Raw genomic sequence first — 133,283 nt, forward strand, 5'->3', positions numbered from 1 at the left:
CTTTTATTTATGAGACACCCCTCTCTATAAGTGACCAGCCAATCAGATTTGAGAGCATGTGTGGCAAGCGCATGGCTGCCCAATGCAGTGAGCGCGCGAGCCAAACCCACTTTATCTCTTTTATCTCCTTCAAAAGAACTATTCCTGCTCCGCCTGTCCTATCTCCATTAGATCCATTAGCTTTTGTTGTGAGCGCTGAGGATGCCTCAGATCTGTTCCCATCGGCCCCAGTGGGATGTTCAATCTTTGGCTGCGTACTTTTGGAACCCTGATCTCTGGACTAGATGGATCTTCGATTTGATACAGCAAGGCATTTTTTTTTTTAGCGTTTCTGTTTCAAAAGAAAAACTGCTGCCCAAAAATCTATATAACTGAGAAATCAGATTTGAAACGCGTCCTAAAAAAAAAAAAAAAAAAACATTACAAAAATATGGATCTACTAAAACCTAGTGGATGTTTTAGCCCTCACTCAACGCTTTCTTTAAAAAAAAAAAGATATAAAAATAACTGGGACACGGAAAGAACAGGAAGCTTGCCATAAAACAGGCACTTATGGGAAATAATATGAATTTGTCAAGCTATTAAGGCCACAACCTGGGAGAGTCTCGTTGAAGTCAATGTAGATTCCTCCCGAGTAGACATAATGTTTTGCAATGAACAGTGTTTTATGCTGCGAACCCATGTATATTTGCCTGGCTGTAAGCGTATGTGCCAAGCAAGTTCTGTTTCAAAATGCCCAAGTTCCTCCTCTTTGTATTTGGGAGGAGGTGTTAATCCATTCATTGCTTTGCTTTTACTCGACTGATGTATTGATTAGCCGATTGGAATCCAGAGGTGTAAAAAAAGGCAAAAAAAAGGGCACTTCCTTTATCTGCGTTAAATACGACGCTTATGGGAAAGTAATTTTTATGGGAACATAAAAACATATGCATATCAGATATATATATATATATATATATATATATAGGCTGTTTAGACAATACTAGCATAAGTACACTACCTTCCATCAAGGAACAGGACTGATTGAGATATATTCAACATTAGATTCTTTAATTAATTCATCAATCAATCATCCATCACGAAGAATGTATCAATCCTAGCTTAATGGCAGTCAGACAGAGAAGGATTAAAGAAGAGCAGTTCCAAATATAACGAAATACATTCCCTCAGGGAAAGGTGCAGGGATTTAATGCAGGATGTGCACATATGTGTTACACACTGATGCCCCATCACCTTGATGACTACATCAATGCTTACACGTGTGAATCAGCCATCCTGTGAATGAGCCATTTGCAGACGCAACACACCACAGCAATGATTTTCTTCCAGACATCAACCCGCCCCCATACACCAATAGTCTTCCTTGAAGTGAGGCCACCAATGTGACAAGCATGCACGTGTGAAACAGCCCTCAAGTGTAACGATCCTGCATTCCTGTAATCCACTATCTATACACTCTGTGGACTGGACTCTTCCGCTGGTTTTCACAAAGTATGGCAATTAATCCCGACAACAACAGTGGTTCCCAATCAGTGGTCCATAGACCCCAGGGGGTCCGCATAACCCACAAAACGAGTCCGTGCATCATTCACACAACAAAAACTACCATAAAGATAATTCAAATTTCATGGCTTGGCTTTTGAACAACGGTTCTTAGCTAATTGGGAACCACTGGACCGTAACATTCATGAAAGCTACACTGGTGCTGCATATTTATCTGGGAGTAAGTCCCATTGATATTCACTTTTGCGCAGCTCCCTATGGAATGCACTGTAAGGCTAACTTTCTGATAAGAGTCTAGTTCCCTATTAGAATCTGATAGCTTCCCAAAAAAGGATAACTGAAGCAGGACAGACACTCTCTTCACAGATTGATGCCTAGCAGAGGAATACACATTCGCCCCTCCTCTGACACGCCGGCTCCAGTTTGTTCTGCATATATATGAAGAATGTGGTGCTTAAAGGAGACGTTGCAAATCGCACGAAGCTTAAAATGGACTAGCTCAGTGAAAAACAAATGTCCTTCAGACTACTTTGGGGGAAAGAGGGAGATGATGTTTCTGAAAAACCCCAACACGCAAACACATGCGCACGAACAGATTCTGATCCGATGCACGCGAAGCTGGTTTCCGCCTCCCCCACTGCCCCCCTCAAGGCAATGCTCCCATCCCTCTTCCCTGAAGCATCCTGGCTTCCCAGTGGCCACCCAGTACCACCCAGTCGACACGCAGGATGGAAAGGGCGCCGGTGGCCCTTTCCCTTTTGGGCCAAGATAGCCACAGTTCACCGATCACAGCACACCCCTGCCATTAACGAGAGCTGGCTGGCTCCTGAGCACAATAGGATAGAGAAGGAGGCGAAGGATGAGAGAGAGAAGGGGGGCGCGCGGTTGACTTCAGCCCAGCGGGGCTCCCTTCCCAGCAAATGGCGAGGAGACAGCTGAGGGCTGGTGGGAGGGGGCCAGGGCAACAGTCTGCTTACCCAAGGGCACATATGGTGTGAATATTCTCTGCTTTCTATCAACCCCCAGCTACTTAGATAAGGGGGGAAAAATAAACACCCAGGTTTTAGAGGAAGGGGGTTGGAGGCGGGGAAAGCGAGGATTTCTCGCCCTGTTCCCAAGCGCAGGAGGACCACACAGGGATGGCACCTCTGCTCCTCTCGGTCCAACTATCTTGTAGGATCTTAGAACAACATCGCGGGATCAAAGGCCTCTCTTGGCCTCTCTTTAGCGCTCGCTCCCTGCAAAGTCGAAGAAAAGGTGCTGCTGCTGCTGCTGCTGTGTGTGTGTGTGTGTGTGTGTGTGTGTGTGTGTGTGTGTGTAATACACCCCCTCTCCTACTATTGATAGATGAGCTGCCTTCATATTAAGCTGGCCAATGTCAGTCCGTCATCCATCCATAGATCTGTCCATCTATGAACTGTAGCATCAGAAGAAGGGACGTGTGATGATGCCCTCTGTCCCGATCTCACTTGCAAACCCTCCGTTTCTCCGGGCTTACAATCCTAACAAAGGCATTATTCAAATCAGGCACCGAATACGCTTTCCTCTTCCCTTCTCCCCCACTCGCTCTTCCCGCCTCTTCCCCCTTATCTTTCTTCCTTTCTTTTCTGTTTTCCAGAGCAGTAGCTCCGTCTTCACATCTGGCCCGGACTATACGTCCTGCAACAAAAGTACCCATTATCAGTTCTCCAGGCTTTTTATCTGCACAGAGAAACCCCAACCCCCGCTTTCCCGCCCTCTCCTCTCCTTCCCTGCGCGCTGACGACGCACGGGCAGATCCAGCGGACTCGGTTAGACTGTAGCAACTTGAATAGAAGCAGACGCAAGCCCACCGACGACAATGAGACCTGATCGGCTTAAATCCAAAGGATTTTACACATCTGGTCGTGTGACCTCCCGACCCCCCACCCCATGCAGGAGGGATATTGCCATAGCTGCCAACTTTTCCCTTTTCTTCCGAGGATTCCTATTCGGAATAAGGGAATTTCCCTTAAAAAAAGGGAAACGTTGACAGCTATGGATATTGCCAGTGGAGCACCTTTGCCACTGATCATTGTTATTTACTGTGTGCTGTGTCGCTTCACACTCCTTTTCTATTATTAAACTGCTGATTATTATTTCCCTCCCTTCTCTCCATAGAGCTTGTAGCAGTCCACAAACCAGGTACACCAAAGCGCTCTTGTTGGAGTCCAAACTCAACCCCCACCCCCGGGGGCCTCTGAAGCAATTGGCTGGTGAGTTCTTGCAACCGGTCAGTTTCGGGAGATTTCTCTCCCCCCTCCATCTCCCCAATCCATAACATAAACCTGTATTTCCTGTATTAGCTTTTCAGCCATAATCAACTCCGAGAAGGTAAGTTACACACATAGGATTTTTCTTCCCTGGCGCTGAGCTGCAGATTGCAGAGTGCCGTTCCTCTCCAGGCAATACGGTATCCTGTTAGCATTCCGAACAAGGGGCTGTTCATAGGTTTGCCTCCAATGATTTCCTGAAGGAACATGTGGAAGCAATAGGCCAGGGCTGCGCATTCACCCCAGTTGACGATGCAGTGGTGGAAAGAGAGTCGTGCAAAGGGGGCTGCAGGCAATATGAGCCTAGAGAAACGCAAGCTGGAAGCACAACCAGAGAGGATCCGTGACATGAGCAGGGAAAGTCTGCCCTGAGAGCAACGCAGCCAGTTCCTCTGCCTCCATCAGGTCCCTTAGAATTGCCAGATCCCTTCAGCCAGCTGCTCCTGATTTCAGCCCCAGAAACAAACACACGGTGGATGGACATTTGTCATGGACGGAGAGCCCGGAGGGGAAATAGCCCTTCCCAACCAACCTATAGCCCGAGCGATCATTTCTCTGGACTATAGTTCTTCTTCCAAGCAGCATCTGGGATGGTGACGACCCACCGCGGCTCTCCACAGAGAGGATAAGGGGTGGCAGCAACCCGCTCACTATAGAGATAGAGGCAGTGCGTTTTCAAGGATGGCCAGAGAGCAACAGGCAATATCTGGCAACCGAGTGATGAACTGAGCTGAAAAACCCCTGCAGGAATTTTCCATTGGGAGGAAGGGAGAAAGAGAGCAAAAGCAGTTTGCGGGGGAAAGGAAAAGAGTTTACGCCAGAGGACCCTCGTTTTTTTGGTTGTTGCTGCTGCTGCTGCTGCTTTTTTTCTTTCCAAATTTATTATTCTAACGCGCGCCTTGAAATGGAGATGATCAGCGCCTCCCCGTACCCTCCACCTCCCCGCGCTTTTTCCTGGAGCTGCACTGCCCCCTTGGCCACCAAAGCGGAACAGCTCCGAAGCTGCAAGAAGTGGCGCGTTCTGATGCTTCATTTCCTACGAGCTAGACGGAAAATAAATATAGCAGCCTGTTCTAACTCCCACGATGATAGCGCCCAGATCTCCTTGTCCCACCAACATCTCTCTCTCTCTCTCTCTCTCTCTCTCTCTCTCTCTCTCTCTCTCTCTCTCTCACACACACACACACACACACACACACACAACACGCCTAAGTAAGCTTACAGCATCTCTTCCTTATCCAGTCACCAAACTCCAATCTGACCGGGCTATTCTGGCACCCCAGTTCAGAACAGTCTTTCGAGTGACACTTGATGCGCTTCGGATCGTCGTAAAATCACAGAATCATCTATAGCCCAACCACCTGGAATCTTTTGCCCAGGTGAGGCTCGAACCAACGTCCCTTAGCTCTACCAACTGAGCTATTCACAGATCACTGCAGCCCTCCTGCAGTTCCACGCGGAATATCTTCCCGGATAGAAACTTAACTCCCTGGTTATCTACCTTGGGAAGAAGACCTTTACATGGTTCTTGTGACTGTGCGCTCAGCAAAAAAATCACGAAGCAGTAGAATGCCACCATTGTGGAAAAGGGATGGATGGGCATATTCCCTCCCCCCTTTCCTCTCCAAACCTCCCATTCTCTATTTCCCGTTTCATTCACAAATACTCCGTTAGCAACATGGGCTTCGCCAGCGCTCCCGGAGCTGCGGTCTGATCAGTTCGCAACAACCCATCTCAGCTTTCCCTCCACACAGACTGGCTGCAGGGCTGGGGCCAGTGTGCGAAACGACAGTATCATAAATAAACCAGCAAGTCAGGACGACCGCGATTGCGCCTCCATCAACTTACATGGCGAGCGTGAACCCAAGTCTAGGCAGCTGACCGACCCACCGTCCCTGGGACTGTGTGAGGAGGGGAAACTTCTGTTCGTTCATGAAACTGGGACCATTTGGGAAGAAGGGGAAATAAAGTCACCCCCCGTGTCGTGCAAATGTCCCCGTCCCACCCCCAGCCTCTACCATATGGTCAAGCTCTCCCCGTCGCCAATACACACACACAGAGAGAGAGAGAGAGAGAGAGAGGCACGCACGCACTTCTCCGCCCCCGTCCCAAATGAAGCCCGAAAGCCAGGGCTGACCCCCCCCCTTTCCCGCCCCCTCCAGCGTAAGAGGCGGGCAGAGGAGCTCAGGCGCCCAACAAACCAGGGAGGCTCTTATTATGAAGGAGTGCGGGGGGGGGCTTCATTTCCTGACAGCTATTTACTTGAAGCAAATGATTAGTTTGGGCAGGATGGTCTCTAGCATTGAATCAATTACAGGACTCTGTTTCTGAGGCCATCAGAGAAAGGGAAATAGCAGCAGGGAGACTGGGACCTTACTTGGGGGAAAAAACAAAAACAAAGTTTTCGTCCTACTATTTTTTATGGATTATTAACACAAGAAGGTAAGGGAAGGGATTTCTTCCTTCTCTCTCTCTCTTTCTCTCTTTTTCCTTCGGGACGTTTTCGAGGTCGGATTCTAGCAAACGGAGAGCTCGGTGTGTCTGGGTGGGATAAGAAAGCGCCTTGGGGACACAGGCGCGGTAGGAGGGAGACTTCGCCACGCGATTTTATGTGCGCAGAAGTAAAGTAACCGAGCCCCCTCCCCGTCGATCAAGTAGGGAACTGAATCCCAAAAGCGGATTCACAACGGTGAGCAACAGGAAAGTTTTGGGATTTGATGGCAGCTTGTCGCAAAGAGAGGGAACGGAGCTTTCGCCTCCTGCCAAGGTGAGACGCTCTCTTTCTTCGTGGCGCGGAGCGAGAAAGAGGCAGAGCTCTGGAGCAGAGGGGAAGATGGAGAGGTGGGGAATCTCCGAGGACCGGGTCTGGGGATGAGCTGGATGGGACGTTGGGGGAAGATACAGGAGTGGACAGAGAAACGCCTCGGTTCGGAGGAGCAAACACCTCAATTCGGAGTCAAGCTCCAATTCGGATTCCTGCCCGTAAGGCAAGTGTCCCCAGCCAGTCGCCAAGGGATCTCTTCTCCGCGATCGGGTGTTGCTCTCCGAGGAGCTGTGAACTCGGGTCTGAAGGGAGGCTACGGCGCTGGCGGAAAGAAAAAAACCTCTGCCTGCTTCTTGGCAGCGTTAATGACAACCAGATTCGGCGGAGCGCGCAGGGGCCACCGCGCCGCATTCCTGCAGCTGGGCTGGGAGGAGGGACTGGGGAAGGGGGGCAGCAGCAGAAGGGGGGCTCCTGGAAGGGAGGGGAAAGAGGGGCGCGAGTGTGTGTGTGCGCGCGCGCCTGCCCCAAACTGGAGTGAAGCCCCTTTTGAGTGTATGCGCGTTTAAACAGCGGGGATAATCTGCAGATGAATCACGGAGCAGGAAGAGGACTGGGGAGCTAGCCATGCAGCCTCGGCTTCACCCTCCTGCCTGTGCTCAGCAGATGAAGGGAGGTCGGGGGACAGCTTAGAGCCTGTTGCGGAAGGTAAGAGGCAAGAAACCGTGGCAGTCCTAAAATCCAGGTCTCTCTCACTCTCTCTCCTCTCTTTCCAATAACTACTAGAACTCTTCGTTCCTTGCGCTTTCCTTTCCCTATAAACCGAAGCCCCTCCGAATCTGGTGATCCCAGTCTACCAGACCCAGGGGGAGATTCCGCCCCCCGTCCCTGTTTATCTGCCCTCTTAATTCGAAGAGCGCCCAGTGGCACTCTAAACGTGGCCAGAATATCCTTTCCAAAGCAGATACTTTCGCCCTTTGGGGTGACTGGCTGCCACTACACCCCCTCCCTGCCCTCTCCTCCGCGTCCCTAAAGACGCGCATTTACTTCGACCCATCCTAGCCTTGCGCGCAAGCTGGACCCGAGAACCAGGCGAGGAAGAGGAAACTTTTGGTTCGGGGACTGCAGACGCTGCTTATGGAAAACCCGACGGGGCTGTTTGTCTGGCGCTGCCAACGCTGCAAGGCGAGCCGAGTCGCCTTGGAAAAAAGTTCTTGGGCGGGCGCACCAGGAAATGGCTCTCTCCTCGCTCGCTTGCTCAACGTTTTCTTTGGACCGGGATCGTCCATCCAGCAGCTCGTGGGCGATCCAAAGAACACGGCCGGCCGGGACAACCCGCTGGAGAGGACAGAAACGGATCTGGGACCGGGCGGGGGTGGCGGAGGGCGAGCACACAACCCGCAAAGCGGGAGTTTACTCTGGATTAGCCTCCACAAACACACTCATGCGGAGAGGTTTTTTCTTCTTTGCTTGCTTTTAGAGAAAAAAAAGTCCCTGAAGTCCTTTGCAACTCCGCTTCAGATCGCTTTGGCTCCGAAAGGGTCACAGAACTGGGATTTATCTCTCTTTGGAGCCTAAGAATTTGTCTTCTTTATTTGTCTCCATTTGTCTTCTCCGTTTCTATGGACATTTCATCCCCCTTCCCCTATAAAGGTGAAGCGACTTGGAGGACCTTGATTTTGTTAACGAAGCGGACGACCCTGACTCTCTCTTTTTGCCTCGTTTCTTGACCCAACGGGGCGGACCTGGAGTTCCACTTGGAGCACCTTTTCCGCGGCACTTTGTTCCGAGGTGAGACACCATTTGTGAAATCTGGAGTTTCCCGGAGAAGGCAACCAAAGCTCAGCACCCGCGCGCCCTTCTGCCAGCTCCCCCTATTTCCCCATCACAGCCCCGTCTAACTGGAATCGCCTCCATAGGCCACCGTTGATTCGAGAGGCTTTTATTCTGAGATTTATTTATTTTTGCTTCCCGATGCTTTGACCGAGGGGACTTTTGGCAGACGCGGGTCTATTCTTGCCTACCTATCCTAAAGGGCTGCATCACAAGGATTTAACTAATTTTCATCTCAAGAAAGGGTGCCATCCCAAAACCCACATAAATCAACTCTGAAACACCGCTTGAATCTACTCCACACAAAGAATCCGGAGCAGGAGCCGGGAGTCCCTTTCATCTTCGACAGTCACTACAGCCCGGATCTCCCTGAAACCTGGAGGGATCCTTTTCACTAGGTGATCTGATAGCAAATCCTCCAGGAAGACCATAACCCCTCACGGGAGGGGGGGGCACAGAATAATAGGCTCCCCTTTCGCTTCACCCCGCCCCCCAATTTTTGTTTCTTGAATTTGGTCCAGAGAATCCTATTGTTTTCTCGCAGGGAAGGAGTAAAAGCGTAAGGGTGATCTTCTCTTAGTCTAAGCTTTTCTTTCTGTGCTCTCTTTCCTCATTCACTCTTCTTTTTTAAACGAGAGCCCCGATGGGGAGTCCTTGGTCTCTGCGAGGAAACAGATCCTCGAGCCATTTAAGCCGCAGCGCTGCTTTCTTCTAAGGCTTCCTTCAATGGACTTTCGAGGCCAGCGACTCCGGCTTAACAAGGTGTGTGGACAGAGACCCACCAAGTCCTGGCGGGCATTAAACGGGCAGGCTGTGAAAAGCGTGTGAACGTAAGCAGTCTCCAAGCTAAACAATGAGACGAGGTCTTTTTACAATGCGCATTTATCTTGGATTGGAAGCTAGCTCGCGCCGCTTATTCTGGAAAGGATCCCTTAAGTCGAGTCAGGCTGGCTGATGCCTGACTTTTTCCCTTTGCTCCATGGGTTTATCGAATATGGGTGAAGTCCGAGGGCCCATTCACACGTGCATGGTCATCTTCTGATCGCACGCGTTGGTGACTCGCAGTTGAACGTGTGAACAGACCGGGGCTGCAAAGCATGGCTTTTGAAGCGGCATGTCTTTATGGTCTGTGATGTCTCATTCACACATGCAGTTCTGTCTTTTGTAAGCGAGGAAACGGACGCAAACCAGCGTCCAGATGTTGTTCTTCAGCGATCATCTCAAAATCTAGGCCTCATGCTAAGACATGTCAGACAGAGTGTAGAGCAAGGAGATGGGGGAGCAGGCAAATGGATTTTTTTGAAGTGCATTGACGTGGTTAGAATGTCCCTTCATAAGTTACGTTTTGCCCTAGTAATCTTATTGCTAACACGTGAAAGGCGCTCCTGGTAGCAAATCGAAGTTCTTGCGCGCTGCCAGATATTCGGGATTCGAACCCGCGCCTGAATTTCCTTCCTTGCCCAGAAGGCCACAATGGCTCTCGAGTCTATGTCTCAATATTGCCGCTTTTAAAAACACGGAGAAAAGCAAGAGGCATCTGTTATGTGCTGGCTTTAGGAAGGGGGTGGTGGTGACTTTTAAAATACATGGGACTCCTCAGGAGAAGAGGGGAGAGAGGGCGGGGCGGAGGAACCTAGGAAGACTCCAGCTTGCAAACTTCGCTTTGTTTTGCTTTCCCAGGCAAGGCCTTGGTGATTCCTATACGGATGGAAAACAGCGGTCTCCAAATCGCTGGCTGGGGCTGGGGCTGGCGAGAAGTCAATGAATGCGGTTTGCTGCTCGGCTACAGAATCACATTCTCCCTCCCTCTAAAACTGTCGAGTCGGCAGGTCGCCCCCCGCGGTAAAGTTGAGCAAGGGTGGGAGGGAAGACAACTAGCGAGGAGTCACGTCCCCCTGATCTTGACGCGCGACGTGCACTGCAGGGGGTTGGACTAGATGACCCTGGCTCCCTTCCACCGTTACAATTCTATAATTCCGTGATCTGCCAAGAAGAGCACGGGGTGGTGAATTCATTAATTACAGGGAAATGGCAAAGTCCATGATCAGCACCACACCAGGAGTTGGGGGGGGGTGAGGGAAGGCGGGGGATATGAAAGAGAGAAGAAGAAAATTTAGAATTTAAGACCAGGCACTAAAAACGCTGGACACGTGTGTGTGTGTGTGTGTTTGTGTGTGTGTGTGGAGAGAGAGAGAAGTAGTGGAGCAACCGCTCAGATTTCTTGAATGCTGCTGTGTTGACTGTGTGATGTGGCGGGGTGGGTCGGCTTGGACCGTGCCAGATCTTCTGATTTCCCAAGGGAAGAGGCAGCAGTAAATTATAGCCGCGAGGTCAGATTGGTCCTCTGCGCCGTTTTGCAACAACGCACAGCAGCAGCGAGGCGTTGAGGTTGGCGGTGCTCTGCTGCCCCCCAGCGATTGTTTTGGCGAATTGCGCGCGCCTTGTGCTAGAGAGTGAGGGGGGTGTGGACAGGAGACCCCATTCATCGCTAGTAGTGAATCTGCTTTTGAGCACTCTCCCTTCCTCACATTATAAGGAACTTCCTGCGGGGACGCATGACGGACTGAATGGAAAGCCCTCTTGCTTACAAGATATGTGGGGACCCTCAGCTGCTGCTATTCTAACTCCCGGGCTTTTCTGGCCACTCTGCAAGTAGTACCCTACAATGAGTGAAGCCTTAAGATCCATTCATTCACCTAATAGTTGAGCATGATTTAAATTTGGAGGGTCCTGCGTTGGTTGCTGCCCTTGGTTTCAGAGAAACTTTTTTTTTTAAAAAAAATAATTTTTATTAACTGGCCAATCACATCAAATTAAATCACATCATATAAATTCCGAATTACAAAGCCAAATTTTTAAATTTTGTTGGGGGAACCCATACTTCAAGATCCAAAGGGGAATTCAGATCATCTTCTTATTACTGCGTTAATGTCCAAATCAGTCCCAATCAGTCCAAACAAAGTTCATAATTCTATCCAGTCTTATCTTGGTGTTGCCACATCATATCTTGTTCGTATAATTTCTCTTTTTCCTTTACGATCTCTTCTGTTAGTCTCCTTAAGCCGATAGCAAGTGTAATAATCCTGTGTGGATTTCCCGTTCCTCCACTAAGTCCAGATGGTTTCCATATATCTCCTTCGTAGATAACATCACTTTATCCATCGTAAATTTTGGCATTTGTCGCTCTTAAGTCCCACCGAGGAGTTGATTCACGATATGTAAACAACTCTATTTCTCTCTTTCTCCTCCCAGACCCAAGAGCTCCCACAATGCCTCACAAAATGGCGAACGGCATTTTTTCCTGACTGCGTCACTCCAAAACTCTTAGCTTTCCAGCTTCATCTTGAAACATTGCTTTGGATCGAAAGTTTATCTCCACACAGCCTTAAATCCACAGCTTAAGTCCTTAATTTCTGACTCATTAGGGGAGGGGGATTCTTGTTAAATCACATAAAAAGGTAGAGGCAGGTTTTTCCCCCCCTCCCCCCTCAGTCATTACCGTATCTTGACGTTCTTCTCGTACTTTATTGTTGTCTTGTTATCAGAGATCTCTTCTGTCAGCAGTATTTACTCCCCATTTTCCTTGATGTATGTGCAATTAATCATGTCCAAATTATTTCTTTTAAAGATCATTGCAACCAGCGGCGCGAATCGGGGACGGCGTCGAGGAATGCCGAAAATCCCACAGGAGGGCTTTGTGCCTAGTGCCCCCACCCCCACAAATTCGGGGGTGGTATAGGGCACAGCAGGCAAGGGCCGTCCCCCCCATAATCCTGGGGGGGGGGTTAAGGAGGCTAATTACCCCCATCATAGCCTCCAAATTACCTCGTGTGGGTCGGAGAGATGTTATTGTCAGCCATCTTCCGATGCGCCACCTAGTGGCCCCCCGGTTTCAGAGAAACTTGATCTTGTAGCCAGGAGTTTGGAACAGATGGCTCTTCCAGTGCCCTAATTCAACACTTATACATTATTATAATTTGTTATCCCTCTCTCTAATTTTGAACTCATTGTCCCTGAAATGAAGCTGAAATGGAGTATCTGAGAAACAAATGGGAGTTGTTTGTATACTTGGGGGAGCTTGGAATGTTTGCAGAAGTACAAAAACCCCAACCTTAACAAACAAACAAACAAACAAACAAACAAACAAACACAAGACCACAAAGTGGACAAAGAATACCTCTGAACATGTGCAGAGTATATTTCTTTCGACATTGGAGTGGTCACAGGTCCACAAACAGTCCCAGGTTTTCAGAGCAGGGAATGTGGCGTCTCAACCCAGACATCTTTTGCTTTAAATATTAAGAACTAGGAGAATACCCTGCCTCTAAAAAGAAATCCGATTTACTACTTCTTATAGATTCCACTTACTCTGGTTGAATCAAATTTTGACCCTAGAGAAGTCAATGTGGGCACTGTTGTTTTTGCGTAAAGTGAGAATAACAAGAGCAATAAATCCTACTTCAAGCGGTTTCTAGCACAGTGCTGAATTCATATGATGTACCGTATTTCTTTCAACAGAGTTGATAGTTATCTCCCGCTTGGACTACTGCAATGTGCTCTACGTGGGGCTACCTTTGAAGGTGACTCGGAAACTACAACTAATCCAGAATGCGGCAGCTAGATTGGTGACTGGGGGCGGCCACCGAGACCACATAACACCGGTCTTGAAAGACCTACATTGGCTCCCAGTCCGTTTCCGAGCACAATTCAAAGTGCTGGTGTTGACCTTTAAAGCCCTAAACGGCCTCGGCCCAGTATACCTGAAGGAGCGTCTCCACCCCCATCGTTCTGCCCGGACGCTGAGGTCCAGCACCGAGGGCCTTCTGGCGGTTCCCTCATTGCCAGAAGCAAAGCTACAGGGAACCAGGCAGAGGGCCTTCTTGGTAGTGGCGCCCGCCCTGTGGAACACCCTCCCATCAGATGTCAAAGCGATAAATAACTACCTGACATTCAGAAGACATCTTAAGGCAGCCCTGTTCAGGGAAGTTTTTAGTCTGTGATATTTTAGTGTATTTTTGGTTTCTATGGAAGCTGCCCAGAGTGGCTGGGGAAACCCAGCCAGATGGGCGGGGTACAAATAATATATTATTATTATTATTATTATTATTATTATTATTATTATTATTATTATATCTGCAGTCAATTTTGATAGTGTGTGGATATGTGATTCTGGTTTTGTGAGTGGACCATTCTAAAGACATGGTGGGTCAGACTGTATAAGAAGTTCTGAAAGATCTCAAATGTGGTTCTCCAATGAGCTGGGCAGAATGGTTGGGGGGAAGAGAGTCTAAGTGAGTCATAAACATATTCTCATGACCATTTCTTCCATGTTGAGTATAAGCAGATGATTTTGAATTGTTCTGCATGTTCTAATCATCCTGCATGTTCTAATCATAGTGTCTGCTCCAAGTCATTTCCAGGGGAACAGCCCAAATCTTTCTGGTTAAACTTTTTTTGGGGGTGAGGATATTTTCCAGGTTGTGTTGTGTGGCCAGATTCCAAAGTCAAGTTGTGTGGATTTAGCTAGTCAAAACAATTGCTGTGACAACCTGCCTGACATTCATTGAACAAACTAGCCTGAATGAGGAAAACCTTTTAAAAAGTGGCTGTGCGAATTTATCATCAGACCCTGAACCCTGTGATTTTCAGTTTGCAGAATCTGATGGAAATCAATATATTGCTGCTTAAAAAATACAATTCCACCACAGGTGACTGACACACACACGAAAATGATCTGAAGATAATGCAGGAAAATTTTGAACCCAGTTTAGATAGCCTGGAGTTCACTTTTCAAGTATTCTGAACAGAACTTCATTTATAGATAATAAAAATCACTCAATTGAGAAGTAATGTTGAAGTCCCACCTCTCCTGCTAGATCTGTTGTGGCTCCTTGAGTACAGACCTCATGGCTTGACCTTGTGACTTTCCGTTGACCCTAATAAAGGCATCATGTTACTGCTACTAGCTCTGAGATCAGTAAGGCGTGATGAATATTAAGCTGGTGTCTAGAAATAATGATTTTTAAAGGCATTGAGACTCCAAGTGACTAGCTCAGTTGGTTAGAGCGTGCTGCTGATAATTCAAAGGCTCATGTGGGACACCTGCATATTCCTGTGTTGCAGGAGACTAGATGATCCTCAGGATCCCTTCCGACTCTGTAATCCTATGATCTCCTTTTCTTATGGGGTTGCTGTTACATGGCTACTAAGAAATGAGGTGGCTTGCCACAAAGCACCAAGCAAAAATCCATTTGTGTGTGTGTGTTTGTGTGACATTGTGGGTTTTACTCAACTTTAAGGATTCCATGTGTTGAACTGAGAGAGACTGGCTCTCCCCAGTTCAGAGTGGATTGTGACTCCAGAATTCTTTTGCTTCACCATATAGCTAGCAAAACAGCAACAGTTTGCTTGCTTAAGCCACCTGGAACTGTTCACCAAACTTATTCTGTTTCTGGCATGTTGTACCTGTGCTTCTGGCGCTCTTTGACTGGAAGGTGTGTATGAAATGTGCAGTGGATAAGGGGAACTGATGTTCTTGCCTCAACACTGGGTTAGTTTACAATACAGTGGTACCTTGGGCTACAGACGCTTCAGGTTACAGACTCTGCTAACCCAGAAATAGTACCTCAGGTTAAGAACTTTGCTTCAGGATGAGAACAGAAATTGTGCTCCGGCAGCGTGGCAGCAGCAGGAGGCCCCATGAGCTAAAGTGGTGCCTCAGGTTAAGAACAGTTTCAGAACGAATTAAGTTCTTAACCCGAGGTACCAGTGTACTGGAAAAGCTTTATACTGCACAATGAGCATATAATTCATTTTATATTTTTGTAACCCATTCCTAGGCATGTTTACTACTCTTGAATTCAGCGGGGTACATATTATTTTATTTTATTTTATTTACATTGATACCTCATCTTTTCTTCAAGGAGCTCAAGGTGGTGTTCGTGGTTCTCTCCCTACCCATTTTATCCTCTCAACAACCCTGTGAGGTAGGCTGGACTGAGAGACAGCGACTGGCCCAAGGCCACCCAGTGAAGTTCATGGCTAAGTGGCAACTTCGAACCCCTGTCTCGCAGGTCCCAGTCCATCTCTCTAACCTCTGTAGCAAAAGGGTGGATGGCAGCCTTAAGTATCCTTCAGCTGCTTTAAGGGTCAAAAGGATTCCTTAATGGTTGGCTTACATATGCTTCACATTCTCTTTCCTCACTGTGTAAGTAGCAAGAAATCCTGGATGCCCTGACATTAGCGACCTACAGCTTGGAGTTTATGTTCAGAGAATCTGAAACCTTTTTGAGTTAACACTCCTGTGTTACACCAGTGAGGCACACATACCATCCTAGAATCTCAGTCAAGCAAAAGGCAACAGATGTTATCATGCTAGGATCCAGCAATCCTTTACTGACATAACATATTAATGTCAAAAGGAAGTCTAGATGCCAAGATAGGAGAGTCGTAAGTGCACATATTTGGGCTTCTTTGGCAGAAAGGGTGGGATAGAATTAGAGTTAGTTTATAGTAGTAGTAGTAGTAGTAGTAATTTATTTATATGCTGCCCATCTGACTGGGTTGCCCCAGCACTCTGGGCAGCTTCCAGCAAATTAAAAACATTAAGCACAGTAAAACATCAAACATTAAAAACTTCCCTATACAGGGCTGCCTTCAGATGTCTTCTAAAAGTTATATCATCACTTATCTCTTTGACATCTGATGGGAGAGTGTTCCACAGGGCGGGTGCCACTACCAAGAAGGCCCTCTGCCTGGTTCCCTGTAACTTCACTTCTCGCAGTGAGGGAACCACCAGAACGCCCTCGGAGCTGGACCTCGGCATCCGGGCAGAACGATGGGGGTGGAGACGCTCCTTCAGGTATACTGGGCTGAGGCCATTTAGGGCTTTAAAGGTTAGCACCAGCACTTTGAATTGTGCTTGGAAACGTACATGGTAGTAGTATTTTTACATTGGTAGGGAAACAAAGGAGCAGTTCACACATGCATATTCATCACTCATGGACTTCTGCTCAAGCACGGGCTCCCCCCCCCCATCAAGTAAATACCGTATTTTTTGCTCTATAAGACTCACCTTTTCCATCCTAAAAAGTAAGGGGAAATGTGTGTGCGTCTTATGGAGTGAATGCAGGCTGCGCAGCTATCCCAGAAGCCAGAACAGCAAGAGGGATTGCTGCTTTCACTGTGCAGCGATCCCTCTTGCTGTTCTGGCTTCTGAGATTCAGAATATCTTTTTTTCTTGTTTTCCTCCTACAAAAACTAGGTGCGTCTTGTGGTCTGGTGCATTTTATAGAGCGAAAAATACGTTAAATAAAAATAACTGAGCAACTGCATTGAAGATAACTCGGTTCTGCCTCACCCCAGCATAAAGCCTGTCCTCCTAAAATAAATCATGGCTATGCCCATCACTTCACGTAACAATTTGCATGTGCCAATGACCCATCACAGATTAGGCACAGCAGACAGCATCTTTTTATCACAGGTTAGCTGAAACTTAAAACCCTTCCCTTTAGTAGGTGAACAAGACTTCTCACAACCACAGGTTGATATTTCACTCCAGCCAGTGACGCTTATCCAAAAATAAGAGACCACACTTAGAACGAGTAGATTACATGGTAGCTTGTCGCTCCAGAATGCCAACCCTTTTGGGGTGCTGATCCAGAAGGCTCCCCATATTCTCACTTAATCAATAGTTTGCTGCTTTTCTGTGTTACAATGATAACAGCAACACAGGACTCCGAATGCATATATGTTTAGTTAGAGATTTTTAAAAAAGGTGGCGGAACCCTCCACCACATGAAGTTTCAACTTGGGCCAATACAATGCTCACTGGCATTTTCAAACTACGCCAAGCATAGGTAAAGGGACCCCTGACCATTAGGTCCAGTCGTGACCAACTCTGGGGTTGTGGCGCTCATCTCGCTTTACTGGCCGACGGAGCTGGTGTACAGCTTCCGGGTCATGTGGCCAGCATGACTAAGCCGCTTCTGGTGAACCAGAGCAGCGCACGGAAATGCCGTTTACCTTCCTGCCGGAGCGGTACCTATTTATCTACTTGCACTTTGACGTGCTTTTGAACTGCTAGGTTGGCAGGAGCAGGGACCGAGCAACGGGAGCTCACCCCATTACGGGGATTTGAACCGCCGACCTTCTGATCGGCAAGCCCTAGGTTCAGTGGTTTAACCCACAGCGCCATCCTATGTCAAGCATACTTTACCACAAATGGGAGGCTGGCACTCAGTAGTAGACCTGTAACTTAAATGGCCCTGGGTCACATGTGCATCACTCAATGTATTTGATGCAAGGTTGCAGCAAGGTGGTGTTCCTTCCATGGGAGCAGCAAACTAGGGAGGCATTAGGAAAAGACCCTTCTCTTCTTTCTTCTCCTCTGCTCTTTCAGCATTTCCTTGGCTGGGAAACAGTCCAGGAAATGAAATACTTGCAGCGGGTAATGGGCCAAAAGGGGGAGGTGATATCCATCAAACCAAGGAGGAATCGACATTTTTGGAAAGCAATCTTGGATACGGGCCTTGGATGCAGAATTTGATCCTGTAACTCATTCAGGTTTTACGCCTGTGAATTCATCATCTTTAAAATGGATCTAGGAAGCCAATTTTTTTATTGCCTGCTCCTCTCTCCCCTGGAGTCACTGAAAGCTGCAGAATCTCCTGCTATTCCTTGCACTGGGAATTTCTGCTTTCGGTAGAACTTTGCTAGGAAAAAAGCCAGCAATCGTGAAAAGTTGCAGGTGGCCCCATGAACATGTTTCAAGGAAGCTTGCAAAATATAAAGCTTTCTTCAAAATGCGTTTCTTTTTTATTGGGCTTCCTTGATGCTTTCTTGGAAAAGTGCAACATTTCTTTGGGGAGAGTATAGGCTGATTAGCATCTGATGACCCTCAAGGAGGTTTTCAATCCTTGCAAATGTTGGACAACCTTGCGATTATGTAACTGGTTCCTTACCTGGTTCTAATAATGCTTGGGCGGTTTCTAGGACTATGGGGTCATGGCATTTAGCAAAAGCAGAGCAGAAATACATATTTTTTTCCCATTTGAAAATCAAGGTTTTCCAGCAGATGTTATTTAGGTAATCTGGATTCACTCCAAAATTGATCTGTCGCCTCTGAGGCTAAAGTTCGCATCAGTCAAAAGTAATAGAACGTTGCTGTATCAGCGTGAATCAACAGTGCCGCCAACTGGCCTGTTGGAGTAATGCAGCCAATTTACACCACAGGAGCGTCATAGCAGGGATCAACGGTGTTTTAGGAGGAGGAAAGATGGGTGTTCCATTCGCTCTTCTAAAGCTGGTCCCCTGACTTCTGTTTATCCATCACTCACACTTTAACATGCCATTGCTTGAGAGCGGCGGACAGAATTTTGTAAACTGGCTATTTTATGGCAAGACAGTGAAAGACTGTACTTTAGAAGCAAACACCTAAGAACTTGTGCAGCCCACTCATATGCATGGTTACTTACAGGTAAGCCCCATTCTGTTCAATGTGGCTTCCTCCCAAGCACGTTTGCGTAAGATTTTGCAGCGATAGGCAGCAATTTTATGCACATTTTCGCTGGGAAATACCAAGACGCAAGCAGTTTACTTGTATTTTGTATTTTTTAATAAACATGAATACAATTGAGCTGTTACTTTGCTTCCCTTCTGAGGAACTGCAGAATGGATGGCTTGGTGTTGTTTATTTTAATGCCCACTTACTAGTGTTTTAGAGGGACTTGGGTGGTGCTGTGGGTTAAACCACAGAGCCTAGGACTTGCTGATCAGAAGGTCAGCGGTTCAAATCCCCGCGACGGGGTGAGCTCCCGTTGCTCGGTCCCAGCTCCTGCCAACCTAGCAGTTCGAAAGCACGTCCAAGTGCAAGTAGATAAATAGGCACCGCTCCGGCGGGAAGGTTCGCCAGAAGCAGCTTAGTCATGCTGGCCACATGACCCAGAAGCTGTATGCTGACTCCCTCGGCCAATAAAGCGAGATGAGCGCTATAACCCCAGAGTCGGCCATGACTGGACCTAATGGTCAGGGGTCCCTTTACCTTTACTAGTGTTTTTGGTCTTAACTTTTCTAACAAAGAAGGGAGTAGCTCAAATTTCCATTTACTCTACAAACCAACATGCCAACATCTTTTCTCTCTCTGCCCCCCCCCCCCCCGTATTTTCCAATTTGATCATCACCAAAATCAGGAACTTGTGGAGCAGCTCTCTACCCAGCCCCAAGCTGAATCAGAGGAAACAACAACCTGGGGAACCCAGAATTTGCTCCAATTGAGTGCTAGAGAGTGCATTTACACTGAGAAACTCCAGGTCAAAAACAAAGCAAAAATTCTTGGACACAGAGCTTTAAATGTGAACCTATGTCAGGAAAGAACAGGGCAAAAGTGTGGATAAACCCTGAATCCTGATGTGGTTTATTTTAAACATGAAAACTTTATCGTAGAATGTTTCTAAGCACACTGATCTGGAATATTTTTCACTGAACTCACTGCATTTTCTTTCTCTGTAAATAGATGGGAGTTGGTTGCAAGAAATAGACAGCAGAGGCAGCTTGAAGCACGAGAGGTTAGCTAATCAGAGAAGATTATGGGATTTTTTTTTTAAAAAAAGATGTATGTACTGTGGATTCTTTATCTAGGAAAAATACAGGCTAGAACTGTGATTTAAAAAAAAAAGATGAGGGGAGAAGAAGGCTGGGAGGGAAGACGACTTTGATGTCCAAGAGCCTCTTATCAGTGGGAGGCACTTTACATAAACACATGGCCATTATTGCTAATTGAAAAACCAAGGCAGATGACTTGTTTCTGCAGGAATGCCATCTGCTGAATTTCTGGAGTTGTTGTGCATGTTCTGGTCATCTGTCAGTCCTGGTGGGGGAATGCAGGCTGCTGCTCATCCCTCTCCTTACAGAAGGGCAGCCAGATTGAGATTTCAGTGGTCAGTAAATCACTCCTTTGGTTTTTCCTTGGTATTGGTTTAATGCTCCTCCCTGGTATGCTGTTGCAGTCCCTATGCATGTCACAAGTACAGTCTGTACACTGGTACCTTGGGTTACATACGTTTCAGGTTACAGACTCCGCTAACCCAGAAATAGTACCTCGGGTTCAGAACTTTGCTTCAGGATGAGAACAGAAATCGTGCTCCGGCGGCACAGCAGCAGCGGGAGGCCCCATTAGCTAAAGTGGTGCTTCAGGTTAAGAACAGTTTCAGGTTAAGAACGGACCTCCGGAACGAATTAAGTTCTTAACCAGAGGTACCACTGTATTTAGGAACATAGGGAGCTACCTTATACAGAGCCAGACAACTGGCCCATCTAGCACAATATTGTCAACTCTGACTGACAGAGGTTTTCCAAGGTTTCAGACAGGAGCTTTTCCTACCCCTATCTGGAAATGTCAGGATTAAGCATGCAAGGCCAATTCTGTACCATGGAGCTCTGGTTCTGCCCCAAGGAAGGACCTTATTCATAGAAGCATAGAATCTTAAAGTTGGAAGGGTTCCTGAGGATCATCTAGTCCAACCCTCTGCAATGCCGGAATATGCACCTGTCCCATGTGGGGATCAAGCCTGCAACTTTGGTGTTGTCAGCACCATGCTCTAACCAGCTGAGCTATCCAGGCTCTAAGCCGATGGCACCTGGTATTCTCAAGTGGTCTCCCATCCAAGTACTAACCAGGCCTGACCCTGCTTAGCTTCCGAGATCAGATGGGATGAGGCGTGTTCAGGATAGTATAGCTGTAAGCTATTTATTTTCTATCATATATGGAAAAGGAGTTTTGGTTGAAGCTGCTTAAAGCTAATTCCCTTTTTCTACAGATGGCGACAAATAATAGTTTAGTAGGGATGGATAAGAATGCGACTGGCAGTCCTATGGATGATGTTTTGGGAGCACCTATGCTTGTATTGTACCTTTGTCCAGTAGAAGAGGTGGATGCTATAAAAGGCAGAATCCTAAATATCTTTATTAAGTCTTTTGAGTAAAGATGCTTAGGATCATGCTGTAAATTTGTGTTGATAGAACCCACTTCTTCAGCTGGGCAAAGGGAAGACACAAGATAACATCTGGTATGAAAGCAGCATGTGCTGTCACTTGTATTGAACTGTGCATGTTGTGTAAGGAAACAGGTACCGAGTTGTCATTTATAAGACAATATTTCTTGGCCTGTTGAGGTCTTGCTGCTATATTGTTTCAGGATCATCTGTTATGTGAGTTGATCTAGCACAGTGCGTCACAGACTGTGGCCAGGATCCAAAAAGCTTTGTACACTCAGGACCATGTGCAGTGGAGTGTTTTGCCTTATGGGTGTGTGTGTTTTGTGTGTGTGTGTGAAATTGCTGTTTAACCCTACCCTTAAACTGCTATTCAAAATAGCTGTGTGGGTTTCATGGTGACTGCATTTGCAAGTTTATATCAACACTGATGCAGAATAACCAGTGTGCTACAGAGTACTTTTTTAAAGGGGGGGGGGAGAGAAACTGCATTTTAGGGCATGGTCCAGCAGCAACACCACTTCCAACACACTACAGCAGGGGTCAGCAAACTTTTTCAGCAGGGGGCCGGTCCACTGTCCCTCAGACCTTCTGGAGGGCCGGACTATATTTTGGAAAAAAAATGAATGAATTCCTATGCCCCACAAATAACCCAGAGATGCATTTTAAATAAAAGGACACATTCTACTCATGTAAAATCACGCTGATTCCCAGACCATCTGCGGGCTGGATTTAGAAGGTGATTGGGCTGGATCTGGCCCCTGGGCCTTAGTTTGCCAACCCATGCACTACAGATACCACCACTGCAACCATGACAGCATTTATACCTGTGCGTTTGTTAAAAACTACCTCAATTTAAAACAAAAAACATGTAATAGCCAGCCCTGTGTGTGTTTGTGTGCATTTTGGAGCAGCGCATGGGGAGGAAAGGTTTAACCCCCTTATTGCCGCTGAAATTCTGACAAAAATCAAAATGGGATTATGTGAAGTGTTTTGAGCACTCTAAATACAAACAACCTCAGCATTGGCAATGCAAATATTTTAAGACTTGGGAACATTTTTCAGTGACGCTGATTAAGGCTGGTGTCAAATATGAAATCTCCCATGCTGTCAACTGTCAAACATGACATGCCATTTCATGTCATCTATTCAATGCTGTCGGTAAATATACTAAAATGAAATATCTTTGGATACCAAATAAAGTGCATCAAATAGTCAGGAAGTAACTGGTGCATGCCTGACATTAGAATTTGTAGAGGACTGTTTGGGGGAACAGATATACCAGGTCTAAAAAGGTAAAGGTAAAGGTACCCCTGCCCGTACGGGCCAGTCTTGACAGACTCTGGGGTTGTGCGCCCATCTCACTCAAGAGGCCAGGGGCCAGCGCTGTCCGGAGACACTTCCGGGTCACGTGGCCAGCGTGACATTGCTGCTCTGGCGAGCCAGAGCCGCACACGGAAACGCCGTTTACCTTCCCGCTGGTAAGCGGTCCCTATTTATCTACTTGCACCCGGAGGTGCTTTCGAACTGCTAGGTTGGCAGGCGCTGGGACCGAGCAGCGGGAGCGCACCCCGCCGCAGGGATTCGAACCGCCGACCTTTCGATCGGCAAGCCCTAGGCGCTGAGGCTTTAACCCACAGCGCCACCTGCGTCCCTACCTAGTCCATTATTGACTACTCTAATCTCCAAGGTCTTGGGCAGAGGTCTTTGATGTCACCTGCTGCCTGACCCTTTTAGCCAGAGATCCCAGGGACTGAACACGGGACCTCCTGAATGCAAAACTACAAGAAATTATAATTTCCTCATAAAATGCAAAAATGTTTCTGATCAAGTTTGTTTCAGCCACAGACAATTGCACACTGACATGTATTTTGTGTATGCAACTTAGCACAGATTGAGACCAGCTTGCTAAGGCAGACAGTACCTGCTGAATGTTCCTAATGACCTCACCCATGTTTTCTTTGTAGAGCCTTCACCAAATCACACCGTCAGCCAGACCCACCTAATCCCAGAGTCAGTTCCAAGACTTCCATTGGGTTCAAAGGCAATTTCACTTGAAAAGAGAGTTTGGTGTTTGCCTTTTAGATAGGAGCAGGTGAGCAGCTTGATTACCCAAGACTGTAAATTACACATGGCACATAGAGAAAAAGCTTGTTAGTTGTTGTGCTTGAGAGATTAGCCATTGATTTACAGCCATTCGCTCTGCCAAACTTAAAAGAGAATGCAATGATAGTAATAATGTATTGCTTGTCTTGCTCTTCAAGAAACAAAATACAATATGAACATGGACCCAGTCTTATATATATCCCTTTTAGTGTATAGCAAGAGAGTTTCGTCATACATTTAGAATCTAGGTTTTAAATGATCAAGGATATTTATTTTACAAGAAAAATACATGCCATATATTTATATAAAATGGAAATCCTGACATACTAAAAGCCCAGCAAACTATGATAACCATTTCCCCCCTCACTCTCAGTGGAGTGATGTGTATCCTGATCTTCTGCATATTTACCTTTGGAGTATGTTCATTGTACTAACTCCCCAGATATGTGTGCAGAGGATTGCAGCCTTGCTTGTTGCGAATGGTGAAGATCTTTGAAATCTGTGTATTCAGCACTGAACAGAGATGGGTCAAAGCGGAGCCTGTGTTTCTCTGGGGCTGTTTTCATAAGAAATTCCTGCAGCTTGAGGATAATGTTTTCAATGAGCCAAAGGAATTTGGAGAAGAGCATAACTAAATGGATGCTGTCTTTGGAATAGGCTAATCAAGATCAGGCTTTCCATTCCTGCTCTCTTCCTCCCAATACTGGTGCTTTTGAGAATTGCATATGGCATTTACTACTCTATCCTCAAGATCTTGCTTCAAACATTGAATGTAAGAGACCAAAAATGCAAGTTCCACTTGGCATATTTTTGAAGATATCGTGTCTGGTTTCAGTAGTTGAAGAAAGAGATAGGGGGGCAAAATTTGCAGCAAGGTTTGAAAGCGTGCTCTTAAATACATCTGAGATTTAAGACTGCAGCCTCATGCACACTGGCAAGTCCCACCGATGTCTGCAGAATTTCTGAGAAAATTTGAAAGGGATTGTGCCATGTGCATTTGTTGTGGGTATCTTTTTTCAGTTCGCAATAAACAGAAATGCATGTGCTAATCTGCCAAATGGTACCCCTGGTGAATTTAACATGGATTTGAATGCAGCAAACCAAAATTGGTGCTTCCAGGACTATTTGTCATTTTTGACAGTACAGAATGATTAATGCCATCACTGCACATTTCCAAGGTGCTAATGTGCATTGCAGATGTAGCGTTGTCATTTCCTATACCCTCACTAACTAATCATGCCTTGCCTTTGTTTCCTGTTCTTGTTTCAGTTGATGATCGTCATGGGTCCTTCCCGAAGAACAATCCTGATTGTGGGCTACTTCTTGACAGGTAACCACAGTTGAAATTATTTGTCAAGCTCAATATTCTTCAGCAGAGAGCTGATAGTTAAGCCTAGACCCAAAGACAAAAATAAACAGCTGAACTACTTGGAATCTCTCTTTTTTTCCCCCTGGCCTGGGCTGAAGAGGTATCATCAGAAAGCTTGGAGAAAGGAGATGCTAATAGCATGAGTTTGGTCTATATAGAAGACCAACAAAATTGCCTGATTTGTGCAAGGACTTCCACTTGCACAATGAAACAACTTCTTCTTCTTCTTCTCCTCCTCCTCCTCCTCCTCCTCCTCCTCTTCCTCCTTCCTCAGTGTACCCACAAATCTGTTCTGGGGGTTCCTCCAATTCTCTTTAACAGAGTGGTCAGGGAGAGGAAAGGAAGGGGAAGTTCTGCTGTACGAGCAGAAGTCCTTGCATGAAAGGGATGACTTCATTGGATATGTGTGTGGCTTCATAAAAAAGGATCGTACAGAAACAATCACCTTAAAATGAGTCAACCGTGCTTGAAATACGGTCTCTTCCTGGCCCCCAGCTGGGTTCCCCATCTCTGGTGTTCTGGTATTCTGAACTAAAGATGTAGCTTGCTGTACTAAAGTGAGTGCTCCATGTCCCGCAGAACTATGGTCCTCCCCCCAATAGAAATGGCCATTGTTCAGAAATTTCAATGTGAAAATGTCATACTTTTATTTTCACAGGGCCATGGCTAGCCTCTTGCCAGTCTTTGCTTCCAACTATTCTGCCAAACAATGATGAAATGGTTGTGCAGCTGAATTCCCCCTTCACCCTGAAATGTTCTGGAGACAGTGAAGTCAGCTGGCAACATCCAATACCTGATGGCAACCATACCATAGACCTCAAAAGTGAGGAGAACAATAGCGGCCTGTTTGTGACCGTCCTTGATGTGGCAAATGCTTCTGCTTCTCACACTGGATTGTACACTTGCTACTACAATCATTCTCAAGAGGAAGATGGTGAGGTGGAGGGGAAGGACATCTATGTCTTTGTGCCAGGTGAGTTGATACCTTTCACTGTATCTATGATAAAGCCTCCATGATAGTGAAACCTCTTTGACAGAGAAGGTTGTGGAGCAACTGAACATTACGATGCTGGTCCTTTCTGTTGCTCAAAACACACAATTTTAGAAGCTGTCTATAAATCCAATTCAGAGCCTTTCCTCTGTTTAGATTTTCAAACCTGACCTGGCCACAGGTCACAGTCAAAGAGCATGCCACTAACCAAATGGAGATGAATTTTGTGGAATTAGCCCAAATTTGACTCGTTGCAATGGAAAGTAACTTCACACTGTTCTAACATTAGGGAACGCTTTCCATATCAAATTTTCTGCTGGCCATTCCTGCATGCAAATTCCTGTGTGTACAGTGGTACCTCGGGTTACAGACGCTTCAGGTTACAGACTCTGCTAACCCAGAAATAGTACCTCGGGTTAAGAACTTTGCTGCAGGATGAGAACAGAAATCACGTGGCGGCAGTGTGGCGACAGCCGGAGGCTCCATTAGCTAAAGTGGTACCTCAGGTTAAGAACAGTTTCAGGTTAAGAACGGACCTCTGGAACAAATTCAGTTCTTAACCACTGTCCTGCAAAAGGAACTGAACAATGCTCAGTTTGCAGGTCCCAGAATCTGCTAGGCTTTATTTGTAACCCCAGGATTTTCTGGACCGCAGTGCAAAAAACATTCCCTTAGATAGCTTTAGAATCAGAGAATGCATCTTGAATCTTTTCAAAACTATTTGGGGTATGTGCTTGAAAATGTTTAATTTAGTTTCACTTTCTGAAGGCCACTGTTTAGTTTCACTTTCATTTCGTTTACACTCGTCTCATTGCATGTTGGTTATTCTCAGTTTCCATTTCATCTTCATTTTTACATTGGTTTCAACCAAGATGCATCCTCTATTCTGCTGCCTATGACATTGGTGCATCCGATCCAAATGGCAGAACATTCGCAGGCATTCTGCTATGCCTCTGCCTACAGCATCATACCTGCTGGATTTGGCCCAGATTGGCCAAAGGGGATCCCATTTTATAGGCAATAGAGAGATCCAACTGCTTTTCTCTTGTTTCCCCCCCATGCAAATATCATGACAGTTGTGGGTATTCTGTCCCCCAAGCCATCAGACAGAGGACAGTTTGGAAAGGGGTTCTGTTTGATCATTGGAGACTTCTTGTTCTAAGCTTCAGATTGGAGAGTTGGCATGTCTTTTCAGTTCCACAGTTTTCTCCCTCCTTTGTTCCTTGTACCATTTCAGGAATATTTTCATTTTCAATGCAATGCAATGCCTTCTAGGTAAAACTAACATGTGAAACTTTTTTTTTTTAAGGGTGCTCCTGTTAGTTTCTCACATTTAAGTTTTTGCATTGAAAAGTTATGTGGGGTAATTAGTCTCACATTACTTTCTGAAACTAAGGCACACCCCAACGATCTATATAAACAGGGGACTTAGTAATAGTTTGAGAACCACAAAGCATATGCATTGCATTCCAAAGTTTGTCTTCCATGAGTAGAACAACCAATGAATGAATTATGATTGATTGGCCTGACAGACAGAGATAGATCCCCAGGGCTTCATCCTGCCGAGTTTAGGGCAGCCTTCTTGCCCATACAAAATCAACCAGCAAATATATGCTGCAGTTTTGCCATTGTTTAATGGGGTAGTTACAGCGGGAATGATTGTGGCATTTCTCCTTGCCCAGAGAAGTGATTCCTGCTTGACTGAGATTTCCCCCATAGACTAAAAAACGAGCTGCCAGTGTTGCAGATCTTAAACTTCTTCTTTCTCTATTCTTCAAATTAAAATGTCTCTTTCCATCATGAACAGTATATTTTCTAAGGAACCCATATATTCCCTTCCCCCCCCCCCCCACACACATAAGAATTTTGAAAGCACAGGTGGAAGCCATTTTCTTTATTAGAAGCAGAAAGCATTTAAAATCTGTGCACTGGATCAATCCCAAGGCAACGGGGGGGGGGAGCTGTGAGAATCCCATTTGTGGGGGGAAAGCAAATGCATTGCTTTTGTGGAATGCAAGTTTATGTGCTGCTAGGTTTGAATGATTACTAGAAGGTCTCACAGCGCACATTACAAATTCCTTTGTCGGCTGCGTTTGGATTTTCTATATAGTCAACTGCCTGCCCCCCAAAAAACTTGATATAAGACATCCCAGGCTTGTAGTACCATTTTCTTTATTTTTACAAGATAGATTTCAATAAGAACTGGATTTCTAAGCATAATACCGTTTTATGGTAAAATGTGAAACACTGGGAGATGTGGTTTCTTTCTCTTTAGACCAAAGGGTGGTTTAAAAGTTAATGGCCTATAAACTGGGCTACACATACCCTGCACTAAGGGCCAGTTCTGTCACCCCCATTTCTGTGGCAAGAAAAAACTGGATTCTGATTTGTGTAATTTCTCAGACATTGCATTCTTCATTCTGAATTTTTTTACCATGTGTTGTTTCTGAGAATAGTATGCAGCTATCCAGAGAGGTGTTGAGCTGAAAGTTCTCCTGTAGGAACTTTCAGCTTGTATTTCAGGACTTTGGGGGGGGTGTGTGTGTGTGTGTGTGTGTGTGTGTGAGAGAGAGAGAGAGAGAGAGAGAGAGAGATAGGGCAGCCAAACCCCCTCTTTCCAATTTGAGAGAAGGGAAAATTCAGAGGTGAAACTCATCACTGCCACCCAGAGTTCCTCCTTGCTCCTACCATTTTCTTTCCCCCAAAGTCCCAAGAGTGACACTACAAAGGCCAAGTTTGCACATCACACTAAGCAATGGTTGGTGCAGCTTTCGTTTTACACTCCAGACATTTCAGACTACATTTCCCATCATCCAGTGCCTTGATTATGGTTGTAATGTGATTGGTCTTTGTTTTTTTAAAATGTTGTTAGCTACCTTCAACTCCTTTGGGAGAAAGGTTAGGATTGGAATTTAAATCCTCACCCTGGACAATGACAATGGCAGCTGGGGCTGAAGGAATTTGTGGTCCAAAAACATCTGGAAAGCACCAATTTGGAGAAGACTGGTTTAGCTTTATGAGAACAAGCCTCAGTGTGCCTGAGCAAAGCATCAGACTCTCACACTCCCCTCTCCATCTAAGATTACCTTCACTTCCAAAGAAAATTGGCTTAGTGTTACATACGGACTAGGGAACTAGCTTTGAAACAAACTCTGGGTAGTTTAACAAGCCAGCTTCATGACTCATGGTTTGAGTTCCTTGTGGCCACTATTTTGCTCAGCCTTAATACAGGGCAGTACAGCTCCACCCTCTGGCCACTGCAGATCTTATTCAGCAATTCTCTGGCTTTTGAAGTATTTTCCAACTACTTTCCACCATGCCTCAAAAATAAAAAGAAACCTATTAAAACCAATTGGCTGGCTGTTCTGGAAAACAGGATGCTGCCCTAGAAAGACTTTGATCTGATCTAGAAAAACAGTTCCTAATGGCTTCAAGTTCCTTCCTTACAGCTGCTTGCCTCTGTCCGTGACTGACAGAAACTGTATTATTCAAATAGGAAAATGTTTTGCAAAATAAACACTTTGCGAAAGAAAGAAAGAAAGAAAGAAAGAAAGAAAGAAAGAAAGAGGAAGGAAGGAAGGAAGGAAGGAAGGAAGGAAGGAAGGAAACTTTGCACATCAGCAATCAAAAGGGCTAGAAACCTGCTTGTGGAAAAGAAAAGAAATAAAGCTGCGATTCTTTGGGATCTAAATTCAGTAACCTCTACCACATCTGCAGTGTTTCTCTGGAATTGCAGCACGCACACACACACACACACACACACACACACACACACACACACACTTTACAATCTGGAACTGAAAACTTTGGCTGCTACTGAATTTGGACATGTTTAGCAAATGAACACATCCTTTCCCCAATCCTTTCCCGACCAGAAGGAAGGGTTGCACTGCCATGTTATAACGTGAATGCTTTTGCCCTCTTAACAACTGTTCTGTATGGTAGCAGAGGTCCCATTCCCGCTCAGCCATTGGTGATGTGCATCTCTGATACTGCATCAGTTTGCATGAACATGATAATGACGATTTACGAGACCACCTAAGATTGTTGCTGGTGTTCTTGTTTAAGCTGGCATATTTATAGCAGCTATCACTGGAATTTTAAAGCGACACTTCTCCATGTTATGCGTGCAGTTTCAACCACATTCTGAGGACGACTGACTGACCATAGCTCAGTAGCACAACATCTCCTTTGCATATAGGAGGGAGGGCTAGGAGGGATGCCTCTCTGAAATCCTGGAGAGCCACTGCCAGCCTGTGTAGACAGTATGGAGCTAGATGGCCTGATTCCAGCAGAGCAGGAGACTCTTAATCTCAGGGTTGTGGGTTCAAGCCCCATGTTGGGCAAAGGATTCCTGCATTGTAGTTGGTTGTACTAGCTAACCCTTGTGGGCTCTGCCAGCTCTACAATTCTATGGTTCTAGCTCCCTATGTCCCTGTGTCAGCAGCTTGCCAGTGTAGGGGAGGGTTTTAACGGAGACCTGTGGGAGCTGCTGAGCTTCACACACACAGGATACAGGATTGAGTCACCACATATTAAAGTCACTTACTCCTCCAGCCTGGTTGATGGTTCAACATATCTCCCTCTTCACAGATCCAGCTGTTCCCTTTGTTCCGACATTCCCAGAAGATGAGTTCATTGTCATCACCGAAGAAGAGTCCTCCACCATCCCTTGCCGGACAAGTGACCCCAACGCCCAAGTAACTTTGATGACCAGCGAAGGGAAAATCGTGTATGCCTTTTATGACAACAGGCAGGGCTTCATTGGAAACTTCTCCGCAGGCTCCTATCGGTGCAAGACCACCGTTAAGGGAGAGGAGTTCCTGTCCGGTGAATTTGTCATCTATATTTACAAAGGTATTTCTTTTCACCTTTTCTCTATGTAAGGGACAAATGAGTTTTTCACTCACGCCCTTGAAGCATGAGTGAAAAACTCATTTGTTCTTTCCATAGATCGCTGCAATGCATTATATGTGGGGCTGCCTCTAAAGATGTGGGATGTAATCCACTGAGAGCAGTCAAACACAACATTCCTTGTTTTCCTAGAGAAGACATGCAGGGGAATGTTTGGTCCAGCCAGTCAAAAACTTCCTGTCTCCTTTTGGCTGGAACATCCTTCCTTTGCATGTGACTAGAGGTGGGTGTGACCTTACCTGTCCCGGTAACGAAAGGACAAGGCATGCTGCCACACTCTCTCTTTTTCACTTCCTTCTTCGTTGAACCAGCTTCTTAGCTAGAAATGGGGTATTGGGACCAAGTCTCCCATATGGAGTAGATCCACATGTATCTATTTGTAACTAAGTCTGCCTTCAGGGATCCAACTGTGAACTGATGTGAGTAAACAACTTTTATCAACTTTAAATAAGATTGTCATGTGTTTATTCTTTTATAAAAGGGGACTTACCAGGAACATACAATTCAATACTGAATTGTATGGTAGTGAGAGGCTTACACAAGCCTGCAGCCAGCTATCTGCTGTGCGTTTAAAAGGGGAATGTAAAACTCTGCCAAGTTATAGAACCTGCTAACACTAGCTAGGAAGGATATTAATAAACAATATATCTTCTCCTGCCTCCTTGAACATCCCCACAAAAGATAGTTCAGAAACTTCAGCTTTTGCAGAATTCAGCGGCCAGGTTGCTCACTGGGACAAGACTGTTTGGGCACACAAGGCCAATCCTACTGGAGTTGCCAATTAGTTTCTGGGCCCAATGCAAAGTGCTGTTTTTGACCTATAAATCCTTAAACAGCTCAGGACCACAGTACCTCAAGGACCGCCTCTCCCCATACGAACTGACCTGGACCCCACCACACCCCCTGGTCTCTGAGCTGCTCCCCACCCCCTGCCCCAAGAGAGGTGTCTCCTCATGCTGCCCCACAGGGGCCTGGAAAGATGATGCCCCCAGACTTAGCGGTCTGACAGAGACCGACCAAAGGTGAATGTGAGGCCAGCAAATTACCTCACCTCGGGAGGCAGCAGTGACAGCAGCGGGCGCTGCTGGGCCTGCATTGTGGAAAGGCTCTCCTTCAGTGCTGGACACTCAGCTCCCAGGCAGGTACTTAGCTCCCAGCAAGCACAAGAAAGGCCAGCACAACACCTGCCTGCCTGCTCAGCCTCCTGGTTTTCTGTCCATTCCCAACAGCAAAGGCTGGTGCACTGGCTGGCTGGCTGGCTGGGCTCCCTCACCCACTTGCCTGTTTACTCTGAGGCCACTTCAGTTCCTGGCAACCAGAACCCCCTGGCCAACCCCAGAGGCACTATTCGCCTGGGGAGCTTGTAGCCAGGGCTGCTGCAGCAAGCAGCCACACAAATCTTTGGAAGGCAGAGATGTGAGACGGTATCACAGGAGGAAGGGAAGGAAAAAGGAACAGAGGGCAGTGTTGCTCACAGCACCCCTGAGTATCATTCAAGCCACCCCAGGGTGCCACGGCACACTGGTTGAAAGCCACTGCCTTACATTATGGAACACCTGACAATAATCATGTCAATTGTTGAATGCTGGTTTCTGAAAGCACTGTGGTTTATTTTAACAGACTTATCCCTTTGCCTTAGTGCAAAGGTCCCCCTCAACAGTTACTCAGAGCAAATTGTTCAAAAGAACCTCTGTGATGTGCAAAATATTTCTTAAATGTGCTAATTCTCTTTTTCCTCTTCCAGCTACACCACATCTTCATGTTGAGATTGAATCCCCCAAGACCATGTATAAGACAGGAGAAACCATTGTTGTAACGTGTGTGGTCTTGGATAACGAAGTCGTGAACTTACAGTGGAATTATCCAGGGAAAGTGGTAAATATCTCTCCCCCCCTCCCCAAATACTTGTTGTTGAATAAGTGACCGAAGAAGACTGTGGGTGGAGTTTTAGGGGGATTTTTTTGGTAAAATATAAAAATAACAAATAGAATAAAGACAGATGAGAGAGCATTTTCTTGTTGCATTAGCTGGGTATCATGAACCAAGATTTTATTGTTAGTAGACCTGCAGAACTTTACAAGATGTTAAGAGGAGATGAGTAACATATGAGTTTGACAGGAAGTGGGACAGTGGTTATAAAGTAATAACACTCCCCTCAAACCTGGAAAACATAATAGAACAAAAAATGGAGTGTTTCTGGAGCTGCCCACATGTTATACTTCTATAGATGTGAGAATATGACTCTCTACAAATGACTTCAAGTCATAATCAGATGGGCTGATTCTTCTCTGAAGCACAGCACACCAGAGTTAACTGGGAGCTAGTGCACCAGAGGAACTTAAAGTGCTGGATTGGGACTAATCCTGCTTCAGAAAGTTATTGCAGAGATAAAAAGGAAGAGTGGAAGAGTGGATAATTAATCACAATGGGCTGGTGCCAGACAACGGTATTCACACTAAGGTCCCATTGATATCGATGTGAACAGTTAGTCATGACTACCTGAACTCCCATTGATTTTGATGGGAAGCAAGTGGATCCAACTTAGTGTTTATCACAGCGACCTCAGCAGAAGGACAAGAGAAGAATAAATCTCATAAATTGTCATATTGGGCCAAAGTGAACTGAGAATAGATCCCATGCATAGATTTATGATAGTGTATTCCTAGTCCCATTCATTCTGATTCTGCTGCTAAGATTTTACTTTTCTCCATGTCCATAATGTGCCATGTGATTAAGTAGATAAATGAGCAATACCATAAATAGGATTTCTGTTTTTTAAAAAAAGTTTTAATCTCATTCTTGGCATCTATCAAACCCACCAACTGGCCTGTTTTAACCTGGACATCACGGATCACAGAAGCCAATCCTGGCATCTGTTTTGATTCCCGGTTGTCCCTTTTTCGGTCCGGCGCTCTCGCGATTTCAGAAAATAAAAAGTTGGGACAGTGTGCTTCTACTTAACATCAATAAAGAAAAAGTCTTTATTTCTGTGTAGGCCCCCATTTTGTTAGTTTCCATATTCATCAAGAATATTCCCACTGCTTTCGATTTTTTCACCACCTTTGAGGAAGGCTGTGCTGTGGTTTGATCTATTAGATCAAAGAATCCTTCCTTTGATAATTGCCTAAATCACAGAAACTGAGTTGTTTGGGATGGGGTTTTTTGGAGGGTTTTTTGTGGTAGGGGAGGTGTTATGAATTAATTTTGCTTTCTGAAAACCTGAATAAGTAATTGGAACAAAAATCAGTAGCATTGCCACTCAAATGGAAATAAATTACTGTGATCCCAGTTTGCTGACTTCCTTTTCAACCTCATTAGCATTCAGCACTGTGGACATGTTGTGGATTTTCAAATGTACTAATTCTAGGTTTGGGCCCAATTTTTTAATATTCACAGTATAAAAAATGATTTGTAAGTGAATTCCTTTGGCTGTTATAGAGAGAGTGTATGACTGCAGTCTTCAGCATTCTCAATAGGTTATGCTCAGGGTCACTTGATTGAATATTCACACAACCACTGTGCTCCAGACAGGGCCCATATGTGCATATAAGCTGTCATTAGTATATCCTTAGCTAGATATTGAATTTCACAGGCAAGCAAGGTATTGTGTGCATGGTTATTCCCAATCTGCAAAGAAGAGGTGTATATGCCTCCTGTGATACAGATATGGAGCCACCACCAAAAGTGCCCTGTCTACTAGTGAAAAAGTCTTTGACTCTTTGTCCATTTGACCTTGAGATGAAGATGGGATCCATTATAGGGCTTTCTCTGAGGGTCTTTGTGAAACCTGGAAACTGATAATGGATCTTAAGGGTGAAAAGTTGTTTTCTGTAGCCATGTTGTTTGACCAAGTTTTCTGATACTATGCAGAAGAACAAAGGTACAGTTTCAGTTGAGGACATCAAAATTCCAACCCAGAAGCTGGTTTACAACCTGACCATTCCAGATGCTTCAGTGAAGGACAGTGGAGATTATGAATGTGCTGCTCTTCATGTGACCAAAGATTTTAAGAAAACGAAAAGAGTCGTGATCACAGTTCATGGTACAGTCTGTTTCTAGTTTCCTTTGTTGTTCTCAATTGAGCATGCTGACTATCATTGAGAGATACTCATGGAAACCTTTGTCCTCCTACAGATAAAGGGTTCATTCATCTGGAACCCCATTTTAACCCCATGGAAGCTGTCAATCTTCATGAAGTTAAAAAATTTGTAGTTGATGTGCATGCATACCCAGAGCCAAAAATGTTTTGGCTGAAGGACAATGTGACTCTGATGGAAAATCTCACGGAGATTGTCACTAAGTCCAAGCAGATCCAGGAGACGAGGTAAAGAAAATGCTTGCCAAGGAATTTGTAGGTTTTAGTTGTCCAGTTCTCCATTTGCAAACCAGAGTATCTCCTTGGAAAAAGATTGATCTCTCCTCTAGAGAATCTGCAGCCTGTTCTGTTCTGAAAATTCCACTTGGCAGATTCTTGGTTCTCCAGTTCCTCTACTATTCCTATCTTTGCGCATTTTTCAAACCTTTATTTGGCTTCATACAGGTTTTAAGAATTATTACTTGCTTCTCCTTCTGATTTATTGTAAGATGTGCTGGATGATTCTATGCATGTTTACTCAGACATCTCTTCAGGTGACTTCAATAGGGTTTACTCCTAGGGTTGCCTGCTTACAGTTTGTTGTGTCCTTGTCTACTCAAAAGCCAAGTCTCCTTGGGTTGCGTCCAAGAGTATCTCTCAGCTGACAGTAGGGGTGAGTGTGTCTGCTCTGGAGACTCTCCCACCCCTCCAAGGGACTGCATGGGGAGGGGGAAATTGCTTACCTCCCTATTCCATTGTCAGAATTCTTACTGTCAGCTTTTGCAACTCTGTTGGATACAACCCACTAAGTGCACTGGGCTTACTCTCAGGTAGGTATAATAAAATAAGGCTACAATTCCATGCATAGAACCAGGCTGTTAGAGAAATAGGGAGTGATTCAGAGAAATTTGAAGATTACCATGTAAAGTGTAGCATACATTTCCCCCCCTCCCACAGTACATTTGCTTTATCTACTTAAGTTTTACTGAATTAAAGTATATTCTTTAACACAGTAGATTGCCTTACATTAAACATTGGTTTAAACATTTATCTCATTCTGAAAGAGATAATATTTCATACATTTTTTCAGTTCTCCCTCCAAAAAGCCTGCAGAAGAAAATGGAATCCCCCCCCTCCTGTTACATTTTGCTATACCCCTCGCAAGGCCTTCACTTCACTAATCAGATCACCTCACAAATGTAAAATGTTCTGGTTTTTGTTTTGTTTATTTGTTGCTTCAGAGTATTACACACACACACACACACACACACACACACACCATAGCTGTCAACGTTTCCCTTTTTAAAAGGGAAATTCCCTTATTCCGAATAGAATTCCTTGCAAGAAAAGGGAAAAGTTGACAGCTATGACACACACACACATCTTCTCAGGCAAGCAAAAAGGGGACAGAACTATCCTTGCATTGATAATGTGTGAAATTAACACAGGCCAAATTTAGTCTCATCCATTTGTCCTTACCATATACTGAGCCTGTCTTTCACACAGAGAGAGATTGATTTCCAACAAAGCTATCAGTTTGTTTTGCTTATATTTGTACTGTTCCTCTTGTGGGAAATGATCACAATGTTCTCTTTCAATAGGTACCAGAGCATATTAAAATTAATCCGTGCCAAGGAAGAAGACAGTGGATATTATACTTTTGTAGCACAGAATGAGGATGAAACTCAAAGATATATTTTCTCCCTGCTCATACAAGGTAAACCTGTAAAATGGGTAAGATCAGTATAAAACTAGAGGAGTTAGGTAGATGTGGAAGTGACACTACAGACACTGATCCATAGGCCAACAAACAAGTATGAACTACTGAGGGTTTAGTAGAAAGTTTAGAAAGCTAGAAAAACTAAACTTGGAAATGGGGGCGAGGGGAATCCAGGAATCAGCTGTGAAGCTTGCTGGGTAACTGTGGGCTAGTCATTTCTCAGCCTAATCTTCCTCATGATATTGTTGTGATGATAAAATGGCAGGAGGAACATGTGTGCTCTGCAGATGAGGAGGAATTTGAACTGTGCTCTCCCAGTTGTTTAACCACATTGACTTTCAGGGAGATTTAGGTAGCCTAAGGCCTGGTGTACACAGACAAAAACAGATGAGAGGATAAGATTGTCCCTAGCTTGAACCATTCAGACTGCAGGTGGTAGTGCAAGCTGAGACACACACACACATCTGGAAAGTAATCACCGCACACAGAAATTAAGCATGGTGGGGGAAAGGCAAAACTGTAGTTATTCCCCCTGGGGCGTGGGATTCAGTCATGTGATTCCCACCCATCTATCTGAATTGATGCAGCCCAAGAATAGTTTGGCCACCTCGTTTGCTGTTTGTGTAGGTCACATTTGGGAACCTGTGGCTATCTACTATGGTCAGGGGTGATGGGTGCTGTAGCAACTGGAGAGTCAGAGTTTCCTAAGCCCTGGTGTAGACCAAGCCTAAATGTGCAAGCTACAGCCTAGATGACTGTTATGGGTTAAGGGGCTGCTTGTGCGTAAATGGTTGAGTTCTCAACTCATGCAATCAGTTTCTAAAGACTCTCCCAGACCGCGGAGCCATGGGTGCATGGCTGCCTCAATCGCTGGCAGAATCCGTCAGTGGGCGCTTCCGGAATTTACGCCAACATAAGAGTTCCTTAACGGAAACTCTCCTTCTGGATTCTCTGCGTGACAGTTTCCTGCGCGGAGTAGGCGTCCCCAGCGGAGGTCCTGAGACCTCTCCGCTGTTCTCACTGGAAGTATCTTGGAGCCATCCCTCCGACTGAGTTTCTGCGGGAACTCTCTCTCCCCCCCCCTGCTGGTTCCTTCCTCAGCATCCGAGGGTCTCCTAGCCTCTTTGAGCCCTTCCACCACCTGACTCTCTGATGGCAGTTCCCTGACAATGACTAAATCCAGGTTATTTCTTTCATGTGACCCTGGCCATATTATTTGTACATTGAGTTCTTGCTCCTAGAAGGAAAGTTCTCTTGCCATTCGTGTATCCAGCATTTGCAAGAAACAGCATATGGTACGAATAATACTTCTGAAAATAGGAGTCAATAATAAGGCAAATTATCTAGGAACAAACTCGCTTGCTTGCCGCTGTCCATGGAAGATACTTTGGAGATTAGTTCAGCCCCAGATGCCGACAAACTTAAACATCTGCTGTGCCTGGCTGAGAGTCAGAAATGGTCCCTTCCACATGGATTTGATTTGGAGAGAGGAAGGGGTACATAAAAGGGATGAGGAATCGCAGCACAAAATGTGCATTTAGTGTAGAACTTATCATGGCGACCATTGCTCAGAGATATTTTGAAATAAGAGTTTTGGAAAGAGTTCATACAGATGTCTACTCCACCCACCCCATCTATCAATCACTTATCCTAATTTATGTACTGTACTTGTGTGTAACTTTTCTCCTGAGCTGTTTACATATGGTTCCCAAGCAGCCTCTTATCCAGACCTGCTTAGCTGCAGCAGCAGAATGGCTGTCATGTCATCTGCCTTTAAAGCATTCTCTCATAGCTGGGACAGTAGCTCTGTGTCAGAGAACATGGTTTGCTTGCAAAAGGTCTCAAGGACAATCTCTGACACCTACATATAAAAGGATCAGGTAGCAGGTGACGTCTAAGACCTCTGCCTGGAACCTTGGAGAGCCACTAAAAGTCAGAGTGGACAATACTGAGCTAGATGGATAATCAGTCTGACCCAACTCATAGGAAGGCCATGTCTCCTACTTTACAGAGGACAGTCCTCTATTGGAAGGGCTTCCAAGAACCGGAAGAAGGGAGAGTAGGGACCTTGGTGATGCCTGTCAGTAGCATGTGGACAGTAGACTGAGCAGACACACCAGTTCACCACTATGGTGAAGACACAGTGTATTTCTGTTTTAGTTAATTACTTCTAAATTTGAATGCATCAATACATATAAATCAGCATATCCACATTGTATCCAAAACACGTGGTAGACACCAGGTTGGCAAAAGATGAATGATCCAAGTAACAGTCAAAGCATGGCTTAAATTAGTCAATCAATCAACCAACTCAAGCTTCAATTGATTAATCTGTGAGAGTCAGCTTACTAAGTGCAGGCCATTTTGGTCTGTGGGATGATGAACTAAGGGCTGGGCTTTTAAAGGCTGTTTGGGTTGTGATATGCTGCTGTAACAGAATGAAAAATTATCTTGGAAATAATCTAAAAATGCTTCAGCCTATTGACAGCCTTAACTCAAAGAGGAGTTCTGAAATGAGCAAAAGAAGAGTTCATTCTTCTCTTGATCGTGCACCCCCAGCTTGCTGTGTAGCTGCCTTGTTGTGACTGGATTCCTTTATTCCACGTCCCAAAAGTACTGCCATATGTTCTTCTCTTGAAGCCAGGACCCTGCTAAGGCCCTACAGGATATGAGTCCCGATTAAAGCCAGTGAACTAGTAATTCCCACTGAAAACTAACCTTCCGTCTGATCCTATGCATGTTTATTCACTTGAGTTAATTGGGACTTTCCTCAAGAAAGTGTGCAAGGTTTTGTAGTAGAACGATCCCATACTATCCATCTTTACTCAGAAATAAGTCATACTGAATTCAGTGGAACTTACTCCAAGGAAAGTGTTCTTAGGATTGCAGCTAACAGCCTAATCTTACCTATGTTTAGTAAAAAGTAAGTCCCACAGAGTTGGATGATGCTTGCTTCCAGTAAGTAAGTACAGGTAATCAAGATACAGGAGAGGATCATGTGTTGGTGAAAACAAGCAAAGAACTCCAGAAAGTCTGAATCCCGATTTCCCAAAGGAATGACTGAGTTTGCCAGGCAGATGGGAGTTCAAAACTATGCTTCTGTTGCTTCTTTTCAATAAACAGAATTTCTTCAGCACTGTAAGGATCTGACATGCTCTTCCCAAATTACCCTTTTCAGTTCCAGCTTTAATTCGAGATCTGGTGGATAGTCATCATGACTCTGCGGGGCAAACAGTAACATGCTTGGCAGAAGGGACACCACTCCCTGATGTGGAATGGCTGGTTTGCAAGGACATTAAAAAGTAAGGAAAGTTGATTCTGACCATCTTAGAATATCATCCGTGTAATTATAAATGGATAACATGATTATAGACTGATAAGCTTATAAATTCTTTATAATACATAGGGACTTGCATTTTTGGAGATGGAGGGGATATTATTTCAGGTAATAATAAACCTCTGCAAGTTACTGTATATTGCTGTTGTAACATGGTCTTCTGAGTGGGTAGGTGTGATGTTAAATGACTTCAATGTGTCTTTTTATTATTATTTGGGGGAGAAACCACAACAATCATGTGACTACCCAACGATGACTGGATCTCAACATATGGGCAGGGAGGGGGTCCCAGCAAAATTACCCCCAGCTGCTGTTTCCTTTGGGAGGGAAGCTGCCAGCTTCTACTACAGTATGATTTATAACTAGCACCCAGGTTTAAAGATTACTAATAATCTGGTCATATCAGTTGTATGTAGTCAATATTTTCTAAGCTGCTTTGTAGTCACTGGTTATCATCACTGGGCATGACCTTTTCTTGAGCCTTCATCCTCATTTGTTTGCCAGGAGCATCCTGTTTGTTTAATGAGCATTCATTCTCATGCGTTTGTGGGGAGTTTAAATGATGTTGCATAGTTCATCTTCCAGTGCATTTTTGCATGTTGGGGTCGTGGGAAGTGGGTTTGTTGTGCAAGACCTTCCATCCAACTGAATTTGATGGTTTATGTTTGAAGTCTATCTGAACATGGCAACAGCCTGGAATTGCCCAGTGAAGTTTCCAAGGTGGTACCTGTAATCAGCATGAAAAGCTTGCGAATTCTTCAAGGACAGTTTTTTTTAAAAAAAATAGTTTTTATTAAATATTTTCTTGTGCTACAAAACACACAAATAAACAGGAAAGTACATCTGTCACCTCCGCTTTCAACTCATAGAGTCTTTTTCACAGTTCGTTTACACATAGTGAGAGACACTTTTGTCATAGACATCTTGCAGTGGAAGGAAGAGAGGGGAGAGAGGGAGAGAGACGGGGTGTCGTTCTTCCATTCTGTTTCAAAGTGTTAGCGTAGGAGTTTGTGTCGGCATCACATGGGCATGTTGTGTGTGTGTGTGTGTGTGTGTGGAGAGAGAGAGAGATTGCAGGAGGTAGGAGATCGAGAGCTTGGTTGGTTGTGTCCAGTTGACATTTCTAAGGCAATGTGTCTTCATACAAGGGGTTGCCAATGTTTTGGACTTCATTTCACCACATCCCTGATAATTGGTCATGCTGGCTAGGGCTGATGTGAGCTTGAGTCCAAGACAACACACTGGTCTCCCACTGATGTATGTATATAAAGTTGTTTGCTCACTGAGCAATTCTCAATAAAAGGGAAGTGTTTGGCAACCCTCATTTATATCTATACTTCTCTTCAGGTGCAGTAATGACACCTCGTGGACCTTCCTGACAAACAATATCTCTGATATCATCATGGAGACTCACCTTGATCAGAAAAACATGGTAGAAAGCCAGGTGACCTTTCAGAAGGTGGAAGAAACACTGGCTGTTCGCTGTATGGCGAGGAATGACCTTGGCACTGTGGCACGGGAGCTGAAGCTTGTGGCTCCCAGTGAGTAAACATGGTATATGGTTGGCACAGCTGCTGTTGGCTCCATCTCCTTAAAAGGGACCCAAGGAGTCATGAAACAATTTATGCTGTGTGGATGTGATCTCAGACCTTTTTACATGGTGGTGCCCTCAGGGCAGCCCTTTAGCTCAGAAGTCCAGGGCTCTACTCTGCAATGAGAAGGAAGCTACTCAAATGCAGTGAAGCTAGCTTCACACATTTTAAAGTAAGTGAATGGATACACATTGCCATCTAAAAGACCACATAATAGGACGATTAAGTCCAGAGTGTAAAATTACCTAGCTGCACCACTGTATTGAAAACTACAGACATGCATGATTTACTGCATCTTTTGCATTTACCATCCTGGTGCCTCCAATCTATATTCTGATGGCTTGGGCAAGATATGCAATATTGTTTGTCTGGTGTGAAGCTGTTTAGAAATATTTTCCATGTTGCCATACCCGAGATCACAGAAGCCACTCCAAATAATTCCCCTTAGTTATTTGCATTTTTGCACTGAAGGGCCTCCAAGCGACTGGCACGGTGAAAATAAAATAAAAGGGCATTAAAATCAGGTAAAAGCAGCAATGAACAAAAAACTAAAATACTCATATGACAATATATTTTAAAGTCCTACCCATTTAAAGAACATGCCTATTCAGTATATGTAAGTATAATGGTATGTATATTAATATCCTGAGTGGGACGAACCTGTAATTGCTTAAATAATTCTTAGAATATTGAAAACAGGAGTTGATGGAGAGTTGTGTGAAATATGGAGCCTTCTCTTCACACTTATGCCCCCCTCCAACTTAACTATAGCTGAACCCACAAAGAAAGGGTGTGTGAGAGGAATTTACAGAGGAAATAGTGGTATCATATGGATCTTTAATCTCAAGGAAGACAGGAAACAGCAACTGGTAATTAAAAGATGGATGCATACAAATCAAAAGGAGGGCATAATTCAGCTAGAGTTAAGGAGTTTTAATTTCCTTTTATTTCAGTGGGAAAGACTTAAGGCATGCACAAAACTGATTTATCAGAAGTCCATTGAGTTGAAAGGGATTTACTTTGAGATAACTGTGTATAAGGAAATCCCATTGAACACAGCTGGACTTACTTTTGAGTAAGCATGTGTAGGGTTGCACTTCACTGCTCATGCTTAATTCTATGGAATTTTCTGCCTGTTATGCCAAAATAACGTGGCCAGACTTGGATACTACACAGCTTGAATGAGGAAGAAGCACAATTTACTGTACTGTCCCAGGCCAGCCTGGGATCATGGCCACCGTGACTGCTTTTGAAAGTGAGCTCCTACCGGTGAGAGAAAAAAACCCTGAACTATACATTTCCTTTCTCCTACAGCTTTACGATCAGAATTGACGGTGGCTGCTGCAGTCCTAGTGTTGCTCGTAATTGTAATAATTTCGCTGATTGTCCTGGTAATCATATGGAAGCAGGTAATGTAGAAACACACTTCTTTAAAACTGTCTCCATTCACGTGTTCAGCAGGGATGAGTTTAACATGCTCCGTTCCATTCCTTGTGTGCTGCAGAAACCAAGATATGAAATAAGATGGAGAGTCATCGAGTCCATCAGCCCAGATGGACATGAATACATTTATGTGGACCCTATGCAGCTGCCATATGACTCAAGATGGGAATTTCCACGAGATGGATTAGTACTAGGTAAGGCCCTCTTGCTGCTACAGAGATAGCAGCATTCATTTAATGTAGAATATTAGTATCATTGTTAGCAATGTTTGCATAGCCATTGAGAAAGGAAATGCTTTGACTGTGCGGCTAATAGCAAGCTCCTTCTCTGCATGCAAATCCTTAATGTAGCCAAAATGGCACCATCCATGTGCAAGAGGGAGCTATTAGCAAGCTTGGGAGAGCCCCAAGTTTGGCAGAAGTGCGGGAAGAAAACCCAGATTTGTGGGGGAACCAAAAAAAATGGCCCAGTGCAAAACTAAAGATGTTCAGTGGCCACAGAATACAGCTGACAGCTGAAGTGAGAACGGAATGGCCTATTCTGCATAAGGGCACAGCTGGCTGGAACCCTGAACAGGAGCAGTCCACACTGCAGTGGACATTTTGGGTGCTGTGATCTTGCATGCTGTCGGGCTGTGTCTGGTTGCCAAAAGGTGCTTTGGGGGGGGGGGGCTAAAGTGTGACACAGGCAATGCAACTTGTCTGGAAGTGTGTCCCCGAAGACATGGGTCCCAGTTTCGGATCCGCAAAAGTTGGACAGTATGACATGGTCAGTTACTGAAAAGTCACAACCAATTGATTCTTTCAACCCTTTAACTTTGTTTCAACCTCTAATTTGCTTACAATGTGTTGTACAGTATATGCAGGCATTGTGGGCCAAAGCCAGGCTGTATGCATGCAGTGCAGGCCTAGGCATTCAGGTCTCCTGGAGTTCAGGAGCTTCATCTGCATAACAAAAGACAGAGAGGGTTCTAAAACCCATCATGACATTGTTAGTAGCTGGCAGGCAGCCAACCCCTGCTGAGATAGGGCCAGTGTTGTGATTAGCTAATTGCAGCATTAAGGCGATCTATCACAGGTGGTGTGTGTGTTTTGCCTTGGTCAGCTTAAGGTATATATACTGGGCTAAGTGCTCCTGTTTGTCATTCTTGCTCCTGATGTTCCAATAAATCCTTTCTGAGGATCATGGGTCATGCTCAAACTACTGAGGGTAGAGGAACACTCGTGGTTAATTATGAGTTATGCATATGAAGAAGGTTCTTTCTTCAGTCTGATTGCATTTTTCTGGGCCCGGAACAAAAAATGTGAGATTTTGACCAGCTTCGGCCCATCTGAAGCTGAAGCTGATACCGGCTCGTCTTATCTTGAGCCCAAGCAGAGCGTAGTCATACACAGCGGAAGGATAAGCAGTATGTGCCACATTCTTAACTTTATTTACACTTCTATGCTGAGAGAATACAAACATGCATCTTGCCTCTGCGAGAGCAGAGAACCAACTCCTCTCGGAAACAAAGAACACCAAGAGAACAGTGAAAAACAGGAAACCAGTGAACGTCACATCCACTCTCCCATTCCCGTGGGAACCCAGCAGCAACTCTGACTGTGGAATGCAAAACAATGCCTTGTGACTGCAGTTGCTGCTCAGTGAGGAAAATAGAAACCAACAGGTTTCATCCTAGCCAGGCATCACCAGAGGCCAGCCCTGGAACTGGCTTTCAGTGCTCGGAGTTCAGCCATGGGACATGCAAAACAGTGCCTGTCACCGTGTGCAGAGGGCTTTCCCCTCAAAAAGATAAACTGTGGTCTGCAGAGACAAGCTGTGGATGGAATCCTCTGATTCCAGACATTCATGTTGTAAACACCTGGTAAACAAGTCTTTTATCCAAATGAATGCGCATGAGTGCAAACAGGAGACCTACGTCCAGGAAGTTCTCCCACCTACCCTACACATACGGAGCAGAGGTGTGGGCAGAGCAGGAAGTTTTTCTCATGTTGAATATATATACAGCCATGACACTGAGTAGAGTGGGCACTGGATGATGAGCCACACCAGCAAATGTTTATGAGAGGCTGCATCCTGCCATGTGGTCCACAGACCTCAAGTCACAAAAGGCCTTTGGGGCTTTGGTAGAAGCTCAACATGTTGGCGTGGGTTTGACATGTCATAGGAAGCTTTCTTCATCCTGGCTATATCACAAGAAGCCAGATCAAAGTTTTGTTGAACTGCAAGAATTTCCTTGTGGGATTTTCAGAAATGGACCTGACCATGCTTGCACTTTAATGGGGGAAATATTAGGTGAAGCTTCTCTCCGAATCATCTCTGAATTTTCACACAGGTTCCAACAGTTGCATTAAAATCCCTGAATTGTGACACAGGCTTGAAGAGCCTTGAGTATACATGCACATTGGACAGTTTTGATAATTACCATAGTCTCATTTGGCCAGACAAGTGGGGGACTAGTGTTGAGACTGATTAAAGTTTTCATGGAACACAGAAAGCCAGAAGGGGAAATGGGTTGCAGGTGGTATAATAATTGAGAAGGACCACAACTTTTGCTAAGTGAGAGAGCCCCAATCTGTCAGCCTGAAAAAGTTGCCCACCTATTTTCAGAGGTTTCTCTGTAACCATGAGGTGGAGAAACTTGCTCTTTTAAATGAAACAGGAGGCGTCGAGGACCCTGTAGAAACTGCTAGGACAGATCTTTCTTGCAAATATAAAGTATTACAAAATCAGTTTAAACTTCCATGTTTTCAGCCAGACTGAATTGTCAGCTAACTCTGGATGTTGTAGCCGTTCAGGGTGCTACCATGTCTTTGTTATAGACTGTTAGACTAATCTCCTCATTGAGGGATCCTTGATCTGCTTCATTTCTTGGGGCATATTTTGAAAACCACTGCTCTGAAGACTCAAATGTAGGCCAGTTTAAGCAAAGCATTTAATGCAATATTGCTGGGATGAGATAAACCAAACTGCATTTCACTGACCAGAGCTGTTTGCTTATGAATGATTTACTCTAGAACAATGTTATTAATGTCAATGGAGTTGTCTTGGAATCATGATGCTGTAAGGCTGTAGAAGAAATGGGTTCAGTCTAAGAAATGGGTGTCAGAACTCTGATAAATGCTCAGATTTCTCATGTGAGTAGGTATCTCCCACTCATTCAGTTGGAGGAACTGGCTCATCATGTGTTAATGGGTTTTTAGAAAATCAGACGGACAAAGGAACACATACCTTCCACTTTCAAATGCATGCCAGCAGCAGGATCGCAAGAATGCTAGAAGCTGTGAAGTAAGATATGATAGGTTGCCTCTCAGTAATTAGCAACACTCCATTTTTTTACAGGACGAATCCTTGGCTCTGGAGCTTTTGGGAAAGTAGTTGAAGGAACTGCTTATGGATTAAGCCGGTCACAGCCTGTGATGAAGGTGGCTGTGAAAATGTTGAAGCGTAAGTGTTTCTTCAGGTTGTAAGTACTCCAATCCATCTCTCTGGCTCATGCCAAATTGTGAGAATAGCTGAATTAGAACTTAAAAGCAAAATTAATGGGCATGATATTTACCATGACAGTTTTCCTTCTGGATGCTTTTGATTCCATCAAGTTGTGTCTGCTTTTATGTCTTTATTGCCACTGTGCCCATTCCGCTGCTTCAATCTGTGGAGATGGCACTGTGAAATGTACCACATTCTGTAGCTGTGAGAAATTGATATTTTAGTGTGGTGGCACTTTGGTGCTCCCTTCCTAACGACATTTCATTGTACACTTTTTGGCACCTGCTTAAAACATTTTTGTTTAGGGAAGCCTACCCAAAAATGTTCATGTTGACGTGCTTTAATATTTTAAACACTTGTAATGGTTTTTTAAACTGCTTTATTGATAATTTTAATATTTCTTGTAAATGACTTGGACGTTTAACTACAATCAAGTGTTGTGTAAACCTGGTTTAGGCCTGGTTCTGGCACAGAAATTGTTTTGGTCAGCCTGAAAGCATCATATGAGACCTTCCTTTGAGTGGTCCACTCCATGAGATGTCTGGAGGACGTGGGAACAGGCCTTTTCTGCAATGGTTCCCCAGTTGCAGAATGCTCTCCTTAGGGAGGCTCACCTGGTGCCTTCATTACATATCTTTAGGCACCAGGTGATAACATTTCTCAGTAACCAGGCCTTGGGCTGATTAAACATTCCATGACCAAAGAACCAGTTGCCCTTCATCTGCTGTTGGATTCCAACTCCCATCAGGAACTATGGGATGTGCAGCAGAATCTGAAGGACTGCTGGTTCCCTTGCCCTTGACATATTCTGCAATACTTAGCATGATAATGTTATTCATTGCTTCAAAGCAATGCTTCAGTTCTGAGCTTATTTGCTTGGAATGGAAGTAGATTCAATTGATTTCAACAGAACTAACCCCAAAGTGAATGGGTAGAATTCAAAGCACCCCCTGAGACATTTGTAAGAAAGTCATGCATGCTACTGGAGTGGGTGTCACTGTCTTGAAACTCCCGTAACAAGCGATCAGAAGCTTCCCTTCACTGTGGGAGGCAAACTCAGTTAAGACTACAAAGCATACTTCTTTGTACACGACTTACTTATACACACATGCACAGTTCCTTTGGAACTTGTCCACGATGCTTAGAATCATCAGAAGCTGTGATCGTCAGAGACCATAATGCTAGAAGTTGCCGGTGATAAAGCCAATGGGTCTGCTTCAAAGGTATGCCTTTATAGGACCAGAATACAAGCTACTACTCATGGTGGCTGTATGCCACCTTGACGATCCCAGCAGTAAGTCTCCAGATATCAGATTCTGGAGCTCAAGGGCAGGAGAGTGCAGAAGTTTCACAAAGGCATGTGGTTGACCAGGGGTGAAGCTTTATTTCACCTGGGTCAAAGACCCAGTTGGGCATCACCCTCACACACTTTTGTGTACACACACATACACACAGGATGGGAACCTCAATGGTATCCCTCTGGAGGCTTCACCCAGGGCAAAAAAAACCCCCTCCCCCGTAGCTACAGTACTGTGAGAAACAGGATCATGGTCTAGATAGGCCTTTAGTTTGATCCAACAGGGCTCTTCTCATGTTCTTAAGCCTTTTACTTATTTACTATTAACTTAAAGAAATGTCAACTAACATGTTTCACTATCTGTGCCCACTTCTTGTGCAAGTGAATCCTATAAATAAATGGAAGGGTTTGTTGTGGGCTGCTGCTATGCACTCTGGCTAAGGAAGACACAGGAGCTTTGATAGAAACAAAATTAAATAAAATTAGCGTTCAGTGCAATTTTGAGTTTCTGTGCTGTTCCTCCCAACCCCATAACATTTTAACGAAACCCCAATGTTGCAATGTTTGACACGGGTAGTAGCAGAACAGAGAACAATCTGTAACTTAAAAAATGTGAAGCTGGCATAAAATGGTGCCAATTAAACCAAACCAGACTGAACCCAAGCAAGTTCAAATTGGTTTATCTTGAAATTAGGCTCATGTTAAGATAAGCTGATTCAGAAATTGACCCAGTTTAATGAATTAAAAACGAATCCTTATCATACAAGTGCACCATTGTTTGTTTGTTATACAATACATGCCTTCTAGTTGAGAAACCAATCATTTTAGGCTGCAACGCTATACCCATTTAGCTGAGAGTAAGTCTCATTGAACTGAGTACAAGATCCGTAGGTTCTACTGTCTATGTATAATTATTTTATTTCCCGGCAGCTTTTACCCCTGACAATACTTTTTCCTCACAAAAACCCGATCATAAGACCATAATTAACAGCATGTTACTGTAATTATGTATTATCTTATCACTTTATTGTCATTTGTATCTTATCTGTTCAATGCAAATTCTGATTAGCTGCTCTATTCATTTTTCCAACAGCCACTGCGAGATCCAGCGAAAAGCAGGCTCTTATGTCTGAATTAAAGATAATGACCCATCTTGGACCCCACTTGAACATAGTGAACTTGTTAGGAGCTTGTACGAAGTCAGGTAGGTTTGGTTAAGAGTCTTCTCACACCACTGAAATAAGGAACTGAGCAGCTCCTTGATGTTCTGTTTGCTTGATCTCACTGACCTAGTATTCAGACAGGGAGGCAGACTCCATAATTTGCCAGGTCAAAAGTTAGCTACTAGACTAGATGGCTGCTGAGAGTCATTCCACCATAATTGATCTATACTTATTTGCCCACATCGTATAAACATCTGCCTGCTGTAGCCATCATAGCATCTAGGTTATCAGGCCTACACAATCTGTGACCCACCAAGCCAAACACAGAATGTTTAGCCCTTGATGGAAGCCCACCTGGACCTTAAAAACAGCAGGGTTCTTGTGCATCTGGCGTGTCACAATTTACAGCTGATGGGCCATGAATTGCAAAGGCCTTATTCAGATTGTCAACACTTCAGGACAGGGTTTTATAGGTGTCAATGCAGGAAAGCTCAGACCATAGCTGGGAATTAATAAAAATGCATTTCCTGGCTCCAGGAAATGCCCTCAGGCAAGGACACTCAACAGCCTGCTTTAATCTCAAAAGGTGAGGTATGCATCCCAGGAATTCTCTCAGGCCATCTCTGAGACAGTGGGAGAGTGAGTTTCTTGCTGACTTTAGACCTGACCTCACCAACCTGTGGAGATGACCCTGGCAAGAGGCTAAGCATTTTGATTCATTTTTTTGCCCTTTTTATCCCACCTCCATCAGGTCCAATTTACATCATAACGGAATATTGCTTTTATGGAGACTTGGTGAACTACCTGCATAAAAACAGGGACAACTATCTGAATCGACATCCTGAAAAGCCCAAGAAGGACCTGGACATCTTTGGGATGAACTCAGCTGATGAAAGTACTAGGAGGTAGGGTTTATTTTTCAGGTCTGGAAATGGTTCTTTCTTTGGGTAAGTTGCATAGAATTGGGAAGTGGGGTGCAGTAGGTCATGTAGCTTTTGTGATGGCAAGAAAGTTGAATCTGATGTGAAATGGGGGGGGGCATTTTGCCAAATATTAATGGGGGGCAGTGAAATTGTCCAGCAGTTTTTCTCAGAATTCCCTCCCCCTGGAAAATGTTGGTTTGTTTAATGTTGAATGAAACACTATTGTGGGTTCATGTTGGAGGATGAAATGGGCTGAGGAGAACTGGAAGGTATAGACATCGAACCCACTTAGTATTCAACTAAATTTTACTCATAATAGACCTATTGAAATTAACTAATTTCAGTTAATTTCAGTAGGTCTGCTCTGAGTAAATACCAATTTCCTGACAAGAGTATTAAAGTAGATCCACCTTTGCACTCAGAATTCATGGGTGGCAAAATTTGCCTTTTCCACCAAAAGAAAGAAAGACTGAAATTCTCCAACAATTCAGGGGAAGCTCAAAAAAACAAAGAGTGCTATTCAACTAAGAAGAGAACTGTTGAAATTAAGGGACCTAACTTACTCGTGAATTTCAGTGGGTCCACTCTGATCAAAACTTCGTCGAATATTACTGGGAAAGTTTTTAAATTTGACAGAAATTTCTTTTCTGAGAAATTTCAGGTCATTCTTAATTTTGAGGGAAAGGATCGTATTATAACTACAGCCATACCTTGGAAGTTGAACGGAATCTGTTCCGGAAGTCCATTCGACTTCCAAAACCAAAGTGCGGTTTCTGATTGGCTGCAGGAAGCTCCTGCGGCCAATTGGAAGCCCCACAAGCCCCGTCGGACATTCGGCTTCTAAAAGAACGTTCGAAAACCGGAACACTCACTTCCGGATTTCGATTGTTCGGGGGCCAATTTGTTCGGGAGCCAAGGCATTTGAGATCCAAGGTACAACTGTATATCTACTCTGTTTTGTGAGTAGAGATGAATGTGGCACAAATCCCCACCGTAAACTTATTTCTCTATATTGCTGTTCCGCTTTCATTCCAGCTATGTAATCCTATCCTTTGAAAACAATGGTGAATATATGGATATGAAACAAGCAGAGACCATGCAGTATGTGCCGATGCTAGAAAGGAAAGACAGATCGAAATATTCTGACATCCAAAGGTCATTGTATGATAGGCCTGCTTCATATAAGAAAAAATATGTGTCAGGTAAGTTAAGGTGCATTTCTAATATAAACCTAACATTCTGCCTTAATCCCAAGTAGTCATGGAAGGCTTCCCACGTGATACACCACTTATTTTTATCTGCTTTTTCAGTGAGATGCTGAGCTGAGTTTGATTATTTAATGGTTTCCTGCTGCTAGTTTTTACATTGTTTCCCTCTTCACTGATTTTTTTATGGGAGTGTGGAGCTAGTCCATGCCATATTTTAGGCTGCTGATTTAGTTCTATTGTATTGAGGTGTTTCTGTTTTTATGCTTTTACTGTGTATGTGAGCTCCCATGGGGAAGATTTGCCCTGAAAGACAGGACAGAGGGGCAGGGGGAGGAAATAAATAAATAAAAATAAATACATCCTCTTGAAGTAGAATGCCCTTGTAATGTTTCTGTGACAACTGCATTTAGCCGGTACTGCTATTTTATTGATTCCTCTTGCATAAAATTGTAGCTCACGTTTATCTTGTTGCGAAAGGTGTCTTTATTCAGACTTTGCTTTGGTTCCTTGAAACTGAAAACTTTGACACAGAAAATAAATCATTAGATTATTATTTCCATTATTCTAAATAAGCAGAGTCCAAAAGCAAACTGAGTTGTTGTGGGTAGTGATGGAGGAGATATTTGATTTGGTTCACGTTGAAAGGTGGATTTTTGTACCCAGTATAAAATTACAAGTTCACAAGGTAAGATAAAACATGGGGGGAAATTGTTAAGATACACCCGTGTAAAAAATTAAAAAATTAAAAACCTTATAAACATTACATGATTGTTATTGTATTTTAACAATATTTTTTATAAACACTGCATTAGGTTAAGTTTAGGATAAGTACAATAACAAACACAGCCAACCTTCCAAATTCACACTGAATTTTGCAGTGCACTTCTCCCACCAAGTAATGCACACAATAATGCATGTACTGGGGTAAAATGTGCATATAAATGCATATATTCCTGAAAATAACATAAACAATGCATTATGTTAGGGAGAACAGCTGTGCAAAAAATATGTATATTGGGCAAGATTTCATTAAAAAATGTGAATATTGGGAGAAATTTGCACTTAAATGTTGATGGATTTTCATGAGGCCCTTTGCAAAAAGAATCACAAACTGATGTGGAATTGAAAAAATGAGAAATCAAAATTGATATATTTGCCTGGCCCTAGTTGTGGGCCCCTTGGGACTCACACCCAGCAATGCAACTCACCTTGCCAAATATACTTGAAAACCTGAAAGAAGATAGGTTTTACAAGGAGAAGAAAACTTGAACTATGGGTTTCTGCAAGCGGAATCAATGAATGGGCCTATATCTAAGTTGTGGGAGTGGATGACAGGGCAGCGCAGCAGGGCCTACTCGACCTCCAGTTGGTTAAGTTGCTATTGCTTCCTTAAGAGGTAGAGGGAGGCAGTAGGTTCCCTGCACCTGTGTGCAAAAACATTGGTGAAGATCCCTAAATAAAAATGCTGCAGGAATTCAGAGATCCTCTGAAAGTAGACTGCTCCTTTCACCTTGCCACCACCACGCAGCACCATAATGACCATTCTTGCAGATATGAAGGAAGTTGGTTGGCGGAATGGTACCAAATTATTATTATTATAGCTAGTAAACAGCCAGTGTCATACGTGGCACTTGTAGTAGCTTTGATACCTTTCTGGATTCAGCAGAATTTTGAGCCATTTGGCTGGGCTATTTGTTAGGGATTCATTTCCAGCAGCCTCACTGTCCTCATATAGAACACTCCCAAATGATTTGTAGAGTATTAAATTGAGGGTTAGGAAAGGCCCATATGGCTAACTCATCCCTTTTACCGTCCTTTGACTAAGAAATCTGATCTGCGGCATTCAAAACAGGTTGGGTCACTCCTGGCTTGTGGTCTCAGAACCTGAATCTTTTCCAGACCCAGGCTTAAGAGGCTAGTCAGTTCTTGTATTTCACTGAGCCAACAGGGTAATTGAATAGCTAGGTTTTAGACAGTTTGCTGCCATCATTTTCCAGGACAAAAATAAGGATAACTGCCCATAGAATCACTGGTCTTTGGATGGCATTGAATGGTCCCCATCAAATAGTTAACCAAGGAACTTGAGAATTCTGCAGGGCTAGAAGAGACAAAAATGGATTATATATAAAAAAAGTTGACAAGACTATGCCATCTCTAAATCATTGCTTTGGGTATAAACCACAACTGGAATAAAGTACAAAAACAAGCTGTATAATATGTAGGTGGCACTTTTTTAATCCTACAATTTCTTGGAAAAAGTCTATAATCAGCGGAGAAAGGACAGCTATATTTGGTATTTGTACCATTTTTTTTTACGGCAGTGTCTATCGCTGATTGATGCAAATGTACAAGTGAGCCACTTGTTTTGAAGAAATGTTTTGGAAGAAGATGTTGGAGTGCTGGTCCCAGGGAAAGCGGAGAAGAATGCCATTGGCTATGTGTAGGAAGACAGCTAGAAAATACACTATCTGTTTATTCTCTGATGTCAGGGGTGGACAGCATGATGCCCTCCAGATGTTGTTGGACTTCAGCACCTATCATCCTTGACCACTGGCTGTTGGAAACTGTAGTTCAGCAATATCTGGATGGCACCACAATGGCTGCCCTTGCTCTGCATAGTTTAAAAACAAACTTTTCCTCAGTTCAAGTGAGTTCCTTGCAAACAGGTATGTTCTGGAAAGATGATGGACTGAAACAGATTGTCTGTTCGATGTATGCTTTCAATGCACCTTCATGTTTCAGATGGTTTTTTCTTTTCATCTTCCCTACTCAGAACTAGATGTGAAGAACCTCCTCTCCGATGACAATTCAGAAGGCCTCACTTTGTTGGACCTGCTCAGCTTCACTTACCAAGTTGCACGGGGAATGGAATTCTTAGCTTCTAAAAATGTGAGTGTCTAAAAGGAAACGGTGAAGGGATTGCCTAGCTTTAAACGATGTTTGTTTTGTTTGGGGAACTTTTAAAATGTGTTTGATAAAAGAGCAGCCTACAAAGTTTTAGGGTTTAGAGTTTTAGGGTTGCAATACTGAATGAATCTATCCCAGGGTATTCCAATTAATCTTTTTTTCTTACACATGCTTTCTGAAGTTCCTTCCAACATGAAATATTACGTATTCATATTCTATGCCTACATTCTACTCATGTAATTTATGCATCCCACAGTGTGTTCACCGTGATTTGGCAGCACGGAATGTCCTTCTGGCTCAAGGAAAAATTGTGAAGATCTGTGACTTTGGTCTGGCTAGAGACATCATGCATGATTCAAACTATGTGTCTAAAGGCAGTGTATGTACCTTTACATTTATTACCTTAGACTATATCATTAGAAAACATAAACTAATGCAAGCAGTGCTTTGGGATCTTTTGTGTGTGTGTGTGTGTGTGTGTGTGTGTGTGTGTATAAAATGAAATTAACTGACATTCAGATAACAAACACCCATTCAGTGTCTCCAATCAACCTATTCATGCCAAACACAACCAGCATCAAAGCACTCTTTACACATTACGGAAAAGTTGGGTTTTAATGTTGTCACCCATCCCAAGCTTTTGAGATATGCTAAAAATCAAATTAAAATATACAGTGGTGCCCCGCAAGACGAATGCCTTGCAAGACGAAAAACCCGCTAGACGAAAGGGTTTTCCGTTTTGGAGGCGCTTCGCAAAACGAATTTCCCTCTGGGCTTGCTTCGCAAGACGAAATGTCTTGTGAGTTTTTCCGACTTTTTTTTCCTCCCCCCCCCTATTTCTAAGCCGCTAAGCCGCTTATCTGCTTATCCGCTAAGCCAATAAGCCGCTAAAAGCCGCTAAGCCGCTAATAGCGCTAATCCGCTAAGCCGTCAATGGGCTTGCTTCGCAAGACGAAAAAACCGCTAGACGAAGGGAATCGCGGAACGTATTCTTTTCGTCTTGCGAGGCACCACTGTATGTACTGGTGAACATCTCCTTTTATTATTGTTTTGTAACTACTCTTATTGATTTTTTGTATTCTTGCAGACCTTCCTTCCAGTGAAATGGATGGCACCTGAAAGCATTTTTGACAACCTGTATACAACATTAAGTGACGTCTGGTCTTATGGCATTCTGCTGTGGGAAATATTTTCTCTTGGTAGGCATCCTCATTACTTTGGAACATAAAAAGAATGGAACTTCAATGAATAACTGGAGATTTGCCAATTGTGCTGTGTAGGCATGTGGCTAGAGGCTGGTCGAACCCCTTTAAAATGTTTAAATCCAACGAGAAGACTGACTACAAAGATAAATATAAAAAAGCAGAAGGTCATATCCCTAATGAGGCAGAAAGGAACACCATGCTCCTGACTAGATGATACCTTGCATATCCTGATTCTTATCCAAACTACAAATGATATAATCCCCCCACTAGACAATGTTTCTTCTAAGAGATGTTTATAAAGGCAGGTCTTGGATTAAACCAAATTTCACCACAGGAAAAGAATAGATTTGGTGCCCCCCATTTGTTCAATATTGGTTTTTTAATTACATTTGAAGCCCCATTTTATAACTTGGATGCATGGTTTGCAGACATGATTTATCCCTGTTGTTTGAGGTGATCCTGAAAAGTAACCCCCACGTAGGTTGCAGGCTTACTGTACTTAATTCTTACATCTCACTCACTAACTGACTGGCTGGCTGCCTCACCCTTATGTACATCTGAAAGCTTGACTGAGAATATTCTAGAAGGTTTGAGGAACATGCAGTTCTCAGAAAATCTTGAAAGGGTCTATATGGTCCTAAACATTCAAAAAACGAATCCATGCATAGAATTTATTTTACTTCAACAAACATTATAATGACATCTATTTCCCCTTGATTTTCAGGTGGGACTCCATATCCTGGCATGATGGTTGATTCTATGTTCTATAATAAAATTAAAAGTGGCTACCGAATGGCAAAACCGGACCATGCTACCAGTGAGGTGTACGTATTCTTTTCGTCTCATTCTTCTACAACACCTCAGGGAAATTATGTACAGAGCACTTGGACTGATCTAGAAGCGCCCTCATAGCATTCAACCCAAACATACCTAAACCTCTCCATGTTAAACTTGGGAAGCAGGCAGGCACAGCCCTGCAACTTTGCAGCAGAACCTGGCTGTGTATGATGTTGATTAACTTTCCTCCTACAATGCGTTCTTCTCCCAGGTGATGGGTCTCAGCCAGATGGGGATCTAGCCTGAGCAGGGTGGTCAGATGCTAGGCTTCTATAAAAGGGAAGCAAGGCAAACTCAAGCACATCCAAATTCAGGTTCTGGTAAGGCAACAACTAGGAGGACAAGTTTTAGGCAATGTCAAACAGAGGTCAGGTTCCATTAAGGCAGGAGTGGGGCTCTGCAGAGGCTGCCCTCACCATTGGCCATACTGGCTGGGTCTGACGATGTCTAACTACATCTGGTGGGTCCCATAGATTTGGTTCTGGTGAAGCAATATCCAAACACTTTTGGTGAGGAAGACCAGGGACATAGGAGGAGGCTCAAACATGGCTTCAATGGCAAGCAAATACAGACCGAGATTTAAATATTTGAGTAACTAGCTCCATTGGGTTTGAAGGGCTTAGCCAGCTTCAGAAGCTGTCAATTCTGGTGAAACCGGGGAGGCAATGGGTTCTGCTAAGGCTTCTGGGCTGGAGTAATCAGAGCTCACAGATGGCAACACAGCCTCCTCAGGCTGGAGAGATGTTGAAGGCATGGACTCCAGCTCAGATATTCCTTGGCAATGGGGACATGAGGCAAGTCTATTTACCACTCCAAAACTTCTTCTGAATCTCCAGCATTGGACCCCAATATCATGCCACAACATCACTCAAAAAAACAACACACTTTAAAAGAAGTTTCCTTTCTAAAACAAGGTGACAAACATGCAGATAAATGCATGGTTGGTCATGTGGCAATTTTAAGAGTAAAAAGGGATAGACAGTCCACCCAAAGCATGGGGAACGGAGCAAGACTGATGGCTGAGCCAATCCTCAGTTCATCAGTTTGCACATTTGTCATGGCACCTGCAAAACTAGGCTTCCTCTATGGCTCTCTTTCCCCGCATTATGTCTGTCTTTATACTGTCATCAATTTGCTTCAACATCACAAATCATTAAGATATTCCCTCCCGCCTCAATACTGTTCACAGGTATGACATCATGGTGAAATGCTGGAACAGTGAACCCGAGAAAAGACCTTCTTTTTACCACCTGAGCGAAATAGTTGAGAACCTGTTGCCTGGAGAATACAAGAAGGTTTGTCCTTTTGGAAACTGGGTTGCTTCTAGGATTTCAGAAGAAGACATTGCTTGGTTGTGCCATTGACTCTTGGCTCTTAAGTGGGGTAAATAAAATGTTGTTTCATGATGACACTGCAGAAAGTGGCGAAAATGCGGAGACAGAAAACCCCACCATAATATCCTATTGGCCCTGTAGCTTCCTCGGTCCCGCGCCTGATGTCATGTGATGTCAGGACAGGTGGGTGTGGTTTGGGCCTAACCATGCCAGAGGGCAAATGGAGAGGCCTAGTGGTTTTAATTAGGCTCCTGAAGGCCAGAAGTCCCACCCCACTGCCTTAAATGATGCTTCTGACCCCATGTGACCCAAAACACTACTCATGTGCAAAAAATTCATTGAAAGGAAATCTTACCAGGTTTTATAGAGATTTAGAAAGATCCTATTTTGGGGGAGTATGGGATGGAGAGCCTTAAACAATTCCAACCAATTTTGTTAAATATATATTTCAGAGCTATGAGAGAATTCACTTGGACTTCTTGAAGAGTGACCATCCCGCTGTCACACGCATGAGAGCGGACTGTGACAACACCTACATTGGAGTCACTTACAAGAATGAAGACAAACTGAAGGACAGGGAGAGTGGATTTGATGAACAAAGACTCAGCGCCGACAGTGGCTACATAATCCCCCTGCCGGATATTGACCCTGTTTCAGAAGACGAACTTAGCAAAAGGAACAGGCACAGGTACACCTGATTAAAGTTCACTGTGACCTAAATCCCGACATAATTAGCCACTAGGGCTGGATGGATCAGTCTATTTCTGTGCTATTATTAATTTTATGTCTGTCACTGTTTTCGCATTGATCTGCAACTTAAAAGAATATCTACAACAATGTACATATTTAAATAACGGTTTCCCACAAAGCATGACAGAGCAGTGTAGTCAGCATCACATTTGTAACCCCAAATGCCAGTTGGGGCAGAAGATGGAGGGGAGCTATGCAATGCCAGTGACTGCAGTGGGGCTGGCTTGTGATCTGTCCCTCTCTGCTCCCTGAGTGCCCAATTTGGGTCTTCTGGTCCTATCAATGGTGGGAATCCTTCTGACTGTGTTTCCACTGGCTCACAAGTTTGGCACAAGTGGAACAGGGAGCTCTGTGCCAGAGGATTCTTGCTGGCACCATTCTGCTGAAAATCCCTACCCAACCTACGTAATCCCACCCACCCACTCACAGCAGACTAGGAGTCTGGATTGAAGCCTAGATGTATTTTTTCTTCAAAGTATGCATTTCTAAATGTACTTTTTTATAATAAAATGCCAACATTTTGGTTGACCATTTTGGTACCTTGGTTGAGCCAAGAACTCTGCAAAATTCAGTGTGAACTCTGAAGGATAACCACATTGACATTAACCTGGGAACTGCAGATCAGGTCACTATTGCAAAGAAGAAGCCCCTCAAATATCCCTGTTACCCACTCGAGGCAGCGTATCCTTGATTTAAAACGTGTTAAGTAATTTGTCCTTGATTAGTGATTTCAGTGCTGAATATAGGCAGCTTTTTACCGTTATAATTTATCATTATGTGCACAGAACTAGTGGCTGATCTGATCTTCTGTATTGTCCAGCAAGTGGTGGAGTCCAGATAGTATTTTACTATTCTCACGCTTCCTCAGATTTATGATTTGGGGAGCTATGTGCTCTATTCATCCCTTGTTTCCTGAGATTTGTCATCAGGTGTAGACCTGTGCTAGACCTTTAGTCCTACACATGGTAATGGTGAAGCTCAGCAAGGCTGACCTGCATGAATTTAATGCACTATCTGGGATATGCTCCCAGAACCCTTTGCAATGAGCAGTGGTTGTGTGACAAATGCACAGGGATTCCTCAGCAAGCAAGCTGATGTGGAGAAGTTTCCCCAAAGGTAGAGAGCTTGAAACACTGGTAGCATTAAAACATTTCATGTAAGAGTGAGTCTCTTTGGGGAACTTTTCTTTTGGACTCCAAAATTATGTGGCATGTGCCTTCTGATGAATTCCTAAGGAGGATTTCTGTCGCCCCAAGCCAATTGAAGAATGTGTTCTTCACAGTGTGTTTTTAAGTTCCTAAATGTTTTCCCCTGTGGTCTTCTTACACAGTTCCCAGACTTCTGAAGAAAGTGCCATCGAAACTGGTTCCAGCAGCTCCACATTCGTAAAGCGAGAGGACGAGACCATTGAGGATATTGACATCATCGATGACATTGGAATGGATTCCTCAGAACTGGTTGAGGACAGTTTCCTGTAATTCCCGAAGGAAGTAGTGGACATCTTTTGAGGGGTGCGAGACAAGAAAGAAAGAAAGAAAGAAAGAAAGAAAGAAAGAAAGAAAGAAAGAGAATCTCAACACATAACTCATGGATTTTTGACTCCCTAAGGAAAACCACTTTAACATAGATGGTCGAGACTTGCAATCCTAAGTGTCCCCACAAGGGACGCAAAGATCTCACCCGGATTTGTGAAACAAGAAGACATTTAGAAACCAGCTTTTAAGCACTTCCATAGCATCTCAGTACCATCTGCTGTTCTGATAGGTGAGTGGATAAAGGAAAAGGCCATGGACAGTCCAATTTGTGTTTCAAGGGCATTCACAACTCAGATGAATAACATTTCCACTATGGTGAAACATCACCCATGTAATTATGTAAATACCTTACCAAGATGTTTTGTGGCATATGTGGAATAGGCATTTTTTTAGAAGACCTGTGTATTTTCTTCCTTCAGTCTCATCATAAGCTGCTGTTGAACTATCACATGAGATGAAGTACATGCAAAAAAAGAAAGAAAACCACTTTTGAAACTCAAACTAATTGGTACTAGGAAACCTTTTTACCTTTTTTGCAGCTAATACAAATAAAATGGAATTACAGTAATTTCTAACCTTATACAATAGCTTAGTGAATCAAGTGAGACTCTTCATAACCATAGAAGAATAATTGTTTACCTACTGCTGTTTTCAGTATCACTAAGTATAGTTTATAACTACTCCTTGCCCTTTCTTAAAAACACAGTACTGAAAAACACTAATGAACTAAAGCATTTTAGCATTTATACATTTACAAGAAACAACTGTTCTATTTGATAGTTAATGGCTTTGGTAAATTAAAACTAGTTTAGGAAGTAGGGAAAGCTAATGTATTCTATGGCATCCACCCTTAGCAGAGTAGCTATCCTAATGCAATGAATTTATGTGCTGGTGAATCCTCCTTTGATTCAGTGGAACTCTTCAGAAATTGAAGTTTATTTTTAAACCTTCGTTTGCAACCAGGTTCCTCAAGTTATTGCACAAAATATGTGTGGCTAATCAATCAATAGAGAGGCTGCTTGGAGCGGTTGAGAAAAAGAGCACATCGGGAAGTTTGTTTGGGGTTTGCATGTGACAAATGGATTGGATGCACCAAATGCTCTTTCTGAAAACGCTACTTTCCGAGCCTGAGATTTCCAATTAAGTATGTAGCTACTTTGGAAAGAAAGGAAGAAAGAAAGAAAAAGTTCTACTTTTGGTATAACAGAAATGGAACCAGATCCTTTTGCCCTTGTCAAGTTTTTAGCTATAACGTTGGACGTTAACAAGGACAGCGGACGCTCAGGTTGCGAACGTGATATGTGCGGGAGGCACGTTCGCAACCCGCAGCGCTGTGCCTGTGCACACGCGGGTTGCGATTTGGTGCTTCGGCGCATGCGCAAAGCGCAATTTAGTGCTTCCGCACATGCGCGAGCGCCGAAACCCAGAAGTAACCTGTTCCGGTACTTCCGGGTTCGGCGTGGTGCGCAACCCGAAAACACACAACCTGAAGTGACTGTAATCCGAGGTGTAACTGTAAAGAGTTTTTTCCATCCACACCAATGGGCACTGAATTGGGAGTGAAGCAATTGTTTCTAAACAATGTTGCATTTTTGAAGGAAATACATTTAAAATATAGGATTGGCTGTGACCTCTGTGGTGTGTGTATTCAAGTGGCATATCTGTCTCTGTAATGTGTAAAATGGCCCCAAGCAGTTGCTGATCCTTCTCTTAGTCATTCTCACACAATAGTTTGAGATCAGTCCTTCCTTAATCTGAATATAATGTGTCTGACAGTGTTTCTGTGATGATTTACGATGCATTCCTGGATGAGCCTCATTCAGTTCTGTGGGACTTATTCCCAGCTAAGTGGGCACACTTGCAGCCCTAGGCTGTGATTTTCTCACAGTCTATGGAAATCATGAACTGGAATCAGTCAGTGACATACAGGGTGCATGAACGTATAGTGCACAAAAAGAAATTCCATGTTTTTCATAAATCCAGAGCTTGAGCTTCATTAAAGAGAAATGTCACAGGGTAAACGTGCAAAAGAGCTGTGCCATGAGCTCGAAAATTCCTGTCCCTTAATCCTAGACATGTATGTGGTAGGCAACAGTTGCTCACTGGTGGGGAAAAAGGAACTTGACATATTCTTGGCATATTCTGTGTAGTTATAATAAAACATACCGAGACTCAGACCTGGGTGGAATCTACACAAATATAAAAAAACGTTCCAAAAATGCTTTTTTAAAAGCGTTTTTTAAAAATACATTGAATTTTCCATAAGGCTCACCATCCCCATCTAGTGTCACATTGTATATTACACTTAAAACATGCTTAAAACATTTTATTTGCAGTTGTATAGCTGAGTCCCTGGTATTGAAACCAGATGGTAGAGCATTAATTGATGCAAATGTGGCCCAATGTGGATGCTTGCTGGATTTCCTATGATATCACTAAGAGCAGCACAGGGTAGCAATTGGCCAGTGGTGAACAACCATTTTGAGCAATACAACTTTCTCTGTGCCAAACTCGCAGGCTTACCTACCATTACAGCTATGGCTCCCTACTTTGCTGATGTGATAGTTAAAGGACAAACAGATGAAGGCAGCTTGTGCTGGAGACAGTGCTGTGTTGGAACTAAGCTCCACAGCAGTTGATAAGCACCTAGCAGGATTAAAAATGCAGTGTAAATCAATGCTTTCAACAGACTCAGAAGTACGCAGCCATCTCTTTTGATGCTAAATAACTAACTACAACTTAAACATGAAGCATCAAGTGATGCTTCAGTGCATTGAGTGAAAAAGAGCTCAGTTTGATCTCCCAAAATAAGTGCGGAACCATATCCCATTAAAATTAATAGGACTTAAATGTGGACATAGGGATATCTGTGGTAAATAATTATTTGAGGTGCTGAATGCCAAAACGCAATGGGCCCAGTATAAATCTGTGCAAATACTTGGACCAGATGACTAAGTCCAAGCCTTCGAGATATTCTTCTCTGCTAAATCCAATTTAGTACAAATGTGCCAGTGCAATGGATGGAAATTGCAAACACCTTACTTGCGTGTGTGTGTGTGTTTTGCATTACTGCACAGGGATCAGGTCTTCTCACGTTTCACAGGCTTTCCTGTTTCACTGGCTACTAAAGAATAAGCTACAATAATTCGTACCTTGGTTTTTCTTTTTCTTATTGTACTTTTTGTTATGTATCTCACAAAACAAACTCATGCTAATCCCATATCTTGCTTCAGGTGAACACAGATCCCATTGCAATGCACATCTGCCCATACTGCATGTCATAGATGGGGCTCCATTTTAATTTCCTGTCTACGTTGCAACGTGGATGAGCACATTTATCGCCACCTACCGTACTCTCTCATGTTAGTTATGCCCAACATGTTTTGGGCAAGGTAACTATAGCTGGATTGGGACCAAGTTCTAGTTGTGGACCAAAATATGCAGTATTTTTTTTTAGATTTATAATCCTATGAAAGGTTCCTGACACTGCAATGGACTGCACATCAGAAAACTTTACAAAGGCAACACATTAATGCAGGAGGTACCTGTTAGACTAAGGCTTGCAATCTTGTATTCACTTACCCTATCGAATTCAATGGAACTTACTTCTGAGTAGACCTATATAAGATTGCAATGTTAGTCTTTCAGTATTAGCCTGGGGAAAAACCCTGGATTTTGTTACTGTCTTGATGATTTGTTTTAGGAAAGGCTTCTTTAGACTCAGCCCTCCAGATGTTTTGAGACTACAATTCCCATCATCCCTGATCACTGGTCCTGCTAGCTAAGGATCATGGGAGTTGTAGGCCAAAAACATATGGAGGGCCAAGGTTGAGGAAGCCTGTTTTGGATCTTAGTGACTATTTCTCTGTGACTCAGATTTGAGAAGCTTTCAGAAAAGATATACCCAGCTTTTGTCTGTTCTGTATTTGTATCATGACAATCGAACCTTGCCTGTGAAACACAACTTTCTCATTTTGAATGGCCCTGTTCCTTACAATGTGGTCTGCAAATGTACAAACAGTCCTATGATATAATGAGGGACATAAGATAAGGTGATGTTATACATCAATATGTATATATGTATTTTTATATCAACTTTGAGAGTACTGCCAAAACATTTATGACAAGCTGTATCACTGCCTTTGTTTATAATTTTTGTTTTGTTTTTTTGTTTTTACTGTGATATACTCCACAGGCACGCTAACTGTTGCACTTTTAAATGTCCAAAATTTATATTTTAGAATGATAAAGAAAAGCGAGAAAGAGTTTCCATAAAGGTGGTATTGTGAAGTGTTTGAGAAGAACCAGTTGGAATGAGTGACCATAGGTACAAAATGTAATACAAGTGCCCCTGTTCTTATTTTTGTCTTTTTAAAAAAACCATGTAAATTAAGATCTTTATATTTCAATAAATGATATATAATTTAAAGATACCTAAGAGGGTTTTTTTTTACTCTTGGCTCAGAGCAGGGCCTTTCCTGTCAAGCAGGCCTCACCCATGCATGTCTCAGTTCAGTTCATCTCTTCTTCTTTTTTTAACATAATTTTTATTGGATTTTTCCATATTTCATTTTAATTCAATACACATATTCACAACATCTTATTTGCTCAAAGTGAGCTTTGACTTCCTTCTACCTCTCTTTCTGACATCCCTATAGCCTATAACATATCTTTCGCATTCCCATAATCACTTCTTTGTCTATAATCACCTTAAGAAATCACATTATTTATAAATCAGCATCATAATTTCACATTACAAAACCTTTCACGTTAATGCTACAAACGTTTTTAAATGAGCACAGTTTTCTTTCAAATAATAAATAAATTTGCTCCAGTCCTTTTGATATTTTTCTTCGGGCCGATTCCTAATTCTCCCCGTCAGTTTGTCTCTTCTTAAACAAATGGTAACTGGCAGCATCACTGTGTGATCCTATACATGTCTACTCGGGAGTAACTCGTATATTTGAGTTCAGTGAGATTTACTCCTAGTTAAGTGTGTCCAAGATTGCAGTTTCAGAGTACAATCCTAAACCCTTGTGCCTATTTCTGAGGGGGGAGTTGGGGATACTGCATAGATTTCTGTCTTGCTGATGTCTGCTGGTGGAAACAGGGGTCCAATGTGACAGAGGCCCTGAAATGAGGTAGGAGGTAAGAGCTGGGATATTTCTCACACCGGACACTGAACAGGGAAAGCCTCAGAATGAGGAGTTGCAGGATACCAGATACACTGGATACACTGGATCTAAGGTCCTTTGGATCTGCTGAGGGGCAGAATCCTCGGGATATGGCAAAAGAGCTACAGTGAGGGCGGAAAGCATTTGATCTGTCGACAGGTGTCTTTTCTACAGGTACTGTTAACGAGCTGGGATTACAGGTAAGACCTCAACCCTTACAGCAGGTGCTTCTAACCTCAGCTCGTTACATACAGTGAAGATACCAGGTAGCCTGACATCTGGCTGGTTGATAGGGGATCAAATACTTATTTCACTCATTATAATGCAAATCCATTTCTGACTTTTGTCTTCTGGGTTTCTGGGGGTTTTCCTGTTCTTATTCTGCCTCTCACAAGCTACAATAAACCTACCATTAAAATTATGGACTGGTCATTTTTTCGTCAGAGGGCAAATTGGCAAATTTAGCAGGGGATCAAATACTTTCCCCCCTCACTGTAAAAGCAATAGAATTTCACACACACACACACACACACACACACACCAAACAAACAAACAGCTTTAAAAACTGCAGAAGAGTAAGAACCCAAAATCCTAGCTTCAGCAGAACCAAATTGGTTTGGGTGAGAAAATAAAAATATCTTAGACAGGCAAAAAAAAAAAAAAAAAAAAGAGGAGAAGCTAAGCAAACCTTCATAGGGACAATGTTCCAAAGCCAAAACTAAAAAGGGACCCTTCTTCCCTAGCAGCCATCAACTTGACATCGAAGGACAGGGATGTCCCATTGTGCAGACAGGTATGTGTAGAAAGAGCCAATCCTTTTGTTGCAAAGCATGCTAGAGCTTTGAAGGTAAGTAGTAGCAGTTTGAATTGTGCTTGAAAATGAACCAGGAGCCAGTGATAGGGCAGCCATGTCTCCTCTTTTACAGAGGACAGTCTTCTGTTTGATGGTATCCTCTATTTGAAAGGGCTGGTCTAAGTTCCATTTTGAAGAAGAAAAGGGGGGGGGGGACCTTGCCACTGTGCTAGCAGAAGCCCCTTTGCGAATTAGTTTAACTCTGTCTTCAATCCAGATTGTAGTTTAGAAAATCCCTCCGTTTTTCTTGAACACAGTTTCCCCCACTTCCATCACTTTTCCATATCCAGAGGGATTTATTATGCACATTCCTTGAGTTGGGTTTCCAATTTGAGCAAGGGGGCAGAAAGAAATTTTATTTTCTTCCGCCTCCAAGGCTGCTCCCACCCACTTCCCCTGAAATGACCCATCTCGTCTCCACTTCATTTGAAGTGAGATTCATCTACCATTCGAGTCGTCGTCTTTACAAAGAAGGGAGGGGAACATCTTGCCTTCTGCCTCAGGTAGCAAAATAGTTTTGGCTGGCCCAGTCCATGTCCTTAAAAAATCTTGAACAGAAGCAAACATTGGTTAGTCTGATAATAATGCTATCTCTGCGGCTTGTAGTATGTGCCTCAGAATGCCTATTGATGGAATCACAGATGGAGAGAATAATGCTGAGCTTAGGTCCTGCTTGCAAGCTTCCCATGAGCCTCTGCTTGGCCATTTTGAGAAGAGGGTGCTGAACTAGACAACCCATTGGCCTGATCCGCAAGGCTCTCTTTATGATCTTAGCTTTTCTCAGAGTCGGCCACAAGGTGGAAGTATTGTTCAAGAATCAATTAAGCTTAAGGCACTAATTCAGTTTTCCACTGGCATCTTCTTCCCCACGGCAAAGAATTCTCTGGAAAACAACTGGTGGTCTCAGGACTGCAATTTATTTCCTATTACGAAGTATTTCCTGGCTTGCTCAGCGTTCTGAAACCATTTTTCATCCGGACTCACCATTTTGATGCAGTAAAAAAGTGTGTGTGTGTGTTTGTGTGTGGTTGTTTTTGTTGTTTTGCTAAGAGGAATTCAAGGTATCAGAAATGGGGAAAGAGCAGAAATGGGGGGAAAGAGAATTAATTCAAAAGTTGCACATTTTCATGTGAAAAGATATGTTTAGCTTCTGAATGTGTACTTAAGGTCAAACCCACCTGATTTGGACAGAATAAAATGCCTCTCAAAAACTCGAGGTTACCAGCATGAGTCTGACTAAGTTGCGGGGGGCAGTGGAGGACAGGAGTGCCTGGCGTTCTCTGGTCCATGGGGTCACGAAGAGTCGGACACGACTAAACGACTAAACAACAACAACAAATGGGCTGGGGGTTCCTCCTGGGGCCAGCTTTGAGCATGAATTTTCGGGTGACATCAGTGGTACAATTACAAGCCCGCACCCCAGTAAACTAGTGGAGATCTTCCCACCACATGGCATGAACACGCATGCTTTTCCTACACAACTATGGTTCTACCTCATTGTTTGTACTCCTGATCTGAGGCATTGGCCTCAGAAGAGTCATGTTGTGTTGGACAGTCAGCTCCAGCAGCTGTTTCAGTTTTCTCCTCACTGTTCCCTTGTTTTTCTCCTGCCACCTTTCTGTCATCTCCTCAGCAGTCTTGAATCTTCTCTCACAACACCTTCCAGCAACAGCCTTCAACTTTGTAATTGAAGAAAGACACTTCTCTTTCAAAGTAATGGCTCTTGGCCTTCTGCCTTCTTTTTAGGTCTCCACCGCATCTACCATCATCTTCTTTCAATGAGTCACGCCCGTTTTGAGTAATTCTCCCAACATGCAGAATCAGTTGGCTCTTCTCTCACCACTGAGCCTTCTTCAGAAAGAGCATGCTCATCTCACCTCTCATGCAATCACCCACCTTCGGACCTTTCAGATTCTCAGTTTAAATTGTAATACATTTGCCAACCCGGTTCATTTGTTGGAGGGAAATCATGGCGCAGTTATACTACAACTCATTTAAAAGCTGTTTTCTCTCGTCAGGGAACCCCGGGGATGGCAATTTTCTGAAGTGTTGGGAAAGGGATTACAAGAGAAAACTGTAACTGCTAGGATTCTTTCAGAGAACCATGGCAGTTAAACTGGCGTGAAACTGATAGGAGCTTGTAAGATAAGTATGTTGTCCTCAGATCCCATTCCCTCCCAAAGCAAAAGCGACAATAGAGTGTGGCGCCTTTAAATTCTAAGAAATTTATCATACTATGAGCTTCCACAGGCAACAACCTATTTCATCAGATGCATTTGATTAATGAGTGTAGTTTCCCCCCATGCTGCTCTCCTGCAGCTCCAATTTGCTTGTGTTAGATATATAGGTTCTGAAGCAAGACTGTTGATTGGTTTCATTTGGGTTTATCCTCAGAGCTGTCTGTAGTTTACCAAAATACTACTGCTACTACTACTACTACCACCAACAATAATTCTTCCCTGAAATTCTACGAGTTTTGCAACTCAAACAAATTGACACAATCTCTACTGTTTCTGCAATTAATGAAGAAGAACAATGAAGCAATGACACAAAAGCACCTCGCCCTTCCTACTAAATCCTGCACAAGCCGCTCACCTGACTTCTGAGATTTAGCTGGACAGTTGACCAAAGTTACCACAAGGGCTAGAAACTGGATTTAAAAATGAAAACCTGAGATTCTCATAATGCTGAATTCTAGATCCCACACTTATGGAATGCGCACATCCCTGATATGGCTGGGATTTCTACTCCCTTCCTCCAAAGCAAGTTACATTTCAAAACTGGGAAGGGACTGCGTGACGGAGCTTTAAAGACTGAGATGGGCATCTCTTAATACCATATCCCTTAAAAAGACCAACCCCACCCTATTGCATTTCAGTTCCATGGACATTAATCTCATATAGCATTCATTCATAAGTGTCCTTACTGGAAATGAACAGTTTGAAGAGCACAGACAATCTTCTTATGTGTAACCTGACACAACTGCCAATAATTAATGGCCCTAATAGCAACATATTGTCCCTTGAGTGACAGAAAGAAGTGTGGTCACTGTGCCTGTGTCTTTCAATCAGAAAGAAAATTAATAATTAGAGATGCTGCAAAGCTGCTCTAGTGTCACAGGCCATTTGCCGGCTCTCAATGCGTATTTTAATATCCGTGTTCCTAAGCATTTGAGAAAAAGAAAAACATTATAGTCCTAATCATTTTCCTGGCATGAAATGTCCGAGGCAGAAGTGATCATACCTTAACAGGCCAGTTCTAGGCATGTCTACTCAGAAGCAAGTCCTACTGAGTTCATTGGTGCTTACTCCAAGGTAAGTGAGTAACGAATGTCAGCCTAAGTAGCCTTGGACTAAAATGGAAGTTGTCTCCTTGTATCAGTTCAGCCAAGTCGTACCTTGGTATTCAGATGTTTTGGCTCCCGAATGCCGCAAACCCGGAAGTGAGTGTTCCGGTTTGCAAACGTTCTTTGAAACCTGAACGTCTGACAGGGTTTCCATAGCTTCTGATTGGCTGCAGGAGCTTCTTGCTGCTAATCAGAATCCACGCTTTGGTTTCTGAACATTTTGGAAGTCGAACAGACTTCCGGAACGGATTCCATTCTACTTTCAAGGTACGAGGAATGGGTAAGGCTACAATCTGTATTCATGTTGTTGTTGTTTAGTCGTTTAGTCGTGTCCGACTCTTCGTGACCCCATGGACCAGAGAACGCCAGGCACTCCTGTCCTCCACTGCCCCCCGCAGCTTGGTCAGACTCATGCTGGTAACCTCGAAAACACTATCCAACCATCTCGCCCCCTTCTCCTTGTGCCCTCTGTCGCCCCCTTCTCCTTGTGCCCTCCATCTTTCCCAACATCAGGGTCTTCTCCAGGGAGTCTTCTCTTCTCATGAGGTGGCCAAAGTACTGGAGCCTCAGCTTCACAATCTGTCCTTCCAGTGAGCACTCAGGGCTGATTTCCTTCAGGATGGAGAGGTTTGATCTTCTTGCAGTCCATGGGACTCTCAAGAGTCTCCTCCAGCACCATAATTCAAAAGCATCAATTCTTCGGCGATCAGCCTTCTTTATGGTCCAGCTCTCACTTCCATACATCACTACTGGGAAAACCATAGCTTTAACTATACGGACCTTTGTTGGCAAGGTGATGTCTCTACTTCTCAAGATGCTGTCTAGGCCTGTCATTGCCCTTCTCCCAAGAAGCAGGCGTCTTTTAATTTCGTGGCTGCTGTCACCATCTGCAGTGATCATGGAGCCCAAGAAAGTAAAATCTCTCACTGCCTCCATTTCTTCCCCTTCTATTTGCCAGGAGGTGATGGGACCAGTAGCCATGATCTTCGTTTTTTTGATGTTGAGCTTCAGACCATATTTTGCACTCTCCTCTTTCACCCTCAATAAAAGGTTCTTTAATTCCTCCTCACTTTCTGCCATCAAGGTTGTGTCATCTGCATATCTGAGGTTGTTGATATTTCTTCCGGCAATCTTAATTCCGGCTAGGGATTCATCCAGCCCAGCCTTTCGCATGATGAATTCTGCATATAAGTTAAATAAGCAGGGAGACAAAATGCAGCCTTGTCGTACTCCTTTCCCAATTTTGAACCAGTCAGTTGTTCCATATCCAGTTCTAACTGTAGCTTCTTGTCCCACATAGAGATTTCTCAGGAGACAGATGAGGTGATCAGGCACTCCCATTTCTTTAAGAACTTGCCATAGTTTGCCATGGTCGACACAGTCAAAGGCTTTTGCATAGTCAATGAAGCAGAAGTAAATGTCTTTCTGGAACTCTCTAGCTTTCTCCATAATCCAGCGCATGTTTGCAATTGGAAGGAAGTCCTATTGAGCTCACTGGGACACACTTCTGAGTAGACATGTTTAGGATTGCCACCATAAGGTTGCGTTCCTAAGCATGCTCCTTAGGGAGTAAGTCCTAATGAACGCAGTAAAGTCAGGATTTATTATGTGCTGTTCTTCAGCTAGGCAATTTGCGTGAGGAATAGGGCCTAATCTCCAACAGATTGCCAGAAAGACACTTTCTAACACAAAAAAATGTCGAGCAAGATGTGCTCTGTTTGCAAAGCTCCCTCTTATCCCCTCGACTACTTCCCAGCATCTCAAAAGTCTCCCGGAAAGGCACTCTGTGGAAAGCCCCCTCCCAATCCTTTTTTGTCAGTCATCCTGTTCTCCCACTTATGTTATTATATTTAATAACATAAGGGGTCTTTCCTTTTTGGAAGGATTTGAAACTGGGATGATGTGGCATTACTTTAAAAGATGCTCCATTTAATATTAATTCAGAGGGAGTTTTATAGCATTTTTCCTGATGATTTATTGGTTTTATAACCCCACTGGGGATATGCGTTTACAGAAAAATGAGGAAGAAATATACCAAATTTCTGCCTCCATCTCCCTCTTTCTCCTGAAAGATTCCTTGTACTCACAGAGGTAAGGAGAGAAAGTTTTATTATTCTTAGCCCCTTTTACCTGCATAAGCAGCGGGAGAGCAGGATAAGAACTGTGGCATAGCATAGTGGGTCTTAATCCTTTGTCCATACCATCTTCTGAATAAGAATCACTCCATGCCTTCTATTTTCTGTGGGAGCTTTCCTCCCATTGACAGCAGTTTGGCATTGGACGGGTATGATTCCAGTCAGAACTACATTTGCAGTGGAAGGAAAGCCTCTCCGGTGTTGAAATGAAGACAGTATATTTCCCTGATATTGGCCAACAATTTGGGACGAGGGGCCCCTGAAAAAAGAAGAACAAAACACCCTAGCAAATTCTCGCATGAGAAACTTCAGTTCACTAAATACTGAATAAAACTATGTTGTTAGTTAAGACTCAGGGATGAAGGAAGCTAAGAAATAGCTAAAAGAGGAAGATATGATTCCATTGATTGATTCCATCGACAATTATATTAAAATATGTTGTGCCAGATCCCCATCATGAGGCAGCCTCCTCAGGTGGCATCTACTGTGGGGCAGGGAGTAGACAGAGCTGTGTGTGTCATACGTCACCTGCCCTGCGTCCTCTAACATACTGCTGCCCTCAGGAGTAGTGGAGGGTGCCGCCCCATTGCCTATGTTGAAATAACTTGCTTTGGTACGTGGAATTTTGTGCATCTTGCCTGTTGCCTCAGGCAGCAAAATGTCTTAAGCAGCCCTGCTGTGATTCTCTCTGTCTCTCTGGGTTTCGGAAGGACGTTGCTTCTGAACTTGGCTGTTAATTACATGTATTGATCATGGATAATAGTCACTGGCAGATCACGATTCTCTAATCCCCTTTTTAAAAGACATCGAAACCCATAACCATCTTGTGGCAGCGAATCTCATAATTAATTGCATGCTATCGGAAGTATTTTCTTTTGTCTGTCCTGAATATGCTGCCATTGAGTGCTGCCAGATTATTAATCAGAATACTCATACCAGAATCTTTTTTTTTTTAACCACTCATATGTATTTGGGGTTTTTTGCGAAAAATCCCAACTGTTTTTTCCTGCACCATCTCCTCATCCTCCTTCATAGATAGCAGCTCTAGATGACCATTCAGCTTTTGTAGAGGTATTTGTAGAGGTATTTTGGATGAAAACAGTTGCCACTCGCTACAGAATGTCTCACCACAGGCCAAAGTGACCTCCTCAGGGGCATCTTCTGTCCCTCAGACCAAACCTGATTCAACAGAGAGCAGCTTCTCCTCTTCCAATGATGTTTGGCAGAGCCCTCAGCCTCTTCAAGACCACTTTGAAGCTCCGCTGGAAGAGGACAGTGGCCCACTGCTAACCTAGACAGAAAGAGGCAGGTGCCTCTCTCCTAGAGATGGCGGATCCATCAGGACAAGTGGGGCACTGCCTCACCAAGCTCAGTCTATCTTCAGCTGGTCCCCACCTGCATCTTCTCTCATTACCTCCTTCCTTACAGCTACGGACCAGGAGAAACTTCATTCAGTTCACATTTAAAAGCGAACCTACCTAAATGGCATTTTCCAAAACAGTACAAAAACCAAAATACAGCCACTCTTCACAATTTGCACTTATCCAAATTTTACAGCGCAGTTCGCCAGCCAAGGGATGTGTACCAAAAATGTATTTACTAGGGCAAAGGGGGCATTAAGAACACATATGTTGGTGAAAATGTCGTACAAAAATGCATTGTATTAGGGGAAATCGCTTTGTTTTGAATATCAGCCAACAAACAAGCCTGGACACAAGGATCCAGTGACAAGCATCAGAAAAGGGGTTGTGTGTGTTTTAAGGATAAAACCATTATTATCTAGAGGGGATTATAAAATTGTGTATCTCCTTCCCTCAACTCCGGAAGCAACCAAACTAAGCTGCTCTTAGCGGACTCCCGGTGTTAAGTTGTGGGTGAACATATCAGATGACACAGCGATTCTTCAAGCAGCTCTTGTTTATTCACAGGCCAGAACAGAACTGAACTGAAGGGTTCAGCCAGCCTGCTTATATAGAGCTCCACTAGAACACAACAGTAACCATTTTCTATAACTATCCAATCACTGAACGTCACTTTCAATCCCTTATTTGCATATGTGGACCTGAGTGAAAACTATCTACAGCTGAACTATGATAACCTCATTATGATGGGAGATATGAATGGGGTGGTATCAACAAACATGGATAAATCGCATAGCCAAAACGTAACAAAAGAAGGCAGACTACCCAAAACATTCTTTGAATTGACTGACAACATGGACTTGATTGACATCTGGAGAACAAAGAACCCTCTAGGAAGAGAAGGAACATTCTTTTCTGAAGCCCAACTGACTTGGACAAGAATCGACCAAATCTGGACAACTAGAGGCCTGGCACCCAAGATAAAAAAAGTGGAAATCTGCCCAAAGACCTGCTCCGACCATAATGCTGTAAAGATGGATATGAGATTAACGCCAACCGGCTCCTTTAGATGGAGGATGAATGACAATTTGTTTAGAGATCAGGAGATCAGTAAAAAGGCCCAAAAAGTTTTGAAGGACTATTTTGAAATAAATTTGAACACTACGGTGGAAAAAAGAATTGTCTGGGACGCAAGCAAGGCGGTTATGAGGGGGTTTCTGATACAGCAGAATACTATTAAGAAAAAAGCACAGAATGAGAAAAAGGATAAGATTTTGGAGAAAATTAAAGAAGGTGAGAAGAAACTAAGATCGAAACCGAAATCAAAGGAGATTCTAAGAGAAATTAAACATTATCAAGCACAATATCCAAAATTGACAAATCAAGAAGTGGAATGGAAAGTTAAGTTAATGAAACAAAGATCCTTTGAATCGGCAAATAAATGTGGAAAGCTGCTAGCATGGCAGCTGAAAAAGAGACAAAAACTGAATACAGTAACAAACTTAGAAATTGAGGGAAGAAATATTCAGAACCCAATGGACATCAGAAAGTGCTTCCAGAGATATTTCAAGCAATTATATACACAAGGGCCGCAAAACGAATCAGAGATAGAACAATTTTTAAAGAAGAATGGATTACCAAGGTTGTCTCTACGGAACAGAACAATCCTGAATTATAAAATAACACAATCAGAGATCGAAGAGGCCATTCAGAATATGCAATTGGGCAAATCTCCAGGGCCAGACGGGCTTACCTCCAAATATTACAAGACATTGAAAGATTATTTGATACACCCATTAATGGAGGTTTGCAATGAAATTATGGAGGGGAAGAAGGCACCGGAGTCGTGGAAAGAAGCTTTCATCACATTGATACCCAAACTAGAAACTGAAAAGACACAACTTAAGAATTACCGCCCTATCTCCCTCCTAAACGTGGATTAGCAGACATTCTAGCAAGTAGATTTTAAAAAGTTTTAAATGAAGTAATTCATAAGGACCAGGCAGGCTTTCTCCCAGGTAGACATTTGTTTGCTAATACAAGGAACATTATTGATATTTTGGAACTCTTGCAAACAAATATCAATACAAAAGCAGTGTTGATATTTATAGATGCGGAGAAGGCCTTTGACAATATTTCCTGGAAGTTCATGAAGAAAAACCTGGAAGGAATGGGAGTGGGGCAGGGGTTTCAGAATGGGATAGAGGCAATTTATTCAGAGCAAAAGGCAAAACTGATAGTGAACAATGTGGTGACAGAAGAGTTTAGAATTGAAAAAGGTACACGACAAGGTTGTCCTATATCCCCTTTGCTACTTATATCGGTCCTGGAAGTGCTCTTAAACATGATTAGAGGAGACCGGTTGGTGGAAGGTATTCAGGTCGGAGCGAAAGAGTATAAACTTAAAGCATTTGCAGATGACCTGGTATTGACCTTACAGGAGCCAGAGCCTAGTACCAAAAGGGTTCTGCAGCTGATTTATGAGTTTGGTCGAGTGGCGGGATTTAAACTTAATAAGCAAAAAACTAAGGTTCTAGAAAAAAACTTGACTTCTTTAGAATCAGAAAGGTTTCAGAAAGAGACAGATTTAAATGTGGTCAAAAAAGTAAGATATCTAGGGGTAAACATAACAGTGAAGAACAGGAACTTATATAAAGATAATTATGAAAAATGTTGGTCTGAAATCAAAAGGGATCTAGATGTTTGGTCAAGATTGAAACTTTCCTTGTCAGGACGTATTGCTGCTGTTAAGATGAATGTATTGCCAAAAATGCTCTTTTTGTTTCAAACTTTGCAGATTGTGGATAAAATGGAGTGTTTTGGGAGGTGGCAGAGAGATATTTCTAAATTTGTCTGGCAGGGCAAAAAGCCCAGAATCAAGTTTAAGATATTAACCGATGCTAAAGAAAGAGGGGGCTTTGCCCTGCCAGACTTAAAGTTGTACTATGAATCAGCAGCTTTCTGCTGGTTGAAGGATTGGCTACTTCTTGAAAACACTGATGTTTTGGATTTGGAAGGATTTAACAATGCTTTTGGTTGGCATGCATATTTGTGGTATGACAAGGTTAAAATTCATAAGGCTTTCAAGAATCATGTTGTCAGAAAAGCAGTGTTTAATGTCTGGTCGAAATATAAAGATTTATTGGAAAACAAGACCCCAAGGTGGTTATCACCAATGGAGGCTAAGGCCCCGAAAAGACTCAATATGGAGGCCAAATGGCCGAAATATTGGGAAATAATAGAAAAAGATGGAGACAATTGGAGGTTGCAGAGTATGGAGAAAATAAAGGATAAAGTGTGAGATTGGTTACATTATGCTCAGATTAAAGAAGTTTTTAAGTTGGACAAAAAGATAGGATTCCAGGTGGAAAAATCAAAGTTAGAAACAGAACTGTTAGAACCCAGCTCTAAGATACTTTCAAGAATGTATAACCTGCTGTTAAAATGGAATACACAGGATGAAACGGTCAAATCAGCGATGATAAAATGGGCACAGGATATAGGGCATAACATTATGTTTGCTGACTGGGAAAAGTTATGGACCACAGGTTTGAGATTTACGGCATGTAATGCCTTGCAAGAAAATATTATGAAAATGATATATAGGTGGTACATGACCCCAGTCAAGCTTGCAAAGATATACCATTTATCTGACAATAAATGTTGGAAGTGTAAAGAAGCTGAAGGAACTTTCTTTCATCTCTGGTGGACTTGCCCTAGGGTGAAGGTTTTCTGGGAAATGATATATAATGAGTTGAAAAAGGTATTTAAGTATACCTTCCCTAAGAAACCAGAGGCCTTTCTCTTGGGCATTGTCGGCCAGAGTGTGCAAAAGAAGGATCGAACTTTTTTTATGTATGCTACGACAGCAGCAAGGATACTTATCGCTAAATGCTGGAAAACCCAAGATTTGTCCACACTGGAAGAATGGCAGATGCAACTGATGGACTATATGGAACTGGCAGAGATGACTGGCAGAATTCGAGACCTGGGAGAAGAACTGGTGGAGGAGGACTGGAAGAAATTTAAGGATTATCTACAAAAATATTGTAAATTGTATGAATGTTAAGAAAGATGTAAGATTAGTAATAATATGGCTTCAACAAATTAGTTATAAAGAATACAACTTTAAGTGTAATGGGAAGAAAAGATAAATTTTGGTCAAATAGTATTTTATAATTAAATCTCTAAAAGAGTGATTTTAAATTCCAAAATTTGAGATTTAATCTTGGGAAATTATATTATACGAATGGAATCATCTTAATAATTTGCCAGCAAAATTTATGAATTTAGAATGCAGGAACAAGAGGTGTGAGGAAGTCCTAGGATGAGAATGAAATGTGGATATTGGAAAATACTATGTTATTATGTATGCTTTTTATTGTTTTAAAAATTTTTTTAATAAATATTATATAAAAAAAAGAAAACTATCTACAGCATCCCCCTGCTGGCCCAGGGTGAGAACTTCAGTACATAACACCCAGCAGATATTTCCAGCTGATGCTCCCCGTCACAAATCAAATCCCATGAAGAGCTTCTTGGTTTGGTTCCTGCCCCACCCCACCCGTTTTAGATAGCAACAACTTGTCCTGATCAGATTGCTCAAATTGGGGCAAAGGGTCCATGTGAGCTATTGCTGGTGATCTTTCGAAGCCTTGTTTACAGTCATCACATTATTTGTCTTGCGTTCCAGGCGAACTGGAAGATAAGCTGGATAAAACTAGTTGGACATGTTGTCAAAATCAAAGCCAAGGCAGCAGTCGGGCTTCATTTTGGCTATGCATCTGCAGCACCGATATGTAGGGATGGGAAAGGCTCCCTCACCTGCAGATCTACCTGCGCCACAGCTATTCTGCGCAGACCTACCTGTTCTGCAGTTCAGTGGCAGAGCTCTGCATGTGGAAAGACCCAGGTTCGATCCCCACTATCTCCTTTGTCCGCCCCACCCCCCAATTTTTAATTGATTTTCATACAATTTAATAAATTCAATTCAGTTTCAATACAGTATTCCCTTAACATTTTGATTTACCATCCTTACCTCCATGATGTTCCTGTTCAAACCCTTTATCCACTGCCTTAAATGTAATACTTACTGAATGTAGTACATTCCTTTATCATTCTCATTCCTTTGCTTATATTTCCAGTCCTGCCTGCAATTTCATTTGTCTATACTATTATCTCAGATTGCCTGGAAAGGATCTCCACTCTTCCACAAATATTTCGGCTTTTTGTCTCTTATTATTTTGCCATCATTTTCACCATCTCCATATACAGTGGTACCTTGGGTTACATACGCTTCAGGTTACATACGCTTCAGGTTACAGACTCCGCTAACCCAGAAATAGTACCTCGGGTTAAGAACTTTGCTTCAGGATAAGAAAAGAAATCATGCTCCGGCGGCGCGGCAGCAGCAGGAGGCCCCATTAGCTAAAGTGGTGCTTCAGGTTAAGAACAGTTTCAGGTTAAGAACAGACCTCCAGAATGAATTAAGTACTTAACCCGAGGTACCACTGTATAGTGCAATACTTTTAAAGCCCACTCCTCGTAGGAACTTTTCGTTTCCATTTCTGCACATGCAAAATTCTGCCTGTGGTGGTAAAGGTAAAGGTAAAGGTACCCCTGCCCGTACGGGCCAGTCTTGACAGACTCTGGGGTTGTGCGCCCATCTCACTTAAGAGGCCAGGGGCCAGCGCTGTCCGGAGACACTTCTGGGTCACGTGGCCAGCGTGACAAAGCTGCATCTGGCGAGCCAGAGCCGCACACGGAAACGCCGTTTACCTTCCCGCTTGGTAAGCGGTCCCTATTTATCTACTTGCACCCGGAGGTGCTTTCGAACTGCTAGGTTGGCAGGCGCTGGGACCGAGCAGCGGGAGCGCACCCCGCCGCAGGGATTCGAACCGCCGACCTTTCGATCGGCAAGCCCTAGGCGCTGAGGCTTTAACCCACAGCGCCACCTGTGTCCCTGGCGCCTGTGGTGGTAGCAGACAATTTATCCAACTTTTTCAGGACCTCTGTACCTATTCCCCAAAGAAATGCTTCCAGCTTTTGGGGGATGACTATTTTAAACAGGCTCATACACACACACACACACACACACACACACACACACACACTACCTTTGCTTTCCCCCAGAATGACCCTCACAAAGCTACTTAAAAGAATTGGCTGCACCATTGCATCTTTGGGCTGTAAAGAGGGGTAATTTTATTTAAATGGGTGAGGAGAGAGGCTTGATAAGAGGGTGCTGCCTGGCAGTTCAGCTGCTCGGAACAAAACTGGGTTGCCAACACAAATAACAGTAGTGAAATGGACATCCTTTACCATCTGTCAGCTGTTCAACCTATGGGGAGTGAATCATTGTCTACGTCCGATATTTTTAGAGCAGCCATCACTGTTGTTAGTGTGCAGATGTCTCCGTCTCAAAGTTGTTTTCACTTCCAGGTAGGTAGCACATCCCCATGTTCACCATCTCGGTGTTTACAGTGATGGGATGAGTCTTTGTTTAGTGTCAAAGCATCCTGTTAATCCCAGTGCAGAGGCACAGCAGAAGTACCCCTCAGAGGAGCTCCCATTGCAATTCTGCATGAATATGTGCTAGTAAAGGTAAAGGGACCCCTGACCATTAGGGCCAGTCGTGACCGACTCTGGGGTTGCGGCGCTCATCTCGCTTTATTGGCCAAGGGAGCCGGCGTACAGCTTCCGGGTCATGTGGCCAGCATGACTAAGCCGCTTCTGGCGAACCAGAGCAGCGCACGGAAATGCTGTTTAGCTTCCCGCCAGAGTGGTACCTATTTATCTACTTGTACTTTGACGTGCTTTCGAACTGCTAGGTTGGCAGGAGCAGGGACTGAGCAACGGGAGCTCACCCCGTTGTGGGGATTCGAACTGCTGACCTTCTGATCAGCAAATCCTAGGCTCTGTGGTTTAACCCACAGCGCCACCTGCGTCCCTTCCGAATATGTGCTACCCTGCTTCTAATCAGGCTGTGTGTCAAGTATGGTGATTCGCACAGAACCATAGGCAAAGGCAGTGGTGATATCAGGGCCACACTTCAGAACTGAACTCCAGGACTCTGCTTAGCAGAATGAGAAGGAGGTGGGGCCCAGTAGAGCAAGGTTGGCTGATAACACTTTGAAGTGTAAGACTATTAAATCCAGAGTCTAAAATTACATAACTGCATCAGTGAGTGAATAAACAAACATAACTGTGAAGGCTGTGAACAGGAACAAGCAGATTTCCCCCTCCCAGCTTAGTATTGGGTTCTGTTGCTCTTCCACCACCTCTGATCCTATACAGTGGTACCTTGGTTTACGAACTTAATCCATTCCGGAAGTCCATTCTTAAACCAAGGCATTCTTATACCAAGGTGTGCTTTCCCATAGCAGCGGGGGACTCAATTTACAAATGGAACACACTCAACAGGAAGCGGAACATGTTCTTATTCCAAGGCAAAGTTCACAAACCAAAACACCTACTTCCGGGTTTGCATCATTCTTAATCCAAGTTGTTCATAAACAAAGCTGTTCATAAACCAAGGTACCACTGTACATGGAAAGGCTGTGGATCAAATCCTGATTGTCTATATATATATATATATATACACACACACACACACACACACACACAGAGCCATGCTTCTGTCCATAGCTGTCAACTTACAGATTTGAAAAGAAGGGACGCTGGGATAAGGGAGTTTCCCGCCAAATAAGGGACGGTTGACAGCTATGCTCCTGTCTGCTTTGTTTGTTTGCTTGTTCTTTGAGTGCCTTGCATGTTTATGTGGTCAAATGTTTGCTCAGTGCTCAATTTCATTCTTTACGGATTTAAAAACTGTTCAAAGGAAAGAAGGTTTGGCATTGTGGTTGACACAGGCCAATCCAAACTGTGCACAGTCCAGCTCTAGGGCATCAATATGTCCTGCTTTACAGAGAGCAGTTCTCTGATTGAAGAGATGTCCAGTCTACATGCATTTCAAAGATTAAAATAAACTCCTAAGGAGGGTGAACAGGGGCCTTGAAGTTTGCACGTGGGCAGCAGACTGAGGAGGCACGCAAATCACCCGATCACAGTCTTCCCAGCGAGATGTTCTGCATTTTGATTTAGATTATAATAATTATTTCTATATTTGCATCCGTACGTACGAATTGGCATATTCAAATAACATGCAAATTGGTCCTCTTTCATCTTCTTTTTCATGGATGCCCTTCATCTTTTTTGGCGATGCAGAAGTGGCCACCCTCGTGAAACAAAAGACTTCACGAGAAACGGCCCTGCCTCTTCTGTGCTTTCTTTTTTGTGAGCTCGGCTGCACATCCATGTGGCATTCAGACTGGCTCTGGTTCAGCCCAACAGAGGCTGAGCATCATAAAGGCTTGCCTGGGGGCCAATATCATGCCACGTGTGTTCAGTAAACAATCAGCAGAAATGTGAGCAAGTGCTGGGTGGGTGGCGAGGCTGGCTTTGGAACTGTGCAAAAAAAATAAAATTAAAAATGTCGCCACCTGCCCGCCATCTTGCCACTTGTTTAGTAAATAGGCAGGGCTTGACAAATTGCCCCAGGCAATTGCACCCATACAGAAATGCAGAGTAAAAAGTCACTTTAAAAGAGTTTTTTAAATTAAAATAAAATTGAATGTAGGCCTCTAATGGAGTTGTTGTGAAGACAAACTACAGTGGTACTTCTGGTTACGTACTTAATTCGTTCCGGAGGTCCATTCTTAACCTGAAACTGTTCTTAACCTGAAACACCACTTTAGCTAATTGGGCCTCCCGCTGCTGCCACACCGCCAGAGCATGATTTCTGTTCTCATCCTGAAGCAAAGTTCTTAACCCAAGGTACTATTTCTGGGTTAGCGGAGTCTGTAACCTGAAGTGAATGTAACCTGAAGCGTATGTAACCCGAGGTACCACTCTAAAAGGTTTCATTCTGTCATTACAGTTTGTGTGGGACTTCCACTGATCTCTTAAGCATTAAAAAGTGGTGCAGTAGGAAAACCTTTCTGTGTGAAGGTTTGTCTGGCGCCTCCATTATACACCTTTAGGCGCCAGACAAAAATGTTCCTCTTTAACCAGGCCTTTGGCTGACTGACATCCAATTCCCTTTTAAAATGTGTTGTGGTGTGGTTATTGGGTTGTTTTGTTTTTATCATGTATTTTGTATTTTTTATTGTGTTTTTATCCTGTGAACCACCCTGAGACGTGCGGGTACAAGGCAGTATACAAATTTCAATAATAATAATAATAATAATAATAATAATAATAATAATAACAACAACAACAATAATAATAACAAAAGTTTTTGATGATCATTAAGTTATTTACAAGTAGTAACCGATCATCATCATAATAGTGATAATGAAGAATGTTGCCTATATAGCACAGCAGACTGTTTGGCACCTTATACAGCATTATCTCAGTGATCCTTGGAGCAGCTTTGCAGGATCCGACCCCCTGTTCTAGCACCCTCTCTCACACAGTGCCTCACTTGTCCTGAAATACGTGTTAGCAATTATTCCCATATTACAGAAAAGGGGCTGAGTAACAGCATAATGCCACAGGCAACAGGTATGTTTATGGCAGAAACAAAATTTGAACTATGGGCTTTTCTGCTAGCACAGTCTCTTGGCAGCCACTCCAGTTCTTTAAACACCTTAAAACAAATTGATATGCTTGATCTCTTCTGCGGTCGGCAAAATCGCATGCCAGTGGCTGGCAGCTGCACCTGAGGAGCTGAGGAAGCCCTGCTAAGGAGTTCTTAAGTGTAAAATACCAACCAGCTTGTGGCTTCAGGTTATTTAAAATAGCAGAAACATGAAACAGAAATATGGAGTTGCAGTCATTTTTATTAGCTAACTTCTTGATGTTTAACCTTTCAACCAGAGGCCCGCGCGGTGGGCCAAATCAGTTTGAACCACTTCTGTGTCCCAGGCTGCAGGTGCAGTGATTCACTTGTCCTCAAATCTGTTGTTGCTCTTGAGGGCATAGCTGGAGTGGGTTCCTCCTGCGCTATTTTCATGTTAAAGCTGGTCTGCCTTTGAAGACATGCTTTCCTCATTCCTCTTGCTTTCACTCTGAAACCATGTGACCAGAGCCGTCTTTCCTATTGGGCTTACTGGCACATTGCGCCAGGGCGCTGGCCTCTCAGGGGCACCCCAGCAAGTGGGGGAGCTGCGAGGCTTTGCCCGCGGTCTCCCCTTTCCCTGCATGCCCGCCAGCTGTGCCCCATCAACCATATGGCTGGCGGGCATGCAGCTTGCCTCCCAAGTACAGGTTGGTTTCTAAAATGGAAAAAAGGAGAGTAGAACTTCCCAAACTTTTACATTTCTCTTAGATGCTCTCCAGTATACCGTAGATTAGAACTGTCCACTGACGAAAGATTTTTGTGCTTGATTAACCTTCCCTTTAACCAATTAATTAGACAATGGTCCTTAAATAAATGTGGATCTTACAAAAGTCTCAATCCTCTGTGAGATATCGACAGATGTGCGACAGAACGTACAAGTTAATGGGGAGAAACTGACACTCCTTGTTAGGAAGGAAAGCCAGCTTCAAAATATATATTTTAACAAGCATTACTTTAGAGTACAATAACCCAAACAACTTACAAATGTTGTCTGGATGTAGACTCCTAGGTAAACATCTTGGAGCTTATAGATGTTGGGGTGTGAGGCTGGGGTCATAGAGGTGCGACCCTGATCCATTTCACATGTTTTTACACATAATTAATATTTTGCAAATGCAAATGCCCTGTTCTCTTGTTCTTGAAATCAGCGGAACAAATTAGTTTTGATTAACCTAAGTCCAATTGATTTCAACACAGCCATGATTAACTATCTCTGGATTAGAGCCAAACGATATATTTCTTAAGGTTTACCTTCATCTAGCATTTATAGGACAATAATGTGTGCCTTACTCTATTAAAAATAGCACACCTTAGTTTTGCCAATTGGAGTTCTGCCACGTTTTAACCATATCCCATCCACATGATTTATAGGCTGAGGTGTTTCTCACACGTGCATATAAAATATAATAACAACTTCCCGATGGTCTTAAGTGAGTTACAAACAAGCTGAGGAAGTTTAGAATGTATTTTAAACACTATTCATCAAGTTTCCTTCTCACCCATTGCTGTAGCCTGAGCATGGATTTATTGTATACTGTCTTTCCATCCATCCCCAAAGCATTTTTTTGGCAGAAATTTTCTGGTTATTCAGGATTAGATGCCTTGCTGGCATTTTTATTTTAAATGAAAGGTTCAGCTCTCTCTCAAAAAGCACCCCAGTACTCTACTTTGGAAGTGAAACACGTATGCCCCAGTTCAAAGATATAGGCAGTAGTTGCAACAAGGGCCAGTAAGGTGGTACCTCGGGTTAAGAACTTAATTTGTTCTGGAGGTCCGTTCTTAACCTGAAACTGTTCTTAACCTGAGGTACCACTTTAGCTAATGGGGCCTCCTGCTGCTGCCGCACAATTTCTGTTCTCATCCTGAAGAAAAGTTCTTAACCCAAGGTACTATTTCTGGGTTAGCGGAGTCTGTAACCTGAAGCGTCTGTAACCCAAGGTACTGCTGTATATAGTACAACAAATGAGTAAGATCAGAAGTCCCTAATTCAAATGTCACGTCAGCTATGCACATCACTGAGGCAAACCACTCTCTTCACTCCAAATAGATGTGGGTGGGAAATGCTGTGCTTCCACATTGTGAGACAGATGGGGGTGAATTCAGAAGTACTTCTTCATCCTGTCTGTGGTCAGGTGTAAAAGGTCTTGCTTCCTGGGAGCTTGCTGCTGCTGCTGCTGCTGCTACACAGGGTAGAGAAGCTGCTTCCCAGAGAATGTACATCAAATGGCATAGGGCTTGTGCTTTGCAGCCATTTCTGGCGTTTTCGATCACTGTGGCTTTGCATCTGCAAAATTAAGATGATGGGTCTCAGTCTCACTAACACCACACATTTCACTATGTCTCCTATAAGTAGGGGAGGAAACTTTTATCTGACTGAATACAGTTGTACCTTGGTTATCGAACAGCTTAGTTGCCGAACAAACCGGCTCTTAAACGCCGCAAACCCGGAAGTAAGTGTTCCGGTTTGCAAACGTTTTTTTGGAAGCCGAACTTACCGACGCGGCTTCTGCTTGAGTTCAGGAAGCTCCTGCAGCCAATCAGAAGCCGCCCCTTGGTTTTCAAACGGTTTTAGGAGTTGAACGGACTCCCGGAATGGATTAGGTTCTATAATCAAGGTACGACTGCACCTGGCTTTAATAATTATTTTCACTGTGTAATCAGTTTTATTCTGTTTTGTGTATTTAGTTTTTTTGTAATGGCTTCGGCTACACAAATAAATAATATCCATGTTCATATAAGTGTTTAAAAAAACAAAACCCAATAATTTAAATTTAAAAGGCAGAAGATCCAGGACCTTCCACAAAAGACCCCAAGGAATTATACCCCTGCATAAGATTGTATTGTCTTTAATTTTTATTTTGTAGAGGGATACTGTCAGAATGCAGGTGAGATTGGGGTGCAAGCTGTGAACAACATCTGTTCCCACTAAAATAAATATATATCAAAACTCCTATCTACATTGTAACGCAAAGTTCACTGGGCTTTCTCCAAATATCCATGTTGGACTAATTCTACCTAGGTTTAGGAAAAAGATGGCGGAAACATTATGAATATTCAAAAGAGCAGAGTGGTTGCAAGTTTTATGTTTTACTTTCAATGCAGACCCATGCTATTGACAAGGGAAATCAGGGTTCTTGGAATGAATGTTAAAAGAGCCCTTATTACAGGCAAAGCAAAGAAGCTTGAGAGAATGGCAAAGGGTTATTTCTACTGCATTTGTATCATGTCTCCTGCTTTGCCTGAGCATCTGCCTCTTGTGTCCTTTAAGAGAAGAATTGCTCTCAGGAGAAATACCGGTCTTTTGATTTTTGTCACAAGCTCCAACGGAAACCATCCTCTATCTCTTTAGGAGACGCTTCCCCTGGGCATTCATATCAGTTGAGGTAATCATTTCCAAATACAGCAAAGAGCATAAATCAAACCATAGATTAAAGGGGGGGGGGCGGGAGAGAGAGTTGTGGATTCAGTATCTCCAATGCAGAAAATTCAGTTCAGACTTCCTGTGAGATTATGAACTATCTCAAAGGATCAAATGTTATAGTAATCAATACAGGACGAGTCTCTTTCCAGGCTTCCTGTGCTGCTTATCTGCTTTTCAAGTAGCAGTAACAAGTATAACTCAGTAGCTCAAGATCATAGGGGAATGAGCCACAGAAGCAAAACAGCACTGTGGAGAAGTGGCAGAAGACATTAGGAAGGGAAAGGTTCGATACTGCTAACTGTAACGTCCCAGCCCTGGACCCTTGCTAAATGCAAGACACGGATGGGGAACCTAGATATTGTTGGACTACGACTCCCATCATCCCTGACCATTGGCCATGCAGGCTGGGGCTGATGGTGGTTGGAGACCAGCAACATCTGGAAGGCCACAGGTGGGAATAGATGAATCTGTCCATTTTGGTTTCTCTCTGTTTCTCATTTTTCCAGTTGTAAGTTCCATTCTCTATATTTTCACATCAATTTGTGATTATGTTTGTTTACTTGAAAATCCACATGAAATATCACCAGGATTTTAGGGCAAACTTCTAATATACACATTTATGTGTACAATTTCCCCTAATATACACATTCCCCCCCCCCCCCCCAAATCAGTCTTCTATACAGTGGTACCTTGGGTTAAGTACTTAATTCATTCCGGAGGTCCGTTCTTAACCTGAAACTGTTCTTAACCTGAAGCACCACTTTAGCTAATGGGGCCTCCTGCTGCCACCGCACCACAGGAGCACGATTTCTGTTCTTATCCTGAAGCAAAGTTCTCAACCTGAAGCACTATTTCTGGGTTAGCGGAGTCTATAACCTGAAGCGTCTGTAACCTGAAGTGTATGTAACCTGAGGTACCACTGTAATTATTTTGGTATGTTATTTTGACTTAAGTGGGCATTCAGCTGCACACTTTGCTGTAGTATATACATTTTTGTACGCGTTATTTGTTGGTGGTGGGGTGGGGAACTAAGCTAAACAAGCAAAAACAAAACAAACTGGCAGGAGCACTCAACTGGCTCTGCTGGTGCATTTGAACCGCACCAACCAGTAGCGGATCGTATGCTACTGCTTTATGGGAAGGGTCATGAAGGAAGCCCGCTGCAGTCGCACCATCCCAGCCCTCACCTGCAACCCAGTGGAGAAGAGGGGAGGCAACGCTGCCATTGTCTCTCCTCCTCTCCGCCCCCGGGTAAAGCCTGACCCGGGAGTGGAGCTGTGCCTAGTTGGTGGAGTTGGGCCGTAACAAAGGAAGCTGCCTCCATAGCTCCCTTCTGGGCCAGAGTCAGGCCCTGAAGGCATGGCCTTCCTTCCAGCATGGTGTAGTGGTTAAGAGCGGTGGACTTGTAATCTGGTGAACCGGGTTCGCTTCCCCGCTCTTCCACATGCAGCTGCTGGGTGACCTTGGACTAGTCACACTTCTCTGAAGTCTCTCAGCCTCACTCACCTCACAGAGTGTTTATTGTGGGGAAGGAAGGGAAAGGAGATTGTTAGCTGCTTTGAGACTCCTTAAAGGGAGTGAAAGGCGGGATATCAAGTCCAAACTCTCTCTCTCTCTCTTTCCTGTGGCTCCAGCCTTATGAGGAAGCCTGTTGTGGGGGCGCCTGGTTGCTTCCCCTCAAAAAATGTGCCCAGGGCCATGGCCCCACAGTCCTCCCATGCTATGCCCCATTCCTTCCCAGTAAGCAGCAGCTGCAACTCAACTGTCAGGAGATCAGGTGAGCGGGGCCACACCATCATGCCATCCGCTACTGCACATAACCCCCTGTTTATCTTAGAGATTGCCTTGTATGTCTCTGGAATTCCCAATGTTACCAGGGCAAAGTTAAGGCCCAATCCATTAATTTATCTGCCACTGTTGGGCACCCTCCATCCATCCTGCACAGGAATGGAGATCACATGACAGCTGGGTGTTATGGCCAACCTGAGCATTCTTATTGGGGATTATCTGTACAGTGCAAGGACCCATTCAGCCTGCGGAGATGGTGGAGTCTGAATGGGGGCCATTTCACTCCATTTCACAATGGTGGTTAAGTTTCAATCACTTGTTTGACTAAGAGCGTCGCAGGATTAGCATCTAAAAATACATTAGATATAAAGCAGACTCCGTTATCTTAAATATACATCCTTTCCTGTTCTTTCTGTAAACTCAGGTCACACAATCTAGACACAAAACGGACTTCTTTCATTGTGGCTCTTCTGCTTAGCTTAAAGAAAAATACCCTCGATATTATATAGCTCCTCAAAGTATCACCAAATAAACTGAACAAATCCATAGATTCCTACGTACACCCTGAGTCTAGTAACGTGTTTGATACAGTGCAGTTGTCATTTTCATATAAATATTTGAAGCTGGAAACTTTTCGCGTTGCTTCATTTTACATTAAAACATTGTTTCGGTGGATTGTTCCCAGGACAAAACCAACCCTTTTTTCACCCGTAGAAAAGAAATATCAAAACATCCTACATAAAGTCTTGCATAATCAACTGTATAATCGCCACAGCTATTTCGTTTTTTCTCAAATAGCTAACAATTCCATAACGAAGCTTAATTTGGTTCAGTGCCCACTGCCATATAGGACTTTGCCACTGTTATTACGTTGACAGTTTATTGCTTGCTGGTGTCTGTATCACTAACAGCATAGCTACACCACAAAGTTGTTTAATGGACATTGTATGAGAAAGGGCAGTAGGTCAGTGGTAGAGCATCTGCACCAGGTGGTGCAGTGGTTCTGCACCTGCACCAATGGTTCTGCACCTGCACCAGTATGGTGTAGTGGTTAAGAGCGGTAGACTCGTAATCTGGGGAACCGGGTTCGCGTCTCCGCTCCTCCACATGCAGCTGCTGGGTGACCTTGGGCTAGTCACACTTCTTTGAAGTCTGTCAGCCCCACACACATCACAGAGGGTTTGTTGTAGGGGAGGAAGAGAAAGGAGAATGTTAGCTGCTTTGAGACTCCTTCCGGTAGTGATAAAGCGGGATATCAAATCCAAACAACAACAACTCCTCTTCTTCTTCTTCTTCTTCTTCTTCTTCTTCTTCTTCTTCTTCTTCTTCTCTGCATGGAGAGTCCCAGATTCAATCCCCAAAATCTCCAGGTTGGACTAGGAGAGACTGCTATCTGAAACCCTGGAGAGCCACTGTCATAAACAGTATTGATTGGAAAACAAACGAGGTCCCAACTAAAGAAGAATGCCAACTTAAACTGATGGAATATGCACAGCTTACAGACTTAACATATAGAATAAAAGAACAAGAAGAATATTAGTTTAAAGAAGATTGGAAAATGTTTGTTGAATATATGGGGGGACACATTGTGTACACTTGAAAACGTTGGCAGCATTAAGACAAATTCAACAGTGTAAACAAGTTTTGTTTGATATAATAATGGAATACTGAATGGTTTAGTTTATGTAAAATATGCAGGGATTTATGATATGCAAAATGAACCATGGAAAGAGAAGAAGGGAAGTCATTGATATTTTAAGGTAGTTTAAATGAATATTCTAAAATGTAAAACAGAAAATTTAATAAAAATTATATAGTGGGGAATAAACAGTATTGATCTATGAGAGAGGCTGGATAGTTCCAATGGAAAATTGTGAGGACCTTCCCTAAACTGTAGTTTGTACAGATCATTGGAAAAAGCTATGACAGTTAGGTAATATAAAGCCAATATTTTTTTAAACATAGATACACCTTGAGGGGAATCCACAAAATCCCAGTGACTTAGGTCGTTCCAAGTGCTGCAAGGCAGGAGAGAACCACCTTCGTTTTTCTTCAGACAGCCAAGTTAGTGAGTCCTCTCCCATTAAGATACCGGTAGTTAATAAGGGTGGTATTCAACTAAGCTGTACTCTGAGTAAACCCACTGAAATTACTAGAACAAGTTATCCGTCTTGTAGCTGAATACCACCCCCATTTTACTGAATTTATTGATCGCCTCTCACAACAGGCCATTCCGAAGCAATTTACAGTTGTACCTTGGTTTTCGAATGCCTTGTGACTCGATCGTTTTTGGCTCCTGAACGCCCCAAACCGGGAAGTAAGTGTTCTGGTTTGCAAACATTTTTTGGAAACCGAACATCTGATGCAGCTTCTGCAGCTTCCGATTGAGTGCAAGAAACTCCTGCAGCCAATCAGAAGCCATGCCTTGAAAGTTGAATGTTTTAGAAGTCGAAAGGACTTCTGGAACAGATTACATTCAAGAACCAAGGTACGGCTGTGCAATAATAAAATATGGTGATACTTGTGGACTTTCCATTTGAATCTGGTTGCCTACTGTGGGAATATAATATTTGATGTTTTACTGTGGTTTTAAAATGTATTGGAAGCTGCCCAGAGTGGCTGGGGCAACCCAGTTGGATTGGCGGCAAACAAACAAACAAACATTTGTTTACTTACTTACTTTGCTAGATGAGCCTCCAGTCTGATCCATTAGGTTAATTATAGTCTTGTGATCTGAACTGGGATCCTGGTTGGAGACCCAAAGATTAAAAACCCCAAACCTCTCTGCCAGAGTTTTTTTATTTTTATTTTTATTTTATTTTTAAATTGATTTTTGCAATTGCTATATGATGCAGCAACTTTGCAGCAGCTAAACAAGGTCTGGTGATCTGCCTGGATTTGTGGCTACCTGAAAACTCTACATGTGCCACTTTGCATCCCATGGAAGAAAGGCAAGATTCATTGTAATAATAAGTCCTATATTTCTTTATTTCTTCACTATATTAGATTCAGGTGCAAACATCAAACATGCAATAAAACACAAAGGAAAGATAAAGAAAAATAAAGCTTCATTCACTGAAGCTGTAACGATGGTTATAAATATTTATAGGTAATTTAAAAAGGAAGCGATTCCTGCTGATTAAAAACCATGGACATTGGTACAAACTCTTAAATGCATCTGAGGAACAGAGGGAGATATTTTTGAATGGAGTCCAAAATTTATAAACTGCACAAGCCTCTTAATTCTTGACACTTGGAATTAAAAATTAAATAGCAAAAGTTTAAGCAAGCAAGCTCTTCTTGTTTAACTAAGGCTTTGCATCTTTTTAAATTGGCTTTTCTCTCTAGCATAGTTGGAGACTCCATGTGTATTAGCTTATTTGCTTTACAGCTTGTGGCTTTAGTAGTTTAGGCCTGTATTTTAAGATCATTGCCCTTTACAGGAAAGGGAAAGGTATGGAATGAAAAAGATCAGTTTAATAGATATAAATACCACCTAACAAAAGCCCAAATGATTTAGTGTTTGTGTGCAAGAAAGACAAGGGCCTCACAATTTCAAAATACACACCAAACAATCTCAATAGCATTTTTTTTTCTTCCCTGGAGAAGGATAGATACATGGTATCAATATTGATTTGTTGTGCTTATCTATGCTGCGCCTTTATGTAGCTGTCAGCAAACACTGAACTGCAGAAATTATACTTTTAATGTGAAGTTTCTGGTTTTAACTCGTCGCCAGCCCACAAACCACCCAATAAATTGACACAAGTCTATCCGGCAAACCAATCACAGCTGCAAGGAAGAGCAGGGCAGAATTAGCAACACTTGTCAAATAAAATAAATATTTATGGTCTCCCTGCTTCAAGTCTCTTACCCACATGTTACTTGGCCCCGTGCGATGGAAATGTTTTTCTTGGAATGGATAATTTGCTAGAGGAACTGAGCGGGGTGACATATATACACACAACACATCCTTTCAACACAGTTCCCACAGTCTATACTCACAGAGGGGCCCTGTTGTGGCAGTGGCTATTCATGTAGCAGGTCCAACTCTGGCCATACACGGAGGTTTCCTTGCACATTGCTGGGCAGGGCTTTTTTTTCAGCTGGAACTCAGTTCTGGCACCTTTCGGGTGGGCACCACTGCCCTTGTTGTTATTGTTGTTTAGTCGTTAACTTGTGTCTGACTCTTCGTGACCCCATGGACCAGAGCACGCCAAGCACTCCTGTCTTCCACTGCCGCCCGCAGTTTTTTTTTTTAAAAGATATTTATTAAAATTTCCAAAAAATCCAGAATAAAAAAGAAAAAAAGAAAAAAGAAAAAGATAAAATTTGCATTTAAAACCTTACTTTCATTAACATCTTTCCAGGACTTCCCCACCCCTCCCCCTCTTGTATTCCATTTCCATTAGATTAGTTCCACAAATTCTTACCCCAAATTTTAAAACCTTATTATAATTATAATTAGCCCATTATTCAAATTTAGTTTATCTTGTACAACCATTTCTCTTTATAGTTTTTTGTACTTCCCTAAGATTGACCCCAGTTCCCTTCCACGAATTACCCTTTTTTTGTCACACAAAGTAAAACAAGAGAAAATAAAAAAATATAATTTTACAGCCTTTGGGTTCCAAATCTCCCTCCCCCCTTTCCCGGTTTCGATCCCCAAAATCCATCCATCTGTCTACTGCCGGCCTGGAGATCCCACGTCCATGTCTAAATCTCTCTCGATTCTACTTTGCCGTCTTTTTGGTAATCTTTAATTTCAGAAGGCCCAATCTTAGAGAAACTCTCAGAAAAGATCATTCTTCTTCCATCCAGACCTCTATGTTTAAGAGTATAACTCAAATTCTGTTTCTTGATCCTTTTAAAGTCTGGATGTCCCAAATGTTCCAACTTCGAGCTTAGTCCAGTTCTTATTCCTCAGGTTTCTTTTCCTGTTCCGCTGCAAAAACCTTCTAATTCAAAAACTTCTAGTTCCTCTACAGAGGCTTTATTTGTTCAGGAACACAAACTTAGGTCAAGTCCCTTCCTTTCTTCAATAGATAAATCCATTGTCTCCTTTAGTGTAGAGACCTCTGTAGACAAAATAATGCTTCGTTTTTGCAGCTTTCCCAGGAGATAAAAAGTCCTGTTCAATTCCATGAGTATTTTTCCACTTGCTGCCATTCTTGCAATGTCCCAGAACTCCCTCTAGAGGGATTATGGTGACTTAGTTTCCTTCCAGATCACACCAAAATTAACTTGTTGCCCTTGTTTTCAGTAATTTATATCCAAATTGTAACGAATCTAACCAGCAAAGTCATCGTAACAAAGTTCTCTTTTATTCTCCCACTTTGACAGCTACTTTGACAGCTGTCAAAATTTCTATATCTCTTCACCAGTCTCTCATAACGGATCGCTCCCGGTTCCCGGGGGGTTACACTTTAGTTCTCACAAACCACTCTTCTCCTCCAGCACAATTACTTGTAATTTCCCTTCGTGAAGTTAATAACTTTTTTCAAATAAACAGATTCTTCTCTCGATCTTAGTTGTCAAATCCTTGCATTAAAACATCTACAACGGGGGGGGGGGGGCGGACTTCCTTTTTGCACCTCCCCCGCTCGCTCCGAATTCGTAAAGCAAATTTTTCCTTTTAAGTCCGATAAATTTACTCACGGGTTGTTCTTTTTAATCCAAATTTTCAAAAGAAGAAGTTGGTGTTCTCCGTCGAATGGCATGCGGCTTTGCTAGGCAGGGGAAGCAGTGGACTCATAGCACCACACACCCCCGTCACCCGCTCCGCAGCCTTTAAAAAGGCTCCTTCGTGGGTCGGGGGGGCGCAAACGGTGCCCGCCGAGTCACCAAGTCCATGGGCATCACCGCCCATGGTTTTTGAGGGTCCCCGCGTCGCCGGCGCGGTGGGACCCAACCCCTGCCCAGCAGGCTCCCTCCGGAGCTCGGAGGGAGTCCGCCATTCGGCGATGGCACCAACCCGGAAGTGCCCACTGCCACCCGCAGTTTGGTCAAACTCATGTTAGTAGATTCGAGAACACTGTCCAACCATCTCGTCCTCTGTCGTCCCTTTCTCCTCGTGCCCTCCATCTTTCCCAACATCAGGGTCTTTTCCAGGGAGTCTTCTCTTCGCATGAGGTGGCCCAAGTATTGCAGCCTCAGCTTCAGGATCTGTCCTTCCAGTGAGCACTCAGGGCTGATTTCCTTCAGAATGGAGAGGTTTGATCTTCTTGCAGTCCATGGGACTCTCAAGAGTCTCCTCCAGCACCAGAATTCAAAAGCATCAATTCTTCAGTGATCAACCTTCTTTATGGTCCAGCTCTCACTTCCATACATCACTACTGGGAAAACCATAGCTTTAACTATACAGACCTTTGTTGGGAAGGTGATGTCTCTGCTTTTTAAGATGTTGTCATTACTGTCACTGCCAATACTGTATACAAAAACAAGGGAGATGTTTATGGTGAGTTCCAGCACCTCTTTGTCTAGAATAGCACTGGGATGGGGAACCTGACGCCCTTCCAATGTTGTTGGACTCCAACTCCCATCAACATCATCATCACCATCATCATTATTTATTGAATTTACATACCGCCCTATACCCGGGGGTCTCAGGGCAGTTCACAGAATAAAATCAAGATATAAAACCACAAAATACATAATAAAAATGAAAACAACAACCCAATAGCCCCCCCAAAAAACACACACATTTTAAAAGGGCATACAGTGGTGCCCCGCAAGACGAATGCCTCGCAAGACGGAAAACCCGCTAGACGAAAGGGTTTTCCATTTTGGAGGCGCTTCGCAAAACGAATTTCCCTATGGGCTTGCTTCGCAAGACGAAAATGTCTTGCGAGTTCCTGCGGGTTTTCCCCCCTCCCCCCCCTTTTCGTAAGCCGATAAGCCGCTTAACAGCTGATCGCTAAAAGCCGCTAAACCGCTAATAGCGCTAATCCGCTAAGCTGTCAATGGGCTTGCTTCGCAAGACGAAAAAACCGCTAGACGAAGAGCCTCACGGAAAGGATTAATCTCATCTTGCGAGGCACCACTGTAGGATGTAAATCGGATCAAGCAAAGGCCTGGCTAAAAAGGAACGTTTTTACCAGGCACCTAAGGTGTATAATGAAGGCGCCAGGTGAACTTCCCAGGGGAGAGCATTCCGCAGATGGCAGCCACTGCAAAAAAGGTCCGTCCTCGTGTTGCCACTGTTCAAGGAGGAAGCACATGAAGATCAGAAGATGATCTCAGAGTCTGGGTAGGTTCATATGGAAAGAGGCGGTCCTGGAGGTATCGTGGCCCTCCACCCATTGGCCCTCCTGGCTTGGGCCGATGGGAAGTGGAGTCCATCATTATCACGGAGCAACAGTGTCAGGTCTGTAGGGGGTTGCTTGCAAGTAAACAACCAGGACTCCGACCTGTCTTTTCCAGGTTTTATTTATTGCAACTATGTACAGTTCAGAGTTCCAAAGTTCATGACTGTGTCAGTCACTCGCAGATTCCGAGAGTGGGTTCTTCCTGCCACCCATCCAGCATAAGAACTTCGACAACCCCAGTCTCCTCCTCCTTTCCTTACATTTGACTCCCTTACGAAAACTAGGCGACGGAAGCTGCACGTCTGTTTCCCTATCAGCCTGCCTGGGAGCGGTGCTCAGGCTCGCAGTAACCTCTGTGAGCCTTTGCCTCCCTTTCCCCCTCTGTTTCACCAGAGGCTTTGCTCTCACCAGTCCCTGATGAGGTGTTACTGCTCAGCAAAGTCGGAGGCTCCCTGCACGCTTCTGCCTCCCTCCCACCTTTTGAGGGCACTACCCTGACAAACAGATTCCCCACTCCAGCTTTAGGGATTGTTTATTTATTTATTTTGTTATGTATTTATTTATTAAATTTGTATAGCCCTGGTGGGAGCATATTGCAGATATTAATATATACTGTAGTCCGTGGTAAATCTGGCAATGGAAAATTTCTGTGGTGCCCCCTATTCCCTTGATGCCCTAAGCATGTGCTCATTTTGCTCAGCAGTTAATCTAGCCATGCCTATCAGCATCCCTATATGTGCCCATTCGGTCACCTCAGTCTATGAAACTGGTTTGGCTCTGTTACAGGCACCAAAGAATACTTGTTCCCACTTGTAAGATATCAGAATTTTTGCATGCGGCACCTAAATGGAACTCCCTGCCTATGGGTGTCAGGCAGGAGACTTTGCTGTCCTTTTTTGGTGGCCCCATTAAACACCACTGTACATTTTAACAATCTCTTGAATGCTTTTATATACTTGTTTTTGACTGTTTCTCACCTGAGAATTTTAATGTTTTGTTTTATATTTTTTGGAAACCGCTTATGGGTGAAGTTTTTTTTATATATACCCTCAATCAGTGTATGCATTATGTGAAACCAAAAATATAAATAAAATCCTATGGTGAGTAGCAGGCTAGACGAGATGTCCTCTAAGGCCCTTTGCCATCTTATGATCCTATGTCCTTGCGCTGCTTCATTCAAGAAGGCTTGCTCAGAAAAAAAATGTCACCAGAGGATTGTGCCTGATATAAATCAAGGTTTCCCTTAAGAACAACATGCCAGCGCAATCCTACGAAAATCTGTAGCCAATGATACTGCTAATTCAAAGAATAAGATTAAATGAACATTAGTTGGGCCATTTCCGGCAGAAATAACCTCACTTGACCTTGGCATTCACCTTGTGAATGATCATCCCATGTGATTATGCCCACCTGCAGAGCAATCCACATTTTCATATAAGTTCCTCTGGGATGCCAGTTTGAATAATTAGACTTGACATTTCACTGACCAGCAAAAGAGAGGTCTTTTATTTCCTAAAGGAAACCACAAGGATAGCAATATCTTTATACCAATCTGTGCGCTGCCATCAAAATCATCTACGGTAATTTGTTTTTTTCATGCATTTGCAATGTCGTTTGGCCATCAGGCATATCCTTTTTCACTAAAGGTGAAGTACAAGCGAACCCTCAGAATTGGCGTTTGCCTTTTAATACTTCTTTTTTTAAAATGTAAATAGTAACATGCTGATTATGTAGATTCCCCCCCCCCCCTGTTTTTGGCCAGTATTTTATCACTTGAAACATCTATGTCTTAGATTCTCATTTTCCTTTCTTTGTTCATGGCTCAAATGTAACTGTGGAGTTGGGGCACCCGTTTTGAAACTGAAGAAAGATAATTGCTGCTGTTCTGAAAGTTCATTTACAACGTCCTGCAACCAGACATAGAGCTTTTAACAGTAAGAGTTGATGAGAACTGATAAATGTGCAGAATATGTGAGTGGAAAAAATAAGAGTTATGATAGCCCAATGTTATTAGGATTTAGCCCATCATGAATGTGCACACATTGCAAAAATGAAGGCGGTGTATTTTTCTTGAATAAACCAAAAACCCTAAGTAGAAGCAGCCTGCTCTGGAGATATTTGGATCCCTTTGGATCCAACCAAGGCAATGTGTGATGTCTGTTCAGACTTCCAAATACTGTAAAGTCAAATCCACTATCCAAGCCAATGAGCTGGGTTCTGAAACATTTTATAGCACTCTAGGTATATATGCACTGAACAGTTCTAGAGGATGATGAATTGTGCCTTCTGATTCATCACTCCACATAGACAACATTTAATTCTGAAATAGGCTACACATGTCCAAACCAGGGGCAGCCTGTGCAATAGGTGAATGAAGCCATTTGCTTCAGGCTATAGATCCAACTGCCACCATTGGGCTGCTGTCAGACCCATCAAGGCTTTGCCTGGACCACAAATACAGCCCCGCCATCCCTCACTGATGTGTTAGGCAGCAGTGCAGACATCACAGAGGGGCAAGGTGGGGCCCCAGATCTGTAGATGGGTTGTGGGGGCAAAGGCAGCATTGGGATGTTCTGCCTATAGTGGCAAAACTTCTTGGGCCAGCCCTGTTCCAAATTATATGCATGTAAATAATAATAATAAGAAGAAGAAGAGTTTGGATTTGATATCCCGCTTTATCACTACCCGAAGGAGTCTCAAAGCGGCTAACATTCTCCTTTCCCTTCCTCCCCCACAACAAACACTCTGTGAGGAGAATGGGACTGAGAGACTTCAGAGAAGTGTCACCCAGCAGCTGCATGTGGAGGAGTGGAGATGCGAACCCGGTTCACCAGATTACGAATCTACCGCTCTTAACCATCACACCACACTGGCTCTATAACAACAGCAACAACAACAACAACAACAACAATTTATTACTTATACCCCACCCATCTGGCCGGGCCTCCCCAGCCACTCTGGGCGGCTCCCAACAGAATAGTAAAAACACGATAAAACATCAAACATTAAAAAACTTTCCTAAACAGGGCTGCCTTCAGATTTCTTCTAAAAGTCAGATAGTTGTTGATTTCCTTGGCATTTGATGGGAAGGCATTCCACAGGGCATGTGCCACTACCGAAGAGGCCCTCTGCCTGGTTCCCTGTAGCTTCACTTCTCACAGTGAGGGAACCGCCAGAAGGCCCTCGGAGCTGGACCTCAGTGTCTGGGCTGAACGATGTGGGTTGAGACCCTCCTTCAGGTATACGGGGCCAAGGCTGTTTAGGGCTTTAAAGGTCAGCACCAACACTTTGAATTGTGCTTGGAAATGAACTGGTAAAGAGATGATAAGGCCAATGAACATGAGCCAGCTTCCTTGCCATCTGGGTTCAGTGAACACAGTTAAAATGCATATAGTTGTCTTCTCTGCTATGGATTAGGATGAGACATTAGGGTTCCTGGAACTTTCCTTCAACGCAGAGCACTAATCAAATAAGAAATGCTTTCTTTGAGTGATAATATTGAACAGCGTAAGATCATTTTGCAACTGATGAAAAAGATGTAGTATAAGTTCTCACACGGAGGCATCTTCATTAGTGTCTTATATTCTGAAGTAATGTTTTGAAGTGCTGGAGTATTGAGCCCTGTTAATGCATCATTACTCGTGTGTAGGGTTCAATACTCCTGCTGAAGGTGGAGTGGGGTTGTGCTTTCGGCTGCAACTCCTTCCTGCAACAACCACATGTTGCTTTTGTGTTCAAGATAACTGAGAATTTGATTCCGTGGCTATTGCAAGAATTTGGAAAGGAACAGAGGAGGTAGCCTGTCTCCACCTCCAAGAGTGTTAGGTTGACCTTTATATAGCAAAAATCAATCACACTGACCAGGAAATTGGGAGAGAAGGACTGACACAGCATCCTCAAATGAATGAGTAGTGGAGCATTGCTAAACCTGTTTGACCTTTGCCCTCATAGAACCCCTGCAATCCAGGAATATGCAGCTGTCTCTGATGAGCACTAGAGTCTTTTGATTATTTACCTACTTGGAAATGTGTAAAAATATCCAAGCAGTGGATAAATATTTAATTACATAACATGTACATTTAAAATATCATTAAAAATAGTAAACAATATGTATAATTCCTTCATATGACTGTATTAGCTGCAAACAAAACTATTAATAGCTCAGTTGACATCTCCTTTGTTTCAACATGCAACATGTATTGGGCTGGTTCTAAGTAAATGGGTATTTTAAAAACATCTGCAGCTGCATATACACCATACTACATTTAAAGCACATCATCTCAGTTCCAAAGAATCCTGAGAACTGTGGCTTGTTAAGGGCGCTGGGAATTGTAGCTCTGTGAGCGGCAAACTACAGTTCCCAGGAATCTTTGGGTGGAGTGTTCTTAAAATGTATGGTGTGCACACACATCCCCAAAAAGTGGGAAAGATGGAGCACTACCATCTTAAGGCACCAAAACACAGCTGTCAGTAGACTCAGAAAGAACACTTCTATTTGTTCTCCAAAAGACAGACAGCCATTATCAACAGAATATGTAACAGTTTTAACATGTTGGTAATACCTAAAAAGGACATGAAAAACTAGTGCACCCAACCATCTGCTGTGGTCATCATGACCAAAACCCTTTTATACAAACGGAGAAGATTTGGACGTTCAACTGCCTATTCTACTTGCTGACACAGATAAGTAATCTTGGATAACTGTAATATTTTATACATGGGTTTAATCTGCCCCTCTAGAATATACTGAAACAAACAAGCCAACCAGCCAATAAAGGCCAGCATCAATGCACTTGAATTCCTACAGCTTTCACTTGTGTGATTCTAAGTTCCCACCGTGAAACCTGTGCATAAAAGCTTTGTCCCTCAACGGCAACCATATTTGCTTCCTGAACTCATTGTTCTTCACATTTCTTTATTCTTGAGGCTGCTTATTTCCCCTGATCTTAGGGTATGGATGTGTGATTTACAGTGTCTTGAAACCGGATTCCACTAAAGACCCTTCTGCTGTGCAAGATGGCAGCTGTTTTCTTTTTTTAAGAAAGAAAATCTTTGAATGAGCGTCTCAGTCTCTTCCTGCACGCAGCTATCCAACAGAAAGTTCTTAGCCTGTCTATATGAAAGGGTGCTTGTATATTGAGCGCTGTTGCCTGCAGTTCTGTCCTTCACAGATGGGCCACTGGGAAATTGGTGAAACCAAGAAAATAGGGGCATTTAGCCAGGAATTTTTGTTTTCTCTCAATACACACAGCTGTAACATCGCTAGGTTGTTATTTCCTTCGGAACCCATACATGTCTGTGTTGGCTTCTTAGATGCAAGGCCTCATTCAAAGTACAACCCACCCTTTCTTTCTGCAAAAGCAAACAAGAAAACTGCCATCAGTTTTTCATGGAAACTACGCAAAGATGCTTTCAGAGAAGCTTTTTAATTAAAAATATGAATTAAGCAGACATATGTTATTGTCTAATCTGACTGAATGCAAGGGCTCTTAACAATGTGTTGTTGTTTTTCAAGTTTGGATACCTGAGCTCTTTTGAATTGGAAAAGCAAGAGGCTGAAGGTGTTGTAAACTTGTTGGGAACTTTTGAGGGGTGTGGTAGAAGCTTCTACAGAATGACAAATCCCATTTGTTGTAATGTGACAATCATTACAAGCCTACCTCTCAGAAGGGCATGGACACACACACACCCCGAGAATCTTCCACTCCTCACTGAAATGTCAAATGATGACTTCCCAAAGATGACACTCAGAGGTGTCAACATGCCATTTCTTGTGGCTGTTATTCCACTGAAGCCAATGCGAATATCAGGAGGAGGAAGTTTGCAAACTCCTAACCAAGCTTGCTTTGCAGCTGGTTCTGAATGTGGAAAACAGTATATGCAGATCAGCTTTCCTCCAACTGGTACCTTCCAGATGTTTTGGATCACAACTCTGATCAGCTTCAGCCAGGTTGGCCCAAGGTCAGGATGGTGGGAATTGTAGTCCAAAATATCCAGAAGGCAGCATGTCGGGGAAGACTGATATAAATCATATTTTCTTCAAATGTAAATTGGTGCATCACTGGCCTGAATTTTCCTATACCAGTGCTTCCCAAACATTTGAGACAGAAGGGTGGTTTCTTTGGGGGGTATTTGCTGCTTCATGTGACAGTATAATGTAGCCAGCCTGGATATTATTTACCTTATTCTACTCAGGCACATGTGGAAGGAACCTCAGTTGTGGTTCCTTCTCAGGCACCAGAATGTTTTCATCATCCAAGACATTGCTTTCCTTAAGTTGCTTTCAAGAATTCTCCAAAGGTCAACACTCATGAAGACAATAAAACTGTCAATTAATTTGCAGCAAGCAGACTGAATTATTTAAGGCAAGAGATTTTGTGCTGTTTGTTGAAGATAGCCACATGCTCAGACAGAACGATGTTGTATACAACCAACAATATTGTTCAAAGTGGAATATTGTGGAATAGTATGAAGGGAAGTATATAAGAGATTAATGACTATCTTGCAGTTTTATTATTATGGGGCATTTTGGATTCCACTATTGGATGCATGTAAACCTAACAGGAAGACACCTTGCAAGAATGCTGCAATCCTAATCCCAGTGATCTGGTGGTAAATCCCACTAAATTCAATAAGATTTCCGGATGAGTAGACACGTTTAGGATTGTGCTGTTCTGATTTTCAGAGAAGGTGATGTGCTGCTGCTGGAATCAGCTTTGGGCCAGGAATTGCTGCATCGGGATGTTGCCCAGACGTGGTCCAGATGGTTTGGTGCCTGCTAGGACAATTTCCCGGAGTGCAAAAGAGACTACAGTACAGAGAAATGGGAAATTCATGCACAGATCTGCTTCAACTCAAAGCTTTCCACTGGCTCACAAGGCCAGATTGCAGCAGCACCTGTTTAGTATCGTTCCTTCATTCTTCCCTACCTAAAACACTACCAGTTCTAAACGGGAGATGTACCATGGTGATGACAGGCCTTGCGGTGAACTGGACAATAAACAAGAAGTCCTTGTTTGACAGGAAACACTATTTCTATGCAGAGATATGCTGTGAATTGGAATTTGCCGTACATTCTGTGCACAGGGAAAAACCAGAATGAAACGGTAACCAGAAATGTGAGGATCAAGCAGATTTTCAAGGGATTGATCATGACTTAAACCACAATGTGAACAAAGAGGGTCGCAGTTAAAAAAATAGTCCCTTTCCCACAAAATTACAAAAACCCACTGCATGGAGAAAACTAGCATTTCAGAGATCTAGATTAGAACTTGGGCAGCCCAAAAAGTTTTATCATGTGATGAGTTGTATGGTGAATTGGGCTGAAATCAGCTATATTAGCTGCCGTTTGGTTATGCCATGTCATTAAATATTGCAAGAAAGGTGCCTGAATATTGAGACAGACATTTGTCGTAGAAATATTTATTCCACACCAACCTCACTTGATGCGAAAGTTGAATCTTTATCTTCTTTCATTTATTTGTGGGTTTAATATTTGATTTCATCATTTGATGAGCTTAAGAGCTGAATAAGAATAATAATAATGTAGGTTTTGCTGTTTTGTTTTTAATCATTTACTTGTTTTTATCCTGTATTTTATTCTGTGAACCACTCTGAGATCTTACAATGAAGGGCAGTATATAAATCTAATAATTTTATTAGATGAGGTGTGTAGATCAGCAAGAATAAGCCAGTCATAAAGCAAAGCAAAGAGACAGCATTTGTTCTATTTATTCACAGTTAAAATTCAAATTAAAACCTTCACAATGTTGTATATATTTTATACATTAAGTTGCTGTGCATCTTTGCATGCAGGATTTGGGGGAAACCAGTAAGCCTTGACAGACAGCACAATGAGCATTTAAAACAGATTGCTCCTCCCACATGAAGATTTGTGAAGGAGTCTTTTCAATGTGCTTAATCCTATTTACACCCCCTAATTGGAGTAATCTGTTTGTTAAAAACACCAAAGTCTCCAGTCTTCAGGCAGGCTCATCAGGCTCATTTGTTTTTATCATCCATCAAACCCAATCCCAAAAGAACATCATAACGATGTCAATTTTAATGATGATCTATTTCATCTTAAATTAGAATAAAGCTAGCTTATGCTTGGCAAAACGACAATGGCAGACTCTGTTAAGAGACCTTGTAAACACAACCTAGCAAAGTGATTTTGAATCCTTAGTCCCTTTCTTCAACTGGGAAAAGAGCAGATTACGCACACCTCCTGATTTTCCAATTCAGTTTCAGTGCATGTAAAGCACACATAAAAGGATGGAACAGTATAGTACACACAGCTCTAGGATAGCTCAGATGGTAGAGCATGAGACTCTTAATCTCAGGGTTGTGGGTTCAAGCCCCATGCTGGGCAAAAGATTCATGCATTGCAGAAGGTTGGACTAGATGATTCTAGTGCTCCCTTCAAACTTTACAATTGTATGATTCTATGACAGATCTTGGGACGCAGGTGGCGCTGTGGGTTAAAGCCTCAGCGCCTAGGGCTTGCCGATCGAAAGGTCGGCGGTTCGAATCCCTGCGGCGGGGTGCGCTCCCGCTGCTCGGTCCCAGCGCCTGCCAACCTAGCAATTCGAAAGCACCTCCGGGTGCAAGTAGATAAATAGGGACCGCTTACCAGCGGGAAGGTAAACGGCGTTTCCGTGTGCGGCTCTGGCTCGCCAGAGCAGCGATGTCACGCTGGCCACGTGACCCGGAAGTGTCTCCGGACAGCGCTGGCCCCTGGCCTCTTAAGTGAGATGGGCGCACAACCCCAGAGTCTGTCAAGACTGGCCCGTACGGGCAGGGGTACCTTTACCTTTTACCTTATGACAGATCTATGACTGAGCACCACCAAGATTGAAATGGGACAGAATCAGCTGCTCAGTCCGTCCCTATCAACATTTGAAAGTATTTTTTGGCCACTTCTATTTATTAGAGGAGGGACACGGGTGGCGCTGTGGGTTAAACCACACAGCCTAGGACTTGTCGATCAGAAGGTCGGCGGTTCAAATCCCCACGACGGGGTGAGCTCCCGTTGCTCGGTCCCTGCTCCTGCCAACCTAGCAGTTCAAAAGCACATCAAAGTGCAAGTAGATAAACAGGTACCGCTCCGGCGGGAAGGTAAACGTTGTTTCCATGCCCTGCTCTGGTTCGCCAGAAGCGGCTTAGTCATGCTGGCCACATGACCCGGAAGCTGTACACCGGCTCCCTCAGCCAATAAAGCGAGATGAGCGCCACAACCCCAGAGTCGGCCACGACTGGACCTAATGGTCAGGGATCCCTTTACCTTTATGACAGATCTATGACTGAGCACCACCAAGATTGAAATGGGACAGAATCAGCTGCTCAGTCTGTCCCTATCTACATTTGAACTGGGCCAAAGTATTTTTTTGGCCACTTCTATCTATTAGAGTAGTTTCAATGTGCAGAGCATACATAACAATCCTCCTTAGCAAGTCAATTTTCTGATTAGCATAATAGCATCTCCATCTGCATCATTCTGTATGATTAAAAAAGCACATTTTGAGTCTCTCTCTCTCTGTCTCCCTCCCTCTTTGTATAAGTATATACATGAATATGTGAGCCCTAGGGTTCCTGTGGCATCCCTGGGGCTTATTAAAAAAAAAGAAAAGTGTGTAGAGTGTCCATTGACTTGTAAGGAATTCACCATTTCCTTCCGTTCCCTTAGGAACCACAATGCAACTCTAAGGATTCTAGGAATATCACCTATCCCCACTTCAGACAACAGAGGAGCTGAAGAGTTTTTCAATAAGGGATATGTCTTCAAACAAAGAAACAAAGAACAGCCCCTTATACCATAACAAGAAGAAAAGGGATATATATATATATATATATATATATATATATATATATATATATTCATTACATTTGTTTCCTGCTGGGTCAAGTGTTATATCACTTCTATTCTTGCTAAGATTTCTGAAACAAATGTGATATATATGAATAGAAATCACTCTCTGAAATGGTTTCATCATGGTGACAATACTAATGGTTGAGCTTCTAAAAGTGAAAACGCTAGACTGTCTATGAATCCCGGGGAAGAAATGGAACCACACATTGAAGTGCAAGTTGAACTTGAGGTTAAGCATGAGGTTTAAGTGCGTTGTTGGAAAATCCTTTGTTGAACTTAAGTGCCTTGAAACAGGCTCATTATCTCTCAGTGTGTCTTGCCTGTTGCCTGGGAACTCTGGGGCGCACAATACATTTTCTCCAGCTAATTCTAGGATGAATGAGAGATCGAGAGATCTGGCAATTCTCTCCATCTCTGTGAGCTCCTAAAGTGGGGGGGGGGGGTTATAATTAAAATTGCAACTGAACAGGCCAGAAGGGAATGAAGTGCTCAGGGTTCCCTCCAATTAAACTCCTCCTAAAACGGGACTCAGCTGCTGTTACACTTCTTCCAGGCCAGAGGTGACTTCTTAGTAGCCTTGCTGGTAAATAAAGAATGAGGCTGTACTGCATGAGTCTGATGTGCTATGTAATTGGCTGTGCACAAGTCGGCTGTGAAATGTAAATGTTCTCCTGACTCAGTGCTGTTTTGTATAACGAAAGGAGGAATCCTTGCATATCCTATTGCAGTGATTGGGACTTATTAGTCTATGACGGGCGTCTTCTAGGTAGACTGACGCAGACCAGGGCAGGACAGGGGAGAATCGCATGTGGAGTTTTCTGCCACAGGTCCATGTCTCCCCATATGAGCCTGCCAGGGCTTGGAGATCTTCTGGGGAAGCTTTTCTCTCCATCCTGCCACCTTTGCAGGCATGTTTGGTAAGAACACAAGAAAGGGCCTTCTCAGCAGCTGCTCCCCATTTGTGGAACTTCCTTCCACAAGAAGGAAAGAGGAAGTCCCCTCTCTGCTTTCCTTTCACCAGCAGGAAAATACTTATATTGTTCCAACAGACCTTTGGTCACTAATATCCATGATTTCTGATAGTTTGATATGGTTATAGGATGAGAAGATAGTAGGTCTAATAGTAAGATGTTTAAAACAAGTTGGAAGAAAAAATAGGAACCTCTTGTTGGAATCTCATAGAGTTAATGGTTTTAGGAGACAGAGAATTACAGCATATCTTTGCAGTAGCTGGACAGTGGTATAACTGGCTGTAGAATACCTCTTGCTTCTTGGGAAAGTGTGTTTTAAGGGAAATTAACCGACTCAGTTCATGCGGTTCCTTCTTCCTCTCCCCTCCTTCTCCCATGCTCATTCCTTCATCTACTTCCTGTGGTTTTGAGTTGTTTTGTGAGGACATTAGAACTGGCAAACTATGGTTTGGGATAATTTTTGATCCTGCTTCAAAGCATGGTTTCAATTTGCAGTTAGGAGGCAAAACACTTAACTTTTGCAGCTGAAGAATGAGATAAAAAGGCTTTAAATAAATAAATACCATAGTTTGCCAGTTCAAACAATACAGCAAATGATGCTTCGTGGAAACCAGGAGGGGAAGAAGGGAACCAATTCATGTAAGGGTAGGTCACTGGGGACAGTGGAAGGGAGCTTTGTTTTGCCATTCCATCTGAATTAGCCTTCATTGCCAATATGAAGCATGCCTCTACTTTTGCTGGCAAATAAGAGCTGATATCCAATTTAAGTAATACAGTGGTACCTCGGGTTACAGACGCTGCAGGTTACAGATGCTTCAGGTTACAGACTCTGCTAACCCAGAAATAGTACCTCGGGTTAAGAACTTTGCTTCAGGATGAGAACAGAAATCGAGTGGCGGTGGCACGGCGGCAGCGGGAGGCCCCATTAGTTAAAGTGGTGTTTCAGGTTAAGAACAGTTTCAGGTTAAGAACAGACCTCCGGAACCAATTAAGTTCTTAACCCGAGGTACCACTGTACTTAGAGTGGACCTATTGAAAGCAATGGATTTACTTAACAATGAACACTGGATATCATTCATAGAATTTATATAATAAGCAGGAACTTATTAGAATGTCTAATACCAAAAGAGTAGGCGAAATTGGTGACGGGTGAAAAGTTCAGTTTCAATTGGCTCAGAATCAGCTTTGCCATCCCTCTGGCAAAAAGCTTGTTTATTCTGATCCAATTGGAATCAAAATTTGCTCTGTTGCCGGGTTGGCAGACTGTTCAGGATATGAACAGTTGTAGGTTTAGGGGGTCAGTCTGGATGATGCTCCTTGCCCCTTCCTGTTCTTTGGGTCCTTTACCCAGCAAGGTTAGAAGCTGACAAGAGGAGTTCCCGGAACACCAATACAGTAATTGTAGGTGCCATGAAGCCTGATCCCTTCTCTGTTTCCCTGTGAGTCACCAATCCCCTTCCACCTAAGCACCTCCAAATCCCTACCCACCTACCTGCAAATCTCTAAGCCTCTTCCACCCATATGTTTACCTGGCTGTGAGGAAAGTTGGAGGTCTATCTCTCTTCTCTGGCTTCTGGTCCCCGAAGCAATGTAACAGAGCACATCAAACACAACCCTCCCAGGGATACAAATGCCTGCAGTGGTTGTGGGAAAATTAAATTTCCTAGTATTAATTTGTGCTGGAAGGAGACAGACCAAAACAGAAGTAGCCAGGTGTCAGCGAGAGGCTAGTGGATTTCGAGGGGGAAGGAGTTGTGTTCTTATTTGGTTCCGATTAAAATCTAAGCTGAAGAAGAACTGGGTGTGCTTCATGCTTTTCATAATTATGGCTAGAAGCAGATGAGCATAAAACAAATGTACTGGTGGCAAGTAATAAAACTCCCTTTATCACAGATAGGAAACAAAGTGAGCAAGTATGGGAAGCATAATAAATGAAGACAGAAGATTCAGAAAAGATAAATAATTTCATAAGAAGAAGCACATGCTAGCCTGAGGAATATTTTTCAGCGCTGAAAAACAAATATACCCACACACACACGCATAGATATGGAGCAGAGGCTCATACGGATGTTTAGCAAAATGGAAGAAAGGAGACTTGAGGCTTTTGAGATGAGGGTCTGCAGAGAAACACATAAACTTTATTAGATGTAAAAGAAAACTAATAAAGGAATATTGGACAGGACTGGAGAGGGATGAAGGCTGCTGCAAAATGTGAAGAGGTGAGGTGATGAAATAGGATCAAGGTCTCCCTCCAAGACACAGGCTGAGGGAAGGTTGCCATCTCACAGGGAAGTGGGCAAATCCAGCAGCAATCCACACTTGGACAGCCCCCACCTCCATGCCACGGTCACCCTACCTTCCTACCTTCATTTGCTAGACCATGGCAATTTTCTGGGCTACATGGCACCCATTCTGAACAGAGTCAGCTGTCAATAAGAACGGACCTGGGTGACAGTAACAGTAGTGTAGGGCTTGTGGTGTTGTTTGGTTTCAGTTTAGTTTGCTAGGACACAGATGTTATGTACTGAAGTTCTCACCCTGGGCCAGCAGGGGGATACTGTAGATAGTTTTCACTCAGGTCCACATATGCAAATAAGGAATTGAAAGCGACACTCAGTTATTGGATAGATACAGAAAGTTGTTACTGTTGCATTGTAGTGGAGCTCTATATAAGCAGGCTGGCTGAACCCTTCAGTTCAGTTCAGTTCTGGCCTGTGAATAAAGAAGAGCTGTTTGAAGAACAGTGTTGTCTGATATGTTCACTCACAACTTAACAACAGAGATGGCTTCTCAGGTGTGCCAGAACTTTTGTGCTGACTGTGAAGCTACCTTGAACCAGCTAGTGAATTTGCAGCTGTATGCTAGCTATTTCTATCTGTCCATGTCATTATGTTGCCTTGGGTCACGTGGCCAAGTTCCTGAAGGAACAGTCCCAAGAAAAGTGGGAGCATGCAGATAAGTTCCTGAAATATCAGAACAAGAGAGGAGAGTGCATCTTGCTGAAGGACCTCAAGAAGTCAGAGAAGGATGAGTGGGGCAACAGCTTGGATGCCCTGCCTTGCTGGATCTGCACAAGGTCACAACAGAGAAGGGAGACCCTCATCTGAGTGACTTCCTGGAGTCTGAGTACCTGGAGGAAGAGGTGAAGGTCATCAAGCAGCTGAGAGACCACCTCACAAACCTGAGGCACCTGGGACTGCCTCAGAACAGCATTGGGGAGTACCTGTTTGACAAGCTCACTTTGAAGAAGAGCAGCTGAATGCTCTCATTACTTTAGAAAAAGAGTAAAATTTGTAGTCAAGTTTGTGTAGTGTATTTTCAAGAATAAGGAAGGAAGGAAGGAAGGAAGGAAGGAAGGAAGGAAGGAAGGAAGGAAGGACCTGGGTAAAGAGGCCTTTAAATTGTTTGAGTTGATATTTGCTTCTTGCCTTTCCAACAATAATGTCGACCGCAAAGCAGCTCACAATAACACCATTAAAAATTAACAAATATTACAGTCACTATAATCATATAAAAAACACAGCAGCATAGAAATAAGGCAGAAAACAAACAAATTCAGCCAGCGATATACAATTCAATGCAAACTCATAGTAATTCAGAATATCAGAAATGGCTGCCAATCGTCTCCAATCTCCATCCAGGCAAGCAAAAGTCATTATTAACAGAGTCTAAGACACATCCCAGGCAGGCCAAAGCACTCAAGACAGGTACCAAACATGGCTGGTGAGCGGTGTGGCCTGGAAAAAATGGTGCAATTAGGGTTGCCACCTGTCCTGTATAATACAGGATTGTCCTGTATTTCAATGTAAATCTCTATGCCCTGTACTGATACAGTTTTGTCCTGTATTTCAGGTCTTCTCTCTCTCTCTCTCTCTCTCTCTCTCTCTCTCTCTCTCTCTCTCTCCTGTCCCCCCCCCCCCCGCCAAGTTGGGGATCCTCTCCAAATGCATGTGTTTGAAAGGGTGTGCAAAAGGTCATGTATTTAAGTTCTGGACAGCCAAGCACAGAGAGATCCACAAATTCATGTAAATCAGTCAGATGGGTGGGGTACAAATAATAAAACTATTATTAGTTGTAGGTGTGTGTGTGTGTGTGGCAAATTCCAGAGGGGCCATCCTGTTAGGTTGCCATGGGTTGTAATGGATTGCTTTGAAGTCACTTTGGCACCGGGGGGGGGGGGGATTTCCGACCAACTGCCCCGCCCCGCCCTGTCCAGTATTTTGCCAGAACAAATGTGGCAACTGTTAAGTTGTGGGTGAACATATCAGACGACACAGCGATTCTTCCAACAGCTCTTGTTTATTCACAGGCCAGAACAGAACTAAATTGAAGGGTTCAGCCAGCCTTATAAGGAGCTCCACTAGAACGCAACAGTAACCATTTCCTGTAACTATCCAATCACCGAATGTCACTTTCAATCCCTTATTTGCATATGTGGACCTGAGTGAAAAACTATCTACAGTATCCCCTGCTGGCCCAGGGTGAGAACTTCAGTACATAACAGCAACACTAGGTCCAGCAGGGGAGGGGGCACCTTGGAAGAAGCGTAAGAGAGGCTCTGAGGGATACATTTGGCCTCTGGGTCTATGGTTCCCCACCCCTCCTCCAGATGCTTTCAGTCCAGGCGCTGCAAGCTAACAGCAGATTGACACAGCTTCAGTTCACTATTAACTCATAATAAAGTTTCCAGTTGTATTTAAACTGATTTTACAAAGGCAACGGCAAAAAAACCCTTTAGCTAAATAATTATGTGTCATACTTCTTGATTACTTTTTTTTATAAAAAAAAATATGTCATGGGGTTGGTTTTTGTTGGGTGTTTTTAAACCACAGGCAGATCAGAACCTTTCAGTGTAAGTTACCATGGCAAACCACTTGCTGTTATACTACTGAACTAGATAATGAATTAACCACAGCACCATCCGTATCTCTTCAACTAAGAACAGACATTGTCTGCATTATATCGTTTACTGGCTGGCCACGTAATACAACTGTGATCGGCAAGAAAATACGTTATCTATCTATACATTAATATCTATTTTTATGCCATTTCTTCGACAGAGGCCCCCTTTCTTAATGATAAGAAATAATTATCTCCCTTGAAAGTAAGTCTTTGTGTTCATGTGGAGCACATACATGTGGTTTTTCAAACAGAGTTGTCCCATATTGAATGGTGCTTGGTGCCCCAATGAGGCCAGGGAGAGGGATCTATGGTTCAGTCACAAGGGGGCACTCAACGTTAGTTGTATCTGGGAGCAGTCTGGAATTTCATATACCGTATTTTTCGCCCTATAGGACGCACTTTTTCCCCTCCAAAAATGAAGGGGAAATGTGTGTGTGTCCTATGGGGCGAATGCAGGCTTTTGCTGAAGCCTGGAGAGCGAGAGGCATCGGTGCGCACCGACCCCTCTTGCTCTCCAGGCTTCAGGAAGCTATCCGCAAGCCTTGTGAGCCCGGGGGAGTTCCCGCGGGCTCGCAAGGCTTGAGGTCAGCAGCCTGCAGCCCAAAGCACGGGGTGCCCTCCGGAGGAAGGTGTCCGCAAGCCTCCCGCGCCCAGCGGGAGGTCCCGCCAGGCGAGAGAGGCTTGGGGCGGCAGCCTGCATCCCGAAGCACGGGGTGCCCTCCGGAGGACGCCAAGTGCTTCTTTATTCCCCCCCCCCAAAAAAAAAACTAGGTGCGTCCTATGGGGTGGTGTGTCCCATGGGGCGAAAAATACGGTGTGTGTGTATATATATATATATATATATATCATTTCCAACGTATCATTTCCAACAATCATTTAGCATACATTCTTATCTTATACAATATTTTAGACTTCCGTCAACCACCTCTGAAGATTTTCCATTCTTTATCACTTAATCTGCATTTCTTAATTTCTCTATTACTTTTAATTGTCCTTAACTAATAATTCTCTTCATAGTCTTCCTTGCAATATTTTGCATAGTCCTCCCTCCTTACAAAACGTCTTGCAATAATCTGTTTATTACGATTGTTTTTCATATAGTTCAAATATTTACTCCAGTACTCTAAGAATCTCTGGTCCCGCAGGTTTCGATTCCTTCCTGTCAGTTTGTCTAATTTTGCATAGTCCATTAATTTCATTTGCCACTCTTCTTTCGTTGTCAGTCCGGAGTTTCCTGTATGTGTTTAAGAAAGAATCAATAAAGTTATTGTCTCAAATCCTTACAGGGTGTGTGTGTGTGTGTGTTGCGTGGCTCTTGCCTGCCATTTCTGCTCTGGTGTGAGGCAGGTTCCCAGACAATGGCTGTGTACACATCGTACATTTCAAGCACATCCTTCAAAGCACCCCAAGAACTGTAGTTTACCCCTCACAGAGCTATAATTCCCAGTACCCTTAACAAAGGAAAAGGTGATAAAGCTCCACTACCTGCAGCCGTTAACTGTTCATCAGCTGCTATAGCCTATGTCTTACTCCTCCTCCTCTGTCCAGCAAGGTTTGGGCAGCAACAGCAGCAGCTTCAAGGCAATTCAAGGCAGTGGCAGGACCCTGGTCTCTTGGAGGAAGGTTCAATTTTGTCTCTTTGGAACCCAGTTTTCATCATGACTGTAATAATGGTTGTTCTTGTCCTGTCTTGTCAGTTTACAGAAATCAGCTGGGAGAGGATGTCTTCTCTCCCTTCCCCTCCATGAAGAAGAAGAAGAAGAAGAAGAAGAAGAAGAAGAAGAAGAAGAAGAAGGGGAGGAGGAGGAGGAGTTTGAATTTGATATCCCGCTTTATCACTACCCTACACGGGTGGCGCTGTGGGTTAAAACCTCAGAGCCTAGGGCGGCAGTTCGAATCCCCACGACAGGGTGAGCTCCCGTTGCTTGGTCCCTGCTCCTGCCAACCTAGCAGTTCAAAAGCACGTCAAAGTGCAAGTTAAATCAATAGGTACCGCTCCGACGGTAGGGTAAATGGCGTTTCTGGTTCATTGCTCTGGTTCGCCAGAAGCGGCTTAGTCATGCTGGCCACATGACCTGGAAACTGTAAGCCGGCTCCCTCAGCCAATAAACCAAGATGAGCACCGCAACCCCAGAGTCGGCCACAACTGGACCTAATGGTCAGGGGTCCCTTTACCTTTACTTTTACCTTTAAGGAGTCTCAAAGCAGCTAACAATCTCCTTTCCCTCCCTCCCTCACAACAAACACTCTGTGAGGTGAGTGAGGCTGAGACACTTCAGAGAAATGTGACTAGCCCACATGTGGAAGAGCAGGGACGCGAACCTGGTTCACCAGATTACAAGTAAACTGCTCTTAAGCACTACACCACACTGGCTCTCTCATGGAAACAACTCTGATTTCCTGCTAAAACCTGCAGGGCATGTACAGGCAGAGGAGCAGAGGGCAATTGAAAAGTTGGCAACACTTTTAACATGCATGAGGGTCTCCTTCTGTAGAAAAAGTTCAGGAGGCTCAGAGGGATGGTCTCATCTGACTATCAACATGCAAATTCGAGCAACTACTCCTCCACTTGCATTTGCACATAGGAATAAATATATGCGAATCTTTTGCATACCCTCTTCTTTAATAACATGCAAGTGACCACTCTAACCCTATGCTTACTTTGCTTCCAAGGAAAATGTCAGAGAGAGAGAGAGAACTGGATTGATATATCCCCCGCATTCCCTAGGAGAGGACTGAGAGCTTTCCAGTCCTCAGCAGACACTGGGGCTGAGCCACTGTTGTAAAGTGAGTAGTGTGGGTATGTGAAGTGGCAGGCATTAAAAAGGAAAATAAGAAATTGTATCCCAGTCAACTCTTTATTGTTGAATGTGCTATTGTTATGCTGCTCATCATGAGATATAACACAAGATTGGGAGACAGAACGTTAACATGCCTTTGGCAACAAAATACCTGGGTTCAGACCTGGCCTATATAATTACAATAAAGCAAGGCTAGACGTTTGCACGGAGACCTCACTGTTATCTAGTGGTGGTTCTAGGCTAAACTATTTCACAACAAAGTAAACCAGTGTTTTGCAGAGTTGTAAGGTAAAAAGGTAAAGGACCCCTGGACGGTTAAGTCTAGGCAAAGGCGACTATGGGGTTGTGGAACTCATCTCACTTTCAGGCTGAGGGAGCAGGTGTTTGTCCACAGACAGCTTCCTGGGTCATTTGGCCAGCATGACTAAACCGCTTCTGGCGCAACGGGACACCGTGACGGAAACCAGAGTGCACAGAAACGCCATTTACCTTCCTGCCACAGTGGTACCTATTTATCTATTTGCACCTGCGTGCTTTCAAACTGCTAGCTTGGCAGGAGTTGGGACCAAGCAACGGGAGCTCACCCCATCACAGGGATTTGAACCGCTGACCTTCTGATAGGCAAACCCAAGAGGCTCAGTGGTTTAGGGCACAGTGCCACCCGCTGAGTTGTACGCTAACAGAAAAGATGGAAAGCCAGGGAACCTTCTCTCCAGTTTAACTTCTGGGCCATCTTAATGTACCCTAGTTTAAAAATAGTGGGGTGGACTTGAAAGAGGATTTACTGAGTATCCAAGCTCAAGGAATTTGGCTGCAGACTTACTCTAGTCATGTTAAAAGTGTTCAAATGGGTAGCATAGTCTTTTTTTGTGTGTGTGTAGGACATCCCAAAGTTATGTTGAGGGACACAGGGCCTTCACTTGGTACCAAGCAATCTTGATTGTGTGTGTGATTTTTCATCTTCCATCCTAATGATTTTCCATCCTAATACTCTAATCCCATTCTAAAGTTAAATAATTAGCGGTTTCCCCCCCTCATGTTTAGTGTTTTTGAATCTGCTTCCTTTTATCCTTATAAAATGGTTGATGCCTCTGACTCCGGCATTGGAGACATAAAACGCGAAAGAGCATTTGAAAGACTCGGTGGGCATAAATGCTTCACTTTAATCCTCCCAGGCCCTTTGGCAACCAATAATGTCACAAGGGCAAGTGGACAATGAATGCTTTTAAACTTCCTCGTTTCCTCCATCTGTTTAAGCGAAGTGAGAACCTACAAGGCTGCCCATAAATATAAGTCAGACTCACGCAAGGGAAAAAAATAAAGGAAGTTTGTAAGCAAACTCTGTCTGTAACCACAGCAGATGCTCTTAAAATACTTTAGGTTGTATCTAGACAAAGGTGCACATAGGTTCTGCAGAAATCAGCCAGAACAGTTGGCCATGGTTAGCACTGTAGCCTTTGCCTGGATCCGGCCCATTACTTTTAAAAACAGTGTTTCCTTTGAACTGGCCTTTGATCATAGAATCATAGAACTGTAGAATTCTACAGTTCTAGTCCAACCCCCTTCAATGTAGGAATACTGCCACAGCCAGACACACTGACAAATTTGTTGACATGAATCTTGCCCCCACCCTGTCCTGACATCTCTTCCCCGCAGCAGAAACTAGGAATGTTACCTTTGTTAAGCAGTGAAGCGCAGCACTATAAATATTTGGAAAGTAATGCCGAAAAGGTGCTGGATATTGAAAATTGCTGTTAGTGGGTTCAAATGCAAAAAGGTAACATTTGGGCATTTAGAAAATCTACAGGTGTGAGAACCAACAAAACACTGCAGTGTAGATTGCTGTTCAAGATTCTAGCCGTCTCCTTTCATTCATTCTCCCAACTCTATGCTCCATGCTCATTTCCCTATATTTCTTTGTACTTTTGCAAAAATTGGAGCCTGTTGATACCTGCTGTTTGTGAGTTGTGCCGTTTCGGTTACCTAAGCAACAACACTCAGGACCTGAGCATCAGAAACCCATCTTACCAGAATAAGGCAAGGGAACCCCGTTTTCTGAAACCCAGAAATTCATCCCAAATAGCCAAATAAATGGTTTTATTTAGTTCCAAAGGTAATAAAGATGTTGATGGAGGGGAGAAGACCTGAGTAGCCATGTGGGTGAGTTAGGGTCAGCCATCAACCCCGAGATGTGACAGCCTGGACTCAGGATCCCCCTTCTGACTGGCAGATTGGGCAATATCATACATTAGAAAGGGCCAGACAGAAGCCCATCATACTCACAAGATAGTGTATGCAATTCACCAGGCACAGCAAAAAGAGATAGTGCCAACTGATTCAAGATAATAAAGGGGAATGTAAATACTTTCTTTAAAAGGTGAAAAACAGATGTATAATCGCTGCCTTTAGGTATGTCTGGGACTCACATTTATGCTTGTCACTACACCTCTTTCCAGACATATTTTCTAACATGTTGATGATGCTTTTTAAAATGCATTATGGGAAACTTTAAGGTAAAGGTACCCCTGACCATTAGGTCCAGTCGCAAACCACTCTGGGGTTGTGGCGCTGATCTCGCTTTATTGGCCAAGGGAGCCGGCTTACAGCTTCTGGGTCATGTGGCCAACATGACTAAGCCGCTTCTGGTGAACCAGAGCAGTGCATGGGAAACGCCCTTTACCTTCCCGCTGGAGCGGTACCTATTTATCTACTTGCACTTCGACATGCTTTTGAACTGCTAGGTTGGCAGGAGCTGGGACTGAGCAACGGGAGCTCACGCCATCGCGGCGCCACCTTTTAGGAACTTTTAAAAGTAGATGTTCTGGGTGCTTCTTCTTTGCCTTGCTTGGGAGTAGAAACTTTGTTGCAGCAAATAAAATTATCAGGCTTATTAGCCACTGTTTTGCTTCTTTAACTTGGCTCTCTCTCTTGAACCTGACTGGTTTTGAATCCTGACAAAGTTGGGAAACCTTTTAAGTAGGGTACCCCAAGTTTTGATACTTCCTTAACAGCATCATCCTTCAGTCCAAAGTTTTTGTACCTTGTACGAACTGAGAAGGTAGGACAGATAGGCTACCTGAGGCGCACACAGCTCCCGTGGAACGAATTACTCCTTGTTCTACTGCATCTTAAGCTACTCCATAGTAGTGGGCTGCTGAACCAGTTTACTGACCTACATAAAGATCAGTTTCCTGTACCTGGTGTCTCTCTGCATTCACACTGTTATAGGACATACAGTCCTTGTTGCACAGAGCAAAGGGGTGAACTCCTCTCCACATTTTGCAAAGTGAGGTAGGTGGAGGTGCTTGCTTAACAAGCTGTTCGGTCTCTTGAGCCAAAAATGCAAGTCACTCCCAGCTTCCACCTGGGTGTGTGTATGTGGCAAGGAACGTGAGGTTAAGGTAGAAATACACTGACATCTAGCAGGAGCTTTTATAGTTGGCTAGCAAGAAGTGCAGTGCTGTGATAATAAAATAAGAATACTTAATATATTATTATTATATTAATATAATATATTAAGGATGGAATAACAAATAAAGTGAATAACACAATAATAACAAAAATAATAGTAGGTAAAGATCGCACAGGGGTGGAGGGAAGTACTGGGCTGTGGGGGAGGGAGGTGAAGGGATTAATTGAAATTGTTAAAGATTGGTATAGGATTTAAGAGATTTAAATTTTTATAAAGATTCTATAAGGAAAGCAGAAAGCAGCAAGAAATATCAAGTAAAGGTATTGGAGAGGAGATCAGTGTACAGTGGTACCTCGGGTTACATACGCTTCAGGTTACATACGCTTCAGGTTACAAAGTCCGCTAACCCAGAAATAGTGCTTCAGGTTAAGAACTTTGCTTCAGGATGAGAACAGAAATCATGCTCTGGCAGTGTGGCAGCAGCAGGAGGCCCCATTAGCTAAAGTGGTGCTTCAGGTTAAGAACAGTTTCAGGTTAAGTACAGACCTCTGGAACGAATCAAGTACTTAACCCGAGGTACCACTGTAAATGAAAACATGAAATTTATGGTTTTGTTACATATGATTTTATTTTGCAATTGTCTGTTTATTTTGGAGTTGTTTGTTGTAAAGAATGTATAAATAAATAAAATAATAAAGGATTTGAAAAAAAGGGGCCACCACAAAAAAAGAGAGAATAAGACTTCCAAGCAGTAGCAGCTGGTACATGCATGGGGCTGCACCACTCTTTAGCCTTCCAAACACCATTTAGCAAGGGGGGAGGGGGGCAAGGCAGTGGGGCTCAGCATGGTGTGGGGGCAGCATGGTCACAGCAGCAGGATCACTGGGTTGTCTCTGCCACAATGCCCCCGTTGCAGTCCTCCTCCACTGCCTTGCCTCTCAGGAAGCAGCAGCACCATGACAAAGCAACATAGCCCCACTGTCTGCTGTAGCCGCCAAGTGACATGTGACACATAGCTTCTGGGCAAAGGGCCTTCTTGGTGGTGGCACCCTAAGTTATGGAAATCCATCTCCAGAGAGGTTCTCCGGGCACCTTGGTAGTCTTTCCAGTGCCACATGGAGACCTGCGAACATTTCAATCCACAGATTGAAATGGCTTGCTCTTTGGCACGGAAAATTTTACCCTGAATCTGTCTACTGGACTTTGAATGCTATTTGTATTATTCCGTGATTTATTTATTTTTAAAAAATGACATTTTAAAATGGTATTCCTATTGCTCACAAGCGGTCTGGAGAAAATTGAGCAGCATGTACATGCTGAAAATACGTCTATAAAATAAAGGCCAGCACTACCTCTCCAAGTTCCTTCCTGCTAACTTTTATATTTGTAATTAGTCATATATTATAGAACATACACTTTCCAATGGGGTCTCCTTGCAAAGGACATGGATCCTTTTCATGACTGCCTTTGAAAACTTCTTACAACCCAGAAAAATGGAGGGTAGGAGGCAACATTGTGTAAGACCAGAAACTATGAACATTTGGCTTATTTTCCCTATTTATTTCACTGATGAATTGACCTTCTTCACTTGGAAGAGACCAATATTGTCTGGACCAGAGATTATCAAGTTTCCCGGCTATTTTATCCCAGCCATGGGTGACTCTGCTGAATTGTAATCAATAGACACAAAAAGAAAAGTAATCTGTCAAGATGTAAGGCCAAGACATAGGCTTGGGTCGTAAGAACAGTTAACTAAAGGAAGTACTCTCATCCCTGCAACTGCCCTGAAAAAGGTATTTATCTTAGTATCCAAGACATAGTACAGTGGTACCTCGGGTCACATATGCTTCAGGTTACATACGCTTCAGGTTACAGACTCCGCTAACCCAGAAATAGTGCTTCAGGTTAAGAACTTTGCTTCAGGATGAGAACAGAAATCGTGCTCTGGCGGCACGGCAGCAGCAGGAGGCCCCATTAGCTAAAGTGGTCCTTCAGGTTAAGAACAGTTTCAGGTTAAGTACAGACCTCTGGAACGAATTAAGTACTTAATCCGAGGTACGACTGTACACATTTCCACAATATTACTCTATGGATTTTCTACACACTTCCCCAGTTCATAAAGACTAAGAGGCCAGTTGTGTGGCAAATGTATCTATGACCCTCCAAAACCAGTGTCTGAAGAACAGTGGGCCCCTCTAGCCTAGACAGCAGCACTCATCTGCAGCATGTCCTGCCATTAATTGAAAACACAATGTTCTCTCAGCTGTGCCGATGTTTATTGTGAAGTGCTGTATAGCACAGCAGTTAAGCTAAACCCGCCCGTTCTGTAATTTTTAATATGCCTCTGTAATTAATAACTGCCAGCCTCTTATCTTGTGTTGCAGTTGAGAAATATTTTGATTATAACTAACAGCAAACTGAAAAATTGGTTGTTTTGCTTGTATGCTGCTACAATACCTGTGACGGCAAAATATACAACCAGGAGACTAAGGGCCTGTCTAAAAATATATATGCTGTTGGAGCATCCTACAGTTTAAACAAGCTAGCCAGTGAAAAATAGAAAGTAGTTTGGGAATCCGTTAATTTCAGGGAGTAAGAAAAACAACAGCAACAACAACAACAACAACAACAAACAAACAAATAATTTTTTATTTGTACTCTGCCCTCCCCAGTTGGAGCTGGCATCAAGGCAGCCAACATCATAAAACTAACACAGTATACAAAGAGTAATAGTAGTATTTTTTTAGAATTATACTAATACTGCTTACTTGACTGCTACTACTACTAATACTATTTACTTGACTATTGTTATGGAAAAGGCCTACCAAATGCTGCTTTAGCCGCAGGTATTTCGTGGGTTAAAGCCTCAGCGCCTAGGGCTTGCCGATTGAAAGGTTGGCGGTTCGAATCCCTGCGGCGGGGTGCGCTCCCGCTGCTCGGTCCCAGCGCCTGCCAACCTAGCAGTTCGAAAGCACCTCCGGGTGCAAGTAGATAAATAGGGACCGCTTACCAGCGGGAAGGTAAACGGCGTTTCCGTGTGCGGCTCTGGCTTGCCAGAGCAGCGATGTCACGCTGGCCATGTGACCCGGAAGTGTCTCCGGACAGCGCTGGCCCCTGGCCTCTTAAGTGAGATGGGCGCACAACCCCAGAGTCTGTCAAGACTGGCCCGTACGGGCAGGGGTACCTTTACCTTTACCTTATTTCCAGTCTACACTCTTCAACAACACAGCCTCCCCCGCTTTATACTTCTTGTGTTTTGCATTTCTCATTTGTTCTTCTCAGTTGTGAGTGTTAAGCCTGTTCCTCTGCTAATTTTCTCCACGGGGCTGGATTTGTGAATTAATGGATTAAATTGTAGCATACCCTCCAAGTGTCCCTATTTTCCAAGGCCCTCCTTAATTGAGAAAAGCCATCCCGGTTTCTGATTTGATCCCGGAATGTCTGCTTTTCCTTACGATATCCCTATTTTCATTGGAGAAATGTTGGAGGGTATGGAATTATCCATCCTCCAAGCTGTCTAAAGGCAATCCTGTATAGGGCAGTTTTTTTAAAAAAAAATCATATATGCTGCAAGCTGCCCAGAGTGGCTTGGACAACCCAGTAAGATGGGTGGGGTATAAATAGTAAAATTATCATTATGGAACGGGACGTCCCTATTTTCACTAGAGAAATGTTGAAGTATGCTAGTAAGAATCTCCTTCCAGGGTAGTCAATGTCCTCCATATACGATCGCCAAATGCTTACTGTACAAGACAACACTCCTCTCTTTGAAGGAGCCCAGTCCAAGTCCACTTGAAAGATAATGAACCAGAAGAAGGGAAAGCTGGCACATGAAGTTGGGTGAGGTGGTCACCTCAGGAAGCACATCCCAAGGGGTGGCACACCAGTTCCACCACCCAGCTCTGCCACTGCTCTCCCCAGCCTCCAGGGCAGAGAGGGACCGGCGGCAAAACTCCACAAAATGCCTCCCCTCCTGCCGAGTTGGCAAGAGAGGAGGTGCTCCACCATCCAGTGGTATGGTGACGCCAGGGGCTTTTCCTGCTGAACAGCAGCCTAAAGGTAGAGAAGGAAGAGTGAGTCCACCTGCAGATGATCTGTCTCTTCAAGGACATGGAGGAGAAGGATCTGATGAGAAGCCTTCTTAAACAGAGTTCTCAGCAGCAGTCAGATGATAGAAACAACGCTTGTTGTTCCTAGCCTGACCTTGCTTCTTCTTGCTCCTCTTGACCTTTGATCACCAGATTTCCTGACCCCATGCCATGTAAATTGCTGTTCGTCTAACCCTACGGCTGGACCTGACATCATCTTAAAAAGCAGAGACATCACCTTGCCGACAAAGGTCCGTATAGTTAAAGCTATGGTTTTCCCTGTAGTGGTGTATGGAAGTGAGAGCTGGACCATAAAGAAGGCTGATCGCCGAAGAATTGATGCTTTTGAATTATGGTGCTGGAGGAGACTCAAGATCAAACCTCTCCATTCTTAAGGAAATCAGCCCTGAGTGCTCACTGGAAGGACAGATCTTGAAGCTGAGGCTCCAATATTTTGGCCACCTCATGAGAAGAGAAGACTCCCTGGAAAAGACCCTGATGTTGGGAAAGATGGAGGGCACAAGGAGAAGGGGACGACAGAGGATGAGATGGTTGGACAGTGTTCTCGAAGCTACCAGCATGAGTTTGACCAAACTGCGGGAGGCAGTGGAAGACAGGAGTGCCTGGCATGCTCTGGTCCATGGGGTCACAAAGAGTCGGACATGAACAAACGACTAAACAACAACAACAACAATTAGTTCCATAATGATTTGGTATGGTAATTGTTTAGCTATCCATACAAAACAGCACATTTTATGCAGATCTGTGTCCTCTTTTTGGGGGGTGATATGCTGTGTCCATCCTACCTGAGTATGCTTCAGGAATCAATGTATCCCATAGTTGGGGAGGGTGTAGACTATTCTTTTGAGTTTCCCATTTGGAATACAAGGTTTCCACCCTATTCAGTAACGAAGCTCAGCATGAATAGCAATTTTAACATACCCTCTTCAAGTAGCTGGTTCATATCACTGAAATGCAACAGACAAACACGACCTATTTATTTTGGAGCAGAATGCCACAGGCTGACATCTTAATAGAAACTGTGTGAGAAAGAACAGATTAAACAAAGATTGCCCGTTACTGGCCTTTATTCATCTGTTGACAGGATCTGGGTATATTTGCATAGCCGGTATTGCCAGCTACCAATATCCAGCAGGATCCTGTTGTCATTAAGCCCTACCTGACTTATGCAAATATTCTTTCATGCTAAATAATCTCAAGGCAGCCTTACCAACCGTACTATTGTTGTGTCTCTTGTGTCTTAAAACAAAAGCGCAACGTGTGATATAAAATTATCTGGAGAGGAAGAAATTTGCAATATTGTTCAACAGATGCATAATAAGGCCTGACTTGAAAGCCGGCTGTTTTTGCCAGTGTTAAAAAGTGTCTTTCCATTTTGACCATTCGGGGAGAATTTCTACAAAATGGGACAAAAGTGTTGTCCTAGTGCACTCTGAATAAGCCTTGTTGCTTTCAGGACATCGGTATGGGCTCAAATCTTGGTTACAGAATAGTGTAAAATATTTTCCCTGTCCTGCTAAGCCAAGAGCAGGTTCATATATCCGCTGTCTCTCTCCCGATATGGTGAGGAACCACTTCAAAAAACAACACAAAATTTCATATATTTGGGGTGTATTTTTTCCTCTTCAGAAAATATTTCTGCCTCCTTGTGTTTACTACTTTTAACTTTAAGCAGATAAGCATCTGACATAATCTTAATTACAAGCGTGCAATATTTATGTATGGAAATGCTATACTGAAATCTCAAGGGCAAAACAAGGATCGGTTTACTACTATTATAATATGCACAATATTATTAGAATAATTATGCAAAATAGCCACTGCTTTCTCCTTTTATAAGCTGGAGAACAAAGGCTGTGAGAGAATGCCTTTCCCACTCAGGGTTAGCCAGTGAGGCTGCAGCTAAAATGGAAGCCAGACTCAGATAGGTAAATGTAAAAGGACCCCTGACCATTAGGTTTAGTCGCGGACGACTCTGGGGTTGCGGCACTCATCTCGCTTTATTGGCCGAGGGAGCCGGAGTACCGCCTGTGGGTCATGTGGCCAGCATGACTAAGCCGCTTCTGGCAAACCAGAGCAGTGCATGGAAACGCCGTTTACCTTCCTGCTGGAGCAGTACCTATTTATCTACTTGCACTTGGACATGCTTTCAAACTGCTAGGTTGGCAAGAGCTGGGACCGAGCAACAGGAGCTCACCCCGTCTCAGGGACCTGAACCGCCAACCTTCCGATCGGCAAGCCCTAGGCTCAGTGCTTTAGACCACAGCGCCACCCGCTGGAAACCCAACAAATTAGACCATAACTGGTTTGAGGTCCATACTGTGATATCGGCTTCATAAGTTTTGACATAGCAATATAGCGTGAATAGTGTACTATGCAAAAATCACAATGTGGGAAAAACCATAAAGCCAGCCAATGTTCTTCTCAATTCCTGCCACCTCTGTTAACTCTGTCGGCTCAACTGCCCCTTGCCTCCCGCAGACGGCAGCAAGTCACAAGAGCAGGCACTGGCATAAATCACGAAGCAGGAAAAACCGTGAAACCAGCCCATCCTTATTTCAGACATTGTGATATATGGCAATGTTGAAAACCAGCTGGAGGGCCACAAGATTCCCATCCCTATCAGTTATTCATTTTGTTGAAGCTTGTCATTCATGGTTAGCAGCTGGCGACAAACACTCTTGCATCACAGGGAGAAATCTTTCTCAGCTGCAAGACCCCCTCAGCTGAAGTTTCTGGGGAATGCAACACGAGGATCTGAGCGCTAGGATGCAGCCTGTCCTGTGAATTTGAATTGTTGCATTTGCAACCCAACAAAGAGATCATTTAAAGAAAGTGCAAGTGTATGCTTTTCTCTGTCATAGGTTATATCTACATTTTACCAGGGTTGATTATGCCACTGAGATCCAGCCTGACCATCTGTTCCTAGGAGGCCTTTGATGAACTTTTAGTTCATATGCAAATGTCCATAATTCCCAAGTGTTCGCAATTATATAAATAGAGCCCTAAGGACACGTATCATTTGTCAGGTCTCAGGATAACATGCGTTGCTGAAATACATTTTTCTTCACCCATATGCTTATATTTCCATTTTGCAGTCCTTCAATATTGCAGAAAGTAGCCTAAAGGCAGAAAAATAATGAGACTCCAATATAACATGAGGTTGGCTTTAAATTCATTAGATTTCTCCCACCACTATCTTAATTTTTAAAAAAAACACACAAAAAAATTTGGGACTCAATAATTATTTACAATTATAAGACTAAGAACTAGAAGAGGGTGGGACTGGTGATCCTGCAATTTATACCTTCATTCTGTCTAGTGACGTAATCCCTGAGAGAGAGTTCTTTGTTTCACAAAGTACGGGTGATCTGTATTATTAGCAAACTTGACATGACTTTGTAGGCTGGCAAAGTGGTAGGTCTCAAGGTTCATGACAGATCATCCAGGAGACTGCTGGCAAATCTTATATCACTATGGCTTGCTGAAAAACAAGTTGGGGTAAAACGAAAACAAAAAACCCTTCTGGGAGGGATCAGATATCAGATATGGTTTCTCATGCAAGCTTAATTTTCAATGCAAGTTTCACATTCTAATTCCAGAAAATAATGTTACATGCCACCGCAATCTCAGAGCAGTGAGAGATTCCAGGCACTTAGTCAGGGTTTGCGTTTCCTTTGGAAATGAAACACAGTGGAGACTGTGGTGTCTTTATGATATATGGTTTATTTACACATATATACAACCTGAGCCTATGATGGTGGGGTTCAAAGCATTAAACGGCCATCACAGATCAGACACCATAGACACATTAAGGACAACAGGTCTCGTCTGACTCTGAATTAGGGTCTGTATCTACTAGAATATTTTCCTAAGAAAATAGAGAATCATGTTGCCATCAAGGCACTAGGCTAGTTTTGTTAGTAACCTTTTCCTAAATTTCAGTTTTCAATAACAATATCAAACTTTTTTTTAAAGTTGTGATTTATGATGTTTGTAAACCACTTGGAGATTTGGATTGGAATGGACTGTATCTAGTAAGCAACTGCTGCTTTAAAAGAAAGAAATAGGCATGCCTAAGATTTAGTCATATGATCCACTGCTGAGCATCCAAAGATAATGAAAATTAGGCTATGTCTCCTTGTCTAATGTGTTCTTTGGAAGGGAGTGTTGAGGGCACAACGTAAAGTTATGATCATTTTAAGTAATCATGTTTTTGTCATGCTTCATGCTTGGTCTATTCTGCTGGTATATTAGTCAGGAAGCCACATTCCAAACAAATATGGGGATTTATGTATTGCAACTGCTCAGGAACTGCTTGAAGGTATAACAGCAAGCAAAAGAATCATTTCCATCAGGATACAAGACATGGTGCCTGATGAGGGAAAATTTTATTAATGGTTGATAACCTGTCCATTTGAACTCTAGGGGACTTTCATGTAGTTTCCTTCTAGATATCCCTTTCAAAAATTCTCTTTTCACTTCCAATCACTTATTCTAGGACTCATCCAGACTTGTACTTGCCCCACCACTTTCCCCCAAGGAAACTCGATCTTCACTGCTGAATCAGAGCCCACATCACTCAGGTTTCCTCCATACTGACGTTTGCTCCCATTTATCACTAAATAGTGGGTTTTCCCAAGGAAAGGAGCAAACGCACTCAGACCCATGTCTAGAAAGCGTGGGACAGGTGGGAAACTGCTTGGACTTGTGCACAGGATAAGTGGAAGTGGGGATGAGCCCCTAATTTAGTTGCATACTTGACTAGACTACTGGTGCTACCAAAACTCAAAATTGGTTGGCTCCTAAGTCAAATATTGAATGTATCTTGAGTCATGACTTCAGTCCAACAAAGTTTGTTCCATAATTCAAACCAAGATCGATTACAAGTTGAGTTCTATTTCCTGAACCTGAACAGTAGGCAAAGGTTAGCTTCACTTATCAGCCAAACTGCCATCTTTGCACATGCTCAGCTGTTTGTTGCCATAACTTTATGCTAACTTTCCTGAGGAAATGAAAAAGGCACATATGCGATGCACATTAGTACCTGATCTACTTTGGCAGTTCCTGCCTCCAACTGTTGTTCCAGGTCCAGGTCCACCTTCTATTGTAAACAAATCACATGTGATATCAGAGAAGAATACATCACGACACAAGAAGAACATTATATTATATACAACATGTTCCCAGTATGCACTTTGGTGACATGCCGGCACAAGGATTAATTGAAATCTTGTAGTAATAGTGTGCCATTGTCTCCTCACTAAAAAACACAAATTATTCTCTTCACATCTGTGGGCGGCAGAAGAGGTTCCATGTAAGAGATGCCACGTATGATTTGTAAGCCATGCCTCTTATTCAGAAACTAAATCACACCACAGGACATAAGTTTTTGAATGAGTGTATTCATTACACCTTTGTCTCCAAACTAAACAACACACAATTTTTTTTTTAAAAAAAGGTGAGGAACATTTGCTTCCGGTTGCATACAGTATTCATCCCCTCAAAAAACAAGTTAACTTTTCATTATCCAATCCACTTTCCCCCCCCTATCTAAATCGAAAGAGCAAAGGATTTCAAGCAACAGACACACACACAAATAAAGCAATTGTTTCATTTGAGCCAGAGCATATTTGCAATGCATGGCTCAGCCCTGAAAATGTGAAGTAATAATCTGTGCTCTTGTGCAGAGTGCATCACATCCATGAGTAATCATCAGTCCCTTGAGTGTGAGATTATGGAGAATGTCTTCCAAGGTCTGGAGAAGGATGTGGAGTCGGACAGGCATTGAGCCTAAACTTTTCATTGTATAAACTCGTCAACAAATTTACAAAAGAGCACGTTTGTTGTGGTTGTTCTCGCCCAACTCAGTGTTATTATAGTCCAGCTTTGGGGTCTGTATATCAGAACCTCATGCAAACACTACATAGGTAGTGGCACTAGAGATATGGGATGCTTCATGAGTATTATCTGAGCCTAGAGCATACTAGTTTAAGACCAATGAAACATAAGCTAAACTCACTCACATTGAGCCACATGAAATGGAAATCCATCAACCTCACCATATATAAGGGTCTGGTGACTTCTGTTTCAGTGTATCTGAAGAAGTGCGCATGCACACAAAAGCTCATACCAATAACAAAATTAGTTGGTCTCTAAGGTGCCACTGAAAGGAATTTTTTTATTTTCTTCTCACTTAAATGGCTTTGGGAACTACATTTCCCTTTTACTGCTTCAAAGCTGGAAGATGTAAGCATCATCTGTGAGGTATGTCCTCTCTGGGAGAACAGAATATGATGGATGGAGAGAGTATGAGATATATTAGAGTCTCAAGCCTCTCCCCTCAAGTTTCCCTATTTTTGATGGACAGTCCCAGATTTACAAAAGCCGTCCCGGTTTCTGATTTGATCCTGGAATGTGCTGCTTTCTCCTATTATTTTCGTCGGAGAAATGTTGGAAAGTATGGAGTAATGCAACCAGTGAGCCAAGGAGATAAGTATCCATACAACTTTTAGAAGGCATCTGAAGACAGCCCTGTATAGGGAAGCTTTTTAATGTTTAATGTTTTATTATACTTTTATATATGTTGGAAGCTGCCCAGAGTGACTGGGGCAAGCCAGCCAAATGGGTGGGGTATAAGTGATGATGATGATGACGACGACAAATTAATTAATAGAATAGGATGTCCCTATTTCCATCGGAGAAATGTTGGAGGGTATGGAGTCTCCTCTGGCCAGAGAACAGCATCACTCTGGTCTGCTGTTATTTAAAAAATAAATAAAATGTCAGAACTGTATGATGATTCACCATTCTCACTGATAATTGTTGGAAAGTTTAGTTAAAAGCTATTTTAAACTTGAAGCAATTTAGAGCAACAACTTAATGGCCATTGCTGATCCTGCATCTCTTTTATAAAAGACATCATAAAGCAGCTCTTTACAATATTTGTTGATGTTTTTGAGATGAAGGCTAAGATTCTAACGGGCAACAATGAGAAATTATTAAAGGTGTAGAAGTAATGAAAAGTTGCAGCCAAAATGTTTGTTAAAAACAACAGGGTAAAATTGGGGGTTTTTTGCAAAATCTGTTTATCGTAACTAATAGCTGATCCCTCTGGAAGCAAGCTTGGATCCTACTGTATCGATTCACTTAACGGATCTGAGCATCCCCCAGGCCAGATTTTTTTAAAACAAACAAAATTGACAAAAATGTGGTCCTTGAATTGATCTCCCTTTTAGGCTTTCCAAAACGCAACAGTAGAAGAAACCTGCTTAATACCATTTATTCTCCTGGGGCATGATTTACACATCTCCAATTTCAGATGTGTGTTGTCTTATTTATTTATATGCAACTTAATCTTTAGCACATTTTCTGTAAGATTTAGAACACAATGCGTGCTCTTTTAATTCGGGTTATTGTTTCGGTGACATTTATATTTACTTCCTTGCTGTCTTACGCTGATCAGTTTAAAATGCCCTCCAGCAATTTGCTGTGTGTTTGTATGTGTTGTCATTCCTCTGTGTGCCTTTCCTTCCAAGAACTTATTTTTTGAGGGGTAGTTCAGGGAAATAACTCATCCCTAGAATGTTAAGCTTATATGTCCAATAATAACATTTGTATAGCATTTTCGAGTGCTCAGCACACTTGATATGTGTTATCTAGTTGTAGTTCTTACAACAACCCTGCAGGGCAGCAAGGGACCACAATTGTTCACTGTATATGGTGTTGTGTTTGATATTATAGTGACTGAAATGTTTGTTGCTGTTTAATGCTAATGTGATTACAGTGGTACCTCGGGTTACATACACTTCAGGTTACATACGCTTCAGGTTACGGACTTCGCTAACCTAGAAGTATTACCTTGGGTTAAGAACTTTGCTTCAGGATGAGAACAGAAATTGTGCAGAGGTGGCGTGGCAGCAGCGGGAGGCCCCATTAGCTAAAGTGGTGCTTCAGGTTAAGAACAGTTTCAGGTTAAGAACTTAATTTGTTCTGGAGGTCTGTTCTTAACCTGAAACTGTTCTTAACCTGAAGCACCACTTTAGCTAATGGGGCCTCCCGCTGCTGCCACGCCACCTCTGCACAATTTCTGTTCTCATCCTGAAGCAAAGTTCTTAACCCAAGGTAATACTTCTAGGTTAGCGAAGTCCGTAACCTGAAGCGTATGTAACCTGAAGTGTATGTAACCCGAGGTACCACTATACGTAACCAGAGGTACCACTGTATTAGCAGCCACTTTGAGCTCAACATTTGTGTTGGAAAAGTTTACTGATCTCCATGGCTCAGGGGTTGAATAACTCCATAAGGTAAAGGGACCCCTGACCGTTAGGTCCAGTCGCAGATGACTCTGGGGTTGTGGCACTCATCTTGCTTTATTGGCCGAGGGAGCCGGCGTACAGCTTCCGGGTCATGTGGCCAGCATGACTAAGCCGCTTCTGGCGAACCAGAGCAGCGCACGGAAACGCCGTTTACCTTCCTGCCGGAGCGGTACCTACTTATCTACTTGCACTTTGACGTGCTTTTGAACTGCTAGGTTGGCAGGAGCAGTGACTGAGCAATGGGAGCTCACCCCGTCGTGGGGATTTGAACTGCCAACCTTCTGATCAGCAAGCTCTAGGCTCTGTGGTTTAACCCCCAGCACCACCCATGTCCCCACATAACTCCATGCCTTCTAACATTTCTCTGATGAAAATAGGGACATCCTAAGGAAAAGCAGGACATTCCAGGATCAAATCAGAAACCGGGACAGCCTGTGTAAATCTGGGACTGTCCATTGAAAATAGGGTCTATTAGTAGCACCTGTAAAGCTTGCTGGGATCAGTCTAAAAAGGAAGTACGTCCTTGGCTGGCACATTGTGAAATCAAACCCCATGGGGAAAGGAACTGTTCTCCTTTGCAGACTGGCTCATGGTGATACTTCATAGTTACATTGGATGATTGGCAAGTGGCTCACTAGCTTGATTCAAGTCCCCACCTCTGCTGTAAGACAAATCACTACTATTATCTCACCTACAGAAGAGTTGTGAGAAGAAACTGAGGCCGAGAGATGGCTTGCTTAAGGCTGCCTAGTGAAGTCATGGCAGTGGCTGGATTTGAACTGGGAACTTCATGATTCAAAGTTCTCTCTCTTAGCCGGTATGCTACATCAGCTCTCAGTCAGTTGTGGGTTGTAAGTATGGGCGCCAAGCCTAATTTTCACAATCTATTTTCTCCCACAACAAGAAAAGACATTCCGGCTTGTGGCGACAGATCAGAAAAAACAAAACTCTTTGGTATTAAAGAACTCTCTATGTGACAATATGACTGAAATCTTCACAAGAGATCTAGATTTCCTCAGGCTGGTGGTGAAGGAAGAGAAGCCAACTCTGTTGACAAGCTCCTTCTTAGTCTTTAATTTCCTCAGTAGTCAGAATCACATGAACCCTCAAAAGGACTGGATCGGGGATGATTATGAAATCATTATTCATTGTAACGGCTTACAGAAGCACGAAGCAGGAAAGGCAGACTGAAATTTTTTAAAAAGGAAAACAGCATTTTCTCAGTGAATAAAGAAATGTCTACCACAGTGATCATAAGCAAATGAGCGATAATTCTCCTCTGTCTCCCAAATGCCTAATACAGTGGTACCTCAGGTTACATACGCTTCAGGTTACAGACTCCGCTATCCCAGAAATAGTACCTCGGGTCAAGAACTTTGCTTCAGGATGAGAATAGAAATTGTGCTCCAGTGGCGTGGCAGCAGGCCCCATTAGCTAAAGTGGTGCTTCAGGTTAAGAATAGTTTCAGGTTAAGAACGGACCTCCAGAACGAATTAAGTACTTAACCTAAGGTACCACTGTATTTACTTAGAATTAAATATATATATATAAATACAGCCATATATTTCTTTTGCTCGCAAAGAAATGCTGCCCTGGCGATGATATTATTATCTTTTGATGGATAAAAGCTGGCCTGTGTCAAACTCAGACAAGGAGAAATATGAAGCCCTGGTGGGTAGAAAGTTAAAAGAGCCCTTGGCTAGCATCTTGGAGTCAGAGTGAGGAGTTCAGGCACACATTAAAGGGAGGGTTTATGGGACTAACAAGCCTTTTGCTTTTGTGTCTCCATTTGGAGCAGCAGTGTTTGTGTGTGGACATCAGCGACACTGCTGTTTTCCTGGTTGGGGCTGGGCTGGGGGAGGGCAGCAGTGAGGTCAGGGCACCATCACTTGGTTGTAGTTCTTGCAGCCCATCTCATTGTTTGGGGATGCAGATCATTGTGGCTAACTACTCCGCCACAGCTATTGCCCCTAGACCAAAATGGTTCAACGAGACCTGGGAGACCAGGGTCCAAAGTGGCTATGAAATTCACCATCAAGGTGGGATACAACTAATGAAGTAAATAAATAGGGCCTCAGAAGAAGAACATAGCAAATCCATGAGAGGATTTGTATTTTTCATGCCAAGGCTGCTCAGTTTGGTATTTACCAAAGAAAATTCAAATCAGACAAAGGAACATGTCCATTATAACAAAATTAGGTAAAGGTAAAGGGACCCCTGACCATTAGGTCCAGTCGTGGCTGACTCTGGAGTTGCGGCGCTCATCTCGCTTTATTGGTCAATGGAGCCGGCGTACAGCTTCCGGGTCATGTGGCCAACATGACTAAGCCGCTTCTGGCAAACCAGAGCAGCGCACGGAATAACAAAATTAACAGAGCACAGTTATGCAGGGTGGGGAAAAGCACTGGGATTTCTTAAAGAATCTAATTTCTTTAGACAGTTCAGATGGAAGAAAAGGGGAAATATCCAGTGTTGATGTCTTGTGAAAGCTCAGAGTGCTTTCAGAGCCCTTTCAAAGACTAAAGAAAAAGGCCACACCTGAAAGGACAGTAGGGTTTGTTTACCATTCCCAACAATTGTCAACAGCACCTCAGGGTTGATGGTATCAAGTAGCAGCTGCTGGGTCTTCTTATCTCTTCCCAGGGATCACAAGGCACAATAATGTCTGTGGAACATTACCTAAAACTCTGACATAGCAAGAGACAATGATGTTAGCATCCAAATTTGCATGGTACCTGGAATGGATTTTGTAAGACCGGACTCTAGGTGTTGCTAGGATAGTTTAAAACGCCTTAGCATGATTTTAAACTATTCAGAATCCAAGAAAAGTGGAGAGTCTTGTTCTGGTGTCAGAGTTTCACTCAGAACTTCATTCTCAGTTGAGTTGCTCTTTCTATCGTGATTGTGGCTGTTATTATAGCACCATTACTGACAAGGAAGGAAGGAAGGAAGGAAGGAAGGAAGGAAGGAAGGACTACCCCTACTTTAATGGGGAAGGGACAGGGAGAGTGTGACCTTGCTGGTCCTCCATGACCTTTCAGCAACTTTTGACACTATTGACTATGGTGTCCTTATGGAGCAACTCAACAGGATAGGACTTGGACATATTGTACTACAGTGGTTCTGCAGGGTCACTACCAGGAAGTAGTATGAGGATATTGTTGCCCAGCTTCATAGCTTCGGGGCTCTGGGGTGCCACAAATCTGGGGATTTGGAGGTCCACGCAGCTCCATCTGTACATTTCATCATAATCAGAAGAGGCTCTGAAGGTGCCAAATTGGTATCTGGAAGCAGTGACCAACTGGTTGGGGGACAATACACTGAAGCTGAATCCTGATAAGATGGAAGTGTTGTGGATAGGTGACTGGGATTAGGTGTATGGCCTGTTCTGGTGGGGGTTGGGGAGAGTTGCACTCCCCGTGAAGGAACAGGTTCAAAACTTGGGAGTATTCCTCAATTCCAGTTTGTCACTAGAGTCTCAAATGGTTTCTATGACTAGGGACACTTCTGCCCAGCTTAGGCTGATTCACCAGCTATTACTGTTTCTGGACGAGGATAGCTTGCCCTCAGTTGTCCATTTGGACTCCTGTGATGTGCTGTCTGTGAGGCCGTCTTTGAAGATGGTCCAGAAGCTGCAGCTAGTGCAGAATGTCCTTGCTAGGCTGGTAAGTGAGACAGCCCTATGGGATCATTTGTGACCACTCCTCTAAGCACCGCACTGCCTGCTAGTGAGGTACAGTGGTACCTCGGGTTAAGAACTTAATTCGTTCTGGAGGTCCGTTCTTAACCTGAGGTACCACTTTAGCTAATGGGGCCTCCCACTGCCGCTGCCGCCCAATTTCTGAAGCAAAGTTCTTAACCCGAGGTACTATTTCTGGGTTAGTGGAGTCTGTAACCTGAAGCATCTGTAACCCGAGGTACCACTGTACTTGGTCCTATTCGATGTGTGAGCCATAGTATAAAAAGTCCTAAATTACTTGGGACCCAAGTACCTAAAAGAGTGACTATTCCAGTATCAACCATCATAGAAATGCAGAGTTGAAAGGGATCATGAGGGTCATGTAGCCCAACCCCCTGTAATGAAGGAATCTCTTGCCCAACATGGGGCTCAAACCCATGACCCTGGGATTAAGAGTCTCATGCTCTACCAACTGAACTAAAGCTAACAATCTGCAGGTGAGGCCTTGTTGGTGGTTCTGCCACTGGGGACTCCCCAGTTGGTGTTGACCTGTGACAAAGCCTTCTCAGCGGCAGTTCTCCATTGGTGGAATGCCCTCTCTGATGAGGTGGAGTTGTCCCCCTTATTACTGACTTCTGGGAGGA

General features: G+C 43.4%; 1 protein-coding gene, 1 long non-coding RNA gene and 1 pseudogene across 7 annotated transcripts; 2 read left to right on the forward strand and 1 right to left on the reverse strand.

The window, feature by feature from the left end:
- Positions 1–6,061: 6,061 nt before the first annotated feature.
- Positions 6,062–64,005, forward strand: PDGFRA (platelet derived growth factor receptor alpha). 5 transcript variants are annotated; one of them, XM_079989990.1, is made up of 23 exons: positions 6,062–6,236; positions 24,753–24,813; positions 25,511–25,825; positions 30,437–30,700; positions 32,502–32,632; positions 34,628–34,799; positions 34,892–35,081; positions 36,434–36,549; positions 39,731–39,854; positions 41,237–41,430; positions 42,796–42,890; positions 42,986–43,118; positions 46,267–46,371; positions 48,804–48,914; positions 49,625–49,778; positions 50,832–50,998; positions 53,778–53,893; positions 54,168–54,290; positions 54,999–55,110; positions 55,841–55,940; positions 57,143–57,248; positions 57,740–57,975; positions 59,368–64,005. In XM_079989990.1, the coding sequence occupies exons 2-23, from the start codon at positions 24,756–24,758 to the stop codon at positions 59,513–59,515; spliced, it is 3,270 nt and encodes a 1,089-aa protein (XP_079846116.1). In that variant the 5' UTR covers positions 6,062–6,236; positions 24,753–24,755; the 3' UTR covers positions 59,516–64,005. The 5 variants fall into 5 exon arrangements, with proteins under 5 accessions (XP_079846116.1, XP_079846117.1, XP_079846119.1 ...); XM_079989991.1 differs by lacking the exon at positions 6,062–6,236 and adding an exon at positions 7,088–7,263; XM_079989993.1 differs by lacking the exon at positions 6,062–6,236 and adding an exon at positions 8,765–8,786.
- A 2,161-nt stretch (positions 64,006–66,166) lies between these two features.
- LOC307223777 lies at positions 66,167–108,079 on the reverse strand. Its single transcript, XR_013842270.1, has 3 exons — positions 107,931–108,079; positions 66,919–68,157; positions 66,167–66,800 (listed from the first exon to the last, which is right to left on the reverse strand). It is a non-coding gene; the product is annotated as an uncharacterized lncRNA (long non-coding RNA).
- Positions 108,080–108,200: 121 nt separating this feature from the next.
- On the forward strand, positions 108,201–108,677 carry LOC307224146 (ferritin heavy chain A pseudogene; annotated as a pseudogene). The gene has a single exon. The product of its transcript is annotated as a ferritin heavy chain A pseudogene (transcript).
- Positions 108,678–133,283: the final 24,606 nt, after the last annotated feature.

This window comes from Podarcis cretensis (assembly GCF_951804945.1).
Source record: "Podarcis cretensis genome assembly, chromosome: 9".
Lineage (NCBI taxonomy): Eukaryota > Metazoa > Chordata > Lepidosauria > Squamata > Lacertidae > Podarcis > Podarcis cretensis.

Bases quoted from the DNA above. Each gene is read 5' to 3' on its own strand.
- PDGFRA (XM_079989989.1), top strand. From the start codon at position 9,115: ATGGACTTTCGAGGCCAGCGACTCCGGCTTAACAAG. The intron at 43,119-46,266 runs GTAAGGCCCTCT...ATTTTTTTACAG, and splicing joins ACGAGATGGATTAGTACTAG to GACGAATCCTTGGCTCTGGA. The intron at 48,915-49,624 runs GTAGGTTTGGTT...CACCTCCATCAG, and splicing joins AGGAGCTTGTACGAAGTCAG to GTCCAATTTACATCATAACG.